Source organism: Thunnus thynnus, chromosome 15 (genome assembly GCF_963924715.1).
Source record: "Thunnus thynnus chromosome 15, fThuThy2.1, whole genome shotgun sequence".
Classification (NCBI taxonomy): Eukaryota; Metazoa; Chordata; class Actinopteri; order Scombriformes; family Scombridae; genus Thunnus; species Thunnus thynnus.
In genome coordinates this window covers 2,025,496-2,148,139 of record NC_089531.1, presented here as the reverse complement: position 1 = coordinate 2,148,139, position 122,644 = coordinate 2,025,496, and the positions used below count along the sequence as shown (strand labels likewise).

Genomic DNA, 122,644 nt, shown 5'->3' with positions numbered 1-122,644 from the left:
TCAAACGTATTAGGTGAACTCCACAAGTTTGAGCAAAACGGCTCCCGTAGCCAGGTGAGCTAGCCAGGTGACAACTAGCTGGAGAATGAATCCAGGTCGGACCTGGACTAGCGCAACGTAGTACATTGTGTCCCTGTGTTTACGTTCTTGCTCCCGCCCCAGACACATCTGACCAATGAGTGAACGTTCTAATGTGGCTTGCTTGGATTCTTCTCTATGTGAAAACAAACTGAGGGGAAAATGCACCAAGTTCACCAAATCATCAACTGATTCAGACCAGTGCAAACAAACTATAGGTGTGAAAATGCCCTGAGTCTGTCTACAAGACTTTTTAACATGACTGTTGTTGGTCAGATTGGTTATTTTGGAGATTGAACTTGTCACCTTTGTGTTCGTGAGGAGAGTCTGGAATCCAAATATAATTAATTTCCAAATTTTGCATTGGTTTTATTTGTTGAGGAGTAAACTTGAGATCAACATTTCTCAAACCAAAATCATACAGCAGCATAATGTCTGTCTTGTGTCTCTTCATTGATGTGTATTGTCCCAAAACACACTCTCACTGATAAACTGCAATGTAATATTTTTTCAGAGATTGCTTCATGGTAAATGCAGTTCAACTCTCTAATTTGTAAAAAACATGCATTGAATGTCTGAATTTTTTCGTTATCTTGCAGCTCCTAAAGAGTGGCTTGTTGTGACACTGAGCGTCGTCCTCCTCCTCGTCGTTATCATCATCATCATCTTCTTCACTTGGAGGTGCAGGTTCAGAAGACAAGGTGAATGAAGGACAATATGGAAATATATCCCAACATTCACACATGGAAATCATTTTTGATCAAATTAAATATCAGTGAATACAAACTTAAATGAAAACTTCGCAACACATTAAAACCAAATGATGATGCTTTTTAAATGGAAAGCAGCAGATGTCAGTGGTTGCGCAACTGGTGTTTATCATCAGTGTTTGAAGCAGACAGTGCAGTGGAGTAATAGTTTCATCATATTCATGCTCTTGTTTGGCAGGAAGTGGTGAACAAACAGTTGAGACGGTCTACGCAGAGATGCTGGATGGGTCAGTGTTTGATCCTGCACAAGGTGAGAAACAAAACCACTCCTCTGTACTCAAATGCTATACAGCTAAAAATGGTCTAAGACACTTTGGGGCAGTTTTGGTTTTATTTTTGACCAAGACAAATGAGTAGACTTTGTGTTTTGCCTGTTAAACACACCACAGTGCTATCATCGGCACTATTTGTTCCTTACATGTGTACAGAATTGTCTTTTTGTGGGTAAAATTGGAATTGGTCAACATCCAAAAAAAGTTAAGCTCAGTAAATATTTGGATAAATGTTTAATTTGTAGGTGAATCAAACCAATCTGAATGCACATACTTCATCCTCCATGATCTTCCAGCACCGAGAAACAACACCGGTAAATATTGAGCCGTCATCAACATTTACAGTCTCAATCCAACCTCTGTTCTGGTTTTACACCACTTGTAATAATGTTCATTGCATGTTCTCATCTTACAGTGACACCTCCACCAAATGAAACCCTTTATTCTTTGATCAACGAGCATTGACATCACAAAATAATAAAGGTGACTTTTATCATTCTACACGTTGGTTTTGATGGTATTTAATCACATAGCATTCAAGTTCAGTGATAACAGTTTTTAGCAGTTACACAGTACAATATGAAGGTAATTTCAACATTATTATAGCTACAACTAGTAATTATTGTCAATATTGACTCATCTGCTGATTATTCTCTTCATTAATTAATTGTTTACTGTATGAAGCAGTGGTAGGCAAATAGGTGCCTCTAGCAAAAATATTTGGCCCCCTGATGAAAGTTTTTGACTTTCATAGTTGACATCAAAACTTTTACATACTTTTTCACAAATCTACTGCAGAAATAAACACAAGACTCCTGTAAATTCCAATTATTGTAATAATAACCTTGTTACATTTAATCCTGCACCCACACGAGGAGAGGCATCAAACTGAGGTTGTGCCCTGCTATTTAAACAGTGAATGGTGCTGAAATTAAGTCTAATAAAACTACCAGAAGTTAAAATTTAATGTGTTAATTCCACAACTTTAGTCTGTGCGACCAGAACAGATTTGTTCTTAACAAACACAAATGGTTGGCAGCCGAACAGAATTGATGTGTTGATGTCCTTTTTCCCCTCAGATACAGTCCTCAACATTGTTATAAATTTATTTTACTCTTCAGTGAACTAAAAGAAATAAACAAGAAGCATGTAGAAATGCTGCCTGCAAGTCAAAAGTCAGGGCTTCAACCTGCTTTGCACACTTTGTTTGTAACGTTTTTTTCTACCTTGCCAATGAGCTTGTGCATAAATGACAGTCTGTTCCATAGCCTTGGTTGCTAAGGTGGTTGTTAGGTGGTTGCTAAGGTGTTTCCATGTGTTGTTCACGTTGTCCACTCTCATATTTCAGATGTGATTCAGCTCCAACATGTACGGATGGATTTAAGAAGTTGACATTTGGAGTAAAGAAGGAGAAAAAGAAGTGAAATCCTGCTACTATAGCTTGTTTACGTAGCCTCCGGAGCCGGAGGAAGCTTCCTGAAGCTGACCAATCAGAACAGAGTGGACTCATCAGGAGGCGGGGCCTTAAAGAGACAGGAGCTAAAACGTCCTGTTTCAGACAGAGGCTGAACTGAGGGGCTGCATAAAGGACCAGTAGAAGATAAATAAAGAGTTTTTAACTGTAAATCATGTGAAGATATTCCAGTAGAGCCCCAGAATATAAATATAGAGCTGGAAATATGCAGAATATGTCCTTTTTTAATAATTTTTACAGAAAACCCTTTGGACCAAGTAAAGAAAGTGTCACAACTTCCTCCTGCTACCTGGACCTTAATCAAATTGTATAAAATGTATATGTAAATGTTATAAAAAACTTTTTCAATTTAACTTTAACTTTATTAAAAAAACAGATGTTATACACTTCACACCAGTTCTGTTTTATTTTCTTCTTTTCATGTATCCAAAGGTTTAATTTCACTATTTTAAAATCATTCAAGTCATAAATTTATGTTTAGAAATAATGTTAATTAATCTCAATACTTACAAAACTACCAATATAGATAGTTAGTTAATTTAATTAATATTTCTGCTTTTGGCTTTGACGGCTACACCCAAACAATTAATTATACACTTCAAAAGAAGCACACACAGTTACAGTCATTTCTCCGTGAGATGTTTTTAGGTGAAAGGTTGACTGTACATACTTTGTAGAAATTAGCTCAACGTTTGAATTTTACGTCTTTATCATGTGTCCAACTGTTCAGACTCTCCCAAAGAATGTGATGATGAAGAGGGCACTTCCTGAACACAACACTGGTGTAACAGTTAATAAAAAGAAGATATTAAATGTCATAACCAAAGGTTATTTCACACCAAAATGTAACTGAAGTAATAAAGTCATAAAACCAGTGGTTTCCAAAGCCAAGGGTCAGCCAGCATTAAGCACATTAGTAGAATAATAACTGGGTTTGTCACATGACCACTGTTTTGCACATGCTTCTGCTGTAACAATAATATAAAAATGTGAAATCTGACAAGCTTTGCTGCAGTTTAATCTGCATTTAGTTAAACTGGTATGTTTAAAACATCTGTAGCTAAACCAGATGAACCGCCCAACCCAGGTGATAGTCTCTGACCTCTAGTTGCACTATGGAACAGTTTTCATCACACCGTGATACACAGTCCTGCCAGCAGTTTCACACTATTTCACTGATCTACAGGTGGCTGTAATGTGCCAAGAAACACAGCAAAGGCAGAGAAGAAGACAGCAAGCTAGTAAACACTTAAAAAAATGTCTTTGCAAATGCAGGAGGAAGGAAATGCACTATTGTTAGATCTTAAGGATACACACACATGTTTCTGAAAGTAACACTCAATGTAAACTCAATGTTTGTTTACAAGAAAACCCCACAGTGCACCTTTAAATTACAACGTACCCTAACCCTATTTAAGATATGAGCCACAATCTGGAACAATGTATTTTATTGCAATTATCACCAACATCTATTATTATCAGTCTATAGCCTACTTTTGATACAAATTTACATCTTACTATTTGTCCTACAATAAAATGCTAAATAATTCTGTCTCCTTACAAAGTAAGACCAGTATTAATAATCAATAAAACACACATAGCCCACATGATACTTCACTGAAAACTGGTTTTACATTTATTCTCATTTACTTTTAATTTTTAATCTAACTTGTTTACAGATGGATCAGCATTTTTAAAATTAGCTACTCTAAATGTTTTTCAGTTGTATGAAAGAAGGAAATATTCTGAGTCTTTATTCTGACACAGTTTCCAGGACTGTGACGCTCAGTTTTCCAGAGTCAGTGTGAAGGGAAGAGGAAGAAGAACAGCGGGGATTGGTGGAAAACCGTCTCACACACTGAGGCTTCATACTTGAGTCAGATGAGCAGCAGCTCTGCGTGACTCTGCTGAGTTTCTTCTTCTTCTTCTTCTTCTGAAGATGCTCAGGTTCATGATCTTCTGCCATGTTTGGTTCCTGCAGACACGTCTGATCAGATGCAATGAAAACTTCACAGGTACAAGTGAATTTCATCTTCATTCATAATCACATTGTAGTATATTACTTCTGTATTCATATACTCACATTGTGTGTGTGTAGCAGTATTTTTACATTGTGGTTATTTGTAGAAAGTCTGTCATAAGAAATTAGACTATAATACAAATCTGAAATCTTACATAACAGTCATGCTATTGAAAAAATGTTTTGTTTTACTTGTACAATGTGCCTCAGTCATATTGTATCTCCACAAATCCTGCAATATATTTCATTACTATAATTGATATGTATATGTTTAAGCCACTTCTCAATGTTTTATAAAGTGCAACCAATAAAGGAGTATAAATAGTAAATAAAATTAGAGGTTTTAGAGGAAATTTGAGGTTTTCATCTGTCAGTGTCTGTTTTACATTAACTACAGTTTTATAATCCACATTAATCCTTTCAATAAACATTTCTGCACATTTTAGGTTGTGCAAATATTATAATTTCTTCACATAATCATATGAAATAAAAATTCTGATATGAGCAATGGTGTTTCACAGTTCTCGTGTCTAAATTAAGATGTTATATTTGAAGTTTTTGAGTTTGTGTTTTTATTTATGTAAATATAATGTAATTGAAAATGTAGACATTTAAATGTTGTTATATTTTGTCTACATACAATACAACAAAAACAGTGACGTGATTCTTAACAAAATTTTAAAAATCAACAAAATTTGAGGTTTTCATCTTGCAATCAGTAAAAAAAGTTTCTTAAATATGCAATTAATGCCTTTTTGCATAACGTATGTTTATTTTTGAGACAGTTTTGTCCTCTGCACGTTCATGCAAACTATTCTTGTATTAATGAGTTGTTTTCTACTGTATGTTTACATTTAAAATTTCTTCACATAATCATATAATACAGTTTTCATGTCTATACGAGGGATGATATGTTATATTTGATCAAATCTTTACTGTTTTACTTTGTGGTTTTAAAGTAATTGAAAATATATGTTTGTGATATTATTGTCTTGTTTTGTCTTCTTGCATAATATAGAACGCAAATTGAGGAAAAATGCTTTTTGAGTCGCTTCTTTACATTTTATACATTTAAAGTAAAATAGTAAAATAAACAAAAATTGAAGTTTTCTTTGTCAGTGACAAAAAATGTAAAAAAAAAAAAAAAAAAAAAAAAATCCATTAACCATAAGTTTTTCTTCTGGAGACTGTTTTATTTTAGACATTAATCCTTTTAATAGCATTTCTGAACATTTCAGCAAATTATTTGTACTTCTGCTCTTTTTGTAATCAGCTGCTTACAGTCACTGTATTTCCTGTATTGTTGTTTGAGGCAGACAGCGAGCATGTTTCCACCAGATAAAACAGGAAACAAGGCTAAAAACTGACCATCAGCAGGATATGAGTGATACAGCCTGTCATCTTATTACAGCAGCGGATAAATATAGAAGAAATAAATAACAAAAATATAAGTACTGATGGGAATCTGTATACAATATTTCACTCAGTATAAAGCTGAGTGAAATAATATAGTTTCAATGAAGCTATATTATCTATTTTATAAACTAAACTACTGAATGTACTGTATATATTACATGTAATACTGTTTGAACTATTTGTTCAAAGTTTACAATAAGATAAAATTTTGATTTGTTACAGATGAATAAACAAGGAAAATGAGTAACTGATTACATTTAAGGGAAAATAAAGAGTTTAACTAATATAAAAGCATTATAAAAATAAAAAAAAATCAACATGAAATACATGTTTTTAGTATTAAAAGCAGCATTTTTAAAAACAAAGATGGAATTACAAAATAGTAAATATACTTTACATATTACTTAAACAGAACCTTACAAACATAATGACATATTTCAAGTAAAATCTGGTAATTAAAAGTAGAGACAATGAGAAAGAACACATGATACTGGAACAGGAGATAAAATAACATAAATTTAAAGATTAGTTTTCATTAATGAACTGATATAAAGCTGTTTCTCACTCTTTAATCTTCAGGCCTTCAGGCGGGGAGTTTCAGCTCTGCAGGCCATCTCTCTCCGCCTGCAGGTACCCGGTTTTCAGTCCCGGAGGATCTCCAGCTGTGCCTGCTGTGCGGCGGCTCTGACGGCTCTGATGTGGTCTGGTCTCAGGACAGCAAGGACCTGGTCACCCGGCACGGAAACCATGAGAACAACCGGGACCGCCGACATTACCTTCTGCTGTCCGGCGGCGGCCTCTGCCTCCTGCGGCTCGACGACTCTGACAGTGGAGAGTATCGCTGCAACCAGCAGCTGGTGGCCGAGCTGCAGGTGCTGACAGGTACACTGGAGCTGGAGCTGTGAGTGGTGCATTGTGGGAATGAGTGTCATATCTGAAAACATGTCTATAAACAGCTGGACACTGGTTCCTGGAATCAGCAAAGCTTTGGCCTCATTCGCAGGTCATTTAAGATAAAATCCAGCTGTGATTTAATTTAAACTGTTGTTTACATTTAGACACATACCTGTATATGTATCTCCCTCTTGGCTACATCCAGATCATAATCAGCTATTCTCCAGTCCAGAGGTGGGTGTTAATGCACCTGAAGCTGTTTGGTAACTGCTAAAAACACCAGAAGAAGAATAACTTCTGCACTTCAGCAGTTTAGCTCACTAGCTAACAACTATTCCTAAAACACCCCCTATTTAGCATTTATAAGCAGTATATGAACATAATAAGGACATTTAAGTGTTTATTAATGTCTAGTATTTGTCAACAATAATAGATTCTCCTATAAAGACATGTTTTATATTATGACATTTTACTGTCATTAATTATTTGTTTATACAGCATCCTCCACTTATTGACCTCTAGTTGTTGACAAATACATTAATAAACCATTGTATCTGCTAACAGATACATTATAGTGTGTTTTAAATATAATAAACATTTAGGAACTGTTTATAGTCTGCTTATAAATGCTGAATAAGGGGATTTAAAGTGTTACTGACATAGTTACACTTGGGTGGAGTGAAGACTGAACACTGTTTGTGTCCTGAAGAGACGGATTTATTTAAACCTTTTCAAAATCTAGATAGGAGATAGAAGTCCTCTCAAATCACACAGCTGGATTTAAATCTATCTCTAATGCTTCACGGTTGCATCTAATTCAACCAAGACACATGAAGAAGTCAGTCAGTACAAATGGGAGTTATTGTGATTAAAGTCCTTAATAGTTTTATTAAATTACTTCTTTGATACTATTTAATGGCCTTTCAATGTATTTAGATCTTGTATTTACATTTCTATATAATAGTTTTCATCGTCCAATATTTGCACCCTGGATTCAACTATATTATATTTCTGATAAAGAAGCTGCTCAAAGAGTGTTTGCTGCAGTATTGAGACACATGCAGTTACCAGCAGAGACCACAGGTGTCACCAAATCACAAAATTTAAACTATTTAATGGGAAATATGCCAGAATACACAAGTCAGGGTTAATGGATCATTGTGGGGGTTTTAAGTGTTTTATATTTTTAAAGATTTCTGATTATACAGCACATTTCAACCCAAAGTGCTTTACAGAAGATGTTCTTTTGTGCACGGTCTTTGTTTAATAAAGACTAATAATAAAAATAATAGCAGGTGGGTCTTCAGTTTGGATTTGAAACTAGTGACCATTGTCTCCTGTCTGAGCTCTTTTGGCAATTTCTTCCATAATTGAGAAGCGTAGTAGCTAAAGGTTTGGTTCTGACTCTGGGAACAACCAGCTGACCTGAGAGGTCTGCAGGGTTCATACCAGGTCTGAGATCTGATGTGGATCCAGGACCTAAACCCTTCAGTGATTTATGGACAAGAAATAATTTATTATCAACAGTCCTCTGCTGGAGATAACAGCATGTAAACATTTCTCTACATGTTGCTTTGATGTCCATTGAAGTGAACAATTGGTCAAAGTTATTATAATCTTGTGGTAAACTGGAAGTAATTCAGCTCAAAGGCAGAATTTTTAAATTTCAAATGCCAAAAATTGTCATCCATGGAGACCCAGAGTGTTCAGTAATAAATGAATAAATGAGACATTATAAAATAAATAATTATATAGTAGTTCACATGGATGTAACAGTCAGTCACATAACTTACATAACGTACTGGAAAACCTCAGGGATGGATGTCAGTGTTGGTTTCTTTCAGTTTTGTTGTCTAAACATAACCAAACCTGAACCATAGAGATGGCAGATCAGAAAACTGTCATAGAAATCATTTTAATTGTCATGAAAATCATTTAAAACAGTCTAATGTCATAGTTTTGGGAGTTACGGGGTCATTTTGGAAGACAGCTACAAACAGGACTCGTTGGTGTTATGACACATCGGAACATAACTTTAACAAACATAAATATTCAGGCTGATGGATCAACTATAACCAACATATCTCTGCAGGCTGATTTCTATAAACTCGAACAGAAACCACTAACTGTCTCGAGGGGAATAAATCAGCCTGATGAGTTATGAAAGATATTGTGAAACAGCTTTTACATCATACGTTTCTTCTGAATTATGACACAATTCTATGAAAAAAGGGAAGATTTTCAGGTCTGGACGTAGAAATGTTCCCACGAGGTTGGTTTGTCACAAACAGTGGTGGAAAATAATTTACTCCAGTACTGTACTTAAGTACAATTTTGAAGTACTTTTACTTTACTTGAGTATTTCCATGTGATGCTACTTTCTACATGTCAGAGGGAAATATTGTACTTTCTACTCCACTACATTTATTTGACAGCTTTAGTTACTTTTCAGATGAAGATTTGACACAATGGATAATATAACAAGCTTTTAAAATACAACACATTGTTAAAGATGAAACCAGTGGTTTCCAACCTTTTTGGCTTTTGACGTCTTACAAAAAGCAGTGTGTAGTCGGGGTCACATTTCACATGTCTATGAGTTGTTAACAGCTCCACCAAATAGTGATTTTTCCCTTTAAACTTCTCACATGCTTATATTTCAATAAATGTTCAAATGATCCCATTAATCATCAGTATGACAAATACCCATAATTGTTTTTACATAAACTTATAAATACTGGAGGGAAAAACCCTGCTGACTGTCTCTATGACTGATAACTATAATTCCTCTTTGTTCTAACATAACACATATATTAATATAAAACATAAACTCATGTGGGAACTACCTCCCTTTTTGGTTAGAATGTGTTAGTTCCAGGAGGAAGCACTGACCCTTGTTCAATGTAATCAATGAATCAGTCTCATAACTTTAAGTTTTGTCCCGACAGTGAACTCTGTTTACTCAACGAAAACCACAACCACAGCTTCTTAGGACATATGAAGACATTTATTAATAGCTAAAAGTCTTGAGGATACATGATTAAGCGTAATATAATAAATAAAAGAATAACAAGGCCTATACATGGTAATAAGATAAAATAATAAAGAAAATGGTTGAGAAACAGTGGCTCAAGTGGAACTCAAGGATAACGTATTGCAATGGTGAATGCTAAGAGAAAGCTAATTCAGCTTCTCTAAAGAAACTATCTTTTTAATTGTGACGTTATTCTACATCAACCCTTGATCACAAAGCCATGTTGTGCCTTTCTGTTGACGAGTTTCAGGCATCGCTATCTGCGTTTAGCATTTAGGTAGAAAATCTTGGTTTTGATGCTGTATAAAGTTTGACTACACTCAAATCTTCAGCGTTGTTTACTTCAAAAATAAAATACTGTACATGGAAACACGAGACTTAATGTTACAAATAAAACTAAAACAAACTAAACTTGTTTCAATCAAATTAAAATACACGTATATTTGGTCAAAATAAAAACAAAGAATAGAGACGTCTTGATAAGAATTTGTCTTTTGGAGAGTTTTCTGGAGGCCAGTTCAGAGAAGAATCCCTCTGAGGTTGTTTTTGTAATTTTGAACCAGATAAACAGAGTCTCGGGTCTGTTTTAACATTTTTGCACCAAATTACTGATGAATATTACATTTCTTTGTTTCAGGGAATATTTAAGGTGTAGTTTACTTTGAAGTTTTGAGTTTTAAACGCAAAGTTCAAACTTCAGTCACTATCTCTGAATTTCATGATCCATATATTGTAAAACAGTTCAACATTATACATTCATTTTGTAATAAGTCCGTTCTCCTATCAACATATGAAACATTAACCTTCATATTAATACTCTGTGACATCCAACCTTCATTGATTCAACTTTCTCAAACCATCTACACTGAAATAAAAGTTTAATACTATAGCAAATTAAATAATGTTAAACAACATTATACAGTTGTTTAACATTATTACAGTTGTCATGAAATGGGAAATTAGCTTTAGAGACCAAAACTGTTGTTTGTACCAGGCTGTAAACATGTTTATTTCTGCTGTAAAGCTGGGCATTTTAACATGGAGGTCTATGGGGATTGACTCGCTTTTGGAGCCTCAAGTGGCCGTTCAAGGAACTGCAGTTTTTGGCTTCATTTTACAGCCCCGGAGGTTGCTGCTTGTAAATAACATTACATAACTTGTATAATGATTAGACATTTAATTTAAATGAAATTCAGGTTTGGCTCAGGTTTGCAGGGAGGCTCCAGGAGTTTATGACTCAGGTCTGGGAACCAAAAGAGGAAGTTTTCTGTTCATGTTTACTGAGTTGTTGAACTTTTCTCCTTGTTAAATGACCCCAGAGGTCAATTATGCTTTTAGTTCAGGCTATGGTCTCTCAGAAATGGTCTCTTGGCAGTTCTGTTCAACCTCCATTTTGTCACATCGTTAAAATTTGGTTAAAGTCCCACTGAAATTAAAGAAAGGCTGTTTTACTCATGAATCATCCAAGGTGTCCTACACTGTGTGTCCACCCCGTCAGGTCAGGACTTCCGGGTGTCTGAAGGCCGGACGCTGCTGCTCCCCTGCAGCGGCTCGACCCGACCCAAACAGAAGTGGTTTCATCGGAGGGTAGGAGGGAAGCGGGAGGCCATCCTCACCCGCTACAGGAACGGTACGGTGAAAGCGGAGCGGGAGGAGAGCCGGTACAGTATGTGGAACGATGCCCTGCAGATTCTGGACCTGCAGCCAGACGATGCTGGAGAGTATCTGTGCAACGGAGAGCTGCAGGCCAGAGTCACTGTCCTGAAAGGTAGTTCACATCCTTCAATAACATTTTAATCTATTTGGGGGTAAAACATGAAGCTAATGGTTCTATAGAGGATCTAGTTTACACCAAGACTGTTTGAACTCTAATATTAATAAATGACAATATCTGTTTCATCTCTCTCATCTGTTTTATTATTGTGAAAAGTTCATTGTGTTGTGTATTTAATGTAATTATTTTCATGTGTGTATTATGACTCAAAGTAATTAATTTCCTTAATTATACAAGACAGATTTTTTGTTTAGTTTTACTAATAGTTCAGGTTAACTCTTTTAAAATAACAAAAATCATAACTTTTTATATTTTTACTTACAATGTGATAAAGTAAAGATTGTTGTTTGTTTTGTGTTTTGTTTTTATTTTTAAATGTTACATTCATTAGTTACTGACAACAAAGATAATTATTAGATTAAAGAAATGGCAGAAAATCATTAAACAGATATATGATCATCTAAAATGCATAAAAGGATAATAAAAATATGTCAAACATTAATATTCACATCATATATAAATTAATAACTTAATAATAAGTTTTGTGTCGACTTGTTTTGAAAGAGAGACAACAGGTGAAACTGACTAGAATATGATTGTTGGTTATGAATTTATCATATTTTTACTGATAGTTATGCACTCTGACTTTTACACTTGATAAAAAATATTCTGCTGGCCTTTAAAAGGCTGCTGCAGGAAGTAAGAAGAACATCAACGTGTTCGGAGTGACGTGTCGGAATTTTAAATGATCTTTTTTTCATTGATCAGTGAATCCAGAGACGACCAGGATGCGTTCAGCCACCAGGACAACTCCAACACCTGCCGACATGATATCAGGTGGGATTTTCTTTCAATATCACATCAACACTAGCACACAAATACAGCATAGTTCACTTATATAAATATCTGAAGGGATAAGATATTGATTTTTCAACCATGACAGAATTATAGGCAGATGATGAGACTTTGGGCCCGTAAAAGGCTGTGTTGTCATGTTGTGTCTCTTCTTGTAGTTGTTTCGTATCTTTTTGTACGTTTTACATCTCTGTAGTCGTTTCATGAACCTTTTTAGTCATTTAGCAGGTCCTGTAGTTGTTTTGTATCTATTTTTAGTCATTTGAATCTCTCTGTAGTTGTTTCACATCTCTTTGTACTTGTTTTAAGTCTCTTTGTAGCTGTTTTGTATCTCTTTTTAGTCATTTGGGTCTCTTATTGTAGTCATTTCACATCTCTTTGTAGTTGTAAAACCTTTATTTAAAGCAGTGACTCTGATTTGCCACCTTGCAGGACATAACCTGATTTATCCTTTTTAAAATTATTTGTTTAATGTCTTTGTCTTTAACAATATGTTTACTCAAATTTTAATTATTTGTGTCTGGAGTTGATTATTATTTGTGGTATACTTCCAGTTTTTACATCCATAAATTACATTTTCTTTACTTGAACTCTCCAAGAAAACAGTTTGAAAAAGTATTCATGCTATGCAACTTCAGTTTAGTCATGTGTTTTATGTTCTTCCTGTTCTGTTTATCAGATGTGGTTGACATAAAGAGGAAGGAGAAGAAGAGACCCGAGAATGGTTAGTCAGCTGAAACCTACGCACGCTTCACCTACTCTCATCTCTACATCAGTTTAAGTAGAAATTTATCCTCGTCAGATGTTTAACGTTTGTTGACCAGATGTTGTTCCTGCGGTCGTCCTCTCAGCTCTGCTGATGGTGGTCGTCACCAGTTTGGGGTTAATGATCCTCCTCATGGTTGCCGTCTGTGTTTTACTGACCGGCATGAAGTGTAGGAGGAAGAGGAAATACAGACGAGCAGGTGGGTGGTCAAAATACAGGAGGTCATGAGTGTCGTTATTCATATGTTTGGTTTATTTCATCACCACTGAAAGCAGGATCTAAAAGGTTCAACTTCAAAGCAGCTGAGGAAACCTAACCTTGACATCACTTATATTTTTAATGAATACATATTGTTAAATCAAGTAAATACATATACTGAAAGGGTTTTTAAGCACAAAATGAGGCTTAATGTGGGCTAATAACTTCTTGACTAAAATACAGAACATCATTTTTTTGTTTAAAAAAGTCAATTGTTGTAGTGTTTTAAAGTTGTGTTTTCTATGATGTATTCTGAAATATTAATTTGTTCTGATTTAATTTGTAATACAAGTTTAAGTCTCCCTATTTTGTATTTATAAGCAGTGTATAAACATTTAATAAATGGTTTATAAGACATTATAATGTAGTTATAAGCAGATATAAGAAAAATATGAGCGTTTATTCATCAAGTACAGTATTCGTCAACTTTTATAACCTATCCTATGAAGACATATTTTATGTTATTAGGTTGATTTGATTTATTGAACAGGACAGTGTGCAGTATTAAGCATAAATGATGCACTGCACCGGAGCTAGCTTGAAGCTAATTTGCATCCGTAGTCCATTATAATCAAAACATACAACAGCACAACAACAAACAGTACAAAGCAAAAAAAAAAAAGAAAACACAAAGAACACACCATACAAAATACAAAGCTACACACAACAGCATATCATATACACCCACAATGTCAATTAAAAATTAATAATTACAACTGTGTTTTACTATATTGTCATGAGTGCATAGGAGGAATTATAGTAGTTGACAAATACATTAATTAACACATTTTAGCTTACAAATATATCATAGTGTGTTATAAACCACTTATTAAATGTTTTGCATACTCATTATAAATGCTAAATAGGGGGACTTTTAAAAAATAAATGAATTACTAATGTCAGGTTTTGTCCTCCATAGACTATGAGCACACAACTTTCATAAGTTAAATCTCATAGCTACAATTTTGTCTTTAATGTTGTGTAACTAAAGTTAACTTTAATTAAAAGATTTCATTGTCCTTTGTAAATTTAGAGAATACAACTCATCATAAACATTTATTTTATTGATCTTACTGAACATCGGTCCAGCTCAAAATCGACACATTCTTCCTACCAGATATTATTTATCATAGACACACTGCTTTTGTCACATATGTCCTCCAGTGAAGTAACTTCAGTACAGAAATTTTAAATATATGTTTGCTTTAATTCATGAACAGTGTCTCCATATCATAGTTTTTGCGCCAGAGAGTCATGAAATGTTTAAAATGCCTAAATAAAACCAAATCAATTGGAGTTACGACCCCAAAGTGTAATTGGATACTTGATGTGTATTATTATGCTGCCCTCTGCTGGACAACAGTGAGACGTAACGCACCTCCTCACTTTGTTTTCTGTGTTGTGATTTGATTTTAAAGTAGCGTTTAAAATTCAAATCACATGAAAAACAAATTCATTCCGTTGTTTTAAAAAAAAACTAAATAATTGTTATTCAACAAAGGTTTGAACACATCTACTCATTTAAGGGTTTTTCTTATTTTTTACTATTTTCTTCATTGTAGAACAAAACTGAAGACATAAAAACTATAAAATAACACATATGGAATCATGTGGTAAACAAAATAGTGTTAAACAAACCAAAATATGTGTCATATTTTAGATTCCTCAAAGTAGCCACTTTATAATTGTATTATATTTGTTCTTAATGCTGCTTATCGACGACCAAAGAGCAAAACCTCCGATCTGAAAAATGCACTTTTTTGAAAAAACTAAAAAAAACTTGTTTTCTTGTAGAATGCTATTTGTTAAGGACACCCAATGCATAATACACTGTTTTTGGACTATATTATTATATTATGTGTCATTGATATTAATGCCTCACAAAGTGCAGATAGGAGCTTTTGCACTTGATGCAAGTTGGAAGAGGTTCTACAAAACAATACTCTAAATGAAGTTAATAATTAAAATTAAATTTAAAATAAAATGAAGTTTGTTTTCAGGTAAAAAGATGTAGTAAATGTAATAGTTACTACATTGTAGTATACAAGGGTCAGAACTCCTTAAATTCAGTGTATTTGCTTCCTCGTCCACTGGAAATGAATGTTCAGTGATTGTGTAACTCACTCGTGCTGTAGCCTCTCTACACATCCAGAGACTCTGTGTTGTGTTTTTGTTTTGTTGTGTGACTTTTCTGTCACAATGAAGGGCGGGATTATCTCGCAGACAGACTGAATATGAGCAGCCTTCCTTGTTCTGATCATCCAAAGTGAAATCCACCAATCAGAAAATTCTGCAGATAGGAGGTTTTTCGCTTTGGCAATCGTTATGTCTTGGAAAGTACTTTCTGCTTATTGCTTGAAAAGTGCTCCATGAGTAAATAAATATTATTATCATCTATATCATACTATATATCTTATATCTGCAGCCCTGCTCTGTTTCATCTGCAGCAGCAGCGGCGGCTCAGAATCATGAAGACACTGAACTGCAGCCGTGGATGACGTCCAACAGTCAGACCGGTAACACCTTCAGGCCTTTATGTGTTCCATTAATCCTCAGGTGTTTTCTCACCTTAAATAACTAAACACACCTGTCTGTCCACAGAGTGTGACAAGTTTGAGAGTCCATCCCCGGCAGAGGAGACGATCCACTACGCCTCTCTGGGCCGACAGAACTGGAGGGAAAGACCCAGCAGGTCTCCGCAGCATCAGAACCACCACAACGTCATCTACTCCTCTGTTATCACCAGACCTGCTGCCAACTCCAAACAGAAACACACTCAGACTCAGACTGGGATGAAATACTACATATGAACCTATGAGAAAGCTGTTATTGAGCTTAACCATGCATGTAAATTCACCTTCTTAAAGTAATCACATAGCGTACGTAGCCAATAAATACTGATTAACATATTGTACTTAACTGCAGCAGCCGTTACAGATTCAATACATACATTTGTAAGAAATTCAAAATACATTTAAAACATGATAGCAAAGGTAAAAATGTATCTCCTGTTGTATCATGAAAGTTATTTTTTTTGTAAAAGTGAACACTGGAACGTTTTATTGACAAGCAGACAACAGATTAAAGCTGATCTTCAGCTTTACAAGCCAACTGATTAAAAGCATAACTATGTAATATTAGACTCTAATCAGTCATATTTGAGTTTTTGGGGCCTTTCATACACATGAAAATGTATTCCAACAACAAAAAAAATATTTCAAAAAGAACAAGAATTACAGCAACAGCATTTAATTAATGGCAGGAGTTTGTTATATCAGAATGTGTTTATTAAAAATGAAAACAAATCATTGACAGATACATGTGAACAACAACAACAGTGAGACACAACAGGAAGCTTTGTTTTACTCCACGTTCATGTACAAAATAGACTCATTATGTGCATAATATTTTACATTCTTATGCAGTGTTGGGCGAGTTACTGGAAAAATGTTATAACTTACACATTATATAGATTTACTCATTTAAAAAGTAATCCTATTACTAATTACTCAAAGTAATTAGATTACTTGTTACTTTCCTTTTATTACTCCGCTCAGCTCTAAACATCATCGAAGCCTCCACAGCCACACGTTCCAAGTTTCAACGATTAATTGATTAGTCAAAAAATGTCAGAAAATGAATCACCAGCTATATTAATAATCCATTAATCGTTTTCAGTCATCTTTTAAAAAGATGTCCAAATTCTAAGAATCTAAAACTATAGACTCTGTACAGAATAGAGCTATATGATGTTTTTGGGGGGTTCATAGATTTGCTCAGATCCCAGCAGTTCAGGGAGACATGGGCTGGGTACCAGGGTCTGTACAACCAACATGTGAAATGATCCGATTGTGGAACCGTCTAATCAAAATGTCAGAGGATAGAATAAATAAGAAAGTATTTATGTGGAGTAAATTATATAATTCTCCAGTTAGAGGAGGTGGATATGCTGTATATCTATAGGAACAACCTGTGCTGTAATGTTAACTTTATTAAAAACAAGATTCTATTGAAAAAATTAAGAACATATATGCATATCAAACAGAATTTTGGCCCTGAATTATATGTAACATCTCGTTTATCTAGAAGCCAAAGATCTTTGGTTGCACAGTTGAGAGCTGGTTCTTCCTCTGGCCGTTGAGATCGGTCGATCGGTCGGTTTCCAGAGGAAAATAGATTGTGTGAGAATTGTGATTTGGGTGAAGTGGAAAGTGAGTCCCATTTTCTATTGTACTGTACACATTATGATGACTTCAGAGAGCTACTGTTTCATGAAATTGCTCAACTAAACCCTGAAATATTTTGGTGTTCAGATGAGCAAAAACTGGAACGGCTGTTTAATTTGGATGTATTTAAGGTTGCTAACTTTATCTCAAAAGCCTGGAAAAGAAGGCGAGACAGATTGTTTAATTAGTGTTTACTTAGACTTTTCAGTAATATATGGCAAACTTCCAACTGTAATTCAGAATGTCTGAAGTATTTAATGATGGTCTCTAGATCTGAAAATGAAAGATTTTCTTTTTACAATATACACGTTGTACTCTGGTGCTGGCTTGTTGGAATCCATGCAGGCTGGGCGTACAGTTGTATGCATCACACAATAATAAAAATTTCATTCATTCATTCTCAAATGTGAATATTTTCTGGTTTATTTAGTCTTCTTTTATAATAAACTAAATATTTTTGGTTTATGGACAAAAAACACATTTGAGGACGTCACCTTGGATTCAGGAAACACTGATTCACATTTTCTGACATTTTATAAACCAAGCGACTAATCAATTAATCCATAATGACAATAATGAAGAAAAGGAGGCAGTCAGCCTACACTTTGACCAGCCTTACCAGTAGCTAACGTTAGCAAGTCAGCTAAGAAGACATCTTTGACCTTAATCAGTCACATTTCTCCTCTTTTGGTACCAAGCTAATATGAATCAGACCAGTCTGAACACACAGAGACCAAACTATCAACCCTCCATCAAACTACATCCAAATACCAGTAAAACAGCGACCAGGTCGACCCCCTAAACTGTCCGAGTGACGGAGCTTTACTGGGATTATATCTGACGCTGCTCGTTATACTGAGAACAGTAATCACAGCACTGCCCAACACTGTGTTTATTTGGTATATTTGTGTAACTGATTATTAGGAAGCAAACTCACAGTTGAATATTTCAGCAGTCACACAGTCTATTGCATTTAACTAGTTTTGAAATAGCTTAAAAGAATCACAGTCAGTATTAATCATTTCAGTCTACAGTAGACTATAAATATCTACTTTAGAAAAACCTGAAACTGACTTTAAATCAGTGGAAACACAAAATAATGTAGTTTCTCACCAGGTGGAGGTGTCACTCTGATGAAAAACTCTTTATATAAAGAAACTTTTTAAAAACAACATGGCTTGTAAATCATTCGTGACGCTCTAACGTGTAAAATATCATTTTAAGAGTAAAATATAATTTTAAAAAGTCAGAAGAAATGGATCAGTGAATACAATCAGTGACGTTTTTTCTGCTGTGAACATACAGACAAAAGAAAGGTATTTTATCTCTATCTGTGGTCATGTGATACATTTCGGTCCTTGCGTGCGGCCACGGTTGAGTACGTGACATCGTTGTCGACCAATCCCCTCTCTCCTCGGCCGGAGGGGCGGAGCTTGTCTGCATGCTTCAGACTGGAGTAGTGCAAAGAAACGTCCTACAGACAGAAAACATCCACAGATCACAGTTAAGTGTGATTGCTGAGGATTTTACACAAATCCTCAGAGATTTTATCATTTGAACATTTAAAGTTATGAATTGTACTCGCATCAGAAGTACAATAGGACCATCTACTGACCTCTGTGACCTTCCGCCTGGCATCACTTCTCACTGTATAACAGCAGCAAACAGCTGGTTTACCTGCAGATGAAGGAGACGATGTTAACCTGCGCTGGTCAAACAGTTTCACTGGGTTTGACAGTAGTGACAAGGTGTGTTTACGCTCAGATAATCAAATATGAATCATTAAATATTAATCTAAAAGATTTACACTTCTCAGGTAAATGACAGGTATGTTATGTTCTGTAGTTTAGAGGAGATTACAAGTTCAAATCAAGAGAATAAATTAATCCACATACAGTAATACACGCCTGCTCGTTAATACAATACAGATATCTCATCAGCCAATCATGTGGCAGCAACCCAATGTTTAAATGCTGATAAGGTCAGTAGTTCAGGTGGTGCAAAATGACGCTATGAGAGACGCTGAGAGTGAAGCAAAACAGTAAAGTTGCAGCCGGACAGATAAACAATGAGCTGAAACTCACTATAAAGCTGCAGAGTCACTGATAATTCTCTGTAGGTTCATCACTACGAGCCATGACCAACACATTACTACATAGATCAGACTGTGCAGTTATAAAACTATACACCAAAGCAGGTGTCCGTATGAACGGTGAAAGAGGTTTTCCTCGCTGTAATCATTCCTCCTGTTCATACTGGATATTAAAAGATCCTTCAAATGTGCTTTCAATGGAAGTGATGGAGGCCAAAATCCACAGTGTGTCCACACAGTCGTTTAAAAGTCTGTGTGAAGCTTCTATTCAGCTTCAGCAGTCTGAGTTAGTCATATCAAGTGGATATCTGACTCATTTACAGTCTTTTTTTAGCATCAAATTCCAGAGGAATTTGTGCAGCAAGAAAAACAGCTTTAATATTCATTTGGGCTCCTGACTGTTGTTTAAGACACACTTGAAAAATTGTGAACTCGTCCTTTAAGCAATTGAGCAAAACTGTAACATCACATATTTCTTAAAAGAGGTTTAATAAAAAAAAGTTTTCAGCAGAGCAAAGCTAGAAAAACATACATAATGCAACATGTAAAACAGTGTTTAACTGTGTACAGGTCATTCACATGTGTCGCTCTTCTTCCTCTGTGAACTTGTACAGAGATAAAATAACATGAGTCCTGGTCAAACTACCAAAACAGAAACCCAGCCCTCCTTCCAGATCAGACTGGTGCAGAGTCAGCGAGTGAAAGTGAAAGTGTGAAAGTGAAACTAGGGCGTGTTGTTTGTGTCAGAGGAGCAGCAGGCAGAAAGTGAGCTATTTGGTTTTTCTTCAAGAAAAGACAAGACAAACAGCTGATTCAGTTTTGAGAAAAGACTAATTCCTCATTCTGTATGTCTTTCTTTCTTTCTTTCTTAAGGGGGAAGCAAACTTTCTTCTTCACTGCCGTCTTCTTCCTGTCAGCAGAATGCCGGACACCCAGCTTTGTCTGGAGGCCTTGTCAGCTCTCTCCGGCTGCAAAGTCGAGCTGACTAGCGGAACCTCGCAGCTCAGCCCGCAGGACTTTGTCAACATCGTGGCCCTTAAAGAGTTCTTAAAGCAGGAGGGGTTCAAGGAGCTGGACTACCCCAGTTTGGGAACGCTCTCCCTGCAGGACCTGGACGACCAGGACATGTACTCCTCCCCGCTGGCGCTGACCGAGGCCCCCGTAGACCAACCAACCACGGTGAAGATCAACCCGCAGGACTTCTTTCATCCGCAATACGACTACGACTTCACCAAAATAAAGGTGAGGTAATCTGAGGTCACGTGACACAGGTGTCACCTGGCCGACGCTTTACTTGACATGCGCGCTCTTTATTTTCTGCTTAAAGAGATTAATGTTCAATAATTGATTAAGATCAAATGTATGCAGAGTGGTGAGAGATCTAATGAACGAGTGAGACGGCAAGTAAATAAATAAATGAGTGAAGGAATGAATAAGGAAGTGGCTGCATGAATGAGCAATGTCCAGGTAGGTGAGTGAGTGAAACAGTTTCTGCAACTTCATATGATGTAAATTTGACCTGAAAAATAAGAAAACTACTTGATCGGCTACAAAGAGACACTTTGAAGCGTTACTCGCAGGATTGATGCAGCAGATATTGATTGAAATAGAAAATTAACTATTTTCTGTCTGTGGTGATTGAAACTGTTCGCCGTCTTCCCGCCTCTAGGATGGCGACACCAAATTCCTGCGTGGTAACGAGCAGTACCGGCGCCCCTGCGGATGGAACCGGCTCGCCCTGCGGGTCACGCAGAAGTACGACGGAGGAGACGGCTGGCTCGGGACGGGGAAGGACGCCTGGCCCGTCTCCTACCAGGGATACAACATGGACGGCTCCCTCGGCATCATCCTGACCCGCGGCGACAGCTCCGAAGACGAACCCAAGTTCCTGGACGCAGCCGCCGCCTCTCTGACCACCGGGGAGACCCGGGGCAGAGGGGTCTACTCCACGCCAGACATCAAGATGGCGCAGAAGTATTGCAGGAAGTTCAAGTCCAAAGTGGACGGGAAGACGTATGAGGTGGTTCTGCAGAACCGGATCAACCCAGAGAAGAGGACGAAGTGCCAGAGAGAGGACGTGTGGTTGGTTTACATCCCTGAGAGCTACGGCCCCGTCCAGACCAGGGCCGTGGTGCAGGAGTCCATCCGTCCGTACGGCCTGCTGCTGAAGCAGGTGTGAAAGAATTCAACCTGAAGCTTCCAGATTATCAACAAAAAAAACCTCATAAAATGATTCCAAACCTTAAAACCAGGAACAAATCTTCTTTTAAAGAGTCTTTTCTAACATTTTATCAAAACTTTGCTGCTTTTTTTAACAAAACAACCTGCACTCGCTGTCTGCTCAGGTGATGGACGCACCTTCTGCTGCCTTATTTTGAGTTTCATGTTATATTAACTTTTGAGGAAATCAGGTTAAACTTTGGTATTTGTTCGATACACATAAATGTCAGTATTGATGTGTGTAACAAATAGAAAAATAAAAAGAGAACAAACATGCAGCTGTGGTTTCATCTGTAAACACTGAACATTTAATCCTCAGCAGGTCAAAGCCAGTGTAGCTCTGCATGATGTGTTCAAATGTAAGGGAAGACTGTGGGAAACTAGACAGTCTGAGGCTCTGAAGTAGGTTTATGCTGCCATCTAGTGGTTGAATCGGGATATTTTCTTTCTCTAGTAGTGAGACTGAGTTATTCCAGTTTTCCTGCCTTGTTGCACAAAGTGTCCATAATTAAACTGCCTTCATAATTCTAATATTATAGATTTTAGATTCAGAGCAGAGAGAAATGTTTTAGTACTTATTTTGTAGTTCATACTTTCAATTAAACTATAGTTCTGCACTGTGGTGAAAAAGATTTTTCCTAAGTTGTTCCAAACAAAGATGGCGGTTACCTCTAGAGACGTGCCGGTAAACCGCAGTGAAACATTGTGACGGTATCAATACTGCCGACCGTTTCCAATATCGTCATCATCATCGTGATTATGTGATTATCATCGTTTTCACGGTGAACACAGAGCAGCTCTTCTGCCTTCATCAGGCGTCATTTTGTAAGACTTCAGTATAACTGTTATTATGTTCTGTGTGCATTTACAAAATTTATCTGCCTTTTAAAAATTAATTAAACTGTTAAACATCCGGCAGATAACACTTACTACACAGTTCTTGCACTCTGGAAATCAATCGATCAATTTTATCAGGAAAAAAACAAGAACATCTGAAATATGAATGTATGAATGAGCTGCATTTAAAGTGATTTCCTGTCAGCTGTTTTAAACTTTGAATAATCTGCTTTTGTTTACAAAGTTTAACCTGCTTTTGATGTTATTTGTTAAGCAGAGTCCAAAAAAGCTGAAACATACAGTGAATAAAATTGCAGGCGATCATGGTGTGAAGTAATCGTGATAATACTGTTTACCCACAATAACCGTAGCTTGTTACCTCTGTGACATGAATGTTTTAATGTGAGGCTAAACTGGAGCTACATGCTTAAACCCAACGCTAATCTATACCTAAACACAAGTCTAACTTTAGTCCAAACGTCGGTCTTAAACTTCAGAAGCCCTTTGAAGGAGTGACGACCGGTTAAAATGTCTTCACTCTCCACACCTGTCCTCTCACTCAGCGTCTAAACTTTTGGTTTCTGACAAAAGACAGAAGCAGAAGACAAGAAGACACAACCGACCGCACACCTGAGCAGAGGCAGAGTCCCACGATGCAGAGGAAACAGAAGAGCAGTAAAGCTGGAAGAACGCAGACGCCCAGACTGAAACATGGCTGCCTCCAGTCTGACTCCCCGTCAACTCCTGGAAACACAAAATATAACAGAACAAGCAATTCACTGATCGATTGATACGTCTGGTCTTCCCCGCTGTTAGTGTCTATTTGAATAAATCCCAAACACACTGGTGGAAAGTAACTAAGTACATTTACTCAAGTGCCATCTGATGCTACTTTATACTTCCACTCCACTACATTTCAGAGGGAAATATTGTACTTTCTACTCCACTACATTTATTTGAAAGCTTTAGTTACTTTTCAGATGAAGATTTGACACAATGGCTAATATAACAAGCTTTTAAAATACAACACATTGTTAAAGATGAAACCAGTGGTTTCCAACCTTTTTGTCTTTTGACATCTTACAAAAAGCAGTGTGTAGTCGGGGTCACATTTCACATGTCTATGAGTTGTTAACAGCTCCACCAAATAGTGATTTTTCCCTCTAAACTTCTCACATGCTTTCATTTCAATAAATGTTCAAATGATCCAATATTTCAGCAAAAATCAAAGATTAGAGGAAAAGTCCAAAAACTGAAAACAGATTTGTGTATCAGAACTTTGTTTTTTCTTCTTTCCTCTCCCATTAATCATCTCACCACCCCTCAGATTTATCTGCTGACCCTTTGGAGGGGCCCGACCCCTAGGTTGGGAACCACTGGACTAAACTAGCTAACTGTATATAAAGTAGTGTAAACTAGCTCCACCTCCAGCAGCTACAACAGTAACATGCTGCTCTAACACTGATGCTTCAGTATTAATAATCTAATGATGTCATATATAATAATATATCAGTCAGAGGGACCAAACCACTACTTTTACTGCAATACTTTAACTACATCAAGCTCATAACATTGTACTATATAATACTGTTTTGGTACTTTACTTTTTTCTTCACCAGCAGGGGGGGATGAAGAGCTCAAATTAAAAATAAACAAGTTTCTGAAATGACTCAGTTTCATTTTCCTGTGAACCACATGAAACGCTAAAAATGAAACTTAGGTGTGTAAAACACATCACACACAGTTGAACCAAATGAAATGTTTTGCATGAAGACAGATTGTTTTTTTCACACACCTGCAGCGTTCTTCACTTCTGGTGAAATACAGCAGGTACAAATAAACTGCAGCAGTCAGATTAGATTAGAGATCAACCTGCTGAGCCTGAGCAGCAATAAAAGCCACTAAATGTTCTTAATAATATGAAAAACAATCCTAAAAACTAAAAAAATAACTGTTGTTATATCTTTATTAAAACGACTTTAAAACAGATGAGTTGATTCCTTTTTTAATTTAACGTCTTGAAACTTTTAGTTCTTCTTTCTGAACAAACTGAAACTGTTTTTGGGGAAGTTTTTGTCCATATCTTCATATAAATGAGTATCTATTATATTATCTCCATATTCTACACAACATACAGTATATGCACCTGCTTTTAACCAGTGTAGAAAAAATAACACACATGGCAGCTGTAATCGTTGAACGCTTTCAAAATAATTATTGATTTATCTTTACTAAAATGAGTTTTACAGTCCAGTAGAAACTCATTTATCTTATATAATATATGGCAGGTCTTCCAGGAAAGACTATAAAGAAACTAGTATAATCTGGATCATGACTGGCTGTTTTTTAGCACCTTTATATGTGGTTGCTAACCACCTTTCAGCATAATTTTGTATTGATGAAGGGGATTTTTTTCTCTTTACTTTGACTGGGTGGAAGTGACCAAACATCCTAAAACAAACCACATCCCTTCACATTAGTGCAGAAGAAACATTTCCACCATTGAAACCACCGTTTTCCAAAGAAATGTCACTGACACTTTTGTTTCAGCTAAGCAGGCAGCATCCTTTTTTTCAGCTTGTTCAGATCTCCTGGTTCTTTGTGAGAGATTTGGGGTTTTTTGTTTGTATGAGTTGGTCTCATTTTGTCATAATGTTCCAGTCTAATTGATGCACCTGTACATCTGCAACTTGTATATTTTCATATTCCATTTTCAGTTTTTTGTATGATGGTGCAAAAGAAACATTCTTGAGTTTGACTGTTTCACTCAGTATGAACATCTGGCTTCAGCAAACAGTTGAACAATCTATCTGTTTCTACACATCTAAAAGACACTAAAAGGGGAAACTTGACCATCAGAAATTTTGCCTCATGCTGTCTTTGGTGTCCGAAGCTCCAAATCGAGTCGTTGGTGGACTCACAGTGAGATCTAGGACCCTGTTTTGGACTGAGGACCAATGATTTCACCACGTTTCTCTCATGGTTGTCAACTTTTATCTCAGACACTGCAGGCCTCGCTGTGGACTCTCAGTCTCGTTTCAGCATTAATCCTGATTCATCAATGTTTTAGTTTGTATTTTTGTTAAAAATATATTTCATACTAATACTCAAGAAGAATAAGAATCATTAAGACACTTTTAAGCTTTTTCTACTGTTTTCAAACTGCAATTAAACCTCTGACATCTTCAGGGACACAGTTAAAATAACTAAATCATTGAATAACCTTCTTACCTTCAACAGCCAGATGAATTCCTCGGTTAAAACATACAACCCCCTCACAGCGCCCGCTGCAGAAATAAAGCCCTGCGTCCTTCTCCTCCACCTCCATGATCTCCAGACTGACCGGGCTGCCTTCCTTATCGGCCTTGTTTTTGAAGCGACTGCTGTTTGCTGTGTGACGGTCCACCGCAGTTTTACCAAATTTATCCCATGAAACAGTCAGCAGAGGCAGCAGCTGATCAGAGCGCAGCACAAACCAGATGATTTCCCCACTGGAAGTCAGGTTACAGGTCAGCGAGACGTTCTGCCCCGCCTGGACCACAAGGGCAGTGCGGAGAACAGGTGAAGCCTCTAACAGGTGAGACCCTGCAACGCCTGAGGAGGGGACAGCAGACAGGTGAGCAGGAAGGTTATGATGCTGACCTATGAAGGGAAATCTGAATTCTAGAGCGTACAATATTTTAGACCAGTCCTAAAATAAATCTGAGGGGTCACAAGATGATTAAAGGTATGAGAAAGAAAAAATATATATTTCTGATTCACAAAATAATGTTTATTTATCCATAATCTTTGATGAGGTTCAGAAGTAGACAGAACTTAGTTCATATGTGGGCATCATGGTTATTAAACAGCTACATAAGCCTGGACTTTTGCAGTTTTTTGAAATCCAACTGAGATCACATTTATTTGTCCATCTTTGCTCTAAATGTAATGTCAACAAGTCTTTTAAATGTACTCTCAATAGTTTTGTATTATTAGAATGAAGAAAAAAGGTTTTTGGGGAAATATCAGAAATGCCCCTTTTTGTCTCAGCTGAAGGGGCGTGTCGGTGTCTGTGTTTGATTGACAGCAGTTGAGGGGGCGTGTCGGCGTCTGTGTTTGATTGACAGCAGCTGAAGGGGGCGTGTCGGTGTCTGTGTTTGATTGACAGCAGCTGAGGGGGCGTGTCGGTGTCTGTGTTTTATTGACAGCAGCTGAAGGGGGCGTGTCGGTGTCTGTGTTTGATTGACAGCAGCTGAAGGGGGTGTGTCGGTGTCTGTGTTTTATTGACAGCAGCTGGCAGGCTGCCGGTGTTACACCGTCAGAACAGAGACAAAGTAAACAAACTGCTGCAGCTACAAGTCCCAAACTGGCATCTATCAGGTCTGAAAGGACATTTGCAGATATGCTAACATGCTGTTTAATGTGATGCAGCTCAGCAGCTAATTAGCTATCTAGCTGCTAACTGATGTTAGCGAGGCACTTTTCCCTGGTGAATGTTTGGTGGCTTGTTCAACAAGCTGCAGGACAAGACATGTTCATTTAAGTTAGATAAGAAGGAGACTTTAGCAGGAAAGCTAATGTGGGTTGTTGTTGTGTAACAGGATGCAATCAGGCTCAGTGTGACCATCTCCTGTGCCGACGATAGAGCGCCACGTTATCGCTTTATGCAAAGATTTGATTTGCGGTATGTAAATAGAGTTGTGTAGTGGGAGGGGCTGCTGGTTTTGTATTCCCATTTCAATTTTTTTCTATAAATGATCTCAATGTCACTGAACACAGAAGGACTCGGGACTCTCACAGAGTGATAATGAATTCAAAACGCTTTTCTCTGAAGTTGTCAACGCGGCGCCATAGTTGCTGAATTCACTCAAAAGTGACCCAGAAATTAAAAGTGAACTTATTCACTGTGATTGTAAAATAAACACTGTAATTTTTAGTTGCTCTGTTTTTGTGTGTCTCTTGCTGAAGTGCACCTTAGGAGTTGCAGTTAACTTCTACCCTGAAATCTTTATGTCCACAGTCTTGTACCTTTGACTCTTTACTGAAAAACGAGACATTTTCAAACACAGTTGTTCACCTTGTATACTGATGATTCAACCATCCAAGTGGTAGAAATGCTCCAACTGTGAGTCACATGACATTATCGATGGAAAAATGAATGGGAGGCACAAGCAGAAATGACACTTCTGCTTGTGCCTCCCAAGCACACTGTGTCATTCATTGTAGTGAGCCATAAATAACGTCTGATGTGAAGTGAAATTGAATGTGTGACAGGAATCATTAAACAATCTGGCTCCAATACACCACCTCACCGTCTGCATTTCCAAAATGTTTGTATGTATGGCTCAGAGGTTCTGTACAGGTACACACATGCTCCTATCAAGTTTTTATAAATCCAACCTTTTTTGTAGGAAGTGACGAACATATCTTCCAAGACCTGTTTTGTGTGTATGCAATGGTGATAAATGAGGCCCCAGATGTTCGGTTAACCACCTCAGACCAATTTTTAGAAATTGCGTCACCACAACCCACCTGGTTCCGCCTGAGTATCACAACTGAAATCATGAGCATAAACAAAACCACACATAATACATGTTTATATATAACAGTGAGCTCCTAAATTAAGCTTTATCTTAACACTGGAGCCTGAAAGTCCCTGACAAACCCTGAGTTTATTATCAGAGTGAGTGAAGTCTGTTCTGTCTGCATTTAAACTATCAAATACATAAATACATAAATAAATGTTAACTTACACATGAAAGAGAGGATCCATGTGAGACCTGCCATAATTAATGTGAATACTTCCCAGGTTTAGTGCAGGAGCTGCAGCTGACTGATCAGCTCATAAAGTGAATGTTCAAACTGGTGATTTTACTGGGAGGAAGTGAGATATATGAAGAACAAACAGTGTGGGACCACCAAACACACTTCTGTCTCTGTTTTGCCTGAAACTGATGAGTATGCAACACGTAATGCACCACAGCTGTAAAGTTTCATTTCTACAGAAACCTGTCAAGTGACAGTGCCAATCTCATTAACAGTGACCAGAAGCTGCCTTCAAAATAAAAGCTCCTGTGTGTTTTAATGGATCAGCGCATCTTAAACCAACAGTCAGGAGCCCAAATGAACATTGAAACCTGTTTTTCTTGCTGTAATCATTCCTCCTGCTCATACTGACCATTAGAAGATCCCTTCATAATGACCTTATAAACAGGGAAGTTGCTCTTTCTTTTACCTTTGATGATGACATACATTTAAAATGATATATATGTAATATCTAATAGACTTTTTTGTAGAACACTTTCCAAAGACGAGGCTGCAAAATGCTTCACAAAGCAGAACCAAGTAAAAAAAAAAAAACAATAATAAAAGCAAATAAAACACATTAACTGGAGCAGATTAAAACATAAAGGACAAACTTCAGTGAAATAACATAAAAGAAATGAAACCTTTGAGTAGAGTTTTCATCATTTATGTTCCAGCTTAAATAAAATAAAGTTATTAAAGTTATTATTATTAATGCTTTGGAATAACTGGGTACTCCTTTTATTTTGAAAGTTGCATACAGGAAGTGTAGTAGATTATAAAACCTGACACACACACAGACGCAAACACACCGCAGAGGAGAGAGAAGAGGACTGGACCAAGTTTCCACACAGCAGAAACCATGACACCCGTCAGGAAGCGACACTGGTGAGAAATATTACACTTTATGAAAGAAAACAAAGACGACTCAAGTATTCACGCGTGTTTTTGTTTAGTTGCTTTGGATGTCTGTAAATACCGGATGTCTGCGCAGAATAATCCGAAATTATAGTTGTTTGCATGAAAAATGACAGTGAACACATTTAGAGTCTGCAGGATTGAACTCATCTGCAGAACGAAAGCAGCAGTTAAGTTTCTATTCAGCGTGCGGCTGCAGCCTGTTACCACTGAACCGCACGCGCACACACACACACAGCCGCACAGCCACACGCACGCACACACACGGACGCACACACCCTGCTGCTGTTTCGTTTTTGAGGAAACGAGCGAGTAGAAACGAAACGTATCGATTTCTGCCCTTTAAAGGCTTTTAATCAGACTCCGCTTCAGTTACGCTGATTGGTGCAGCGATGCCAATTAAAGCTCAGATTACAACAAAATAATAATATTAATAATAAACAAACAAACAATAGAAATAAAATGAGTTTTTTTTTAAAATTCGGTGTGAATTCAGTTTTGTTCAAACACAGATGTTAAATATACAGAATAACATCTGATTATAATAAGAATAACAAATTAAAAAATGATTTATTAACAGTCACATGATGTCATATATGAATATGAGTTAATAAATATATTTTTATATTCTGTTTTCTAGAGTAAAATCCAAACTTGTTATATACAAAATATAACAATATGTAAATTTGCTGCAACTAAATATAATAAATGATTCAAACCTGAAATGTTTGTAAGATTTTCAACATGAATTCAACCAAATTATGAATATTAACAAAAACTACATTAAACAAAGTAATATTTTCATACTGTAGTTTAAAAAAAGCTCATTCCGATGTTTAATTTATCATATATTGATTTAAAATGCCTAAAATCAAATCAAATAATTAAATAAAGTGGAATATAATACACATAGTAATATGTATTTACTGTGTCATAATTGAATAGAAAACATGTTACATGACAATTATTGATCTTATTTCTTTTACAGCTGAATGAATTGTGTTTCATTTTGACATGAACGTTACCTTATGTTGATTATTTTCTCGATTTAATCATTTTGTCAATAAAATGTTAGAAAGTAAAAAAAACCTTATAAGAATCCAAGATAACGTCTTCAAATTCCTGTTTCTCTCCGACAAATTAAAGTGATTGATTAGTTGTTTAATCATCTCTGTTTGATCACTTTATCCTGTTTATTATAATATTTATTATTATGTCTGTGTGTCAGATTATTATTAAAGGTGTTTTATTATAAAACGTATCTGATTTTTTTATTCTCATGTGTCTTTTCAGGTTTTTCATCCTTCTTCATTGTTTCCTGTTTGGCAGTTTAGTTGGTGAGTATCAACCTGTGATTATTGTAAATGACTGTGATTGCGGTTATGAGTTTAGGTGTGGTCTATCATCGAGAACCGGTTTAAAGGTTTTAAGGTCTGGAACATAATCACACGGTGGCTTAAACCCCTTTGTCGTGTCCTCAGACGCTGCAGTTTAAAACCGGCAGATTTCTGCAGCTTAGATCATTTATCACGTTTAAGATAATGCAGTTATGCTCTTCGTTGGAACTGTTAACGACTCGCTGACCCTTTTGAAAATGAGATGAAGCATCTCAAGGGGTTTATAGTGATACAACACATTTACAGTAAACATGACAACAAGTAAACGCTGCTTATTTCTGACGGGCTACAAGCCAAAAAGGTTATGAACCACTCATTTCATATTTAACAATGTATTGTATTTACAAATTTATGTTTTTTTTAGGTAAAACTACAGCTGTCGAATAAATGTAGTGCTGTTAAAAAAGTACAATAATTCATTCTGAAATATAGTGAAGTATGAAGTAGCATCATATGGAAGGTGAAGTATGTCAAGCTTTTACTTAATTGCAGTACTTGAGTAAATGCACATATTCAAAGTCTGTCAAAATATTCTTACAAACAATATGTATGTACATTTGCTGCAAGTAAATATATAATTATAAAAATCTCTTTTTAAATAAAAAAATTAATCTCTCTTTTTAAAAACTAAAGTAAGAAGTATATTTTCATACTGCAGCTTTATTAGCTTGCCCATATGATTAAAAGTATTCAAATGTTTTGTTTATCACATACTATGGAAGATTTAAAATGCCAAAAAAAAAAAACAACAAACAATGAAATACTCGAGTAAATGTATTTACACAACACATCCTCCAAAGCAGCTCCGTGTTTGTGACATTTTCCTCTTCTCCCTCCATAAATGACTCTGTTCTTCCAGATTCCTCTCCCCTGTCCTCCGCCGCCAGCTTCCTGTCCATCACCTCCACGGTGGGGAAGCAGGTGGTCCTTCCCTGCAGCTGGAAGTCCCGCCTGGGGCAAGTGGATCCGCCCGCCTGCCACATCCAGTGGAAGACGCCGGATAGCACGGTGTTCGAACAGTGGGGGAAGATGAAGTGGCAGGCGGTGGAGTTTCAGGGCCGGGTGGAGGTTCCTGAGGACAAGCTGGGGTCCGGGGACTGTTCTCTGATCATCAACGATGTTCAGATCAAAGACACGGGGAGATACGAGAGCTTCATGGTGGTGAACGGAGTGATGTCTGAAAAAACCAGGGTCTTCATTCAGAGCGTCAAGCTATCTGTGTTTGGTGAGTTTGGGTTGTTTTATCTCTCTGTTCTTTCTCTTTCTTCATCTCATGTTCACTTTTCTTTCTTTCTTTTTTTTAATGACTTGCAATTTTTATTTTTGCGATGTAGCATCAGTGCCGTACAGCTGGTTTACTACAACCTGCTTAAAGGTGCAGTGTCTAGAATTTAACAGCATCTGGGAGAAATGGAATATAATATTCACAAGTATGTTTCAGATGGTGTATAATCACCTGAAAATAAGAATAGTTGTGTTTTCGTTACCTTAGAATGAGGCCTTTGTCTTCTTCCATGGAGTCCGCCATGTTGCACCGCCATGTTTCTACAGTAGCCCAGAACGGACAAACCAAACACTGTCTCTAGAGAGGACCTTTCATGTATTTTGCAGGTTTCGTGGCCACCAGAGGTTATCCTACACGCTTGAAAGGGGAGAGAGAGGATATTCAGTCGGGTTGCGATCTGCAACCTCACCACTAGATGGTTTCTACCCGTTAAAGGGGAGTTTTTCCTTACCGCTGTCGCCAAGTGCTTGCTCATGGGGGAATTGTTGGGTCTCTGTATATTAAAGAGTACGGTCTTGACCTGCTCTATGTGAAAAGTGCCTTGAGATGACTTCTGTTGTGATATGGCGCTATATAAATAAAAATTGATTGATTGATTGATAGATGCCACTAAATCCTACACACTGGATCCTCAATCATCTCATACATATCCAGCAGGTTGTGGAATCTTTCTAGTCTATGTGAGCTACTTGGGGTCCATTAGAAACGATGTAAAAAGCTTCAGATTCTATAAACTTCACCCTTAAATCTCTTGACGTTGTTCAGAAGTTGCTGCAAATTTCATCCAATTCATGTTCATCAAATGACACCCAGATCTTTTTCCCATTTTTTTTTTTTATTACCCTCATATTCCAAAAGCATTTCTTATCATTTAAGTCCTGGATTATGTTCAGAGGCAATCTGAAGCGCTATCTTCTCTCACCTCATTCTATTTTATTTCATCTCTTCCTTTATTCTCCTGCTGTGTTTTTATCTTTGAGTTCTAAACTTAGTTTTAAACTCAGACTGTTTTTCTTGTTATTTCTTCTTTTCTCATTTCATCTTTACTTGTCTCCGTCTCCTGCTGATAAATTTGGTTTTGTTTTCCCTCTCAGATCACAAGTCTCTTCAGTCTCGTGCTCCAGGTGAGGACTTGGTTCTGGATCTTTACACCAGTCACTCAGTGCGAGTGGTCTTCCAGGGCAGGTGAGCTGCTGACCTCTAAACTTACAGAAAAAAAACCAAAGAACACAAATGATGTTGCCTCCTGCAAAATAAGCTCACAAACTGAGACTTTAATGGCAGAATTGTGGGTTTTATAAATTAAATTTCACCATATTGAGAAAGTTTCACATCCTCTGACCTTTGCTTCTCATTTCCTTCTTCTTTTTATTTCACCCACACGTCTTATTTTCTAGTCTCGTCTCTGCTCCCACCCTCGTCTCACCTACTCTTTGTTTTTCCCCAAACATCTTTTGTAAACCAAAGACTTCTACAAAATCCCAGTTTGCATCAAACAAACAAAGATTACAGGCTGCTGGTGAAATTATGAGTCACCCGCTAAACTCTTGCTTTCAAATTAGAAGCTTTGACGACACAATCATCGGGGAAAAAAAAGGCTTTATGTGGGAGAACTCTCCAAAGTAGGTGGTTCAAAATTTTAAATTGAACCTCTTGCTGAGGCATGATTTTGTTTTTGTCTTTCTTGTTTTTGGCTGCGCAGCCAGATGTGGTATTTACAAAGCACAGAGAGTGCTGAGCGTGTTAACCAAATATTAGATGAGTCACTTCAGGCTTTTATTGTTCAGCTTTTTAATGTTTGTACCCAGAACTCCCTGCTGACCAGTATTAATACTGCCTGAAGTCTGGTGTTTTAGTTGCAGCAACAGTTTTAATGTCCAAGGAAGCAAAATATTTCAAAGAATACCTCGGGAGAAATGCCTCGGGCAGTAGCGGCGTGCGCTTCCCAAACGTTTTTCCAGGTTTTGACCAAAGTTTAACTAAATTAAACCCAAAATACGTTGACCTCCACATCACACGAGCCATGGGATTTGGCAGCTTTCAGTAGTGCAAACAGACTTAATGTTTCAACACGACTGTGTCTTCAGAGTCAAAAGATAAAAGGAAGGAAAACTTCATTTTGTGGATCTCTGGTTTCATGGAGTTCTACTCTTAACGCCAGAGAGGACGACAATAATCTAATATTGTGAATACTCGATCTTGTTTGATGGAATTCCAATCAATTTTTTCCCTGAATGCACCGAGGCCATTTATGCTCCCCAGATGATGGACGCTTAATGACCTTTTCTTAGCACCGGCCCGAGGAGTATACAGTATTCCTGCTCCTCAGAGGATAAAGCTTTTACATTTTGGACTCACTGTGATCATGTCTCAGGTCTAAATATCAACTTTGTACACAAGATATTGAAAATGAATCTCCAGGATGTTAATGATCCCCAGAGGATGAACCCTTTCCTCAGGACAAAATGTCAAGTTTGTTAACAAGATACTGGCACTAATGGAAGGTTTCCATTATGTTTACAGTACATATTCATATTCATGCTCCCTGGAGGATGAACCCTAATGATTTATGATTCTCGGATCTTTCCATGGGCTCTATTATCAACCCAAAATTTCTACTTATTCACAAGAAATATCAGAATATAATCTGCAGATTATCATATATACAGAGCACATTCCTGCTCCTCAGAGGATGAACCCTATTGATGCCCCATGACCTTCCCTCTGGCACCACCTTCAGGACAAACTCTACATTTTTAGCTCCTCTAGAGCTCTAAGAATAGCTAAATCATCCGTATCTTTGTTCTGACCGACACTTTCATATTTAGGGCTGTAATGAACATTGCGGGCCTCTAGGTGGCGCTTGCAGACTTTACATCTTGTTTTTAATGTTTTGGCGATGTGAGTGTGTATCTGGTTCTAACAATTATTAAAATTTTTCTCCACAGAAACAGCTCGGAGTGGTCCGTCCTGTGGATGAGGGAGGATAAAGACAGTCAGCGTCTGGAGAAACATCCGGTTAACGAGCAGCTGACAATAAAGAGGTTAAAGAGGTCAGACGATGGAATTTATAAAGTTCTGGACGAACTCGGCCTCGCTGTCAGCACCGTGCAGCTCTCTGTGGAAGGTGAGACTGTAGAAACCTCGACATTAGACGTTAGGCAGTGGTGGAAAGTAACTAAGTACATTTACTCAAGTACTGTAGTTACTGTAGTTAAGTACAGTTTCGTACTTGTACTTTACTTGAGTATTTCCATGTGATGCTACTTGCTATACTTCCACTCCACTACATTTCAGAGGGAAATATTGTACTTTCTACTAGCAGCAAACCAGTGGTTTCCAACCTTTTTGGCTTTTGACGTCTTACAAAAAGCAGTGTGTAGTCAGGGTCACATTTCACATGTCTATGAGTTGTTAACAGCTCCACCAAATAGTGATTTTTCCCTCTAAACTTCTACTACTGTTTAACTTTAAATGGAGCGAGAACATTTCCCTTGATTACGATGATGATACAGCAGAACGATTTACGCTGATAAAGTGGGTCGTTCAGACCAATATGACGACTGTATTTTTGCGTAAAATATTTCCACAAGCAGTTTTAAATTCTTTTTTTTGTATAATGATTTGTTTTCACATGTAACTGTTAACTGTTTCCACAGAAAAATCCACAGCTCAGAGAGTCCAAGAGATTACGGAAAATCAAGCGCTAGCAGGTGAGAAACATGTATTTACTAGAAAGTTGTCTTAAAAACCATAAAAGTCTTCACCTGGAATAACCTTCTGTCTCCACCCTCGACTGTCTTTCCAGATGACGCTGCCAAAAGCAGCTGCTCAGCTCTTCTCGTCTTGTCTGTTCTTGTTTTGAATCTCCAAAGACTTTATCTCCTCTGAGACAATCTCCTCTGCAAATATAACGTCTAATGGAGGTATTAATAATGGTCTTGTACACTATTAGAACACATGATGTGAATCTCACTCTCTGTCCCTTGATACCATTGTGTTTCTGAACTGTAAATATGAACAGAATTGTTATTTAAATGAGCCAAGTGAGCAGTGTGAATAAGTGTGTGAGCTGTGAGTGAAAAAGGCCAATGTCTAAATGTGTTGAAAAGAATAGTTTGACATTTTTGTAAATACTCTTATTTGTTTTTTTGGTTAGATGAGAAGATTGATACTCCTTTTTCTATTTACATTAAATAGGAAGCTGGAGCCAGGAGGCGGTTAGCCTAGCTTAGCATAAAGACTGGAAACAGGGAGAAACAGCTAGCGTGGCTCCGTCCACAGCTCAGAAATACTCTAACGCTCATTTATTAGTCTCATTTGATCAGTTTGTACACAAACTGAACAGTTTGTGGTGTTACTGGGTGTATTTTGCATATTGTTGTTACAGGAAAAGTAATTAATTTCTAGATTTGGAGAGGTCAAAGTTTAAAAAACATGAGCCAAATTGTGTTTGGTGAAATGGACACTGTGGAAAAAGAAAATAATTGTCTTCAAATTGATTTATTTATATATATATATATATATATATATATATATATATATATATAAGATTAGATTTGTGTCATAATAATGACTCCAAAAGCAAAACTTACAATCAAACTATACAGTTATCTCAATTTTCCTTTCAGCATCTGGGATTTTTCTCTTTTGCTGTCACTTTGTTCAATTTCACCACCAAACTTTTCAAAAATGATTTTTATAAAAAATTTTTAGAAAAAAAAAAATTGAAAAAAAGTGAGAGCAAAAGATAACAAAGGAGAATACTGTAATCTAAAATAGCGCACTTGTATAATTTTATTAAAAGCTTTGCTTTTAAGGTCATTTGCTCATTTCAACTATATATATATATATTTTAAGAGATTTTGTTCAGGTTTTTGAAACAAGTGTAATCGTGCACTATACGAGTTGTTGTTCAACAGATTAAGTACATTTGGCTGCAGCTGTGTCTTTATGTGATAACAGGGAGAATTGTTTGGTTTTGTTTCATAACTCACTTTATCTGATTAACAATTTAACAGGTAGTTTCACCTGTTTTAGCTCATCATTACATACTGATGTAATTACATTCATTTCCTGCCTTTCATTATTTCAATTTTTATGCTTTCCATTAAAAATCAGTCTGTAAAGTTATTCTGATGTTGTAACGTTGTTTGAACCAGGAACAGAGAAACTCTTCTTGTTGGTGCGTTTACTACGTTTTTTTTGTAAAACTCTGCAGTGATTCGGGGTCATTCAAGGTATTTTAAACTCTTTCCTGCGTTTAAGGAAAAAATGTCAAAATATTCAAATGAGCACACAAATATTGTCATATTTTGAACGATAAAGTGAATTTGGTTGTTTTAAAGGTGTCTTGTTATAGTTAAATGTTCTGTAAAGTTGTTTTGTAGTTGGAACAAAAACTTTGTCACTTTAAAAAGAATCTTGTTGTGTTTTGTTATGTCAAATTAATATTCAAATACATTCTTACATAATTGTCTATATGTAAATTAAATTATGTTTATAATCTTTTCTTCCTTCTGTATCTCAGATAAAACAATTCAGAACAATCCAATAAAGATGAATGATAAAAGAAATAAAGATACAACACTGATCGTATTTCCATGATTCATTGTTAAACTCCACAGACTGGAATGACTTTACACACAGATTCACACAAACACAACACGATGAACTCTGTACAGCCAGAAAATGAGCAAAGGCACAAAGCAACTTCCAAGATTCACCCCGTCAGTGTGTTGAAGCGCCAACGGCAACTTTTATAACGACCTGACGGAGTCGGATCTTTAAAGGATGAGTCTGCTGATATTTTGTAGTTTTCTTCTCGTCAACAAATCCCACAGTTTAGTTTGTTAAAAGCTGCAGTGATCAGCTGTTTTGGGGGAATTACTGAGCATTTTTAACAGTTAAACTATACATGTGAGGGTTTAGATCTACGTCTTCAAGAGGAGCCGATGGGCTCGGAGCTGACAGACGGATAAATGTTTTTGGTCTTTTTGTGGGATTTGCTGAAAATAAAATAAAAACACAGAATAACACCAGACTTATATCTTACTGGTCAGTTTAACCTGCTGAGGTTCATTGAAGCTGCTTCTCAGATGAACAACAAAAAAAAAAAAATTACAGTTTTTCAAGTAATGTGTTTGTGAGAGCTTCTCTCTCTCACTAGTGCAGTGACAAATCAATCGATTTATTCATCTGGATTCAATCAGACAACAAAGACAAAATAAAAACAGTTTCATGATCAAAGTCTTAAATCCATGAAGGAAGTTTTTTTGTTGCTGCTTTACTAAACTAAACGTGAATAAATAGTCAAATTTCACCAGTATTTTGATTTGTTTTCAAATTTCTTTTTAAAAGTTACAATCCTTCAGTTTTTACTATGTATAATTGGTTTGTGTGTTTACATCAGTAACAACTCTACACGTAGTAGTTTTTACTGTTCGTATCGTCATCTGGTCTCACTCGTCAACCTCGCTGTTCACTCTCCTGCTGATACTTCAGAGCCGGATTAAGTTACTGCTAACGGCAACATTTCCTACCACTGCTGCTTCATACCAGGTGCAACATGGGCTGGTTTTTAATATGAAGAAGCCACAGGAAACACAATATATGTGTGACGGTTCCATTTAGGTCATTTTTTTTGACAGCACATCAGTGTTAAATATGTCAGGTAGTAATGAGATGACTGTTCATGTTCTGCTGTTGTGTGAGAAACTGTTCACATTGCGTGCAGCATGAAATCAGATCTCAGTTGCTCATGACATGATGGAAAAAGGTTGATAATTTACCGAATTCTTTTATTAAAACAAGAGTCTGTTTGGCTGCTTCGTAAACCAGAGACTCCAGTTGTTCTTTGAGCAGAACGCAGCAGGTTCATACAGGAAAGTGTTTCAGCCACTTTTTCAGTCCGTCTTGTGTTTGACTGACCGACTTTAGGCAACCAAAAATGTATTCTTACATGCATAACTACAGTGATGGTGTGTTTGGCTCTGAATGCTGCCGTAATGCAGGTGACCGACACTCAATACTGTGCCTGAATGCATCCTGTTCACACCTGTAAACAAACACGCCTGCTGTTGCCACAGTAACCACACCAACCAGGGCTGAAATCTAAAGGATTTTAACTTTAAAATGAGGTTAAATTAAATATTTTGACAGGCAAGCACTGGTTGTGCAGCTCAAATAAGGAGGGTCATCTAATTGTTTTCCATATTTCAGTACTTTAGAGGTTAGGTCGTGTTTTAATGCAGAGTGACATTTAATGAAAAACAAGAAACACTCTTGGTTCATAGGTTGGTTGGTTCATCAGCTGGTTTGTCCTCACTGATCGAGACAAAAGTGTTTTAACGCTTTCAAAAACATCCAAACATGTCCTTCAGGTGAGAGCGGAGGAGGAGAAAACTGGATTTGGTTTTCCAGCGTCATGCTCACGTTTCAAATAACAGCCCGTCTGGTTTGTTTTCCCCCGCAGACGTCGTCGTCCTGTTAGAAGTTGGGTTTATGCTTCTTGACCTCCACCATGAGGTGGTGCAGGTTGATGAGCTCGGAGCGGACGGCCAGGCTGCGGAACGTCGGCTGGTTCAGGATCTTGTGGAAGCCGTGGTAGTACTGGATCAGCTGGGTCAGAGCGCCCTGCAGCAGGAAGAGGAAGTTACATGCACGACTTCTTGTTTCAACACTCACTTCTTCAAAACACAGAATTATTTATGAAAGCCCTTAAATCAACACATAAGCTTCTAAATTCAGGTTTTGATTCATGAAGAAAGACATTTTAAAACGATATTTTGATTATTTGAGATGAAACGAAGCCGTGTGCAGAAGATGCAACTTCTTCCTGACTTCAGTTGGAGCAGTTCAGAGACGAATCTTCACTTCTTCAGAAGCTGCAACGCTTTAAAAACATGTTTGGTTTTCTCGCAGACAAAATGCGGCACCTTGGAGACGAGTCCGAGATGAGAGCAGAGCGCTGTCCGACTTTTAACTTCAGTATAAACACAAGCGTCATCAGATCCTCAAGTTTACCTGAAGAAGTGGTGGAAACATCACGTCCACGTGGAATTAAAGAAGATCTGGGAACATTTTAGCAGCGTGCAGGTACTTTTTCTTTCTTTTGTGTAGATTTGTAAATGTGTCTTAAACCAGCAGTCAGGTGTCCATATGAACAGTGAAAGAGGTTTTCCTCGCTGTAATCATTCCTCCTGTTCATACTGGATATTAAAAGATCCTTCAAATGTGCTTTCAATGGAAGTGATGGAGGACAAAATCCACAGTGTGTCCACACAGTCATTTAAAAGTCTGTGTGAAGCTTCTATTCAGCTTCAGCAGTCTGAGTTAGTCATATCAAGTGGATATCTGACACATTTACAGTCTTTTTAGCATCAAATTCCCTCTTTGTGTTTCCTCGGACAGTGTTTCCCTGTTGAGCTGCAGGTGGAAGTATAGTAACAAAAAGAGGGACTTTGGCACTAAAAAGACTGTAACGTTGAAAGATATCTACTTGATTTGACTCATTTGGACGCTGAAGCTTCATATTAGCTTCAGATAAACTTTTAAATACATTTTTTTTGCACAGAAGGAGGACTGTGGATTTTGTCCTCCATCACTTCCATTGTAAGGTCATTATGAAGGGATCTTCTAATGGTCAGTATGAACAGGAGGAATGATTACAGCAAGAAAAACAGCTTTAATGTTCATTTGAGCTCCTGACTGTTGGTTTAAGACACACTTGGAAATATTGTGAACTCGTCCTTCAAAATGTCTTTAGAATAAATTTGGATCCTCTACAACCTCTGTTGTGGTTTGTGTAAATCTCATCTGTGCTTTAATCTCTTTGACACAAACACAAACGGTGTTTAAGGCAGCTGTGTTAAATATTCCTGGTCTGACAAGGGTTTTTTGTTATTAGGAGACACATTCATGTGACTGTCTCACCTGTATGATGCTGGTCCCGTTCTTGAAGTTGGTGAAGGACCTCATGACGTCCTGACTCATCGACTCCACAGACTGTTTCCATGTGCTGGAAAACCCCCGAACCAGCTGAGTGATCCGAGCTGCAGCAGAGAGTTCAAGTTCAATAAATATTTAATTTTTTTTTTTTATGAACACTGTATGATGACGTCTGAGGATGTTTTCACTCCGTCACAACAGACTTTGGGGCTGTTTCCTGTGTAGTTTCACATGTAGGTGAGACTGCAGAGTCAGTGGAAAAGTACTCAGATCCTTTACTGATACATCAGCGTAAAAAAAATACTCCATTAAAGTCCTGCATGAAAAATCCTCCTACAGTAAAAGTACATAAGTATTATGAGCTTGATGTAGTTAAAGTATTGCAGTTAAAGTACATAAGTATTATGAGCTTGATGTAGTTAAAGTATTGCAGTAAAAGTACATAAGTATTATGAGCTTGATGTAGTTAAAGTATTGCAGTAAAAGTAGTGGTTTGGTCCCTCTGACTGATATATTATTATATATGACATCATTAGATTATTAATAGTGAAGCATCAGTGTTAGAGCAGCATGTTACTGTTGTAGCTGCTGGAGGTGGAGCTAGTTTACACTACTTTATATACAGTTAGCTAGTTTAGTCCAGTGGTTCCCAACCTAGGGGTCGGGCCCCTCCAAAGGGTCAGCAGATAAATCTGAGGGGTGGTGAGATGATTAATGGGAGAGGAAAGAAGAAAAAACAAAGTTCTGATACACAAATCTGTTTTCAGTTTTTGGACTTTTTCTCTAATCTTTGATTTTTGCTGAAATATTGGATCATTTGAACATTTATTGAAATGAAAGCATGTGAGAAGTTTAGAGGGAAAAATCACTATTTGGTGGAGCTGTTAACAACTCATAGACATGTGAAATGTGACCCCGACTACACACTGCTTTTTGTAAGACGTCAAAAGCCAAAAAGGTTGGAAACCACTGCAGTGTTTCCCCTAGAATTTCTTTGCAGGTCTGGTGGTACGCACTGAAAAAACCCTGAAAAGACAAGACGAGCCAGACGGCATGTTCGTGAGGTCAGATCACAAAGAGAGGATGAGTTCATAAGTTGCATTTATTGCATAAATATAAGCTTGAGCATCACTCTCCCTTCTTCCACATATGTATTTCTGCTTGGCTCCAGAGTTTTGGAGAAAAACTTTAATATATTTGGCTATATTAGTCCCCTGCATCCCGTACGCTCACGCTCTTACTCTGCAGTAATTTAAAGGTACTCTGACAACACAAATACTCAAGTAAAGTACAAGTACCTCAAAACTGTACTTAAGCACAGTACTCGAGTAAATGTACTTGCACTGCTGTGTACAGAGTTAAAGCAGCAGACATGAGGCAGTAACTGAGGGAGGAAACGGGCTGGTTGAGTGATTGTGGGGAGAAAAAGGATGTGAGAAGCAGAAATTCTGCAGCTTCAGACTGTGAGAAAATAAAACTGAATGAAAAGTGTTTGTTACTCAGTAAAACAAAACTTAACCATGAAGTGAAACCGTCCAGCTGAGACTGAAAGTTCAATCAGGATCTGAGTTATTTAAACAATGAAAGATAAAGAATCTGTCCACATGAAACACAAATAAATCAACTACTTCCAGATTCACTGTGTTCCTGTTTTTATACACAGAAAACATCTACAGAAAGGATTCTTCTATAAAACATGTCAGAACAGAGTTTCCATAAGAAGATTATCTTATAGTTTATCTGAATAATCTCTTTCTGACGGGAAAAAACTAAACAAAACACCCCAAAATAAATCAAACAATCACATTATTGTCCTGATTTGTGTGAATTATACCTTTAAATTTGATACAAATGTACAGATAATGAAAACATAACTCAAACTCAAATGATTTTTTTCCCTTTCATTTCCTTATTATTTATATCTGTCCAAATATCTGACATATAATTAACCAGAAACTACTCGATGTTTGATATTATCTCATAATCTCATAAAACTGTTGGTTGTTATTTGAAAATTTCAATGTTTCAAAACATAAAAATAAAAAAAAAAAACACAAAAACTGTTCTTAAAAATCTTAAATAAGCAAGATATCTTTTTACACTTAATATAGAAAATAAATTGTGAATTAAAACATCATCATCCTCTCACCTTCCTCATTCTTCAGGCGGTCCAGCTGACCTTTCTCCAGCAGAGCCTCGGCCTCCTTCACGAAGGCGATCATCCCTCCGAACGGAGGAGAAAGAATCTCCTCGATAAACTCCTGAAGGAGGAAGAGGAGCCAAAACATGACGGTTAGTTACATGTGAATAAAATCTTTCATTTATACTTTTTAAAGGGGCAGCTTCACCATCTCTTGAGTGTGTGTTTACTTCAGTTGTAAACAGGTAGAAACAGGATGTTTACCTGCGTCCTGGCCAGCAGCAGCTGTTGGAAACCTTCCACCTCTTTGCTGTCGTCTGCTGCCCTCTCCTGGACGAACGAGGACAAAGCAACCGTCACACAGGGTCATCAGAGTCAAAGGTTGTTTGACTAAACATATTTAGGATATTTTATCGTCATCATAATATAAATTAAAAGTCACCATGAGGACGCTGAGCATCATGTCGTAGTTGTTGATGAGGAAGATGAGCTGGTCTCTCCTGGAGGGAAACTCTGCCGCCATCTTCAGCACAAAGTTTTCCACTTCAACCTAAATATTACAGTTTCATGTGACATCATGTGGGACGACTTCAGCTTGGACACGTCTTACACATTCATTTAAAACTGTATAAAATCTCTGTAGAGCATCGGGCCTCATGCAAGAACCACTTCATTTGTTCTTCAGAGGCTCCTACAGGTGATTTACTACAGTCTGTGGGATTCATCAGTTTTCTCATATTTAGAATTTTCTCTGAGGTACAAACGAAATTTACGAGTTCAGAGCCGTCGTACGAGTCAAGAACAGAAACACTTGTTTGATTTAGAATCATAATGTCTTAACCTGAACTTCTGTTCATCATCATCATCATCATCATCATCATCACTGCTGCCAGTTTCCTGATGTGCAGATGTTCATGTCAGCATCATGTTGTTGTGTTGCAGCTACTGTAGCTGTAATATTCTCTCCTCTGATATCTCTCTGACTGTCACATGACGCCTCTCGTATTAATCATGGAGAGTTTTGCTTTAGAAAGATGTTTTTAAGCGTCTTAACTTCTTTATTTGTGTCACAGTGCTGCTGCTGCTGCTCTGATAGATTCATGTTTTCTACTAGTTTCAGTTCCTCTAATTCTACTACAAACACTGATAAATGTGTCTGCTGGTTTCTGACAACCTCTAATTCTTCTTTTCACTCTTTGAGAACATTTTTGTGAATGAAACTCGGAGCGGGACAGATCGCCATATTTGGATATTTTAGGGGCGTCGATGATGATGATGATGTTCTTGTCTGAGGCTCATTGATCAAAACACAGAACTCAGAGCTCACAGAGAGAGAGATACCTCTAAGGGAGCAGGTAAATATTAATATATGTGTGTGTGTGTGTGTGTGTGTGTGTGTGTGTGTTACCTGCAGCTGTCCCAGCAGAGCGTTGGTTTTCTCGTTGGGAAACGTCTGGTTGATGCTGACGATGGCTGACGAGAACTCTGCGTAACGACGTGTGATCTGAAATCATCGGACAGTGTGTGAGGATGTCTGAGTGAACAAGCAGTGTGTGTGTGTGTGTGTGTGTGTGTGTGTGTGTGTGTGTGTGTGTGTGTGTAGACGTACGTAGTGAGGTCTGGTGTCCAGCACTCCCAGTTTCTGAGGGTCTGTGTTTCTGATGCTGTGGATGTTCAGCTCCAGAATCAGTTCAAACCTCGGCCACAGCAGCTCCAACACTGCCTCCCAGTACCTGATACACACACACACACACACACACACACACACACACACACACACACACACACACACACACAGCTTCATTAACATCTTCATCATCATCTCCATCTAGATGTCTTTAAAAACTGTATGCAAAGCTTAAGTTAGGACTTAAGTAAAAGAAGAAACTGGATTTTAAAAACAGTCTCACACACTTTGACAACGTGTTTCCTGTTTCGCATCATCACTGCAGGATTTACAGCACGACTCTTGTTGTGAATAACGTCAGAGTGAACTTTGAAACCTCTGAGACGCAAAAACAAACTGAACTTGTTTTAGTGAAAGTGAAATAAACGGAGCTGTGGGTGAAAGAGGCTCACTGACTTGTCGAGAGCCGGGATGTTCCTCTTGGCGGTGATGGCTCTGAAGCGGAGGATGATGTGGATACACAGGAAGACGGCGATGCTGTCGTAGCAGTCAGACACGTAGGTGGACATACTCTTCTGCAAGAGGAGACACAGAACAACATGTGGTTAAACTTTTCACTATACGAGGGTTAGAGTCAGTTTAATTGCTGTCGTTCAGCTACAGTGAGACAGTTCAGACTGCAGAGAGATCAACTCTTAAGACAAACTGTCTGCTCTGTTATTTGCAAGTGATCAGATCAGATTTGTGTGACCAGTCTATCTGTGTGGGTTGCTGTGGTAACGACATAGGCGTCAGTAACTATGCATGCTGGTGACGCAGCTTTCCAGCGCGGAAGTATGAGAAATGGAGATCCATCATCCCTCCAAAGTGCCAGCAGACACTTTGTTTCAGTGTCTGTCCACAGACTGTAGTTCTCTGTGTTACCTGCTAGTGTCTGCTAGTGTCTGTTAGTAGCTGTTAGTGTCTGTTAGTAGCTGTTAGTAGCTGTTAGTAGCAGCTAGTAGCTGTTAGTAGCTGTTAGTAGCTGTTAGTAGCTGGTAAGTAACTGTTAGTAGCTGTTAGTAGCAGTTCGTAGCAGCTAGTAGCTGTTAGTAGCTGTTAGTAGCTGTTAGTAGCTGTCAGTAACTGTTAGTAGCTGTTAGTAGCTGTTAGTAGCTGTTAGTAGCTGTCAGTAACTGTTAGTAGCTGTTAGTAGCTGTTAGTAGCTGTTAGTAGCTGTCAGTAACTGTTAGTAGCTGTTAGTAACTGTTAGTAGCTGTCAGTAGCTGTTAGTAGCTGTCAGTAACTGTTAGTAACTGTTAGTAGCTGTTAGTAGCTGTTAGTAGCTGTCAGTAACTGTTAGTAGCTGTTAGTAGCTGTCAGTAACTGTTAGTAGCTGTTAGTAGCTGTTAGTAGCTGTTAGTAGCTGTTAGTAGCTGTCAGTAGCTGTCAGTAGCTGTTAGTAGCTGTTAGTAGCTGTTAGTAGCTGTCAGTAACTGTTAGTAGCTGTTAGTAGCTGTTAGTAGCTGTTAGTAGCTGTTAGTAGCTGTCAGTAACTGTTAGTAGCTGTTAGTAGCTGTTAGTAGCTGTTAGTAGCTGTCAGTAACTGTTAGTAGCTGTTAGTAGCTGTTAGTAACTGTTAGTAGCTGTCAGTAACTGTTAGTAGCTGTCAGTAACTGTTAGTAGCTGTCAGTAACTGTTAGTAGCTGTCAGTAACTGTTAGTAGCTGTTAGTAGCTGTTAGTAGCTGTCAGTAACTGTTAGTAGCTGTTAGTAACTGTTAGTAGCTGTTAGTAGCTGTCAGTAACTGTTAGTAGCTGTTAGTAGCTGTTAGTAGCTGTCAGTAACTGTTAGTAGCTGTCAGTAACTGTTAGTAGCTGTTAGTAGCTGTCAGTAACTGTTAGTAGCTGTTAGTAGCTGTAAGTAGCTGTCAGTAACTGTTAGTAGCTGTCAGTAACTGTTAGTAGCTGTTAGTAGCTGTTAGTAGCTGTTAGTAGCTGTCAGTAACTGTTAGTAGCTGTTAGTAGCTGTTAGTAGCTGTCAGTAACTGTTAGTAGCTGTCAGTAACTGTTAGTAGCTGTTAGTAGCTGTCAGTAACTGTTAGTAGCTGTTAGTAGCTGTAAGTAGCTGTCAGTAACTGTTAGTAGCTGTTAGTAGCTGTTAGTAGCTGTCAGTAACTGTTAGTAGCTGTTAGTAGCTGTAAGTAGCTGTCAGTAACTGTTAGTAGCTGTTAGTAACTGTTAGTAGCTGGTAAGTAACTGTTAGTAGCTGTTAGTAGCTGTTAGTAGCTGTCAGTAACTGTTAGTAGCTGTCAGTAACTGTTAGTAGCTGTTAGTAGCTGTTAGTAGCTGTTAGTAGCTGTCAGTAACTGTTAGTAGCTGTTAGTAGCTGTAAGTAGCTGTCAGTAACTGTTAGTAGCTGTTAGTAACTGTTAGTAGCTGGTAAGTAACTGTTAGTAGCTGTTAGTAGCTGTTAGTAGCTGTCAGTAACTGTTAGTAGCTGTCAGTAACTGTTAGTAGCTGTTAGTAGCTGTTAGTAGCTGTCAGTAACTGTTAGTAGCTGTTAGTAACTGTTAGTAGCTGGTAAGTAACTGTTAGTAGCTGTTAGTAGCAGTTCGTAGCAGCTAGTAGCTGTTAGTAGCTGTTAGTAGCTGTTAGTAGCTGTCAGTAACTGTTAGTAGCTGTCAGTAACTGTTAGTAGCTGTTAGTAGCTGTTAGTAGCTGTCAGTAACTGTTAGTAGCTGTTAGTAGCTGTTAGTAGCTGTCAGTAACTGTTAGTAGCTGTTAGTAGCTGTAAGTAGCTGTTAGTAGCTGTTAGTAGCTGTTAGTAGCTGTCAGTAACTGTCAGTAGCTGTTAGTAGCTGTCAGTAGCTGTCAGTAGCTGTAAGTAACTGTTAGTAGCAGTTAGTAGCAGCTAGTAGCTGTCAGTAGCAGTTAGTAGCTGTTAGTAGCAGCAAGTAGCTGTTAGTAGCTGTTAATAGCTGTTAGTAGCTGTTAGTAGCAGCAAGTAGCTTTTAGTAGCTGTTAATAGCTATTAGTAGCTGTTAGTAGCAGCTAGTAGCTGTCAGTAGCTGTTAGTAGCAGCTAGTAACAGCTAGTAGCTGTTTGTAGCAGCTAGTAGCAGCTAGTAGCTGTTTGTAGCTGTTAGTAGCTGTTTGTAGCTGTTAGTGGCAGCTAGTAGCTGTTAGTAGCTGTGAGTAGCAGCTAGTAGCAGCTAGTAGCTGTTAGTAGCAGCTAGTAGCAGCTAGTAGCTGTTTGTAGCTGTTAGTAGCTGTTTGTAGCTGTTAGTGGCAGCTAGTAGCTGTTAGTAGCTGTTAGTAGCAGCTAGTAGCAGCTAGTAGCAGCTAGTAGCAGCTAGTAGCTGTTTGTAGCTGTTTGTAGCAGCTAGTAGCCTTGATCGATGTGGCCTCGATCTGATTTGTGTATCATGTTTTTTTTTGCAGTCCAGACCTTCTAAAATCAATCCGGATATGAGAAAAACCAAATCTGTGCTGGCAGTCTGAACAAGGCCGAAGTCTTTATCAGACCATCAGCAGTGTTTGAGGAAACTGAAGAGCAGGTTAAAGGTTTCAGATTTAAATAATTTTCTCAAACTTCTCATCATGTCTCTTGAATTTCCAGTTTAATTAACTGATACATAACTATCTTTGAAGATGCTGTTTTGGTTTTTGCTGAAGGTTTCAGGCTAATGAACAGTTTTACAGCAAAGCACAGTTTCTGCCAATCAAATTTATTTATTTTATATTATTTATTTGATCAGAATTGAGTGTGTGTTTCCACCGCAGGAACTTTCACTGCTTTACAGCCAGCTGGAGAGTAGAGTCACAACTAATGATTTTCATTATTGATTAACTATCTTCCTGAATAATTTCATTCATTCGTACCAGGAACATGCTGAGAGTTTTTCCCATGATGCTGTTGAAGAGGTCGAGGGCGGAGTTTCCTGCCACCATGAAGAAGTCGGACAGGAAGAGGAACTCTCTGCAGCCGTTGTCCAGCAGAGCGTAGTGCTGACTGCGGAACAACGTCTCGTACGGATACTGGAGGACAGACAAGAGACACAGAAGATTATAACTGGTCACGTTAGACAGTTTGGGAACGTTGAAACAGAGAACAAGCAACCAGCACGTCAGCCGTTTGTTCATGTTTTATGCAAACAGTCGACAAAGATAACCACAGTTCAGTGTCTCTACTGTCGACCTAAACGATATGTTGTATAAGAGGCTTCAGAGCGTCTCTCGTCTGTACGTTCTCACCCTGCTGTCTCCTCTCTGAGCCGTGTGAGGAACCAGGATGGGACCCTCCAGCTCAGCAGGACTCAGTATCGCCCCCCTCTGGCCCACAGTGAAGATGGTGTTCCTGCTCTTCAGGGACGGTTTAGAGAAGAAACCTGCAGCAGCGAGTCAAGGAGCCACTTTTACAACAAACAAACAAATAAAGGCAATTTAAAACACTTAACAGATTCTATTAAACCTCCGTCATAGATATACGAATATATGAACATAAAGGATGAGAGTCAGCGTGTAAAATGTGGTTCTGCTGAAGGAACTCTGCTCCCACTGCATGCTGGGAGATCTGCAGGACTTCAGCAGAGGATCTTCAAAGAACAAAAGGATCTTTCTGTCAATACGTACGTTCACAAAGAAGGTGATCATTGTTTTAAATCAATGAGTCAGAGAGAATAAATCACTGAGGAGACACATCGTGATCTGACACAGTGTTCTCATCCTCAGTGTGTGTGTGTGTGTGTGTGAGTGTGTGTGTGTGTGTCTCATACATGTCTGAACTAGAGGAGCATTAAAACACACTGAAGGAACCAACATGTCCTGCTGAGCTGTGTCTATCTGAGATATTTACTTTGATTCTCTGTTGCTCAGAGAGAAGCTGTGTTGTTCTTGCATGAAATATTCTGTCACTTTTCCTGCTCGAGACGCACACACATGCACACTCACACGCACACTCTCACACACTCACACGCACACTCTCACACGCATGCACGCACATGCACACGCACACTCACACCCTCACACACTCGCACGCTGCTGCTGGTTCTTATTATTTCTGGCGTTGACACTTGATGCTATGAGTCACTGCTGGATACATTGGGTGTCGTGTTGTTGTTGTTTTTGTCTTTCATGCCAGTTTCATCAGACTCACTGACTGATTTGATCTTATTTTATCTCATCAACTGTTTTGCTTGTTGTCTTGTGACATCCTGAGTAAAAGGTAGAGTCACATTTTAGCTGCAACAATAAACTGATCAACAGAAAATCAACTGTTTTAATAAATGAATGATCATTTTTTTAAGTAAATAAAGCAGAAAGTTTGCTGGTTCCAGCTGCTCACATGATGATTTAATGCTTTTCTTTGTCGTTTGTTATAATAAAGAGATTTTGGAGGGAAAGTTTGGATTGTTGGACAAAATAAGACATTTAAAATCTTCACCTTTGACTGTGGGGAATCATAACGAGCAGTTTTTCACTGTTTTCTGACCTTTTTATAAACATTCACATGTCTGAAGCCTTCTCCATGGGGTCAGAGTTCACCTTTGACCTTTGACCTTTGGAAGTTATTCTCGTGTGTTTGATCACCGTTTTTAGTCCATTATCACACTTACACAGTGTGTGACAGGTCTGATCAATAGTGATTGATTACCAGCATCAGGCCAGTGAGGAGATATTAAACTGACTGTAATGTGACCTTTGACCTTCATTTAATACAAACATCATTTTAGAATAAATCCCTCTGATAAATATTGACGATTATCAGAGTTTATGATCAGTTATTGATTCACTATTTCCTTTCTCATCATAAAGTCAAATACATATGAAGTCATGATGTATTGATTGATTATTGGTAACTCTGCTCTCATTCTGTAGATAAATGTGATCTGAGTTGCTGGATTGAAGTTTTGACATGATTGAAGCTGAAAGAATAAAATAACAGAACGATAAGTGATGAAGGTAGTTTGTTTGAAGGATATCTTTCTTGGCTGTGTCTTCGACTCCCATCAGGTCGTCTTTGTCGGCGACTTCTTCGTACTGCGGACGACACAAATATCACATTCATGTTATTATGTAAACTCCTCCCAGTGTCTCTCAGTTCAAATATCAAATCATCTTTTTATTCTACTTCATATCAGCTGATCGCTTCTTCATTTGTTTGAACGGAAAGTTTCTTTGTTTGCAGTCTAATCTGAGTCTATTTACTACAAGAAATAAGTAAAGTTAAAGATATGAGAGTGTTTAGTTCAGGAACAGTCGCACCGACAGATTTCTTCTTCAAATGCAGGAACCATTGATTTCAGAACATTTGTCGCCTTCTTCGTACTTGTAAATGTTGTTCGTACCTGAGCGGTTCAGAACAGATCATCTGTCTCTCTTCTTACAATTATAAATCCTAATCTGAGTGTAAATATGATATATAAGTAGCAAAATCTATATTCTGTTTACTATATTTTCATCATCATGGCTGACAATTTATTTAAAATATTTATTAGATTTTATGGTTTTTATCGGCTACTGTAGCTGTAATATTCTCTCCTGTAATATCTCTGACAGTCACATGACCTCCTCCCATCAACTTCTAACTTCATATCAAATAATTTGCTCTTTATTTCTTGTCTCTTCTAAATCTGTTCTGTCTTCTGATTTCTGAAAACAGAACTTGTGTTCTGACTCTTTGGGAACATTTTAGAGGTTTTGATGATGATGATGATGATGATGATGATCATATCTCATGAACAGGAAACCTTCATCAGGCAGTTTAGAGAGTTTTTTTAATTAAAGGATTTTCTTATTTTCCTCTCATTTCTCTGTGCAGGAACAAATATAAGCGTGAGGCCCGATGTGTTATAAGCCTGAAACCCTCCAGACACGAACGTGATCATCGATATCACCTGACGATCAGAGGACGACGGTGAATCTTCTCACCTGAACTTTGAGCAGCCGGCCGCTGTAGGATTTGAAGTAACTGTAGTAAATCTTGCTCATCGTGTCCACGTACTCGTCTCGGATCTCCTTCGCCACCGTTCTCTCGTTGGCTAAAAGGAACTGATAGAAGAATCTGCGGCCACACGACAAGAGAAGCTTCAGACAGGAAGTTCAAATGATTTCAATGATTTATTTATATTCATGTGTTATTGATACTGCAAAGGGAATTTAATAATAACTAAATACATGTAAAGGTAATCTCTGTTATCATTAGCACATTAGCCATTAGTCAATTAATCAATTAGTTGAGCGACAGAAACTTCTTTTTTTGGATAAATATGCCAAATTTCTCTTGTTGCAGCTTCTCAGATGTGAATATTTGATAATAAACTGAATCTCTGGACGTCATGTTGATCTTTGAGAAACAGTAACGAACATTTTATTGACCAAACGATTAATCGATTAATGAAGACAGACTCTATTATCAGTCATGACGCTGCTCTGCTGGAGACGTGAAGGAGGACACATGCTTGTTTGTGGCGTCTCCGTTTATTGTTTGTCAGTAAACATTCATGTTAAACTTATTGATTGGAGGACAGACAGCAGCAGGAGACACCTGCAGGTTCCTCTCATCACTTGTGTGCTTGTAAGAATGTAAAGTTTAACGTGTTGTTGCTTGTAATTTATATTCAACAGTGTGACTGATTCACTCAGTTGTTTTATCTCAGGCTAGTTCATGAGCTTTTATTGTTTCTTTTGATGCAGCAGCTCCTTTAATCCAATCTGTTACATTTTCTAAAAAAAAACAACTAATGTAAAAACAGAAACTTCCTGTTCTGGATCTGTGTCTTGTGTGTAAACTCATAATAATTTTCCTGTATTTTGGTCGTTTTATTGTTTTCTGTATAAAGTAAAACGTTCAGTAACAGCTGCAGAAACGTTGAGCTGATATATGTAATATATACAGTCTATGATGTCATCATACAGGTGAGCTCACCTGTATGATGTCATCATGCAGGTGAGCTCACCTGTACTTCAGCAGAGTGTTCTGAGGGATCTGATAGTTGGTCATCGGCTTCCTGAAGGAGTAAATCTTCTGAAGGATGAACTCTCGGATCTTTGACACCGCCTGAAGTTCAAACAGAGTCGGAGATGAAACAAGACGTCAAGAAGAAGAAAATTCTCCAGATTATTAGAAAATTATAATAACAAAAAATAAACTTACAGAAAAAGAATAAAAAAGCAAATAAAGACAAAACACAGGAGGATGAAATACGGTCGTCAGTAGAGGGATGATAAAACTTAGCAGCATGTTATAAATTGACTGTCTGAACATGATGCGTTCAGGGGACAGTCTGGAGCGTAGGACATCAGATCTTCCCGCCCTGCGGACCGACTGACCTTCAGCTTGAGGCGGTCGACGATGTCCTGGATGTCGGAGCAGGCCAGCGTCTCTCTGAAGCTCAGCTCTTTGGCGAAGTTGATCTTGTTGTTGAGTTCGTGAAGCTGCTCCAGGAACTCCTGCTCGGTGACGGGACTGTCCAGGATGGTGCTGCGACCACACGGGGGGACAAACGTCACGCTACCGAACCTCCGCACACGACTACGGTTCATTAAACTCTGATGAACGTTATTACTTCCTGTTTATTATGAGCAGGATGAAGGTTTGATGTGTCGGTGCTGATCTGTAGCTTCTACGTCTTTTACTGATCTTTACATTAAATATAGATGTTACTCATCCAGGAAAGATGATTTACAACTTAATTAAATAATAATAATATTCTGTCATTTTCTTTCTTTCCTGCAGTCGACTCGTGTTCAGTCTGACCATTAAAACCATTAAAACCATTAAAACCATCAAACCTTTGACTTTTTTACCTCCAGACCTCTTTATTAATAATTATTTTCACTTTGTTTTTTAATCTTATGTATTGAAATGTGTTCATGTGCACAAATATATTTATTTATTATAAGATGTCTTGTATTGTTAATAGCTGGGCATAGATTAGAGTATATGTTATAATCATTATATTAACATTTAATAAAATGCTTTATAAATCATTATAATGTAGCTGTCAGCTGATATAAGTGTTTATTACTATAATTCCTCTTGTTGACATCCAGAACTGTTGCTGCTGTTTAAACAGATAATGAAGCTGTAATAATATAAAATATGTTATAATTATTGATAAATACTGTACTTTAATAAACACAAAATGTCCTTAAATCTGCTTATAATGACATTATAATGTGTTATAAACCGTTTATTAAATGTTTATATTGGGAGATTAATAGGAGTTATGTAATATTCCATTAACAGCTGTTATTATACATATATATATATATATATTAGATATATTTTACTAATTAATCAACAGATTAAGTAATTTATTCATTGTTTAAACCACCCATCAATAGAGCTCAATGCAACTTCTATCTAATTAAAATGATTATTATTCTCTATAAAGAAGAATCAAAAGTGAAAAACTAAGAAGATTTTTGTATTTCAGAAGCTGCAACAGAAAATATTTTGTGTTTTTATTCACAAATGTTTTCTGTAACGAGGCTGAAATATTTAATTATTAATATCTCCACTATGATGATACATCTACAGTAACAAAAACCCATTTTTTGTTTACTTGAGCCTCAACAAAATAAACAAAGAGAAAGAGAAATAAACAGATGTTTAACAGCTGCTCTTACGAGATCATGGCTCCGGGAACCACCAGCTCGTCCACCAGCTGACTTAGGTGGCTGCGAACCGCCTGTCTGTTCTTCAGCCTCACGTTCATGCTGACCGACTGCTGCTGCAGCGTCTGGATCTCACTGCTGATGGACGACAGGTCGCTCTGGAAACCGCTCAGCATCCCCTCCATCCGCTGACAGGAAACACAAGACGGACGGAAAGAGTCTGATCAGTTCGACTATAAGATCTCTGACGGAGGAACGACAGAGAACCAGACGCTCTGAAGACTGAAGGAGAGTTCAGAGCTGAAACGTTTAACAGAAAATGAATCTCCAACTATTCTGATAGTCAATGAATCATTTGGAATCATTTTTTAAGAAGAAAAAACGTTTAATTTCTCTGATTCCAGCTTCTTAAATGTGAATATTTTCTGCTTTCTTTAATCCTCTGTGACATTAAACTGAACATCTTTGAGTTGAGGATAAATAAAGACATCTGAGGACGTCGTCTTGAGCTTTTTAAAGACCAAACAACTAATCGTTTAATTGAGAAAATCATCAACAGATGAACTGATCATGATAATAATCGTTAGTCAAGTTTCTAATAAACTCTGGAATCAATCTGCAGAGAAAGTTTCAGTTTAAAAGCTGTAAATGAAGTTTAAGTTTTCAGGGTTTCAAACTCAGAAGCTGATGAGGATGATTGTGGATTATTATGGGATGGAGATGAAGGCGTGTGGTTTTTACCTCCAGTATGGAGTCGCAGGCGGTGATCTGGTTGTGCAGCAGAGCGATGTTCTGACTCTCCTTGATGTCTGAGAGACGATCAGTCAGGACAATAAACCTTCCTCACATCAAACCCTCCTCACATCAAACACACGATCACATCTGTTCAAAACGTCACATTATGACACAAGTTGAGCTCAATATGGAAACTCAGATATTCTTAATTAACTGTCTATCAGCTGATAAATATGGAGCATTTTGTAAACATTGTGTTTGTGGGTGAAAAAGTCTCAGTTTAGTGGTTTTATCAGAGTGTTTTTATTCTCTTCATACTGCAGTTACATTAGACGACAATAAAGAAAAATAACTCTAAATGTAGCAGTTTGAAACCTTACATATATATATATATATATCTGCAGGTCAGAGGTCAGGTTTCTAGAGATCTAAAACTAAAACCTGCAGATCAATAATCTTTGGATTGTAAATAAAACATCTTGGATTCTGGGAAACAATGATCAACATGTTTCATCATTTTATAAATGAAACAACTAATCAATGAATCTAGATAACAGTTTACAGATGAAATCAATAACAGTCAGAGGATACAGTCTTTGATGGAAGCCTGTTCGATCCTCTGCAGCTCCGTCTCCACCTGTTTGGAGTACTGACGGAGGTCGACGCCCTGCAGACACACCAGAGACACATTAACAACACTCACACTGTACTGAAGACGCCACGTCTTCAAGCAAACAACCGCAGCTGACGACACGAGGAGGACAAACAGCAGCAACAGAAGAGAAGCAGGAACTTCTTTTCCTTTAGTGCAGTTTTGACTTCAGTTTATTTAAATGAACACATAAGTCTGTAATTCATTAACTACACTTATTCTGTTCAAGATCAAAATGATTCAAGAAGGTAAAACATGTTTCTGTCTCTCTCAGACCTCGTTGGTCTTGTGGTTATTTTCTCACCGTTCTGAGCGCCTCCTTCACCAGGTCGTCTTCCAGATTGGCCTGAATGTGAACTGAAGAAAGAAGAAGAAGAAGAAGAAGAAGAAGTTCATAACAAATAAAAACATCAACAGAAACTCTGTTCAACAGCTGCTGTGTGTACAGCTGTATGTTTCCTCCATGCAGGATGTAAAAACACAACTAGAGTCCACAACTAAACTAATTATATTCATATTCAACTAACGTCCTTTAGAAAACTACGACTCTGCATTTTGAAGGAAATGTTCAACTTGTTTTGTCTCACAGCAAACGTTTCTTTCAATAAACACATGTAGCAACTAAAAACTAAAACCTTCCTCCTGCTGCATATACACTAGTTTATTAATTAACTGTTTCAACAAAGACAAGAAAGAACTGAAACATCTGGATTCAAAAACATTTATTCTCATTACTGAATAATCTGCAGATTATTTTCTTCATTAGTTGTTTAGTCTGTGAAATATTTAAGTGTGAAAAATGTCGATGACAACATCTCAAAGCTCAGAGCGTCCTTGATTATTCTGACTAACAGTCCAAAACACAAAGATATTTCATTTATTATCATATATGACAAAGAAAAGCAGCAAACTAGTTGATTAATATGAAACTTATTAATACTGATGATGTCAGAGTGTTTGTGTTGTTGTTTGTTTGTTGATGACAGTGTAAAGGATGCTGCTGTCTTACTGTCCACTTCATCCAGGATGAACTCGTCCGTGGTGAGGTCCAGTTCACCCAGGTTGAGGTTCGCCATTTCTCCATCAGTCTTCTGGCAAAAAAAACACACAAACATAAACAACAGTGTGACATCTGACAACACAACTGACTCACAACAACAATCTCAAACACATTAAGAAGGCAAGAAATTCCACCAGTTCACCTTTAACAAGTTAAACCTGTTCACTGAAACCATCATGAATCTGGTTCAGATATTATAAAGCTGCCATCAAGGCAAACAGTGTCTACTCTGACAAATATAAATTATGAAACATATTTTGGTTTGTTTAACACTTTTTTGTTTTACCACATGATTCCATACATGTTATTTTACAGGTTCGATGTCTTAAGTTTTGTTCTACAAGGTAGAAAATAGTAAAAAAACAAATAAAAATGAGGAAGCGTGTCCAAACTTTTGACTGGTACTGTATTATAATTTATGATCATAGTAAATATGAAAAGTTTTCTATTCCCCTTGAATTATTGTTATGATTTATTACTCTGATGATTTTTAAATTGATCGATTGTTCGCTTTGTTTTGATCAGAAAACAGAGTTAAATGTCAATCACAAGATGACAGCTTCAAAGGACTTGTTGATTGTTTGATTGATTGATTAATTACCGTAATTTCGGACCAGGTTAATGGTGTCAACACTGGTGACGTTACACTTTTAACGCCACAGAAACTGGAAATTATCAAGCTTGTTTTGACAGGATGCTAACAGCTACGGCGGCTACAAATAGCATGACTGCACTATTAAAAATACACATATCGGCAAGAGTTGGTGCATTATGGACAGATATTAATTCACTACAACTATTCAATATTAATCTGGCTGTAAATGAAGCTGAATACACCTCAGTCTGCTCAAACTACAGTTCATTGATAAAGCCCTCTGATTGACAGGCTAACAGGATACAGCAGCAGAAAAACCGCACAAACAGCGAACATTAAATATTGTACTTTTTCACGATACTTCATAAACAAATACTCAAGAGTCACCTCATCCTGTAAATACGCCATGGCGACTTCTGTCGGGTTTCCAGCTGTGTTTACATCGCTGACAGCTCCAACCGCAGCTGCAGCTAACTCCGCCATTGCGGCGAATTTACGCTAAAGTTAAAAAAAATGTAAATGTACAAAAGTTCCGCCTCGTCATCACAGGCAGGGTTAACGAGAAATAAAACGTTTCTACAATTATCAGCCGGTTAAGATGTTAACACGAGTCTTTAATATAAGTATAAAAAATATTTATTTTTTGTTAATGCTAAAACAATAAGTAAATATTTATTTTCTATACCGGTTCTGGTCGGACAGATTTAAAGTGTCGGAGTTATTTCCGGTCGTCGTGCTTTGAAACTCTCGCGAGACCTCATCTGCTTCCTCTTCGCACGGAACCTACTTCCAAGATGGTGAGAACATTTTCTATCAACCGAGAACAGTTTGGAAATCTACAATCATCCAGTTGAATCTTTCTCCTTTTGCTGCGTTTAGACGTTTAGCGAGTCTAACAGAACTTCTGTCAGCGGACTGATGCTGAATTATTGGTAGATTGGCGACAGAAATAGTTAATAGCTTACTATCAGCGCTGAACTGAGCCGTACGGGCTAAATGCGGCTAACTAGCGCGAATAGTGCAGTTAACTTTGTGTTTTCCGCCTTTTAACTAAAGCGTAAATATCACCTGTTTATTCTCGGTTTAACAGACTTGTATTTAGACTGTTTTTAATGTTACCGGCGTTCCCAACAATTTAGAAAAGCCTTAAAATTGGAAGCGTCTAGTTATAGAAGCTAACATTGGTTTCAGCATGTTGGTCATGCCGTGTAGAAGCGTGGAGTGGTCATAAAAGTATAAATGAATGGACGCGGGATCATATTTAATCGCTGTCTAGTGAGCTTCACGGATTCTCGTTTCTTTAAAACGTTATAAAACACTTGTGTGAGCAGCGACAGGTTCAGTATTTGTGCTAATTGGAGCCAAAACTCTTAGCTTAGATGCTACATGCTGATCTGACAGTCACTGAAAATGCACCGAAATTGAAGTGATACAGTTTTCTAAGGTCTTGACGTGAAAGCATGCTCTCTGCAGTGGTTTCAGCTTCAGATAAACTTTTAAATACATTTTGTGGATTTTGTCCCCCATCACATCCATTGTAAGTGAATTATGAACGGATCCTGTAATGGTCAGCATGAACAGGAGGAATGATTACAGCAAGAAAAACATGTTTCAATCATTCAGGCTCCTGACGTGTTTTAAGATGCATGAAGATTTTTAAACCCTACCTTAAAGATCTGGTGTTTGTTCAGCCTTTTGTCCAGTGATAATCTAACAGAGACGGATGGATAGAAAAGTTTCCTGGTGTTCAGAGTCATCAGAGCTCATTTTCCATCATTAAACACACATAATGAACTAAAAGCAACGCTTTGGCTCAAATGCAACATTTCTGATAAATGTCTCTGAACTTGTTGACTATAATTCCTGCTCTCAGTATTTCATCAAGCACGTCAGACTGTCGTTAACTCATGTTTTCTGTCTGGTTTCCAGTCTCTGGTCATCCCTGAGAAGTTCCAGCACATTCTTCGTGTTCTCAACACGAACATCGATGGTAGGAGGAAGATCGCCTTCGCCATCACTGCCATCAAGGTAACATTTTCTCTGAGACGTCACAGCTCAGTACGACAGATCTCTCCAGCTGGTTTTTTCTGCACGTCAGAGCAGCGTCTCGTTCTTACCTTTTTACTGACGTGTCTGTGTGTGTCTGGTCTCAGGGTGTTGGCAGACGTTACGCTCATGTTGTCCTGAGGAAGGCCGACATCGACCTCAACAAGAGGGCCGGAGAGCTGACTGAGGAGGAGGTGAGGAGAGCCGGATGTCTGTAGACGCTTTAAACTGAAGGATGTGATGTTCTTCTGTCTGTCTGCAGGATAAACTGACAGAAACGTTTTAATCGTAGACGTGAAGACGTTTCTCAGCTTTGATGCAAGTTAGAAGAACATCAGCACTGATAACATCAGTATTTCTTTCCATGACGGAAACAAACTTGTCAGTATTAAAGTATAAAATCTGCACAAATAGTTATTCTCTTTGCATTTGGTGTCAGTTTGACCAAAATATTCTCTAATGTTAAAAGTTTCAACCTTCAGATTTGTGCCTATTTGTCTCACAGAGACTCACTGCTGCACAACATCATCAGCTACAGTCTGAGTTTAATATTTCTTCACTCTGTATTGATTATCACCAGACAGTTTCATAAAAGATAAATTATGAAACACAATTTAGGATTTTATGGACAAACTAAGACGATGTAAAGCAGCGAACAGCAACAGTTGACAATCTGGAGAAGTTGACGTGTTTCTGTTACAGATTGTTTAAACTAACTGGTGTCTCTCGTCTGCTGTCGACGTCGGTCGGTCTTTTACTCCGGTGTGTTTTTGTTCCTGGTGAGCTCACGGCTGTGTTTGTGTTGCAGGTCGAGCGGGTGGTGACCATCATGCAGAATCCTCGCCAGTATAAAATCCCAGACTGGTTCCTCAACAGGCAGAAAGACGTCAAGGACGGCAAATACAGCCAGGTGAGTGACGACCAGTAGAACCAGACCGGAGACGGACTGGGTGGTTCCAGAGCGACTGGAACGGTGGTTAAACATCACGTTATATTCATGAAGTTACTGCTGTAGGTGAGGTGAGGCGTCTCTGCTGCTACGTTTAAATACTTCATCATGTTTAGTGTCGTCAACTCAGAGGAAACACAAGTAGATTAAACCATCAGAAGAGTGGAGTCTCCCAGTTAGACTTCTAGCTGGGAAGTTGATTTTACTGGTCAGAATCTCAGTAACTGTGATATGATAATTTAAGTGTCTCTCAAGATTTGAGAAATCACAGATTGGCTCGACTCTCTTCTCCTCTTCCTCCTTCTGAAGTCAGATAAACATGTTTAAAGGTCAGAAGAACAAACAGCAGCTAACGATTATTCTCATTATCAATTTAATCTGACGATTTTCTCAAATAATCGATTAGTAGTTTGGTTTATAAAATGTTGATCAGTGTTTCCTGAAACCCAACATGACGTCTTCACATCATCATCATCATCATCATCTTCCTCGACCAACAGTTCACAACTCAAAGATTCAGTTTACTGTCACAGAAAACTGAAGAAACCAGAAAATATTCACATTTATCAATCTGGAATCACAGAATTTGCACTTTGTCTTTTTAAAAATTACTCAAAACAATTTATTGATTGATCAGAATAGTTGGTGATCAGTTGAATACTTGGAAGTGAATTAACTCACTAATCAATGACTCTGCAGGTTAAACTGAATAAAATCGTTCTTACACGTCGAAACATTTTAAACTACATGTTGAGCTGCAGAGACTCGTCTCTGCTGGTCTGTTTGTCAAACATTAAAGTATTAAAGAGTTTTAATGTTTATTTCAACATGTTGTGATGTCACTATTTGATCAATACTTAGATCAAAGACTCTGCAGGTCAAACTGATCAATAAACGTTTGAGCTTTAATTCAGCTGAACTTGTTTATAACTGAACAGATGAAGCAGATTTAAACACATCTGAGGTTGAAACTTGATTCTTGAGAAAATCTCAACACGAGGTCCATTTAATAGCTTTCTATTTTATCACATGGTCTTCCTCAGCAGATGAAGTTCGCCCCGTTGTCATAGCAACTTTAGACGAAGCTCCGGTTAACGTTGACGTGTTGAGCAGGACGACCATGTGACATGTGATGCGTTTGGTTTCAGGTCCTCGCTAACGGTCTGGACAACAAGCTGAGAGAAGATCTGGAGCGGCTGAAGAAGATCAGGGCTCATCGTGGTCTCAGACACTTCTGGGGGTAAGAAAACCTCATCCTGTCCTCACATCTCTGATAAAACTAATAACTGATCTATAACTGCAGCCTGTCTGTCAGCTCAGACTGAAAACATCCAGTCAGTTCATCTCTAAACGTTTTATTGATCAATTTTAAAACAAAACGCCTCTAAAGTCACGATGCAGCTTCTCAAATCTGCAGACGTCTTAAATAATTTTCTTTATTAAAAGTTCTTTACAAGATGTTTAAAAGTCATGAAGGTAAATGTTAAATATTAATTAAAATGTTTTATGGCTGGAAAATCCCCAAATTAATAGTTTCTGATCTTAAATGAACGACTCAGTTGTTAAATTGGTTAATTGATCGTCTGTTTCTCTCATTAATAAGTTATTAATAATTAGTTATTGGTTATATTATTGGGAATGATTGTTATATACAGTCAAGAAGTAAAGATGAATGTGAAATACATTTAAATATTTACTTCATATTGCACCAGATAAATAAATCTGACTCTTATTACTGTTTTTATTTATTTTATACTTTTTCTGGTATTAAAATATCTTAAATTTGACTTTGTGAAGCTGCAGAAACCTGAATATGAATATTTGATTATATAATATATTTTCTGTCACTTAATTTTTGGGTTTTGAATCAAACAGACAAAACAATACATTTAATTTAACTATTTGGACATTTTATATTTTTTTATATTTTTAATCAGAATAATCAGAAGTTAAAATAACTTTTAGCAGCTTTTTAAGTGTTTATCAGTATAAGTATATTTCCTTGTTTTTAACTCTTCCTCTCTTCTTCTTCTTCTCTCCTTCCAGTCTGCGTGTGCGCGGTCAGCACACCAAGACCACCGGCCGTCGCGGTCGCACCGTTGGTGTGTCCAAGAAGAAGTAAACTCCCCCCGCTTCCCTTGTTTCAATAAAAAGCGACAGTTCACACAACCTGCCTGTTTCTGCCTGTCTGTCCGTTTCTGTCTCACGTTTCCTCTGTTTGAAGACACATCGGTGCTTTTAGCTTTCGGGATATTTTATTTTTATACATTCTTGTTCATTTTAATCTTGTACAATAACTCCAGCATACATCATTCTGTATGTATGCTGGAGATTTAATACTTCACAACACACTGTAAGAAATGGAGGCAAACCTACAAACACACTGAAGATACACAACAGATTAGAAGTTGAGCTTTGTCTGAACTCCTTCCTCCAGATGATGATGATGAGATCTTCCAAAGTTAAAGGTTCAATAAGAGTTCTGTCCTCATCAACCAACACTAGTAAATACTTGCATTTAACCATTGATTCAAAACAGCATGAATACAAACGGTCTTTAAACATTAAAACTATCAAAGTAAAACAGACTAAAATCAGATTTTAACTCAAACACTGGAAACAGACTTTTACTACTAAAAAGACGACATTTAGAAGATATTTGAGTTGTCTGACTGCTGATACTCAGGCATGTATGTAATAAATGAAGATATATGAAGTTAAAATGCTTCTTAAACGCAGTCGTAGGTTTTCACTTGCTCAATATCTTCAAATGAAATAATACAATCAGCAAAATTCAGATTTATTTGTACAAAGTCATGAAGCAGCAGATTAATTTCAAACAAATAAGACTCAGATTTGACAGCAAACGTCTGGTGATTGAGTTTATTGTGCTGCATTGCTGACAGAATGTTTATAATCACCCAACAAAGCAGAAAGGAAATCTTGCATTACTCAATATACAAATATTAAAATCATTAAAACTGAGGTAAGGTAGGAAAAAACATGGCTGCAGGAAATATATTTAAAGTGCGAACACAGAAGTGGAAAAAAATTCAGATTAAACCCTGAAGGTTTATGGCTTTAAGAGTCTTTTAAACACTCTGTGAACAGAGTTAAAAGATTTATTTCTACACAAATTCACTCTAAAACTTAAAGAAATCAACAGGACACACAAACTAAACCTCTCGTATGTTTAAAGGAAGAATACAGGAGGTGAGACGGGTGTCACAGCTACATTTCTAAAGATTGAAACTAGTAAAATATGGCGGGAAATACACACACGTCTTTGTAGCTCTTAGCTAGCTAGCTACACGCTAAAGGAAATGTTAACTGAAATCTGTCAGGATTGTGCGTTTTTAACTGTCCGTGTTGTTAAAACATGTTGAATCGATACCGAAGTTGTGACTGTTTACGGCAGGATAAAAGCTACATCAGTCGTTTTACAGCGGAAATGTTTTTTAGCGTAAATTATTTATTTTTTTAGCGCCAAGCTGTTCCACATCGATCCTGTCTGCAAAAAAAAACAAACAAGAAAGCGGCAAAGAGCTTCAGTCACACAAGAGGAATTAAATTATACAAAGATTCATAAATAGATTCATTGATGAAATAAATTTAAGACCACATTGTTTTTCATTATTCTAGTTTTTACAAGCAGCTGTTTTATGTTTTTCTCTGTAATCGTGTTGAAAATGAGATTCAATAACAAACTTCTGTAAAGTTTCATGTGTGAAATAATTTTTTTTGTTACCTTTTGTGAGACAAACTTATTTCTGCCAGGAAATGAAAAAAAAAATGATGTAAAGATTAACAAAGTTCACTCATGAGTCACAAATATGACTGATCACTAAAATTCTGATTGTAAGTAAACATTTCACTTTACAATCTTATACTTCCCTTATCATTTTTACGTACGATCTCAACATTATGACTTGTGTATTTCATCCAGATTTAATTTACAAAATCTCATAATTTCGGCGCTTTTTATAAATTGTTACTTAGAAAGTTAAGTATGACTTAATTCATAATAACGACTTTTACTTCCTCTAAAGGTTTTGTGTAGTATTTATAATTTTTATCCTTCCTAACATTTTAAATAGTTTTTTTTTCTATTACTGGCAGTCAGGAGCTTCCGTACATATTCTCTTGTTTACAAGAGATATTGAAATGTTATTTTTGAAAAGTTCTTGTTTGACTGTTTGGGTTAAAAGAAATAAAAAGTCAGTAAACTTTACTTTCCAGTTATTTTTACTTGCCATTTCAAAAATTATGACTTTGTCTTCATCCAATTTTTAACTTATAAAATCATAATTTAAACATAATTTAGAAATTGTGAATCATGTGATTTAACGCTTAAAACCCGTAATTGTGAATTAGAAAATCAAGTTGATGTATTTTTATTGTTATTAACATAACGCAAGTAAGTTTTTTTAAATATATGTTACTGGCATAAAATGGCCTCCATACTGATATCCTTATTTAAATAATTATTTTTAAATTTAATCTTGTTAAACTTGTTTGACTGTTTGTGTTAAAAGAAATAAAAAGTCAGTAAACTTTACTTTCCAGTTAGTTTTACTTGCCATTTTAAAAATTATGACTTTGTCTTCATTCAATTTTTAACTTATAAAATCATAATTTAAACATAATTTGGAAATTGTGATTTAACACTTAAAACTCATAATTGTGAATTAAAAAATCAAGTTTGATTTGAAGTAAGTTTTTTTTTTATATATTACTGGCACAAAATAGCCTCCATACATATATCCTTACTGAAATAATTATTTTTAAATTTAATTTTGTTAAACTTCTTGTTTGGGTTATTCGTGTTAAAATACATAAGTGTTTATTTTAATAAGTAAGAACTGAAAAAAAAAAAAAACATCTGGAATCTGAAGTGAAATTATTTTTAATTTTAGCAGCAAAACAACGTGAACGTGATGGAATAAAGCTGCAGATCTGAAAACGTTACGACTCTTTTATCTGATTACAGACGTATTAATTCTCATAATTCAGAAACTATTTGAAAGTTTGTGACTTAAAGCTTATAAACCTCATCAGTTGTAGAATTGATCCTTAACGTCGTGTTTCATATTAAGGACATATAACTGGACTTGCATAGATTTTTGCCTTATTTAAACTGATATTTATTTTCATTTTCTAAAAAGTTCTTGTTTGGTTGTTTGTGTTAAAAGAAATAAATAAAAATGAGTTAATTATTGAAAAAAAAAAATAACCGTTTCAAATCAGCTTCAGTTGTGATTGATGATGTTTGCAGCTGCAGTAGCAGGTTACACGGCGTTAAGTATTCATATATAATATAATAAGATATTCAAACTGATGTAAAACGGAAGATAACGAGCAGACGCTTCATATCAGGAAAAAGAAAAACAGGGATTCAACTTTGTTTTTTTCTTACTGTCCGTCGACCTCGGTGTCGGTTAATCCCAAAAGTCTCCTGATGATTTGAAGCTGCATAACGTCACAAACAGCAGATTTATCTGCCAAAAGCAGCAAAAAGCAAAGATTTACCAGCAGTTCCTTTCTGTCTCCTCACAGCTTTAGGTCAGTTTTTTATTTTCTTGATAAATCCTTCGAAAATCAGGTCAGATTTCACGTGAAACCGGTTAAGTTTGCAGCTCACAGTGAAATCAAATAAGCAGGAAAAAAAAAAAAAAAAAGGATGCAAACACCGAGAATGTGAGGAAGGCTGGCTCCTCTTCCTCATCCCTCCCTCTGTGTAGGAGGAGACTTCTGTTGTTGTTGTTGTTGTGGCGGCGGCGGCGGCTGCTGCTGCTGCTGGGGGTCTTTGGTGGGAGCGTAGTAGAGCTCCAGAGGCTTCCTGACCTTCCAGTACTTCTCGTTGACCAACTCTAGAGTCAGAGAGCCGTTCAGCGTCTGACGGCGAAGAGAAGAAGGAAGCAACTTAAAACACTGTTTCATTGCATTCAATAAAAATGTAGTTGTTTTTATACGTAATCCTGTGTTTGTTTGTCAAATTTAAATATAGAGAATAAAGTTATCAGAAGAAGATGAAGAGTCTGCAGCTCTGTGAGGCTGAACTTAAAGGAGGTGTGTAAATAAAGAACTGATCTACTAACAAGTAAGGATGCATGATATTGGATTTTTTGCCGATATCTGATACCGATATATGCACATATTTTTTTCCAGATGGCTGAGGAGACTATTATACATGCAAGTATAGATTGTACTATGATCAATAAAGACAATATATGAAGGAAGAACTTAGGAAGCCTTAAAACTTCAATGAACCCTCCCGAGTGGGAGCAGCAGTAGAGTTTTCATTGAGTTTATTAGACAGACAGGATTAATGTGTAGGATTTAATCTCTGGTCCACACTCCGGAGCAGAAGGTGGCGGTAATGCACCTGATACGCTGGTTGCCAACCGCCGTTATAAACCAAAAAGAGTGGTACATCCTGTCAGCCGAGGTGTTTCCTATCTGTGCAGCCAAACTTAGCAGCTCTTCGACGGACTAAGTACAAAGACTAATAACATGTCTCCAGAGAGTAGTTCTATGTAAGACAGGCGCCACTGAGCATTCAGTAGTTTCTGGACAACAACGGAGGAATCAGATACATCAGACTTTGATACACACACAGTACTTGTTAGTAGATCAGTTCATTGTTGGTTTGGATCCAAACATGAGATTTGTTGACATTAAGAGTAAAACAAACTGTAATGGACTTGACGTGGCCTTAATTTAACCCTCTTGTTTCATATAATTGATCTAAACTTCGCACAAAAAGTAAGGAAATGTGTGTTTGGTAGATTATTTCTTTGTTGTAACGATGCTTCTTGGCAATAAATTTTATCCCGTTGGAAAGTCTGTTTATTTCCCTTTTAAATGGAGCCACATTTGTGAGCAACATGCATTTGAAGGATGAGCAGCAGGGCTGAGTATGTGGGTTGCGCCCATGAAAAATTTGCCAAATCTTCTCTGCAGATGCCAAACAGCTTATTCTGCCAGCATTTGTCGGTTTGTGGGGTTTATCAGAGACTACCTCCAGAATTTGGGAGTGGAGAGGATGGAACGGCCTGCCAGCAGTCCTGACCTCAACCCCATTGAACACTCGTGGGATCAGCTTGGGCGTGCTGTTCGTGCCAGAGTGACCAACACAACCACGTTGGCTGACTTGCGACAAATGCTGGTTGAGGAATCGGATGCCATCCCACAGCAGTGTGACCAGGCTGGTGACCAGCATGAGGAGGAGGTCCAGGCTGTTGTGGCTGTGTATGGTTCTTCCACACGCTACTCAGGCTCATGTTTGTTAAATGAATAAATTGTTAAATTGCCAAGGTCTTGTTTCTGCAAACTTCAATCATCCAATCCACCAAACAAGAGTCAATTCCAGAATAAGCTGTTTGGCATTGGCAGAGAAGATTTGGCAAATTTTTCATGGGCGCAACCCGCATACTCAGCTCTGCTGCTCATCCTTCAAATGCATGTTCCTTACAAATGTGGCTCCATTTAAAAGGGAAATAAACAGACTTTCCAACGGTATAAGATTTATTGCCAAGAAGCATCATTACAACAAAGAAATAATCTACCAAACACACATTTCCTTACTTTTTCTGTTTAGTTATCTTGTGTGTTTAATAATCCATTACATTTTCATTCCTGTGTTTGTTTGTATCTACTGTGCTGAACATCCAGTCAGCTGACCGACATCAACACTTTCATTCTTTAACTCACTTTGTTACATGTTTTAATCTCTTGGTTGTTCGGTGCTGCTACGACACTAATCATCCTCCAGATAAATAAAGTGTTAATGTAGAAGCTGGAAAAAATGACTTAACGATTAATTGATTATTAATAAAGTTGCTGATGAATGATCTGTTTATCACTGGAGAACTCACAGAGAACTGTCCTCCTCTCGTCAGGATGTAGATGGTGTACTGTTTCTCACTGATGTCGCTCAGACTCGTCCCCTCTCCTCCACTTCCTGTCGTCCCTCCAGGTTCCCCTCCTCCTCCTCCTCCTCCTTCTTCTGCTCCTCTCTCCTCTCCTCCTCCTCCTCCTCCTTCCTCTCTCCGTTGGTCCTCTGGTTCTCTGTTGGTCCGTCGGTCCTCCAGAGCGATGCGCAGAGCGAGGTATTTAGACAGATGGTCCACTGTGGCGTTGGCTGTCGTCTTCACATATCTGCAAAGACGCAAAGATGTCAGGAGGCAGAAAAATGTCCCGTTCACTCCTGAGATGAATGATTTTCACTCACAGAAATGTTGCTCGTGCAGGTTAACCTCATTCAAATGTCTTTTAAGTTCACATAACAACTTCCTGTTTGCTTTACAAGTTATATTTATTGTTCTGAACTCATAACAGGATCACATGATATGCTGGGATTATATTATGGGGTTACTGTCCCAAATTTCACTTGAAAAACAAGTGACTTCATCAAACTGCACGTTTATCCAAATGAATAATAAAATGAAACAAAGAAGACAACAAACATCAAGTCCAGTTCATTTCCTCTAAACTTCTGAGGTCAAATTCTGTTCTGCTGTTAATTCAAGATGATTTAACTGAAAAGTGACGGATAACATGAAAACAACCATTTAAAAGTTTGTTGTTACGATGGATATTGTGACATTTTTCAGATAAAAAAAATCACTGGACCAGAGTCATAAATTCTAAAAAAAAACCCAAACATATTTATTAAGTTGATCGATGGATCTTTGGGTGAACTGACCCTTTAAAACCTCACCTGTATTCTGCCATTATTTGTATATTTTGCTTCTGAAGAGCGGTTTTGAAGCTCAAAGTGAGCCGCTCCGGCCGTCGCCATCTTGGCAGTGCGTGACGCTGCCTAACTCCCAGCCAATCAAAAATGAGCAAAGAGGCGAAACAAGCCACTTAGCGGCTGGCGGACCTGTCACTCAAAGCAGCCATGTCCTTCATTATGTATAACTTTACGGCTTAATAAAATTTAAACGGGTGAGTTATAAAATAATTCACCTCCGTACAGTTGTCATGAAAGAGGAAATTATCTACAGAGACCAAAACCGTTGTTTGTACCAGGCTGTAAACATGTTTATTTCTGCTGTAAAGTTGGGCATGTTAACATGGGGGTCTATGGGGATTGACTCGCTTTTGGAGCCTCAAGTGGCCGTTCAAGGAACTGCAGTTTCCGGAGGTTTCAGCTTGGTGCGGACTCACCTGGTCTGGTTGTAGTCCTGGGCGTGGACCAGCTGGGGGTGTGGCCTGAACACCAGCTCTATCTCCGAGGCCGGCCCCTCTTTGTGGCGTCTCAGCGGAGGAGTCGGGCTCCCGCTGTCCGCCTCGGGGCCCGAGCCGTCGTCGGACGCTCTCGGCCTCTTGCGGCTCGGCCCCGCCTCCGAGGGGGTCTGACCTTGGGGGTGGGGGGCGTGGGAGGGGGCGGAGTCGTGGGACAGGTGTGAGCGGGCGTCGCCGTTATCCTCCCCGCCGCTGAAGGTGGTGTTGTCGCTCTCCTGAGTGGGTTTCTTCACCCGGTGGTTCCTGATGACAGTGATAATAACAACATCACTCTAATATTCACCAAGTCAACGTCTGACATCAGGAAACACGATCACATGATCCGACAAACTAAACATCCATCACAGAGTCACTTCCTGTTTCTACTTTAACCTACTGTACAAACAGTTCAGCTGTCATTATATCACAACAAGCTCTTCCTTAAACGTTAGATCATAATGTAATAAATCAAATCTGTGACGGACCCCCGGTGGTCTCCCCCCCCGTCCTCCCCCACCTCTCGGACCTGTAGCGGGCCTGCTGGCGGAGCCCCTCCTCGATGCTGGAGCTCAGCGCCTCCTTGTTGTGCAGCCTGTTGAGGCGCTCCAGGACGCTGCGCTGGTGAGCCTCGTACTCGTCGCGACTCGGGTAGATCTTGGAGATCAGAGCGTCGAAGTTGGAGTCGCGACGCAGCGAACGTCTGGAGACCAGCTTCTTCCTGCAGGTCGGACACTCTTTGTTCCTGAGGAGGAAGAGGAAAACAGGAAGTGATTCATGACTTCAGCTTCTCAATCTGAAGATGTGACCCCTCGGCTCCCAAGTAACTTATAATCACCCTGATCGCAGCGCGGTAACGATGCAGTCGGAGCAGAAGCGGTGGAGACACTCTTTGGTCGTCATGGTGTTTTTCAGCATGTCCAGACAGATTGGACACATCAGCTCGCTGTGCAGAGAGCGAGGAGACACCGCCACCTCCGTCCCGTCCATGATGGCCTCCTGAACACACACACACACTTTATTATCATACCTGTGAGGACATGAACCGTCTACATTCATTTTTCTGTCCATATGAACTCTCCTCTCTCTGTTAACGTGCTGTCATGTCTGAATAAAGCCTGAACTGAATGAACCAGATGTGACTTTAACAGACAGATGTTATTGTTTCATGTCTGAAAGAGGTTTGATGTGATATTACTGAAGACTGAAGACACTGTGGAGAGTTTTCTGACATTTATTCAGGGACCAGATGAGTTCACACTTCATCAACAAGATGTTTGTTATTGTTTAAAAAAAACACAAACAATCGATGCACGACTGCACTCATACTGTCAGAATCACGACGGACAGTTTTTATTAATAAAAAGGATGAAAATTGATGCTTTTTTTGATCCACACATTCTTCTTCCATGTCAAAATCTGGTGCCTACATTACCCACAATCCAACAGCTCAGTCAGAGATTCAGGTATTCTATGCTAGTAGCGGCTAACGTGGCCTGGAGCTGTTAGCCTCCAGCAGAGACGAGGAGCTATGAGGTTTGTTAACGTCACTGCTTTCTGCCTCCACGCCAACAGATTCTTTTTACTTTTCAGATTTGTAGTCTTCAGCTTCCTCATACGACTGTTCACACAGAGAACACCTTTAAATGTTGAAGCTGATGTACTCTCCTCTCACTGACAAACACAAAAACAGAAACATGTTTGTTCTGAGTGCTTCGGTGTGGTGGCTCCGTCCTCCACGGCTTCACATCTGCTTCTGTTTCCAGTTAAATGAGCCAAAACTAACAGAAACTAAAACTCCTTCATCCCCTCTGACATTTCTCAACTGAACTCTGAGAGGAAAAGGTGACTTGAGAACATGAATACTTGTATTATGTTTGTTTCAACTTGTTTAACTTGTGTTTTTATTCTGTCTTACATTAAGCCACTGCCCTCTGGAGACAAATAACGTACTGATTGAATTCGATACCTCAGTCATTTCTTATATTTAGTTATTGCTTTATTTTATTTTATTTTATTTTATTTTATTTTATTTTATGAAAGAAGTCAGAGAAGGAAAACTGGGTGAATGAGAGGCAAATATTGTAAAGTGCTTCGTCCATTAAGGTAGAAAAGTGCGATACAAGTGCAGTCCATTTACTAATGAAATAAATGGCTCTTCATTAGAGTCCCCGTCTCTCCCTCTCTCACACACACACATACACACATACACACATACACACACACACACAGACAGAGAGAGGTTTACCTGAGGGCTCCTGTGCAGCTCATACAGACTCAGCTCCCAGGTCTTACTGGGAGTCTGGATGTTTACAGGAGCCGCCATGACGGTCTGGATTCCCACAATCCTCACTGGACACAACAAGGGAGAGAGAACACACACACACACACACACACACACACACACATATATATGAAATATTATATATGAAAGCAGCTGTTCATGTATTTCACCCCCTGACTGTATTTCTCATGTTTGTTTGCATGTATAAATGTAAATGTTAATGTGTTCTTATTATTCTGACCTGATACTGTCTTCTTTATGCTTGGATTGTAACAACTACAACAACTACACCTGTATTAACCAAAACAAACACTGACATGATCCAAAAGTCAGAAATAAACTCCACATTTAATACGACCTTGTTGACCTGGTTGACCTTGAAAACAACAGCTGACAAAACAAACTCACCTCAACAGACATTTAGTAGTTGTTCTGGAGCTTTTGATTACACGGTTCTTCCTCATTTATGACCTTTAAGGCTACAACTAACGTTATTTTCCTTATCAAATATCAACCAAATGTACAACATATTCAGTTTACTGTCACAGAGGATTAAAGAAACCTGAAAATATTCACATTTAAGAAGCTGGAATCAGAGAATGTGGGCTTTTTTTTCTTAAAGGACACGTTCATCATTTTTTAAGTGTGTGTTAAACCAGCAGTCAGGTGTCCATAGTAACAGTGAAAGAGGTTTTCCTCGCTGTAATCATTCCTCCTGTTCATACTGGATATTAAAAGATCCTTCAAATGTGCTTTCAATGGAAGTGATGGAGGCCAAAATCCACAGTGTGTCCACACAGTCATTTAAAAGTCTGTGTGAAGCTTCTATTCAGCTTCAGCAGTCTGAGTTAGTCATATCAAGTGGATATCTGACACATTTACAGTCTTTTTAGCATCAAATTCCCTCTTTGTGTTTCCCTGTTGAGCTGTAGGTGGAAGTATAGTAACAAAAAGAGGGACTTTGGCACTAAAAAGACTGTAACGTTGAAAGATATCTACTTGATTTGACTCATTTGGACGCTGAAGCTTCATATTAGCTTCAGATAAACTTTGAAATACACATACACAGAAGGAGGACTGTGGATTTTGTCCTCCATCACTTCCATTGTAAAGTCATTAATGGTCAGTATGAAGAGGAGGAATGATTACAGCAAGAAACACAGCTTTGATGTTCATTTGGGCTCCTGACTGTTGGTTTAAGACACACTTGAGAAATATTGTGAACTGGTCCTTTAATGAGCTGTAGGTTGAAAAATAGCTCACAGGACAATCAACGTCTTCCAACAGTCTCAAGGAGGAAATGTACAAATACAGACTTCTAAACTGAAATATTTCTATGAAAAACAACACAAAGCTCAAGTAAAGTTTATCAGAACATCACATGTTCATCAGCTGATATTATTTTGACACTTTAAGAGTAGAAACACTTTTTATTGTGACAAAAAGCGACAGAAACAGCGACCGTTACAACTTCCTACATGGACAAAAACTGATTCTTCCTCGTTATTTAACGCGATAAAGAAGTTTGTAAAGTTTTATCTGTGTGCAGGTTTAATAAATAAAGAGTAAAAACATCATATTCCTCGGCGGAGACTTTAAACTATAAAGGAGAGAAACGTTGAAATCAAACTATAAACTCACCTGACGTTGAAACTGACGGACAGCTGACCGGAGGAGACACGACCCCGCTCCCGCTTCACAAACACACATACAGCCCCCCGAAAAACTACTCTTTAAACCAGTATAACGACACACACCGGTGCTTATATTCTGCCTGGATCAATAAACTGTCGGCAGAGGGATTTTGAGGCCTTTCTGACTCTCGGTCGAAGAGAAAAAACACGAAACAGACCGAGAGCGCAACATTTTCCGTGGCCCACCAGCTAGCTAAGTTTAGCTGTAGCCATCTTTCTTCTTCTTCTCCCCGGAACAAGTCGCCTCTTCCCCGGCTGCTGCTCGGCGGTGGCATCGCCCCTTTCCCGGCGGCAGTGACCCCCAGCGGCCACACGGTGTATTACATGGATAGATAGATAGATAGATAGGTAGATAGGTAGATAGGTAGATAGATAGATAGATAGATAGATAGATAGATAGATAGATAGATAGATGTAAAAAATAGAACTTTTTCTCTATTTTTTTATTTTTGCTGAAATATTGGATCATTTGAACATTTATTGAAATGAAAGTATGTGAGAAGTTTAGAGGGAAAAATCACTATTTGGTGGAGCTGTTAACAACTCATCTGAAACGTGACCCCATCTGACTGTTGTTTTAAACATTATTTAATTATTTGTATTTTTAGAAAAATGTAATCATGTAGTCTTGTTGAGATTGAGATATGAGAACAAGAAACATTCATCATCAGACATAAACAACACAACTAAGAGTCATAAAAAAACATCCGATTTGAAAGTTTAAAAATCTTCAAGGGGAATGAAATAATCTAGTTTTAGTGCAGTTTGAAGTTTAATTTAAATGGTGCTTGAGAGTTGAGACCTCTTTTTTAATTAAAGTTAAAGTGCAGAACTACAGTAGTGTTCGTTTAGCAGGATAATGGACTCTGTAGGTGTTATTCTGTGTTATATTATTAGATATGTTGTATTGGTCAACGCAGCAGTTCATTCTATAATTAACCTGAGCTGGTGTCAAACTCTTAGTCTTTATAATCCTGTTATGTAAAAAAAAAAAAAAAAAAAGGACAAATCTTGAATCTGAATTTTTGTGATTTGTGATTCACCAGCAAAAACCAGCCGTTGCTCACAAGAAAAACAACAGAATACGTCATTCTGGCCAGCAAAACGACCTCTAGTTACATTTACGCCATCTAGAGGCTGTAGTAATTATAAACAATATAAATAAACATTTCAAGTCCAAAAAAGAGTAGGAAGAAACAACATGCTAGTCCTACCCCTATTCTATACCAATCAATCAATCAATCAATCATTCACACATAGTAAAACTGTCCTCCCAGTGTCCATCATACACAACTAAACCTCTGTGTTCATCCTCTTCATACATAATCAATCACTACCAAATCAAGAATGTGAAAAAAAAAGAAAACCAGTAACAACAACGTCACCATCAGCGTTAAATTCTTCCTCATTTCTGGACAGATGACGTCATTATGAGGCGACTTAACGAGATGATTTCTGCCTCATTATGAGGAGGCAGGTTGATAAAAGCTTCCCGCTTCCATCTGAGAGCGTCATGTTTCCAACCACCGTCAGAACATTCTTTAAAAAACCATAACGTTGTGGTGTTTACTGTTGCCATGACGACGAAGGCTGCATAACGTTACGGAAATATAAACCACGTGTCAAGTGATCATTTAAACGCAAACCATGATCTTCCTTACCCACAGTCGTTGTCACATCATAAAACATCATTATTGTTTAACAGACATGAGTAACGGTTATGGAGGTTGGCATAATACGCTCCTATTGGTTGATCTGATCCCCATCTGTCCATTAGAGGGCGCTGAAAACACGTTGTATATGTCGTTTTGGGAGTCATTGGAAACAGAACTATTTTGTTTCGGTATGAGGACGTGTTGGCATAAACACGTCTCAGTTCAACCTTCTGCTCAGCTTCAGCTGAAGGAAATATTGCGGTGAGAAGATCGTTATCACTCTCACATGTTTGTGTTTGAAGTAATGAGTTGGCACGCGTCACGTCAGGGTGCGGTTAGCATAGCTTAGGCAAGTTCAGGCAAGGCTAATTTATTTTTATAACACCTTTCAGAAACAAGGAAATTCAAAAGCTGCATTTCAGCTGCAGGAACTTTCCCCACATACTAAAAACCTTCTGATACTGTGTTTCCACTGGAGAGACCGGAGTATACATTATGTCAAAAAGACGAGAGAAAAAGAGCAAGAGAGAGAGAGAGAGGGAGCAGCGGTAGCGAGAACAAAGCAGCGAATGAGAGAAATGAATATTATTTTCTTGTTGTTTAATATTGTTTTGTTCTACAGCAGAAATAAAAGCCTCAAACACTCAGCAGATGATTCACTGTGGAGACAAATACTCCTTCATTCCATTCATTCATCACATCCAACTCATGCAGCAGGAAACACAAAGAACAACAAGATAAATCTGTTGTTTCCTCATGTGTGAATGTGTTTCAAGCATGGCTGTAATTTTTTAATTCGTCATGGGTCTAATTTGCAGGATCTACCTGGTTCCTCACATGAAAACACAAACAAGATGCACATCAAAGACTTAAAGTTTAGTTCCTGAGACGATCTTCTGGGTACCTGAACTTTTAGTCGACACGAGGCTAAGTGAAACAAACATTAAGAGAAGATGTAAATTAGAAACACAAGATGGTAAATAGACTGTACTTGTATAGCGCCTTTCTGGTCTTCTGACCACTCAAAGCGCTTCTTACACTATGAATCACATTCACCCATTCACACATTCATACGCTGAATGGTTCAGCCATCAGGAGCAATTCAGGGTTAAGTATCTTGCCCAAGGACACATCGACATGTGGACTGGAGGAGTCGGGAATCAATCCGCCGATTTTCCGATTAGTGGACGACCTGCTCTACCTCCTGAGCCACAGCCGCCGGACAAGCCGTTATAAAAAGACACATTTCAATAGGATTTAAGAGGTAAAAAAATAGAATAGGACAGATAAAACAGAAAGAGAAAAATACAATTGAGTGCAAGTTATGAATAAACAGCCCCTCACATATACGTTACAGTCTTTTTAGTGCCAATGTCCCTGATTACAGCGAGGAAAACCTCTTTCACTGTTCATATGGACACCTGACTGCTGGTTTAACACACTGGAAACACTGGGAACCGGTCCTGTTAGTCAGTTCAAAGGATAAATAAATAGCACTCTTGGTCAGTGTGTTTGCTTTTAAATGTATCATTATTCTTCTTTCATTTTAGATTACAAATTGGAAAAACGTACCTGTTTATGCATCTTCTGTGGTTATATTGTGGTACTCTTTTGTATCTATGACTTGAAACTGAGATTTTAATCTCAACATGACTCTTATCTGGTTGATTGAAGGAAAATGAATGAATGACTCTTTGCATAGCCTTTGTGTTTAAAGGTCTTACTCAAATAAACCTGCTCAGCTTCCTCCACAGCAGAGGAGCAATTCAAAAAACAAACCTCTCATTTCACATTCATATGGTTTCATTTCTAATGAACAGGGATGAATGTGTGCAACTTTCTGAGTATCAGGAATGAGTCCTGGGTTGGTTTTTATTGAGGAATGATATGTGGAACGTACTAACGGTCCAACCTGTGGCTCCCAGCAGCTAAAATCAGACTGAAGTATGATAACAGTGTTCATGTAGGTGAGTCAGATCAGCCTCTGAGCGCTGCTGCAGCTGATTTGCATTTATGATGACATGATGAAATATGTGATGGAGAAGAGTCTCAGAGCTGGACAGACAGTATAGATCAATATATGCATGATACGTACATACATGAATCTACACAATCCACAATGAAACTCCAGAAGGTTTGTGAACACACAACAATAAATAACGTAAACGGACAGCAACACTTTCAAAACAATAAAGAAGAAAATGACAAGTAAATAAATAAATATGCAAACGAGCAAATAAACACAATCTGGTAGTAAACTAGCAGAGTAGTTTTAAGTTTAAAACTGTTGAAGCTGCTACATATACATATACATATTCATTACTGTTGTTTATCTGCAGTAGGGGTGTGCCCGAATACAAATACATTATTCGGCAAAGCACAAATAGTGGGGGTTTTACGAATATTTGTTTCATACAAATATTTTAAAAATTATTTGTTTTCAGAAAGAAAAAAAAATCCATGTCAAATACCAGCATGCAGGTTGGTTACATCACTATCTCACTGTCTCTGCTCCGCTGTGACGTCTATCAGCAGGTCTCAACGAGGGGAGTCACATCCACCTGCTACATGACGCACATTTCCTTGTTTGGGCATCAGTCCTGGAGTTGGGGGTGTTCCCCAGAGATGAAGCTGAACTACTGACACATGCTTCATGAACACTTATTGTAACACTTTAAACACTTTTTTCTAAAATTAAAAGCATAATAAAAACAAAAACAGGATTTTTAAGCCTCTCTCCACTTTTCGAATACAAATAAAAATAATTTTGCTGCCTCAACAAATACAGATACAAATACAAATACTGGACCCTCTGCACATCTGCAGGTCTTGAAACGTCTTAAAAAGCATTGAATTCAGTTCCCTTAATAACTCAAACTGCTGCCTTAAACATGTTAGTTAACTGAACTTGAAGCATATGTTTGGTAATTTTCTTTATTATTATCCAAACCAACGATGAACTGATCTACTAACAAGTATTGTGTGTGTATCAAAGCCTGATATATCTGATTAAAAACACGTCAGTGAGTCTCACCGCTGCTCTGGGTGACATGTTCCTTCATCATGTTTTCAGTCTCCAGAGAGTAGTTCTGTGTAAAGTCACTTGCAATTGTAATGTTGGCCTAAAGATTTTATTTTAATATTAAAATGTGTGTGTGTGTAATATGTGTTATCTGTTTTAATTGTTTATTTTACTCATTTTTTCTTATCTTGAGCCAGAAAACCAACAGTGATATAAAAAAATAACACAAACACTTCATCAGTGTTGTAGTGATTCTATAATGACCCACACTGAGTCCGTTTTTAACTGTTTTACTGTGTGCTGTATAAGTTAAGTTAATTATTATAATTATAATTATAATTATAATTATTATTATTATTATTATTATTATTATTATTATTATTATTATTATTATTATTATTATTATTAAGTTTTCACAAGTACCTTCTATGTTTTATAAGAAAAAAATTAATTTATTATTATTATTATTTAATTTTCATATTTTTTCCTTAAGAAAAATGATTTAATTATTATTACTTTTATTATTAATTAATCAATTCATTTATTTATTTATTTATTTATTTGCATGGTAAAACAAAGCAGCAGAAACACAACAACAAAAGAGAAATGCAAATTGTGCAGGTGAGATTTAGAAAACTCCTGCAGCTCAACACACATTATAAGCAAATACAGAAGTCACGTAATCCACAGAAACAAGCAAACAAGCAGCTGTATGATCAAAAAGCAAACATAATGTAGGCAGAATAAACCAAGCAAAGACATAAAATAAATAAAATAATGTAATGAGGGTGTCTGTGCTTTGGCGTATGTGTGAGTGTGTAAGCGTGCAGCATGCAGTTTTCATATTGTACTTACTGCTGCACTGTGTGAATATTTTATTCTAGTTTATCTTTCTCTTTATCTTCTATCTTCTAGGTAGTTCTTTCTTATCTTATTATTTCATTTTCATATTGTAAAGTACTTTCTATATTTTTTTCTTTCTTTTTATATTTTTTCTTATTATTTCTGTAGCCAATCACAGGAAATTGTGGTTGAAGTGAACCAAAGTGGAATATGTAACATAAAATTAGTGATTTATATTTACAGTTCAGAAGGTACAGTAAGTGTTTTTCATTATAATTTAACTCTCGACAATAATATCATCCTTTAAGTCTCTCTGACTGCGTCACTGTAACATCTTGTTCCACAGCATGAAATGAAAACATCTAAATTCAGTCTGACATATTTGGTTTGAGATGCTGATGAAATGAAGCAGAACAAGCCAAAAAAATTAAGTTATCATTCATTTATTGATTATGAAGTTGGCATATTCTTTCATAGACTGGGTTGAGCGCAGCTGTTTTACAATCACAGATAGAATACAGATAAACTATTTACATATTTCATAGAATTATAAGTTCCTTTCAATATTAAGAAATTCATATAAATGAACAGAATTGTAACATCTTTTGCGCACACACACACACACACACACACACACACACACACACACACACACACACACACACACAGAAAAGAATGATAAGTATAATAACTTTACCTATAATCGATCCGGAGATCGTTTTCTGTCGGTCATGTGATGAACCATCAACTCACACATGCACACAATAAATAAATGGTAATAAATACAATCATTTACACCTATTTAAAAGATTAAATATCAGCTGTTTGCAGCTGTTATTGATTAGTGAAATTGTCATTTTGATCACTGGACCCGTACTGATGAGTAAAATGATATAATCAAGTAATAAATATTGATTTGTGTTCTGCAGTTACAAGTCCTTCAATCATGACATGTTGTGAGATGTTGCTCTTTATAGAAGCATCACAGCTGCAACAGCCACAGAAATGAGACTCATTCTGTTGTTGACTGCAGCTACAGTTGCTGGTGATCCAGATCCAGATCCAGATCCAGATCCAGATCCTGTTGTTGCTGTTGCGTTTCCGGCGGGAACTCTTGACACAGCTGCTTGTGCTGCTGTTGCTGCAGCTGAAGCAGCTGTTGCTGCAGCCTGCGCTGTTGATGTCATCACTGCTGCTATGTCTGCTGTGTTTTGTGTTGTCGTTCCTGCTGCCTGCACTGCTGCTTCCACTGCTGTTGTTGCTGTTACTGCTGTTGCTTGCGCCATCTCTGCCACCGCTTGTGCTTCTGCTATTGATGCACGTTTTGCTGCTGTTAACCCTGCGGCGTCTGATAGTACGTTCTGTAAAGCTTCTGCTGATTCTGCTGATTCTGCAGCCACTGTTCTGGCAGCTTCTGCAGCTGCTGACATTGTTTCTGGTGTTGCGTTTCCAGATGCTGCTGTTGTTGCTGCTGTTGCTGCAGTTCTGGCTGCTTTTGCTGATTTTAATGCTGATACTGCTATTTGTGTTGCTCGGAGTGACACTGATGCTGCTGATGATGATGATGTTGCTGTTGCTTGAATTGCTGCTTGTGCTGCTGCGTCTGCTGCTGCAGCTGCTTTCTTTGCTGCGTCTACTGCCACTTCCACCGGTGTTGCCCCCGCTGCAACTGAGGTGGCAGATCTTGCTGCTACTTTTGCAGATTTAGCTGCATTTTCTGCTGTGGTGGATGTTGCTGATCCAGCAGCTGCTGCTGCTGCTGAGGCAGCTGCTGCTGTCGCTGCTGCTGCTGCTGCTGTCATCCCCACCACTGCTGCTTCTTGTGCTGCTGCCACTGTTGGTGCTGCTGTTGTTCTGGTTGTGTTTGTCCCTGATGCTGCTGCATTTGGTGCTGTTGTTTTAGTGATTGTTGCTGTTGCAGTTGTTTTTGGCGTTACTTGAGGTGTCATCACTTGAGATGCTGTTGTCAGTGTGGCCTCTGCTGATGGTGTTTCTATTAGAGTTTCCATTGTTGTTGTTGTTGTTACTGCTGTGGTTGTTGTTGTAGCTTTAGGTCTATCAAGATTTGCTGCAGCAGCAACCACTGCTGCTGCTTTTCCTGCAGCTGCTGCTGTCTTTGCTCTTGATGTTGCTTCCCTAGCTGTTTGTGCTGCCTCTGCTGCCTTTTCAGCTGCAGTTTTTTCAGTTGTTGCTGTTACAGCAGCTGCTGCGGCTTCTGCTGCTGCTTTTGCTTTAGTTGCTGTTGCTGCAGCCATTCCTGCTGCTGTTTTTGCTACTGCCAATAATAACTGCATTATTGCTGTTTCTGTGTTTGCTCCTGTTGTTGGTTCTGAGGCTGCTTTTGACAGTGCCGCCTGTATTTCTATCAGTGTTCTTGTTGCAGCTACTGCTGCTTCTGTTGCAGCTGTTGCAGCTGCTTTTGCAGTTTCTGCTGTTATTGAAGATGCAGCCTTTGCTGCTGCTTCTGCTGCTTTATCTGCTGCCACTGATGCATTTGATGATGCCTCTGCTATTATTTCTTCTAGTTCTGCTCTTGATGCTGGTGCTGTTTCAGCTGCTTGTTGTGCTGCAATAGATGCTGCTTTGGCTGCTTGTGCTGATTTTTTTGCTGCCTCTGCTGCTGCTGTTGGTGACAGTCGTCCATTTATTACTGCTTCAGAAGCTATTGCTGCCTCTTGTGCAGCTCTGGCAGCAGCTTCTGCAGTTACTGCTGCTGCTTCAGCTTCGGGTCCCTTAGTGGCTGCTGATGCTGCTGCTGCTGTTGCTGCTGCTGTCGCTGCCACAGCTGCGGCTGCAGCTGCTGCTGCTGCTGTTGCACTTGCTGCTGCTGGTAGTCCTGTTATTGTTGCAGTTGACATTGATGATGTCACTGTTGATAAAATTGTGCTTTGTGAGGGTACCAGTGCTGCTCCTGCTGCCACTGTGGTTATTTTTGGGGCTGTTGTGGTTTTTGTCAGGGCCACTGTGGTCGTTGTCAAGGCCACTGTGGTTGTTGTCGGGGCCACTGTGGTTGTTTTTGGGGCTGTTGTGGTTTTTGTCGGGGCCACTGTGGTTGTTGTCAAGGCCGCTGTGGTTTTTGTCGGGGCCACTGTGGTCGTTGTCAAGGCCACTGTGGTTGTTGTCGGGGCCACTGTGGTTGTTTTTGGGGCCACTGTGGTTGTTTTTGGGGCCACTGTGGTTGTTTTCGGGGCCACTGTGGTTTTTGTTGTTGGGGCCACTGTGGTTTTTGTCGGGGCCACTGTGGTTGTTTTGGGGACCACTGTGGTTGTTGTCGAGGCCACTGTGGTTGTTGTCGGGGCCACTGTGGTTGTTGTTGTTGGGGCCACTGTGGTTGTTGTTGTTGTCGGGGCCACTGTGGTTGTTGTTGGGGCCACTGTGGTTGTTGTTGTCGGGGCCACTGTGGTTGTTGTTGTCAGGGCCACTGTGGTTGTTGTTGGGGCCACTGTGGTTGTTGTTGTTGGGGCCACTGTGGTTGTTGTTGTTGTTGGGGCCACTGTGGTTGTTGTTGTTGTCGGGGCCACTGTGGTTGTTGTTGGGGCCACTGTGGTTGTTGTTGTTGTCGGGGCCACTGTGGTTGTTGTTGGGGCCACTGTGGTTGTTGTTGTTGTCGGGGCCACTGTGGTTGTTGTTGGGGCCACTGTGGTTGTTGTTGTCGGGGCCACTGTGGTTGTTGTTGTTGTCGGGGCCACTGTGGTTGTTGTTGGGGCCACTGTGGTTGTTGTTGTCGGGGCCACTGTGGTTGTTGTTGTCAGGGCCACTGTGGTTGTTGTCGGGGCCACTGTGGTTGTTGTTGGGGCCACTGTGGTTGTTGTTGTCGGGGCCACTGTGGTTGTTGTTGTCGGGGCCACAGTGGTTGTTGTTGTCTGGGCCACTGTGGTTGTTTTTGGGGCCACTTTGGTTGTTGTCGGGGCCACTGTGGTTGTTGTTGTCGGGGCCACTGTGGTTGTTGTCGGGGCCACTGTGGTTGTTGTTGTCGGGGCCACTGTGGTTTTTGTCGGGGCCACTGTGGCTGTTTTTGGGGCCACTGTGGTTGTTGTCGGGGCCACTGTGGTTGTTGTTGTCAGGGCCACTGTGGTTGTTGTCGGGGCCACTGTGGTTGTTGTTGTCGGGGCCACTGTGGTTGTTGTCGGGGCCACTGTGGCTGTTTTTGGGGCCACTGTGGTTGTTGTCGGGGCCACTGTGGTTGTTGTTGTCAGGGCCACTGTGGTTGTTGTCGGGGCCACTGTGGTTGTTGTTGTCGGGGCCACTGTGGTTGTTGTTGTCAGGGCCACTGTGGTTGTTGTCGGGGCCACTGTGGTTGTTGTCGGGGCCACTGTGGTTGTTGTTGTCGGGGCCACTGTGGTTGTTGTCGGGGCCACTGTGGTTGTGTTGCTTCCAGGACACTTGAGTCTCAGGCTTCCCTCAGCAGGCTGGCTGTTGGTTGCTTGTTAATTTGGTTTCAGATTAGTCAGAGTTTGATCAGAATTCAGTCATACATCATCACATTTAGTTGTTGTTTCCTAATTAAACATATTGCTTTGATTACTTACTAATAAGTAGAAGGACGATGATGATAAAACTCTTGATAAACATCGTGATTGGTTTCTGCCGTCCTCTGCTTTCTCCACCAAAACTACATGTGGTCATCTTCTGGAAGAAAATGAAAATGGACATAAAGGAGATGGTTAATCTTTACATGAATATTTTCAGTAAAATAATAAAATCCCTCCATTCTCTTTGTCTCATAGTGTAGAGTTAAGCAAAATATTAAGACTTAACTTAGGCTCCAGTATTTGTTTGGGTTTTTTTTTTTACAAAGCATACAAATAAATCTGCATGAATCTTTAAAACCTCAGAAATGACAACAAATCAAAAGCCCAGACCAAAGATATGAATGAACCGCAGCAAATTCTCAGATCCGAGAAAGTAGAATCAACAACACTAAAAAAAATAAATCATATTCAAGCTGATATTGAGACATTTTGGCTTCAAAGCCATTATAAAACAAAAAGACAGGAATGTGAAACAACAACAACAACAACAACAACAACAACAACAACAACAAAAGCCAATCTAATTTCAATGTAGTTTTCAAGTATCATGAAGCTTTTGATCCCCGTCACACATTCACACATTGAATCAGAAATTATGAAAAAAAGCACATGCTCACCTTTCCTGCATCAGCAACATCACCTTCTTAATCTTAAATGCAACTAACCAAACACTGCAAACTAAATAAAAAAAATAGCATGCAACTCCTAAATCATTAAAAAAAACCCATTTAATCCTAATAATTTTTCAATGCATAAATAGAGGAAATTATAAAACCTAAATGAAAAACTCACCAGGATATTGGAGTGAAGTTAAGTCGAGTTAAGTGATGCTGTCGTCTCTTTGCTCTCAATGTCTTGGTCTCCTCTCTACCTACTATATGTATCATCCCTTACTGTAATCATGACGTCAGATATGAGCAAACACATCGACTAATTAATATTCATGATCATGATTAATGACCTGAAGACATTTCCTTCCCACATTAATGCGCAGGCCACAATTGTTAGAGAAGTATTTCCTTCAGTAATTAAGTAAGTAACTAAGTATTCGGTCTGCATGGTTGATACAGATGTGAAAGTTGTCGAGTGACATTTTGTGCCATTTTGACAGTGCAACCTGCAATTAAGAAATACTTTGTTTGGAGGTGGTTGCAGAGGCGAGGATGAGGAGGAAGCTGGCCGCTAACCTGGGGAACCCCTCCCATCCCCTTGATGAAGAGCTAGTGAAGATGAGGAGCATGTTCAGCCACAGCACTTCTATAGGATTAAGAACTTTGATTCGGCCGTTCCAAAACATTGTCTTTCTTCTGCTCTAACCGTTCTTTGGTAGATCAACTTGTGTGTTTAGGGTTGTTGTCTTACTGCATGACCTACTTTCTGTTGAGCCTCAGTTCACAGACGGATACTTTGACATTTTCCTGTAGAATTTGCTGGTACAACTGGAATGCTGGAATACAGTGTTTGCTAATCGCCAAGCATAACGCTTCTCATTCAAGCCGAAAAGATGGATTTTGGTCTCATCTGTCCACAGAACATTGTGCCAACAGCCTCCTGACGTGGTCTTGAGCAAACCGTAAACAGCAGCAATGTTCTTTTTGGAGAGTGGTGGGTCTCTCCTTGCAACTCTGCCATGTACACCATTGATGTTCAATGTTGTCCTGATGGTGGACTCATGAACATTGACTGTTGCCACTGCACGAGAGACCTTTAGTTTCCTAGTTGTTACTCTGGGGTCCATTATGGCCTCCTGGACTATTACACATTTGCTCTTGGTGTGATCTTTGTTGTTCAACCACTCCTGGGGAGGATAACAATGGTGTTGGCTGTCCTCCATTTGTACACAATCTGCCTGATAGTCAACTGGTGGAGTCCAAACTCTTTAGAAATGGTTTTGTAACCCTTTCCAGCCAGGTGAGTACTAGCAACTCTTCTTCTAAGATCCTCAGAAATGTACTTTGTTCAAGCCATGACACACTTCCACAAACCTGTGTTGTGAAGCTCAGAGTTTTATAGTGAAGACCCAGATTTCTCTTCTTTAAATAAGGCAGGACCTCCCAGACTCACACTTTATTGTCATCCCATTGACTGAAACACCCAACTCTAATTGAACTGATAATCCTAGAGGTTCACATACTTTTGCCGCACACAAATATCGATGGCCGAAGAGCAAAACCTCCTATCTGAAAAATGCACTTTTTTGAGAAAACTTGTTGTTTTCTTGCAGAATGCTATTTGTTAAGGACACCCAAAACATAATACACTGTTTTTGGACTATGTTACTACATTATGTGGTATTGTTTATGGTATGTTTGTATGGTTATTACGGTATTGTTAACACATAATGTAGTAATATAGTCCAAAAACAGTGTATTGTATGTTGGGTATCCTTAACAAATAGCATTCTGCAAGAAAACAAGTTTTTTTTTAGTTTTTTCAAAAAAGTGCATTTTTCAGATCGGAGGTTTTGCTCTTTGGCTATCGATATGTAACATTGGAAAAAGGTTTTTGTCTCATTTGTGTAACTGATGTCTCTTTATCTAGTTTTAGGACCGTTTTAGGTCATATTTATGCGGAAATAGAGCAAATTCTAAAGGGTTCATAAACTTTCAAGCAGCACTATATATTTATTCATATTTGTGTATGTATATTTATATTTATTAATAGACTGAGACTATTTATAGATAGACTGCACATACTGGGGATGTGCAGAGAGTCCAGTATTTGTATTTGTATCTATATTTGTTGAGGCAGCAAAATTATTTGTATTTGTATTCGAATAAAAGTGGAAAGAGGCTTAAAAATCCTGTTTTTCTTTTTATTACACTTTTAATTTTAGAGAATTAAAGCATTACAATAATTGTTCATGAATAAACTACCTTACGAAGGAGTTCGAGACCCGGTGTGGGGACCTCTCGAACTGTGTAACATGTAGGGAGGAACTTCAAAGGCGATTTTTGCTTTGCACTTTTCAATTATTGCCCAATTTTTTACAGCCTAACTTTGTGGAGAGGAGAAGGAACAACAGGTTATGGAGAGTCCCTTGAAAGCACTTTACTTGTGGATGTGACTCCCCTCATTGAGACCTGCTGATAGACGTCACAGGACAAACCCTCCGTTAATTAGAGACTGTATTTAACAAACTTCTAAGAATGACACTGAAAATACTCTAAAGAACCGACTTAAAAGTAAAAGAAATGTTGGCTGAGTGTGATCAATAAGACACATTTATCAAGTGACTTACTGCTACTTACAGCCAAATGATCACATGAAGGAATAGCCAATCAGAGATATGGATTGACCCAACATCTGCCATATTATACATTAAAAAAAACATCCTTCCAATTAATTCAGGGGTGAGTTATTCTGCAAGAACAAGTATAATTATAAGTTCATTTTTTTGTGTGAAATCTATAAATCTACAACAATTAACATATGAAATGAACAACAGTCTCTTGTTTATAATGTATATGTTGGGATGAAATAATTGGAAATTCCCTGAAATGGAAACAGAATTGTGGTTCTGATTCTGATGTTGGAACATCAGAGAAATCATATAATAAGCAGAATTTAATTCCACACTGACGATTAGAAAGTGATTGATAGTAAAATCAATAACAGATTTATTCTTGTTTGTTTGTTTGTTTGCATCCCTGATAAACACCAACAATAGAAAAAAGAAAAGGTGATGTTACATCCTATCAAATGTTCAATACAGATAATATATCCTGTAGTTCTAAAATGACTCTAAAATGTGTTTTTATTATTATTTAAGAGAATTTTGAAGCCAAAAGAAGTTTGATGAATAGTTTTTATTTTGAAGTTTGTGAGTAAAAGTGAACGATATTTAATTTTATCTTTCACTCAAGTCCAAAATTTAACTTTCAGCAGTTTGATGAATTCAGGCCCAGATTGTTAAACTAATCACAGAAACTCATCTTTACATTTTGTTCGCTATGACAAGGTTTTGGCAGCGACTCCACAGCTTGATTAGAAACTCTGATGCCAAAGTACATCACAGCGTTCCAGATAATTAACAGGGAACAACAAGCTTTGAGGAGTCGGATATGGAAGCCTGCTGCTGCCATTTCCGCCCAAACAGACGCAACTCTGGAGATCCTTCATGGACCGATGATACCCGACAGACGCAGAAGCACCGCTGCATCCAGCAACATAACAACGCAGATGCTGAGATGTAAAACGTGACTGGAGACGACTCTACAGACGAGTCTTACAACATGAACATTCAGACAAAATTAAACTGTAAGTACATCCTCATATTCTGCCAGAACCCTCAATCCCAAGATATTTAAACAATGCAAGAGAGGAGCAAGACAACAACTGTTACATCTACAAGCAGCAGTGAACTTACTGCAGTAAAAATACCAATACTGCAAAATACTCCATTACAAGTAAAAGTACATAAGTATTATGAGCTTGATGTAGTTAAAGTATTGCAGTAAAAGTACATAAGTATTATGAGCTTGATGTAGTTAAAGTATTGCAGTAAAAGTAGTGGTTTGGTCCCTCTGACTGATATATTATTATATATGACATCATTAGATTATTAATAGTGAAGCATCAGTGTTAGAGCAGCATGTTACTGTTGTAGCTGCTGGAGGTGGAGCTAGTTTACACTACTTTATATACAGTTAGCTAGTTTAGTCCAGTGGTTCCCAACCTAGGGGTCGGGCCCCTCCAAAGGGTCAGCAGATAAATCTGAGGGGTGGTGAGATGATTAATGGGAGAGGAAAGAAGAAAAAACAAAGTTCTGATACATAAATCTGTTTTCAGTTTTTGGACTTTTTCTCTAATCTTTGATTTTTGCTGAAATATTGGATCATTTGAACATTTATTGAAATGAAAGCATGTGAGAAGTTTAGAGGGAAAAATCACTATTTGGTGGAGCTGTTAACAACTCATAGACATGTGAAATGTGACCCCGACTACACACTGCTTTTTGTAAGACGTCAAAAGCCAAAAAGGTTGGAAACCACTGGTTTCATCTTTAACAATGTGTTGTATTTTAAAAGCTTGTTATATTATCCATTGTGTCAAATCTTCATCTGAAAAGTAACTAAAGCTGTCAAATAAATGTAGAGTTTAAAAGAGTAAAGTATATTGTCCACATATGAATGTAAAACTTATTCTATACTAACTCATATTTCAGATTCTTGTCATTTGTCTCATGAATATGAAATTGAAACAGCAGATGTTAGTTTTTATTTCTGTGTCATTCTTCTCTGTCACGGCTGATGATCTCCTGACGGGTAACAGATTAATTAGCTCACATGAATGATTTCCTGCTGTCAGATGAAGTGTTTGGTTCACGCTGTTGAGTTTTTGTGCACCGCCTGACATGTGCAGCAATTACAGTTTCTTTGTTTGTTTGTTTGTCACCGTCCGCGCTGAGTTCTGTTCCGGATGTTTCAGCTCACCGTTTCTACCTGTGCAGCGTCTGCAAAACCACGTTGTTGAACCGGATCTGCGTCTCTTCTCCCTGTAAAGTTACAGTAAACTGCTGGCAGCTGTGGACGCTATGATTTACCTCAACAGTTAATTACTGTATATTGATCAGCCTGCAGTATTCTGCTGTACAATGTGAAGTTTGCAGTTTGATACTGTAGCCAGACCTGCAGTCATATACTGTAAAATAAAATTTGCATTATATTTGGATGTAAACTTGGATATTATCATTCTTATTTTTAAAGGATGGATGGATGGATAGATAGATGGATGGATGGATGGCTGGCTGGGTGGATAGATAGATAGATAGATAGATAGATAGATAGATAGATAGATAGACAGACAGACAGATAGATAGACAGATAGATATTGTCAAGAGCTCATCAAAATATAAAAACAAAAAACTAAAAAACTATCCAGTCAATTCAGGAAGCAGCAACTGACAAAAAATAACAAAAATACAAAGTAAAATTTAGTAAAAATTAAGACTTTGCTGCTGCTTGTTGAAGCAACAGTCCAGAAACAGAGGAATTATCTGCACAGCTGACAGGAGCATCAGAGGAAGAACAGCTTGAATAAAACTTCATTTGAGTTTGATCATCATTGCAGCTGTTTTGACCTCTGAACACTTTCTGTTCCTAAAAGTCAGAGTGTTCGTTTGACTGCAGCTGAAACCTTGAACAACAGACACAAATATCACATTTCTATGAGTTTGGGAATCATTTTTAAAAGCAATTTGGTCTTTTAATAACAATTCAACATTCACTCACTTTAACAGCAGAGCTGCAGCTTCAAATGTGTTTTCACTGCAGGTCCAAAGTCACAGATTTAACCCTCAAATTATTGAACTTATGACAATTTCAACAACTCATTTAAATGAGTAACTGTTTGAAAATATCTGCTCTGTTCAGTGTCGTCATGGAGATAAAGCTCCTGATCTTGTAACAAGATTTTGGATGATATAATGACTCAAAAACCTGTTTGTTCATTTGTTAAAATGTCACTGCGGCTGCAGTAAACACTGAACGGAGAAGAGAGGGAAGTCTAAAGAGAGACGAGAACTCCAGCAACACTCGTTGTATGAAGAACAACTTTATTAGTTGACCGATGCTCGTGGCCTTCATCAGGGTCATCATCAAACACATTACAAACAACATTTAAATAAAGTCAGTTGGGTATGAAAAAATATAAAAGACAACCAATCATATACATCCAGACACATATTAGCCAATGAGGCGTCTACAAAGATGGGTTGGATATATGGTCATGTGGTCATGGGGACATGGGTGACGCCATATTTGGTCCCTTAACTAGAAAGGTGCAACTAAGGGGTGCTACTTGGGTTTTTTGTTCATCCAAAAATGTGCCATAAAGGCTTTATGAAGTGCTGTGTACAGCCTGAAGTCACATGATCATTGTAGACGTCCCATTGGCTGATATGTGTCTGGATGTTTATGATTGGTTGTCTTAAACTTTTTTTTTACCTTTTTTCATACCCAACTGACTTTATTTAAATGGTGTTTGTAATACTACAAATGTTGCTTGAGTTCTCATCTTTCTATCCATTGTCCATTTAAAGTATTATTACAGTAGAGAGATCAGGGACATTATTACACCATTAGTTTTTAATCATGTTTCTTATCTTAGTTTTCTAATATTTTATTCTTTTATCCAAATCTGATTCATATTTTATAGTTTCTTGTGTCATAATCTGTTTATTTCATGCTGTTGTTTTTCTTTGTTTCCTGATGTGTTTTAAGAGAAGTTAAACTGAGATGATTTTCTTCAGGTCGTAGTGGGAGTGGCCTGTCACAGAGGTCAATCGGTGACCTCACAGTTACATCACAAGTCGTCACTGAAACTGGACGTAAAGACTAAAAACACCAACAAACCAACAGCCAAAAGAAACCGCCATGCTGTCTACCTGTGATGGTTTCAGGTCTGCAGGCGGTGATTCCTTTTAATTACAGAAAACACCTTAACGACCGTCTGTGACATTTGATACGTTAATTAACATTTTAATAACATCATGTTGACAGAAAGAGTCATCTGGGCGGCATCGTGTTAAACTTACTTGTTGCTGCGATTCAGTCGTATATACACGTGATTCCTGGGAGACACATCCACAGTAAACGTGGGTTCATCCGCCACTGAAAGTAGTCCCCAACAAATGCACTATTTCCTCCTGTTTCAGCGAGATTTGATGAAAACCAAACATCCAGCTGTTTGAGGAAATTACTGAGACTATTTGAAACTTTACATTTAACACGTTGGTTTTTGTGTTTTCATGGCATTTGTTGACGATAAGAAAAATATTATAAATCACAGTATTGTCCTTTAACCCTATTAGTCCCATTGTCTACACTGACTGAGGCTGTAACCTGTGACAAAGCAGAAATCACTTAATTTTTATGTAAAAAAAAGTTTGGAAACTGGTATTTTAAATGAAATAAAACAACAAAAATAACAAATGTATGTAATTTTGCAGCTGTATTTGTGCCTTTTGTTCCTTGTGACATTCAGCCTTTTGTGTCTTGTCTTTGGTAAAACACTTTATATCATTCAAAATACTATTTACATGAACATTTTCTGCTTTTTAGAGTTTTTGGGGGGGGATTTGAAGACACTATTTGACTCTAAACAAACTCACCTGTGTGACACATGTAACCAAACAAAGCTGATTTATTGATTTAATATGGTTTATAAGTGACGGTTCAATATGTCAACATGTTCTGGCATCGTGTTATCTGGCACAAACTAACTGGTATTTTAGGTATTATGCTGCGTTCAGGTGCTGTAGGAAATAAGAGGATTAAAACTTGGGCATGAAAGATGACCGAATTTAAATTAAACTTAAAAAAGCTGCGTCAGCTGGAGTTCCTGTTGACCTTTTGTGACTGAAAGGTGACGTACAGACTCCAGGAAGAGTCTGCATGTGATTGGATGTCGTCTGTTTGGCTTGAGGCACACAGACAAAAAAAAAAACAACAAATAACAAAAACAAAATGCAGCCAGAAACGCTCCAACAGCTGCTTGAAGGTCGTGTGAACGAGTTCCAGGAAGAATGCAGGTGATCAGGTGTGACTGTCAGCATGTGGTTACACCCACATTCATTAGTTAACAATCTACTGTTTGTCATTAAGAAGATCACGTTACATTTGCCATAAAGTCATAAGTGTTTGTTATCATCACCTGTCTGGAATGAGAGACGTTTGGTGACCTGATTACTGCTCAGAGGATTCACGCGATGGAAAGAAAATGGGTCAGTTAGACAAAAAAAGATATTTATGTGTCAACATCAAGGATGAAATATTGTCACGAACTGACTCAGAGTCCGTGACAAAGGAGGGAAGCTTTTAAAAATGAGATTTATTATTAACTTAATATAAAATATAATCATGTTAGTCAGCTGAATCAGTCATGAATGCGACGTATGGATGAGTGAAATATGTGATGCGTCTAACCCATCTGGCTGCTGGAGGCCTAAACGACCCAGCTGCAGGTGGTTCCCTGATGCTGATGTCCTCTCCAACCCTTGAGCCACAAAGCCAAAGCAACCTCTTAAGCAGAAAAGCAGAGAGAGATACGTCATAATATCTACGGGGTAAAGTTGGCTCCTGTCCAGGGGCTAGAAAGCATCACTCCAGCATCACTTGTAGTATGAAGAACAACTTCATTGGTTGACCGACGCGTTTCGACTTGTGGCCTTCATCAGAGATGACTCTTTCTAGACTTCCTTCTCTTCTCCGTGCACCTTGGAAGTAGGTGAAGTTGTGCCAGAGACCCTCACTCTGCATCTCCAACATCTCCAAGTTTACTGTGTCAATTATATGCAATTAAAATATGACTAAAATGATGTCATTTAAAGGCAGATTTTGGTCCTGCAGACTGTATTTACTGATGATGTTTAAACCCAATGAGAAATATTAATAACACAAACCAAAACAAAGTATAAGACATATTCTGCTCGCTGTGGATTTAATAAATCTACAGAAATAAGAATGTTCTTCATGCTGAAGCTTTGCATTTGAATTATTTTGATTTTTTTGAGGTTTAGCTTCAAGTTTTGAGTCTTTAGAGGAAGAAAACAGAAGTTTTAAAACAAAAATTGTAATAAAGACTGAAAATATAAACTACTACAACTGTGAATACTCATCTGTGTATTTATTTGCTTATTATGTTCCTCATTATATCTTCATGTGTTTGGATGATGCTTGTTTCTTCTTCTTCTCTTACCTTCCTGCAGCGCCACCTACTGACCACATGTACAACAACAACAGGTCTGACTAGTTCAGGAAGCTGCTGTCAGAGATGATTGTGCTTCATTTTGGGGCATTTTATTGTCTTTATTTGATCGGAGACAGTAGAGAAAAACAGAATCACATGATCAGCATCCTAAACCTCTGGACCAGCAGGACGCTTCTTTATTTCTGCTGTTTTTAAAAGGTTTTATTTATAAAATATCTCTGAGTTGTTGCAGTTTGCAGTCAGTATTCCATTTATGTTATTTTATTGGACTTTGTTTGACTTTAACTGTAGTGATTCCAGTTTTGTCTTTTATTTGGCTGTAAGTTTATTTTACTGTTGTTGGTTTTTAATCTGTTTCTGAATCACTGATCTGTTATTTTAGAGCTGCAATTAATGAATGTTTCTAAACCAGGATACTGTTGTGCATATAAACATCATCTATGACAAAGAAATGTATTTGAGAAGCTGAAACCAGCAAAATTTGTCCATTTTTCCTTCAAAAAATGACTAAAACATTGATTGAATGATCATTTTCAAGCTAAAATTTACTCAAATTTCAAGCTAAACAATGAGCTGAAATTCACTATAAAGAGTCACTGATAAATCTCTGTAGGTTCATCACCATGACAACACAATACACACTGACTGATCAGACTGTTATTATAAAATATATTGATTATGAACCTAAACCCAACTGTTATCTCCAAAACATGCAGGAATTCTTTCAGTGTGTAAGTCATCACACACACAACAGTCCAGATATTATAAATCATTTATGTCATAACAAACATTTATATGGAAGTTTTGTAACGTTTGCTAAATTACCAGGTAAATTACTTGTCAGGTGAAAGTTGAACGTCACTAACGAAGGAGAGTTTCTCATCAACCAATCACACTTCCTGTCAGCTTAGATGACAGCTGCCATTCATGAGGATGAGGATGAGGAAGGGTCGTGCTGGTGGATATTTGGGATAATTGGTTATAAATGTTTATATTAATTTATGGATGAGTAGTTTATACTTCTTCCTGCTCCTTTTTAAACATGTAATATTTAATCTGTCTTGTTTATGGGGATTTGAGTTTATTGTTTATTTCATTATATTCTTCTTCTTTTGTTTTTATCTGTTTATTTTTACATGTTTGAAATAAACTAAAAAATAAATGAATGAATGAATATTGTCAAACATATTTAAAGAGCTCGACCACAAGACAATCACCACAATTTCTGAACAGGGAGGAACCTGGACGGGTAAACAATGAACAGAGACAACTGCCTGCTCATAGAGGAGGAGGAGGAGGAAGAGGAGGAAGAGGAGGAGGAAGAGGAGGAGGAAGAGGAAGAGGAGGAGAAGGGAGGATGTGTGGTGGTGTAGTGAAGGGAAGGCATCAAAACAGAGGAAGAGGCAATTGTGGAGCATGTAATCAACCGAGGCCTTAAAATGACATGATAATAATAATAATAATAATAATAATAATAATAATAATAATAATAATAATAATAATAATAATAATAATAATAATAAACATTCAGCAGGGAACAGGTATGTAGTCACTCACTACTGTCATTATTCATGTTACAGTGTTCCAGTTACAGTAATACATGAGGAACACAGTCCAGTACAAACACAGTAATATGATCTATTTCTGAATCCCAGTATGTAGAACTGGACGACGACCAGTTTCTCCTCCTGACATCATCTGCAGCCTGGTGACATCAGATAACGCTGTTAGACTGAGAGAGATCCAGAGGAACAACGGCGTCTCTCAAGATATCAACTCTGTCTGAGTGATGAAGAGACATCAGATGTGACGGAGTGACGGAGCTGTGAAACCAGTATGGAAAGCAGTTTTAGTGGTTTCCACCACAGTGTTGGGAGTTTCCCTTCATTATGGTCTGTTTATATTTACTCAAGTCACAGAGAAGAACAGAACAGTTACTGTATATTTACTGTTACTGCATCATTCTACAGTAAAAATGATTTGATATGTTATAAACCTTATAGATCACTGAACTACGGTGGCTGTGCAGGGCCAATATAACAATGAGTACTGCAAAATAATAATATGGTGTAATTATTGATCCATACAACACGCAGCATCAACTGACGTCCTCTACAGAGATTCCTTCACTCTGCGGTCCGACTCGTCCCAAACTTCCTTCTACCTTCACACTAGGATTCATGTTTGTTTTATGTACTTTATTTAATTTTAACCTGCAAAAATAAAACTCAAACATCACAGGAAGTCCTACTTTCTAATCTGTGTCCATTTGTTTTATCTGTATTCTTGAAAAATACATATATTTGAAAATTCTGGAAACTTTTTAATCTGAATTAAATTATTCCATAATATAAATCTACACACAATAAATTACATTATATCGTTTATTTATATTGTCAGTCACAAGTCAGAACTCTTAACAGTTTAAAGGATGATAATATATAATATAATATATGTAATACATGTCTGATCTGTTTGAACAGATGAATCAGGAGGTCACATGATTGATCAGCTGCAGTTTGAGGTTTAATACAGCAGAGGGCAGCATTACCCAGAGTTCCCTGAATGTTTCAGCTTCTCTCCACATGAATCCAGTTTTTTTACACTGGAAAAAGTGAAGTGTGTGTGCAGTTTGTTTTCACATTTATCTGCTGAAGACGGAGAGTTTCTCTGTGCTCAACTTCAATTATTTTTATATATAAACTTGTGATTGTGTGAATTTGTGACATCACAACTAGTTTGGAGTCAATCCCAGTTCAATATTCAACTTGCACAAGTGTGACGTAGGGACTTCAAGCCTCCAGAACACTGAAATGAAATATATTTGCATATTTGTTCTGGATTTTTAATGAGGGAGAAGGAATAGATGCCAATTTAAGGATTTGATTGTGGTAATTATTATTATTATTATTATTTTTTATTTATTTTTTTTTTTTTTTTAATGGACAAACCACATCAGACAGGAGTATTTTTTTTTATATGTCTTAAAACATGTCTGGAGGGGATCTTTACGTTTATCATTTCACATTCAAATACAGACACATTTGGGTTTTTTGGATGTTTTATATGTTAAATGTAAATGCACAACATGTCTGAAAAGTACGATGGCCCCGAGGTGCCGCTCGGACAAAACGCAACATTTAAGAAAACTACATAATTAAAAACAACAAACCAGAAAACAAACCGTGTTGAAGTCGACTCTCATTGATACCCTGATTGGTAAATGATTGGCCCCGCCCACTGTACATTTATGGCCAATCAGTTTACTCCAATTAACCAGGAGTTTACTATAAAGTCTGTTTCCATTGAACTTAGTCACATTTAATTTTTACTGATATACAAACTTTTCCACCTCTCTTTTAAATGTCTGATATTTCCACTCAGGTTATTTTTACACACAAATTGAAAACGAACATAAAAACAGCTGGAAGTGGAGTTAAAAGCTAAACTATGAATGGAAGTAATTTTAGTCCAAACCAACAAAGCAGCTCCACTGTGGATAAAACCTTTCTATGTCATTTCTATGAGTCATACTGAGACGTAGTGTTGTGTTCACTGACTTTATTAATATGATCACATGCAGAGCAGTGACGCCTCAACTCGTTCACTTCAAAGTTCAGCTGCTGTTTGTGTTTTTACATTTTTATGTTGGAAACAAAGAAAAAATTTATGGCTGCACCTGATGGAAATCTCCAAATTGTCAAAATGAACCACAGTGAACCTCAGATGGCTCCAGAGCTGCTAACGAACACTTAAAACCATAAAGAGACGACACTCTGGCTAATTCATTTGATGTATTGTGAGTAGTGTGATGGGCTCGGAGGGACGAAAGAGGAAGAAGGTCAGATTCTGTATGTTCACACTCGTAAAAAGTGACAAAGTAGAACCTGCTGACAGATGTCAGTATGCAGACTGAACTCATGTGGTTTTTGAGTGTGTTTGGTTCTCACCGGGTGATCCAGCTTCTTCCTACAGACCAAAAACATGCAGGTTAGGTTAACTGGTGGCTGTAAATTGTCTATATGTGTGACTGGTGTCCAGGATGGACGCCGCCTCTCGCCCAGTGGAAGATGAGATTGTAAAAAAAGTAGTTTATTCAAAAGCAGATGTCATAGCACTTCACACAGGGGCGAGATATAGGTGGTTGCCTAGGATACAATATATCATAAGGGTGCCACAAGATAAAAAAAAAGAAAGTAGTAATAAAATATATCAAACCTTTGGATTTTCTCTTTGTTAATTTTCCAGGTTTTAAGCAGCAGCTGCAGTTAAACTGACATCTTTTGGTTGTCGACTACAACAGCATATAATCTCATAATAATCTATCTACTACTAGGGATGTGCAGAGAGTCCAGTATTTGTATTTGTATCTGTATTTGTTGAGGCAGCAAAATTATTTGTATTTGAATAAAAGTGGAAAGAGGCTTAAAAATCCTGTTTTTGTTTTTATTATGCTTTTAATTTTAAAATTTAAGTGTTACAATAACTGTTCATGAAGCTTTTGTGAGTAGTAAATTAGGAAATGTGCGTCATGTAGCAGGTGGATGTGACTCCCCTCGTTAAGACCTGCTGATAGACGTCACAGCGGAGCAGAGGAGAGACACTGAGGTGGTGATGTAACCGACCTGCACGCTGGTATTTAACATGTTTTATTTTTCTTCCCGAAAACAAATAATTTTTAAAATATTTGTATGAAACAAATATTTGTAAAAAAAAAACCCAAAAAAACATTTATGCTTTGCCAAATAATGTATTTGTATTCAGGCACACCCCTACTATCTATCTATCTATCTATCTATCTATCATCTGACTATCTGACACCATCTGACAAAATGGGTGTGAGCCTGAAATGATCCACATGTAAAATAGCAAATATGTCCCAAATATCCCAAATCAAATGTGGGCCTTCTTTGGTAAAGATGCGGCGCTCTCACTGGATGTGGGCCAGTTTATCTGGTTTATCTGGTTTGTTGACATATGGCATTGCTATGGCTTGCTTGTGGCCCAGATCTGGGACATGGGAGCAACCACCCGAGTGCCATCACTCCACGCGATATGTGGGAAGATATGTGGGCTGGATCTGAGCCACAGTGATTCTGCTATCTGGCTGCTGTTATTAGACATGTCTGAACTTGCTGCGACTCGCTGCTAAAAATCATAAATATTGAATAAACAACGATATCAGACGGCTTTTCAGAAAACTCCCGTCCTTATCTAAACATATGAAGCGAGACACACGACATACTGTGTCATACTGTGTGTAAGCTTCTGTTCCAAGGCTGCATTTCTACTAATTAGCAGAGTTACATGTTAATGAGATTTTTTAATGAGGTTTTCCTGTTTCTGGAACAGAACCAGGAAGTTCTGGTTTCACTCCGGCTCTTTATTGTAAGTGTTGATGTGATGCTTTCACACAATATCTCATTCATGTCTGCAGACTGTAAAACATTTTTAAAATGGAATTATTAATCATTTCTGTGATAAACAGCTGCAAACATACACAAAAACAAGTTGGGATAACATCACTTTACATATAATAGACTGTATTAGCTTTATTTTTTATGTTTTTTTCTGCTGTATTTAGATAGATAGATAGATAATCACTAAATACAACACCATCAACTCATCAACAACTACTACAGACATAATGAATAAAACATCCACAGTTCTACACAGTTGTTTAGTTCTCGTTTGCTCAAAGTTTCAGCACATCACCACTTTTTAAATGCATTCCTTGCATACATGATTTATTCTACTCTCTTTATGTACAGTAGATGCTTTGGCAACATGTTTTAGCATCAAAACGCCATGTGAGCAGAGCTTCATTTAACTGAATTGAATATAAAGAGACACGGAGAGGGAACTTCGGCGTTCTGCCAGCAGCTTTTAGAGGATTAAGAACAACATGGAAAATCCCCTCACTGTTTGTACATTAGAGGCTGTTCAGTGTCAGACTGCAGGGCTGCACCGCCTCCATCAGCAGCAACCGACATCTCACACACATCTCTGAGTCTTTACCTGTTTTAAGAAACCTGTTGACGGTTTCACTGACCTCCTCATCCACCTTATAAGGTGCATTTTACAGCTAGCAGAACAGCTTCATGTATGTTAGCGTCTGTCAGTCGGTCGGTTTACCATTTTGTTCCAAAGTTAAATATCTAAACAACTTCTAAAAGGTGTATATTTATATTCTACTGGAATATCTTTACACGATTTCCAGTTAAAAACTCCTTATTTATCTTCTACTGGTCCTTTATGCAGCCCCTCAGTTCAGCCTCTGTCTGAAACAGGCCGTTTTAACTCCTGTCTCTTTAAGGCCCCCTTTAAGGCCCCCTCCTGATGAGCCCACTCTGTTCTGATTGGTCAGCTTTCAGGAAGCTTCCTCCGGCTCCGGAGGCTACGTAAACAAACTATAGTAGCAGGATTTCACTTCTTTTTCTCCTTCTTTACTCCAAATGTCAACTATGTTGAAGCTGAATCAGATCTGAAATATGAGAGTGGACAACACATGGAAACACCTTAGCAACCACCTTAGCAACCAAGGCTAACAATAGATGCCATTTATGGGCATGTGCAACGGGCTGACATCAGCTTGTCAGCAACGTAGAAAAAAAACGTTGCAAACGAAGCGTTCAGAGCAGGTTGAAGCCCTGAGTTTTGACTTGCAGGCAGCATTTCTACGTACGTTCACCTCATATTTTGGAATTTGACCACGTTTAACATCCGACATCAGAACAGGAAACCATAAAAAGCAGAACAGATGATGTCATTGATTGGTGCCACACCTGGATTGCATAAGGTGAAGTCGACAGTATATGCGGAGCTTCTTGGTCACATTATGCTAAACATCAACATGCTAGCAGTAGTTAGTCTTGTTTCTTCCTGACTGCACAGAGCTGATTTCTACTTCCACCTTGTTGAAGCTTTGATGTTTGCTTTTGTTGCCTGTTGCCCTCTTTTCTCAGTCGCCTTGATCTTTTTTTTCTTCATCTTCTGGGCTCTTTAATGAAACCTTTCTTTATCTTCATCTGCAGTCATTCTTTTCTTATCTCTCTCTCTCTCCTCATCTCTCTGCTTCCTTTTCAGTTCATGTTTGAGTGTGAAAATCAAGTAAATCTGCAGCTTTTCAAGTGTTTCAAACACCGGGGTCTTCATCATCTCGCTGCCTTCTCCTCCGTTTGCTTTGCCCGTCTGTCGCCATGCCAACAGCTTCAGGCCTGTTTTTCTTTTGAGGTCTTGAGTCTTTTTGCTTCTGCTGCCGTGGAGTTAAGAGAAAAGGCGAAAATCATAAAAACTGGCAGCTTTGATGTTTTCTCCTTGTCGCCAGCGAGAGGAGAGTTTTGGTTTTTTTTGAGCGAGATGTGGGCAGAGCTGTCAGAGACGTAGGAAGCAGTTAAGATTGTGATTTATTCAAATCAACCAGGACGTTTGATTTGGTGGAATGAAAAAAGGAGGAAAAAACTGTACAGACACTCACACACATACACCCACACACACACACACACTTTGTTTCCTCTTTCCAAGGTTATTTATAATGAGTTTTGTTGTTGTGTTGGCTGCAGCAGTGGGAACAGCACAGACCAACATGTCTGACAGCGCAGAAACAAGAGCCGGCGGCAGCCAAGCGTTCAAACACACTGAGAACCAATGAGAGCGCAGATCCGATCTCTCTCTCTCTCTCTCTCTCTCTCTCTTATCTCCTCGGAGGGTTTCTTGGCTTCACCTGAACGCCGCTCAGCTGCTCCTGACTGGACAGGAAATTACACACACAGTTTACGACAAGCTGGGAAACAATCATGTGTTGCTGTGAGCTTCAGAAAACAACCGTTTTCTGTTTTTATTGATTTCTGACACAAGTTGAAGGTTGAAGTTACTGTAAGACACAAAAATCTCTTTTACATGATGAAAAGTGACTTTTTTTTTTTTTACATGATAAATGTCAGTTTTGCTTCTCAAAACAACCTTAATTCATTCCATATACAGGTCAAAGTTATTAACTAAAGCTGCTGATTGATTCATCGTTTGGTGCTGAATAATAAAACACTGGAGTCATAAACCTTAATTAAATAAAATACTAAAAACATGAATAAAATACCCCAAATACAGTAAAATAAGATAAAACAGTAATAAATAAATAAAACATAGTGTAAGATATATTTTGGGTGAATAAAAGAGACGAATGAGTTTTGGTTGTTTTGCTTTAATTCTGCTCTTAAAACGACTTCATGATGAAAGTTTATGACTTAAATCATCAAACTCTGTTTTTATGTCATTTTAATAAAAATAAACGCTTCATTTAATAAAACACATAATAGTGTAAAAGTGGAGTTTAGTCCAGGAAACGTAACATTAGCACCAAGCTAACAAGCTAACAAGCTAACAGCTCCGTCACAGTTTAATTAATAAATGATCTATAACACATTATAATGTAGTTATAAGCAGATATGAGGACATTTAAAGTGTTTATTAATGTTCAGTTTTTTATCAATAATTACAACTGTAAAGAAATATTTTATATTATTACAGATACGTTAATAAACATTTATATCTACATACAACTACGTTATAGTGTGTTATAAACCATTTATTAATGTTTATATACTGATTATAAAATGCTAAGAGAGAGAGAGAGGGGGAGAGAGAGAGAGGGAGAGAGAGGAAGGGAGGGAGAGAGAGGGAGGGAGAGAGAGGGAGGGAGAGAGAGGGAGAGAGAGGAAGGGAGGGAGAGAGAGGGAGGGAGAGAGGAAGGGAGGAAGAGAGAGAGAGGTAGAGAGAGAGAAGAAGGGAGAGAGAGGGAGAGAGAGGAAGGGAGAGAAGAAGGGAGAGAGAGGGAGAGAGAGAGAGTGGTAGAGAGAGGGAGAGATAGAGGGTGAGAGGATAGAGAGAGAGGAAGGGAGAGAGGGAGAGAGAGAGAGAGAGAGTGGTAGAGAGAGGGAAGGATTGTGTTTCAGGAGGATGTAGTTAAACAAACACTCAGCATGTTCTCGTTCTCGTCGTCGTTCGGACTGTGATGTTTTTCTGTTGCAGGACGAGTTCGTTCACATCAAGGTGACTGAAGACTGCAGGAGGAGCTTCAGTGATGGAGGTGAAAGGTCGTCAGACTGCCGGCTCAACACTATGAATGTGTATACAGTACACACACACACACACACACACACACACACACACACACACACACACACACACATATACACAAATGCTGCAGCATGTGTTTGTGTGACCTATTATGCAGCACAGATTGTTGTCTACACATCACTCTGTATATGTGTGTGTGTGTGTGTATGTGTGTGTGTGTGTGTGTGTGTGTGTGTGTGTGTGTCAGTCGTCTAACAGTGAACGGCCATCTGCTTCTTCTGAGGGAGCCTCACATTCACACTGAGAGAGACGTTCTGATGGATTCAACTGTTTAAAGTCTATTTAACGTCTTGTGATTATATATTTTGTCGTCTTGTATAAATGTAAATATCGATTAGGATTTAATTTAGCCTTAAATGATGATGTAACTTTAACATTCATGCCAATAAAGCTTATTTGAAACTGATGAAAGGATGAGTTGATGGATGAATAATCATGTGACTCACAGTTTGGATCAACATGAACTAAAGATGTTAGAAAACATCTGGTTCTTTAGTAAGAAGTTGAAGACTGGACATAAAAACTTCAAGGTAGACGTTAACTACAACTCCCAAGAAACATCCAATCACAGAGCTTAAAATTCAGTCATGTGCACCGCTAACAGCGAACAGAAGCTAAAGACTAAGATGTTGAGAAAACTGATTTCACCGTGTACAGTTTTAATTTCTGTGTCACTTTTCAGTGAATTCAGCAACAACAAGGTGTTTTTAATTTATTACGCTCTGATTCCTCTGACCGGCTTCTTCTCCATAGCAACAGCAGCCGAGGCTCATGAGTATTGTAGTATTTTTAGCAAAAATCACAGAAACAAACAAGTTTCTATGTTAAGTAAGAAGGAGATCGTCATATCATGCACATTTCCAGCCTCTATATTTATATTCTGAGGCTCTACTGGAATATCTTTACATGATTTCCAGTTAAAAACTCCTTATTTATCTTCTACTGGTCCTTTATGCAGCCCCTCAGTTCAGCCTCTGTCTGAAACAGGCCGTTTTAGCTCCTGTCTCTTTAAGGCCCCGCCTCCTGATGAGTCCACTCTGCTCTGATTGGTCAGCTTTCAGGAAGCTTCCTCCGGCTCCGGAGGCTACGTAAACAAACTATAGTAGCAGGATTTCACTTCTTTTTCTCCTTTACTCCAAATGTCAACTTCTCAAATCCATCCGTACATGATGGAGCTGAACAACACATGGAAACACCTTAGCAACCACCTTAGCAACCACCTTAGCAACCAAGGCTAACAATAGATGTCATTTATGGGCATGTGTAATGTGCAGACATCAGCTCATCAGCAACATAGAAAAAAACATTGCAGACGAAGCGTTCAGAGGAGGTTGAAGCCCTGAGTTTTGACTTGCAGGCAGCATTTCTATGTACGTTCATCTCATATTTTGGAATTTGACCACGTTTAACATCCGACATCAGAACAGGAAACCATAAAAAGCAGAACACTTGATTAACAAAATTACCCCAGTGATGAATATGGATTTGATAGCTTTGAGTTTCATGTAGTAAATATTATAAATTATTTGATATGTTGACGTCATTGATCGGCTCCACACCTGGATTGAAATGAAGTCTAAAGTATATGTGGAGCTTCTTGGTCACATTATGCTAATGTGTCAACTTCTCAAATCCATCTGTACATGTTGGAGCTGAATCACATCTGAAATATGAGAGTGGACAACACATGGAAACACCTTAGCAACCGCCTTAGCAACCAAGGCTAACAATGGACGGCTGTTAGCTGGCATGGTGGGTTCAGAGCAGGTTGAAGCCCTGAGTTTTGACTTGCAGGTAACATTTCTACATACGTTCACCTCAGGTTTCTGAACTTTGACCATCTGACATCAGAGCAGGATATAAACATCAGAAAATGCCAGAGAGCATTGATGTGTCCCTCTTTATGTAAAAGCATGAAACAGAAATACAGAATATGGTACTTGTGATGGATGGATCAATAGACTGATAGATGGATAATTGGATGATTAATGAATAAATAGATGACGGAGGAATGAATAAATCAACAGATAAATGGATTACAAGATGGAGCAAAGTGCAGTATGTAAATATGGATGGATGATGTTTACAGTTTCACACTCAGAGTGAAACAGCTAAACATCCAGTGGGAGGCAGGTGTGTGTGTGTGTGTGTGTGTGTGTGTGTGTGTGTGTGTGAACTGCACCCAGAGTTCATTTATTTTTATCTTCCGAGGTTCAATTCAGAAAAAAAGACAAAAATCTCTCCTTTCATGAGTTCATAAGAGTTCAACAATAAAAACAAGGACAAAAAAAGAGGATAAAAGCAGCATCAGACCATAAAAACACGACAGTAAACACAGATAGAGATCAGTGAGACTCGTCTGAATGTGGATGTTTAAACGCTGTGCAGGCGGCTGACTGGAGATGTTAAATCTGCAGCAGCTCAGTGTTTGTTGGAATGAGCAAAATCTGAGAATGAAATATTTCATCCGTGTGTCGACCGGCGGTCTGCTGCTTTAACAGAGCAGATTGTAATTCTCCTGAGCGGCGAGTGCAGGGCAAAACACACAAACACACACACACACACACACACACACAGACACACACACACACACACACAGACGTTCCCTCACAGAGCTGCAGCTAATAAAGGTTAAATGAAAAGATTAAAGCGGGGCAGAGCCGCTGAAACGCTGCGACTGTAGAAGGTCAGATGGCAAAGATGAAAACGGCGTGTGCGTGTCGTCCCCCACCCCCCCGCTCGCTGTGATGCTCAGCTTTATGTTGTTATTTTTTTTAAAAAGCAGAGCGAGCTCATTAGGGACGCATCATCAACTCTATTATCGATTTAATAAATCCTTCGGCCTAACAAGGCCATCAATCATCCTCCGCACTGAAGCATTATTTAAAGCAGCTCCGCTCAGCCTCAGGCACAGTGTTTAAAGGTTGATTGGATTTTATGTATTACCTCCACCGAAGAGCTTTTCAGTCCTGTTTGTGAGTTTAATAGACTGTACAGGTTAATCTGTTAATTAGCAGGACACCTTAAAAACCTGATTTCAGTGGAATTTAGCAGATTAAAAAAAGGACGAGGTCATCATTTTTCAGGTGTGTCTTAAAACAGTCGGGAACCCAAATGATTGAAACTGTTCATACTGACCATTAGAAGATCCCTTCATAATGACCTTACAATGGAAGTGGTGAAGCTAATATGAAGCTTCAGCGTCCAAATGAGTCAAATCAAGTAGATATCTTTCAACGTTAGTCTTTTTAGTGCTAAAGTTCCTCTTTTTGTTACTATACTTCCACCTGCAGCTCAACAGGGAAACACTGTCCGAGGAAACACAAAGAGGGAATTTGATGCTAAAAAGACTGTAAATGTGTCAGATATCCACTTGATATGACTAACTCAGACTGATGAAGCTGAATAGAAGCTTCACAGAGACTTTTAAATGAATGTGTGGACATTAGGGATGTGCAGAGATCCCAGTATTTGTATTTGTTGAGGCAGCAAAATTATTTGTATTTGTATTCGAATAAAAGTGGAAAGAGGTTTAAAAATCCTGTTTTTCTTTTTATTACGCTTTTAATTTTAGAAAATTACAGTGTTACAATAAGTGCTCATGAAGTGTTCCCTTGGGAGAACACCCCCAACTCCAGGACTGATGCCCAAATGAGGAAATGTGCGTCATGTAGCAGGTGGATGTGACTCCCCTCGTTGAGACCTGCTGATAGACGTCACAGCGGAGCAGAGGAGAGACACTGAGATAGTGATGTAACCGACCTGCACGCTGGTATTTGACATGTTTTTTTTTTCTTCCCGAAAACAAATAATTTTTTAAATATTTGTATGAAACAAATATTCGTATAAAACCCACTATTTGTGCTTTGCCGAATAGCGTATTTGTATTTGGGCACACCTCTACTGTGGACACACTGTGGTTTTTTGGCCTCCATCACTTCCATTGAAAGCACATTTGAAGGATCTTTTAATATCCAGTATGAACAGGAGGAATGATTACAGCGAGGAAAACCTCTTTCACTGTTCATACGGACACCTGACTGCTGGTTATAGACACACGTCCTTTACGGTCCTGCCAAGTATTTAAGAGTTCATGTTCATGTGCATTTGTTTCTATTTGTCTAGAAAGAAAAAAAAAAATCTTAAATGTCCAGGAATGAAGTCAAATGACTGAAACAGACAGATCCAGTATTTGTATTTGTATTCAAATAAAAATGGAAAGAGGCTTAAAAATCCTGTTTTGTGTTTTTATTACACTTTAAATTTTAGAAAATTATTATGATTACTGAGCTAAAACTTTACTCATCACCTCATTGCAGCCAGACTTATCTATTTATACACCCATAACACAGAGACAGCACACCGTGTAACATGTAGGGAGGAACTTCAAAGGCGATTATTACTTTGCACTTTTCATTTATTGCCTATTTTTTACAACCTAACTTTGTGGAAAGGAGAAGGAGAACAACAGGTTATGGAGAGTCTTTAAGAGCATTTTGCTTGTGTCAGTAGCTCAGCTTTATCTCTGAGGAACACCCCCAACAAATCATTTTTAAAATATTTGTATGAAACAAATATTCGTATTAAACCCACTATTTGTGCTTTGCAGAATAATGTATTTGTATTCGGGCACACCATTAACATGTACATCATTTTTTCTCTGCATCTTACTTTGTGACATCATCTTGCGACTTTATTTATATTTATTTTCCTTTCTTTACATGGAAAACATAAAGCAGCACTGTTTGGTGGAAGGTTTGGCAAATGAGTAAGTGATTAGTTGTTTTTAGACCAAATGAGGATGTTTTAAAGAGTAAATTTTCTGTATTTTCTGATGAATCACTTCATACACTCGAGTGAATCTGCTGCACTCATTCATTAGTTTATTGCTTGTTGAACAGCGGAAAAAATTGAAAATGAGCCTGAGAGTCAGAGAGGGTCTAATTTTCTCATAAACTGACAGACAATCATAATGATTTTCTGTCATTATGCCTTTTTGAAGCAGCTCAAAATACAAAATATTTTCGATGATTGTGCAGCCTTGTTGGAGGTTCTCTGATCTCTAGTTTGAGGAAACAATCGAGGACAGCAGGAGCTCACAGGATCGATCTAAACCGCATTTTGTTGAAACATTTTCCCGATCAGCTTCAGATTGTTTTTATTCATCTGACTCAACCAGATGAGCAGAAATAGAAGTCATTTCCCTTCGTATGAAGGGGCAATAAAGAGAACAATAGAGCAATTTTCATTCTCAATCTCTGCCAAATTACATGAGAGATAAACTGTGTCGTCCTCTGAACAGTCGTCTCTCTACAGTAAAAGGTAACGAACTAATTAGGACGCGATGTTGACCTGGGACCACGGCTGAGCGTCTCAGCTCGAGTTCTGACTCCTGTGTCGAGCGTTTCACCGCTTTGATGTTTGAATAAAAGCCCCAAAAATCTGATTTCACTTCTTTTCTCTGTTCTCCAATATTTATCTTTAAGCAGCGACGGTGGAAGGCGGTGACTCCTGCGACCTGCACAGTCGTGACAATTTCACCGCAGTGTCTCCCCCTTTGAAGATCACCTTTTTCGATTAGACTCAGGAGGTGCAGAGGTGACAGTCTTTACACGCCGCTGATAAAAGCCGTGCGAGGAGTTGAATCATGTCGCATTGGTTCCACATGAACATACAGCCGGCAGATTTATGAACAGCACTGATGTTTTTATGACTATAAAAAAGGGGGGAAGGTGGGGGGGGACACTCGGGAGAAGAACAACCTGCACTAACAGGAACTGAATCACGAATTATTGAGTCACACCTGCTGATATTCATGTTTTATTTAGTTTTTAATATGCAACTCCTTAAAATAAGATGAAATTTTGAAATACCTGTGGAGGAATTACATCACTTTGACTCTGATTTCCTCAACAAACTACATACTGTGTGAAAAATACACAGCAGGAATGGAATAATGCTTAAAGTGAGAGTAAAGTACTGTATTCAAACATAACTAGAAGAAACATTTAAAAATCTGTATATAAAGATCATATTAAATGTGGTTAAAGCGTGAATACGGAAGCCCTGAGAGGCAAGTGATCCATTCTCTAAAATTGATCTAAATTGTTTTTTCTCCTGTTTATGACTTAAAAACAGGTGAAACAAAAAGGTTTTATCAGGATAATCTTTCTAAGTTCCTTACTTTTTTTTAAAATCTGTGAAACAGGTGGGAAAACAAGTTTTGGCAGGTGATTTTTTTTTTGTCAGGATCATTTTTCGAAGTGTTTGTTGTTGTAATACTCATTGTGGCCACAAGAGGCTGAAGTGCAGCACTACTCCATGGTCTAAATAGAACTAAAAGCTTTCATGTTTTCTTCCAGGTGAGTTTTAATTTCTTCATAAACACAAAGTAGTTATATAACGTTACTGTCATGTCTGTCTTTTGGCTAGAGCAGAGCTAATCTGCTGTTAGCATTAGCTATACTGACGTTAGCCGTTCCTCCAATAGCTAGCGAGTGAAAAACATTGTTTGTGGCTAACCAACAGCTACAACCTAGTTTAGGTTAAGTCGACTGCATAGCTAACGTTAGCTTACTGTAATATTAGTGTTCACCCCTTATGAGTGGGACATTTGGACACTTGCTAAGGGAAGAGGATTTAATGAAAGCTATACATAACAGAATCAGCACTTTGGATACATTTGATTTTGGTAATTTAAATTAATGTTGTTATTATTCATATTTATGATATAGAACTGGATGCTGTTTACTGAATATTATAATGTGATGTTTATTCTTAATCAGTCCTTCAGCTGACAGTTGAACCATTGGTACTTAGACAATCGGTTCTCAAGTCAGGTCTCATGTCAAGGACTACATATTGATATGTAACGAGCTTGGGACCCCCATTTGATAAGGTTTTTGTCCTGGGGACCCCGATCTGAGGAGACAGTTGTTAGATATGATTTAGTAGAGACTGTACTGTAGGCGGGCAGATAACCATGGTCAGAATAGTCATTCTTATACATTGTGTTAACTTCTAGTGAATAAAATATTAGTGAAATTAAACTACTCCCCGTTTTTATGGGCACCCCCTCAAGGACCTTGGGGGGTCCCCAGACCCCACTTTGAGAACCAATAATCTAAATCACCTTGAGGCCAGTCAGCTCATTTCTCTTTGTTTAGTATTCCAGCAGGAAGTCCAACATCTGACTTGTGGGTCCAGTATTTCCATCCTAGAGGTCTAATCCACATCGCTGGAGGAGGAGGAGGTCATGTAAGGTTAATAAGCTTTGTTTATTTATTTAATGAATAAAATACTACGACTGAATGACGCTGTCTTGTTTCACAGAGGGCAGAATGAGACCTACACACTGTTGGGGAGAAACTCAAACCTGATCAGCTGTGTGTAGGTTCGGTGTTATAAAGTATGACCCAAGATATCCGAACATACCGGAGCAGTGAGTTAAACTTGATTTTGTGGGCAGCTGAAAGTGCTCAGAGAGAGAAAATGAGAATGTGTTGTTATTCTCACCTCATGAATACTTTTATGCGAAACACAGTAATGATTGTCCAACGTGCAGAGCATTAAAAAGACCCAGTTTCATCTCACTCTCTCAATACATTATAATCATGCTTCTCACTTTAAGTAATGGATTTTCTCCGTCCCTTTGTTTGCCATGATATACGATGTAAGATTATTGCTGATTGGAGAAGAGTCGTTTCATTTAAATTAATCATTCTTTCAAGATAATTCACAGGCCTCGTACTTGAACTACACCAGTTCAGCAGAAAATAGTTCCTACATGAAACTATGAAACTGCTCACAACAAGGTCTGTGGATTATCTTGAGTAACTGGGTCATGATTTCAGTAAAGAAACGTTGCTTTTGAGCTTTTCAAATGTATTTCTTTGGTGCTTTGAGCGCCACAAACCGAGCGCCATTCAGCTCCATTGTATTAGAGTGACAGCAGGTATCTCCAAAACTAGGTGAATCACTCAGAAACCATCTGGATGGATAGAGCACTCTGGGTAAGGTGGAAAACATATTTAATTCTGGTTGAACTGCCCCTTTAAGGTGAAATGAAAAGGCCTGAGAGATGGATCAAGTAAAGGACTTATAGGTTTATGCTCAACTGATTGGTAAAGTGGTATTTTTATTACTTACTTGATATTTTACTCTTCATGGGTGCCGTTAATTCCAGAAAAGTAAATAGATAATCTATTCTGGATATCTTAATATTCTCTATAATCAACTATGAGGATGTTTGGTAACCACAGACCTTGTGACAGAAACCACTGGGTGTAAAACGTGTAAAAGCCGAAGTTTTTTTTTTTTACAAAATGTACTTAGATACTGATGATAGAGTCTTGGCTGCTGTTACCAACATGGAACTGACATGTCATTAAACAGACTTTGGTTTAATTATGTAATATTGTGTCTACAAGAGATGCATACAGTGAAGTTAATCAGGTCAATGTCTGATTATGTCCTCCATGACTATACGTACAACGCTGACACAATACTGAAAAGCTGGAAACTCGTCATGTCCTCCTCTGAAACGACTCTTCTCCAATCAGCAATAATCTCACATCGTATATCATGGCAAACAAAGGGACAGAGAAAATCCACTAGTGAAGGTGAGAAGCATAATTATAATGTATTGAGAGAGTGAGATGAAACTGGGTCTTTTTAATGCTCTGCACGTTGGACAATCATTACTGTGTTTCGCATAAAAGTATTCATGAGGTGAGAATAACAACACATTCTCATTTTCTCTCTCTGAGCACTTTCAGCCGCCAACAAAATCAAGTTTAACTCACTGCTCCGGTATGTTCGGATATCTTGGGTCATACTTTATAACACCGAACCTACACACAGCTGATCAGGTTTGAGTTTCTCCCCAACAGTGTGTCTATATCATAAATATGAATAATGAAACACTTAGAAAAACCTGACAACAAAAAATCCCCTGCCAAACTTAGAAAACTTGCAAAACCCTTTTTGTTTTTTCTTTTGTTTTCTTTTGTTTTTTGTTTCATAGAGAAAAAAAAATGGAGGAACTGTTGTTAAGTCATGAACACAAGAGAGAAAACAATCAGATCAGAATTAGAAAATTAATTTTTTTATTGTCACTTGACTCTCAGGGCTTCCGTACATGGTCGATTGGCTTCAGTAAAGTATTTTCGTATTATTTATTTGCATCATTATTGTACTAATTAACTGTAAAACCAAACACAGCTATGTGTGCTGCTGTGTTCTCCCGTCGTGCATTTGTTGAGTCATTGTTGTCATGCTCCAGTTGTTTCAGAGCTCCAGTATGAGACCAGTGATGTTACTGGCTAACAGTGTGTTTATTATTCACCACACGCTCTGATCTATTATTCTACTCTACCCAGCCTTTTATCTAACCCTTATCAAAGCTGCACAAACCTACAAGGTGGAGACAACTGTGTGCTCAAAAAATTACCACTTAACAAGGTTCATTCACGCTTTTCTGTCTCGTCCAGCGTCTCCCTCTCTCCTCTACCTCCCGCCTCCCATTCATCCCGTCACCGCATGTGTTCAGATCTTCTATTTCACCTCCTCTCATTCATAAACGGTCCTTTTCCTCTTTGTCTGTCTCGTTCATCTCGCAGACACCTGCTGCTCTTTTCTCTCTCGTCGCTTCCAGTTGAATTAAAATAAAGTGAACGACCACATGCGACAACACCATGACAGCCTCTGAGAGGGGGAAGTGTACAGAAAGTGTGTCCGTTTGTACGATTCATCACATCTCGCTGCTTTTTTTTATGACGAAAGACTTTTCACGGCAGCTTCACTGTTGGCAGAACAGATATAAAGACTTTATTCTTTAGATGTCATGAGGCAGCAATTTGTATGAACTAGTTCTGTTTGAGGAATGCTAGGGATGCACGATATTGGATTTTTTGCCGATATCCGATATGCTGATATTTCCAACTCACTGTGGCCGACTGCCCATACCGATATATGCACATATTTTTTTCTAAAAAAATATTATTATGCATGCAAGCATAGATTGTACTAAGTATGATCAAGAAAGACAATATATGAAGGAAGAACTGAGGAAGCCTTGAAACGTTAATGAACCTGCCGAGTGGGAGCAGCAGTAGAGTTTTCATTGAGTTTATTAGACAGACAGGATTAATGTGTAGGATTTAATCTCTGGTCCACACTCCGGAGCAGAAGGTGGCGGTAATGCACCTGATACGCTGGTTGCCAACCGCCGTTATAAACCAAAAAGATTTTTTTTCCAAACAGAGTGGTACATCCTGTCAGCCGAGGTGTTTCCTATCTGTGCAGCCGAACATAGGCGGACTGTTTCTCCCTGACGGTCCCGGTGTTTCCTCTGCAGGCTGCGCTTCACTCAGCCGCCCGTCAGACCTGCTGCTTCTTCCCACTTTAACCTGAATAACAAACCGAGGCTAACGTTAGCTGAGAGGCTAGCGGAGCATTAGCCGCAGCATGACCTGGAGGGAAACATAGCCAGCTAGCCTCCGCTAGGAGAAGCAGCAGGTCTGACGGGCGGCTGAGTGAAGCGCAGCCTGCGGAGGAAGGACGAGGACCGTCAGGGTGAAACAGTCCGTGGAGGGAAACACAGTCAGGCAGCAGAGGAGAAGGCGACATATCAGCCTCTCATAATCGGCAGAAATGGCCGATGCTGATATTTCATTTTAGAGCTTTTATCGGCCGATACAGATGACGTGCCGATAATATCATACATCCTTAAAGAATACTGAATCCTTCAAAACGACTGCTAAAGGTAACATTTAAGATTTGTACAGTCGTATTATTGTAAACTATTGTGTTGCTGCTGAGAAAATGTCCAGTGACGTCAATGTTTGAAGGAATCAGCTACTATTTTACTGTAGAAAGAAGGAAACTCGCCAAACCAAAGACAGACGAGTTAACTGACAGTAATTACTTCTTCTTTTACACATTTATTTACATTTGTTCCCTCAGGAGATTTGACTGATGATGGTTCAAAGTAGGAGCGTATTTTAATATTAACTGCTGATATTCATGGCTGATAATGAAAATGAGTCTGCGTCTCATCATATGGATTTAATGAGATTTATATTTAAAACAAAGATTCCTGTTTGATGTAAATGTTGCATAAATTAAAGCTTCTTATAGGAGCCTGAAACAATGTTTGGATTTTACTTTGTTGAGCTGTTGTTGGAGTTTTATCAGATGGTTTTGTGTTGGTCGTTTCTTTTATTTTGTCCACCTTGTGTAGCTTTTTTTTTTTTTTGGTCCTTTTGTTACTGGTACATTAACGTGATTGGTTCACTCCCAGCTGCTCCATTAGCACGGCGGTGATGATGAGGTCCTCTTTAAACTCTGATAACAAACGGCTGTCCATCAAACTGTCCGAGCACAATTAACAGCTGTGTGTGTGTGTGTGTGTGTGTGTGTGTGTGTGTGTGTGTGTTAACGAGCTGATGCATTCAGAGGGTAATACAATCAGAGATCCTCAATGAAAGGTAATGAGTCGGATCACTGTTATTAGTCCCTTCCTCCCAGTCAGGGACGCTCTGACACGAGAACCTGCACCGACACAGATCTGCAAATTAGGAAACACACAAACAAACTGCTTCTATGACTAAAATACACCTTTAACACTAGTTCACGTCTATAAACTCTATGCAAAACTTTAAAATTTAATCAATTTTTAGGTTTAATAGAAACTCTACGAGCTCTGAAACAGCTATGATGTGATATAAATGCTACGATCATCCAACATCTCACATATTCTGACAAGTCGGGAACAAATCTATTTAAATTTGCTCTTCAAGTTGTGGATCAGAAAGCCAACAGCTGTCAGATTTCAAATAAATATGAACCTCTGAGCTTCTTTAAACTTTTTTATTTACATGTTAGGAACGGCTCCTCCTCCACTTCAGATGTTTTTCTGTAACAGTAACTGGAATTTACCTCCAGTTCACATCATTTACTGGTGTTTCACTGGTCAGTTGAAGCTGGTTTCCTTCCTCTGCTGCTTTGTCTTAGTAATTAGCTGTAATGTTGTTTGATTGGTGGATGTTTGCTGTTTTTAGTCCGTGTGTATTAATTATGTTTGTGTACCATGAATTTTATATTATATGTCAACAGACAACAGATGAAAATGATGCTTTTATGCTAATTCTGGTTCATTTACTGTTGATTAATGAACATCGTTCCTGTCAAATAAATAAATGAATGAGATGAAATTTAAAAATGTTCTGACATGTGGTTTTCTTTTTTTTAATATATTTTTCTCTTTCATCTTTCTCCATGTGAAGCATCAGAGTGAGGTGTGATTTTAAAACCAGGAAAAAAAAAAAAAACAACCCAAAAATTCAAGCTGCAGTCTCTTCTTCTGTACTTCTGTAACCTGAGTGCTTGTTTCCTGCATATGAAATGTCTGAAGTGGAGGAATACAGACGTGTTTCAGTGGAGGCTGGTCCATAGAGGCAGAGGAGGTTGATCCTCTTCTATTCTTTGAGAGGCAAGAGGGAGATCAAAATACAAAAAAGAATATTTGGTTGAAATAAACCATAACCAAATCTTCTCTTCTTTGGAAAAAAATCCATTATTGAAATTCTGTTTGAAATGCTTCAACATGGACAGAAGCTGTTTCATTCACTGTTTAAATGAGGAAGGTATCATGATTTATATTGCAATAATTGAGCATTTTAGTTTATTTAAACATTGGACATCTTAAATGTTGTTTTCATTGAAGACCATGGGTTCTGCTGTTTCTTGCTGTAAATGTGTTACAGAATAAATAGAAAACACAGTTTTATTTGTTTGACTCAAATCCGTGATACGATCCGATCCCCCAGTGTTAACATGTCAGCTTTGTAGACTATATTTTGTATGTCGTGCACATAGATAAGAGTGTGTAATTCATGTATTTGATACATGCATTAATACTTTCTGATGTGAACCTACACTTTTAGATCTGTGAATGTTTTTAGTGTTCAGTCTTTCTAGTATTCAGCACTGATCTGTTCCTGTATCACATTATAAGCTTTGTGCTACTTTATATATTTCTGTATACTAAGAAAATACATAGGAAACACATGTAAATCATTTGATATCTTGTCTGTTTTTGATGAGAACATAAATCTGTTGTCACAATAGAACAATACTTTGAATTTGAATTTTACTTTGTTGGTAAAATCACACATCTGAACCAGTCCATGGCTAAAATGAGCTCTTCTTTGTTTAGAAACAATATGTATATGCTAAATGTCTTTAAAGAAGCAGCCATTACACCACTCAGGGGTTTTTGTTTGTTTTATTGGCATATAAAATTGTCCTCCCCCACTCTGATTTCATCAGGTGGGGGGACAATGATTTAGTTTGATGCGGTTTGTTGGTTTCCCTCCTGTACTCCCCAATGTTTTGAGTCACCAGCTGCCACTGACATTTATACATATATATATATATATATATATATGTGTGTGTGTGTATGAGGCTTTTAAATGTTGCTACAAGTCTCATTTCTACCTGAAAGGTAAAAAACAACCTTAATGGGACGAGAGAACACTGTAACACCACTGAAACTGTTTCCTCTTTTCTTTACATTTCTAGATTCTCAGTTTATTTAAACAAAGCAAACCCATTATATACATATATATATATATATATATCCCATAATATATCACCATCATCTGAACTGTAAACAGGATAGAAATGGTGCAAAGAAGTGAAGAGTTCAGGAAGTGATGAGATGAATATTAAATGGTAAACAATGATTATATACAGTAAACACAACCTGTTCAAATATACAGTAATGGATGAAATGTGTTGCACATTCTGTATTTTAAACTATATAAATATGTATATTTAGTAGGTGTAGTGGGTGTTATAGTGTCCGGGGTTATTTCACAGCTCCACAGTGAGTTAACTGTTCCTGTCTGGTGGTTTTGGTGAACCGTGTTGGGAGGTTAGAAGGTGGAACAGGTTCTGTACAGGGTGTTGAAGGGGTTTGATTTTCCTGCCTGTTTCCTGACTCTGGAGGTGTTCAGGTCCTGGATGGTGGGCAGGTCTACAGATCTGACTGTTTGTTCGTTGTAGTCTGTTCTTGTCCTGTTCGGTGGTCGATCTGGACCAGACAGTGATGGATGTGCAGAGAACAGACTGGATGACTGCAGTGTAGAACTGGATCAGCAGCTGTTAGGTCTTTCTGATGACTCACGTTACGCTGCAACAAGTTTTACTTTTTGGGTAAATGTTGTATAAATGAGGGCCGTTATTCACCACGTCTAGACTTTGATATATTGCAAATGTAAACAGACTGAGTGAATAAACGATGACATCATGAATCATGTGACTTAAACGTCACTGAAGAGCTGAAAACATCAGATGTGTGTGGAGCGATGATGAGGAGACTGTAACCTTCCTCACATCAACACATGAAACTAACAGAAACGTCATATTTCCATCATGTTTTCCATCATTGGAGCTTTGACTGTCGCTCTTTTAATGATGTCATCTTGTTGTATCTCTTCTTTTGCATCAGTTTAAAGGCACCAACTGTTTATCTTGATGAACCATCTGAAATGGACTGTACTTGTACAGCGTCTTTCTAGTTTTCCAACCACTCAAATCGCTTTTACACTACAAATCACATTCACACACTGAATGGGTACAGGGGCTACCATCAGAGGAAACTAACAGCCATAAATATCCACAAATAAACACAGTGGTTTCTGGAATTCAATTACAGATTTTGCTACTTATGGATCTCATGTTTACTCTCCACCATTTTATAGATTATCCAAATTTTACAGTCCTCAAAGACTCCCACATTGGCACAAAAAAGTACTTTTTTCAAACAATCCTACAATTTGAGGCCTTACATTTGATAGATGTGTGAATTCCAGTTATGTGACAATGAACCGTTTCACTACAGAGACACAAAGCAAAGTGAAATGAGCAAATAAATTAGTTTTTACTTTTTCAGAATCTTAAAATCTAACAAATCTTATCTGTGAGTTTTTGTGGATTGACATATTTTCATGGTGTTTTATGGTTTCTGTGAGGTTTCATGTCAGAATAAAAGGGAAGCGGTTTATTTTTTTCAGATCAATGGAGCTTGTGAAGCACTTTGTGTGTCTCTGTGTGTGTGTTTCACGCCCATTAACCTGCTTTACTGTCGCACGTGTGCGTGTTTGACACGTCAGGAGTTTTATGTAGCTGCAGGTCGATTTCAGCTTTTATTGCAGGTCCTGACCGAACGTCGCTGTAAACGTCTTTCACTCCTGTGGTTTATTGAATCCACAATGTGTTTGTCACTGCCTTTAAAATCTCACTCTGATGGTACATAGAGTTCAGAGGTCAGAGGTCAGGGTCGGCTACAGAGCAGCACCTCCTGTCTTTTTACTCTTTTTCAATATTTTTGTTGGTTTAAGTAAAAAAAAAAGAGGAAAGCCATGTCACACATGTTTAATTTTAATGTTCTGAAGCTGCAGCTGTTGCTGTCTTTGTTATGGACAGTTACCATGGTTACAGGTGTCATTCTTGTTTATTGCAAGGTGAGAGAAAACAACACTGTTTACCTGTATGTTTCCTACCCAGAGAGCCACCAGCTACCATCTGTGTTTGGATCAGGAAACAAAGGTGCACATTTTAAAAGGGTTAAAACCTTCTTTATTGTGACGTGAACAGAATATTTTTTCATCCAGATATTTTGAGGAGTCTTTAAAGATTCTTTACATGCCTTCAGGACAGCAGTAAGTGCTGTTATATGACACACTGGGTTTTTCAAACATTGCAGAGTATTTATCTTTTCGAGAAACGGATGCTTTGCTTTGTGACTTGAATGTAAACAGTTATACATGAGAGGCAGAAGCTGGAGCTAAAGTCAAGGTTGCTTTTAGTGTCTTGTGAAGCAGAAAATTGTCTTGGATGGAAATAATTGCATTCCATAAAAACACCAACAATAAATAAAAACACTTGCAAACAGTTAAAAATACAAGCGAACACAAAGACTAAAGCCTCATTCAGACGGGATGAACATCACACAGAGGGGGAGGTTTGGAATTAAAGAACTGAACTGCTGGTTCAGGATCTGAACACTCAGCAGGACAAAGCATAAAGAGCTGAAGGTGAGACAAAGATACTAAAGAAGAAGAGTCAAAGCTCGTCCTTCCTCTCAGAGTCATAACTCAGATCTGAACACACGGACATGAAACACTTCCTGAGGATCATTATCTCTGCTGTCTGTCGCCACGAAACCTCCATAAATCCACTTAGAAACCACTTCAGAACCTGCCTGAGAATCATCACAGTAATCATTGATAGCTGTCTTTACATCCATGTTAAACTGCAAACAGGAGCTGCTAACAGCTGATTCAACAGATTTTAATAGCGCTAATGGCATATTCATGTCATATCGGGGGTTACCATAATTTTTGTTTCCAATAGTGTTCACTTCAACCTCCAAGTCATAATTCTGACTGGGAGACAGGTTTTTCTGAAAGCTCTGACATATCCACTTGGCACTTAATAAAACAGAATTGCCTGAAAACTAAGCAAGTCAGCCAAAATCCATCTTAATTAAACCCACTTTTAATGGATGTAATGTAATTTTGTCAATGCACAATATTTCAAACCCTAATACGACTGACGACTCATTTATCAGAAACCTTCATAAGTTGTCAGATGACGTTAACATTCCCAATTCTTTAACATGGGAATCTTTCTGATCCTGATGCTGGAATGTGAACTAATCTGGTGTAAAAACGTGTCCGAAACATAGACTGTAAAAAAAAATATGGACGTGGTCACCGTGACGTCACCCATCGGTTTGTGAATTGCCATTTTGAAGCCTGAAGTTTAGCGATTTGACCGTCACCATGTTTGATTTTTGGAGCCAGAAGTGGCCATATTTGGACGAGAGGGTGGAGTTGACCATAGCGCTAGCTGCTAGCTTGGTTAGCACGGTGCATTTACAATCTATGGTTAACAGTGATAATGCTAATGCTAATTTCCGCTAGCAAAAAACAGGCCTAAAACCGTTAAAACAAAATGTACTCACTTGAAAAACTGAACATCCGACTCCTTAGAGGATCTTTTATTACAACTAAACACTGAACAGACTTTTTTAGGCGACGAGAATGTTACAATTAACTTTGATGAACTGAAAACACACTGTGAAGTAGCAGCAGCTATACTACACTCTGGGCTTACACCATGGTTACGTTACATAATCGACGTTATCACCATGGCAGCAACTTGGGACCATAATTTACGAAATGAACATCATGCTGTATTGAAGAAGACTTGAAACTAGCGATTGAGACCATAAACTCATCAGGAAAGTGTTTATTGAGGTAATAAATCAAGTAGGGTCATTTTCTCATAGACTTCCATACAATCGGACTTCTTTTTGCAGCCAGTGAAGTCGCCCCCTGCTGGTCATTACCGAGAACGCAGGTTTAAGGCACTTCAGCATTGGCTTCACGTATCAGACTGGAAGCTACCTGCTTGGTGTGAAAGAGAACAGCAGCACCTACATGTAGCTGATATTACAACAGCACATCTGAATAAATGAGCTTTTATCTGTCTTCCTCTCCTGATGGTTTTATTTTTTGTCAGTTGTCATATTGGTTCAGGACGATATGCTGCTGTTAGCGTGTTTCCAGCTTCACATACACACGCAAAAAAAATTCACATGAGAGTCACATTTCACACTGAGCTGATTAAATGCAAGAGGAGGAACTTTTAACTTTAAAATAAAGGATGTCGCTCCAGATGGGATTTAAGTGACAAAAGGAGCAGCGAGTTCACTGAAAAACAGTCATTGCAGCTGTAATTATTACTGGGGTGTGGGCTGAAAAATTACCCAGATACAGTACGAGCTCTGGACTGGATTAAAATCACAATCCTCCACCTCCCCTGGAGAATAAAATACAGTCTGAATGGAGCTTTAGTCTGAAGACGGATATCTGCCCAGTTATTATGTGTTTTCTGCCAGAATTCAAAGCATGTGTGCGCATCATGAATGTGCTGCATTATTTCAGTTCATTTTCAGTCTGTTTATGAGTTTGCAGCATCTCTGCAGTCTGCTGCTGTCTGCTCGCCTCTTTATTGCAGCTGTTGGCAGCTTGCCTGTTTCCTTGCATATGTATACATACGCCCGTCTACTGTCGACCATATGTTCCTGCCCAGCCTGCATCCGGGCTGCCCTCTGCTCTGCTTCAGCCCGCACACACACTCGGTTGGTTATTTTGGCATAATTGTGTTAATAAGGTATTCAGTGTGCGCGTCTCTACAAGCCTTCATTAGCAGATAAGAGGTAGAGGATCAGATAAGAAGTGAGAGTGGAGGTCTTGTTTTATCGTGTTTGAGCTGGTGTTCTTGTTGACCTCTGTCACTGTGAGGGCTTCAGCACTGCAGCGCATGTTAACTTTGACTTTCGAGAGTTTTTTTTTAAATTTAATTTGGGTAAATTGACTCAGTTTAATGTGTTAATTATCATTATATTCACATCACATTTCTGAAGTCAGTGTTCACAGACTGTATAGAGGCTTGCAGTCACAGCCTGCATTAATGTTGCCATGGAGATCCTCTGGAAAAAATTCTGCACTGAGAAATATGTCCAAATACATTTAATGTCTAATTATATCATCGCCACAGAAGATGTAACCAGTGTTTTCAAGTTGGTGCTCAAGGAAATCACAACACTGATGCTTCACCGTATGTTACTATATTAACTCACTGGTAAAATTTCTACAAACTCACATTTAAAAAATGCAGGAAGATATAAAAAGTCAGGTTTTTATTTTTTGGTGAGTGACTCTGATGAAAGAGCCAGAAACCTTCATGTTTACTGCAGAAACTGTGCTTCAAATCCTGTCAGATTCACCTGGAAATATCCATATTTGAAATTTGTCATGTAATAAATATTTAAAGTCCAGCTGAAAACACTAGTTAGTAATCCAATTTTGCAGTCAAAAATATTGCTAATATGTTAAATATAGTAATAGTTTTTTTATTATAAAAAGGAAGAAAATAAGTCTTATGGGAAATATCAGAAATGCTTCTTTTTGTCTCCAACTGACGGGCGTGTCGGTGTCTGTTTTTGATTGACAGCAGATGGGGGGGACGTGTCAGTGTCTGTGTTTGATTGACAGCAGATGGAGGGGCTTGTCGGTGTCTGTGTTTGACAGCAGATGGGGGGGGCATGTCGATGTCTGTGTTTGATTCACAGCAGATGGGGGGCGTGTCGGTGTCTGTGTTTGATTGACAGCAGATGGGGGGGGCGTGTCGGTGTCTGTGTTTGATTGACAGCAGATGGGGGTGTGTCGGTGTCTGTGTTTGATTGACAGCAAGTGGGGCGTGTCGGTGTCTGTGTTTGATTGACAGCAGATGAGGGGCGCATTGGTGTCTGTGTTTGATTGACAGAAGATGGGGGTGTGTTGGTGTCTGTGTTTGGGGGCGACATAGAATCTCATTTAAAACTGCTGGCTCAGAATAAGTGTAAATATGGTACGATTGTTATTCATGTTGGCAGTAATGACTCCCAATTACGCCAATTGGAGGTCACAAAAATTAATATCAAGTCAGCGTGTATATATACAAAGACAATGTCAGACTCTGAAGGTTTCCCTGACATGTATAGCCGTATGTCATCATTCAACCGCTGGCTGTCGAGGTGGTGTCCAGCAAACGATGTGGGTTTTATAGACAACTGGCAGACTTTCTGGAGAAGACCTGGTCTGATTAGGAGAGACGGCATACATCCCACTCTGGATGTAGTTGCTCTCATATCTAGAAATATGGCTGAGTTTGTTAGTGGACCAAAACCATGACAA

General features: G+C 38.2%; 9 protein-coding genes and 2 long non-coding RNA genes across 17 annotated transcripts; 6 read left to right on the top strand and 5 right to left on the bottom strand.

Annotated features, from left to right (window-relative positions):
• Positions 1-4,452: 4,452 nt before the first annotated feature.
• Positions 4,453-17,976, top strand: LOC137198150 (uncharacterized). Its single transcript, XM_067611810.1, has 8 exons — positions 4,453-4,609; positions 6,610-6,912; positions 11,457-11,726; positions 12,501-12,569; positions 13,267-13,311; positions 13,439-13,552; positions 16,059-16,127; positions 16,213-17,976. Exons 1-8 carry the CDS (start codon positions 4,534-4,536, stop codon positions 16,419-16,421), a joined length of 1,155 nt encoding a protein of 384 aa, XP_067467911.1. The 5' UTR covers positions 4,453-4,533; the 3' UTR covers positions 16,422-17,976.
• Positions 17,977-18,230: 254 nt separating this feature from the next.
• On the bottom strand, positions 18,231-28,916 carry LOC137198153 (uncharacterized). Its single transcript, XM_067611813.1, has 5 exons — positions 28,722-28,916; positions 26,218-26,580; positions 23,617-23,730; positions 19,453-19,514; positions 18,231-19,311 (listed from the first exon to the last, which is right to left on the bottom strand). The coding sequence occupies exons 1-5, from the start codon at positions 28,753-28,755 to the stop codon at positions 19,165-19,167; spliced, it is 720 nt and encodes a 239-aa protein (XP_067467914.1). The 5' UTR covers positions 28,756-28,916; the 3' UTR covers positions 18,231-19,164.
• Positions 20,588-22,427, top strand: LOC137198152 (uncharacterized). 2 transcript variants are annotated; one of them, XM_067611811.1, is made up of 3 exons: positions 20,588-20,694; positions 20,803-21,171; positions 21,599-22,427. In XM_067611811.1, exons 2-3 carry the CDS (start codon positions 20,851-20,853, stop codon positions 22,106-22,108), a joined length of 831 nt encoding a protein of 276 aa, XP_067467912.1. In that variant the 5' UTR covers positions 20,588-20,694; positions 20,803-20,850; the 3' UTR covers positions 22,109-22,427. The 2 variants fall into 2 exon arrangements, with proteins under 2 accessions (XP_067467912.1, XP_067467913.1); XM_067611812.1 differs by lacking the exon at positions 20,588-20,694 and having other exon boundaries at positions 20,702-21,171.
• A 633-nt stretch (positions 28,917-29,549) lies between the features above and the next one.
• On the top strand, positions 29,550-37,122 carry igldcp (Ig-like domain-containing protein). The gene is made up of 7 exons (XM_067612966.1): positions 29,550-29,661; positions 30,985-31,028; positions 31,948-32,313; positions 33,468-33,558; positions 35,322-35,500; positions 36,033-36,086; positions 36,182-37,122. Exons 1-7 carry the CDS (start codon positions 29,636-29,638, stop codon positions 36,262-36,264), a joined length of 843 nt encoding a protein of 280 aa, XP_067469067.1. The 5' UTR covers positions 29,550-29,635; the 3' UTR covers positions 36,265-37,122.
• Positions 37,123-37,966: 844 nt separating this feature from the next.
• Positions 37,967-58,325, bottom strand: vps52 (VPS52 subunit of GARP complex). Of its 2 annotated transcripts, none has more exons than XM_067612898.1 (20): positions 58,119-58,325; positions 57,086-57,167; positions 56,381-56,433; positions 56,016-56,091; positions 55,431-55,498; positions 54,702-54,877; positions 53,400-53,550; positions 53,027-53,127; positions 51,999-52,131; positions 51,052-51,107; positions 49,323-49,458; positions 48,951-49,106; positions 45,546-45,664; positions 45,072-45,195; positions 44,871-44,966; positions 43,905-44,012; positions 43,727-43,792; positions 43,472-43,583; positions 41,308-41,426; positions 37,967-40,008 (listed from the first exon to the last, which is right to left on the bottom strand). In XM_067612898.1, exons 1-20 carry the CDS (start codon positions 58,212-58,214, stop codon positions 39,862-39,864), a joined length of 2,175 nt encoding a protein of 724 aa, XP_067468999.1. In that variant the 5' UTR covers positions 58,215-58,325; the 3' UTR covers positions 37,967-39,861. The 2 variants fall into 2 exon arrangements, with proteins under 2 accessions (XP_067468999.1, XP_067469000.1); XM_067612899.1 differs by having other exon boundaries at positions 57,086-57,164.
• On the top strand, positions 40,005-52,251 carry LOC137198959 (uncharacterized). 3 transcript variants are annotated; one of them, XR_010931707.1, is made up of 5 exons: positions 40,005-40,470; positions 41,282-41,444; positions 43,488-43,614; positions 43,698-43,843; positions 51,889-52,251. It is a non-coding gene; the product is annotated as an uncharacterized lncRNA (long non-coding RNA). The 3 variants fall into 3 exon arrangements; XR_010931706.1 differs by lacking the exon at positions 43,698-43,843; XR_010931708.1 differs by lacking the exons at positions 41,282-41,444; positions 43,698-43,843.
• On the top strand, positions 47,863-49,524 carry LOC137198958 (uncharacterized). 2 transcript variants are annotated; one of them, XR_010931705.1, is made up of 3 exons: positions 47,863-47,939; positions 48,510-48,632; positions 48,954-49,524. It is a non-coding gene; the product is annotated as an uncharacterized lncRNA (long non-coding RNA). The 2 variants fall into 2 exon arrangements; XR_010931704.1 differs by lacking the exon at positions 47,863-47,939 and adding an exon at positions 48,057-48,139.
• A 96-nt stretch (positions 58,326-58,421) lies between the features above and the next one.
• rps18 (ribosomal protein S18) lies at positions 58,422-62,885 on the top strand. Its single transcript, XM_067612980.1, has 6 exons — positions 58,422-58,528; positions 59,661-59,759; positions 59,885-59,971; positions 60,586-60,687; positions 61,875-61,966; positions 62,773-62,885. The coding sequence occupies exons 1-6, from the start codon at positions 58,526-58,528 to the stop codon at positions 62,846-62,848; spliced, it is 459 nt and encodes a 152-aa protein (XP_067469081.1). The 5' UTR covers positions 58,422-58,525; the 3' UTR covers positions 62,849-62,885.
• A 710-nt stretch (positions 62,886-63,595) lies between these two features.
• LOC137198930 (E3 ubiquitin-protein ligase RING2-A-like) lies at positions 63,596-74,177 on the bottom strand. Of its 2 annotated transcripts, none has more exons than XM_067612950.1 (7): positions 73,880-74,177; positions 72,203-72,306; positions 70,793-70,953; positions 70,475-70,699; positions 69,901-70,221; positions 68,604-68,886; positions 63,596-66,621 (listed from the first exon to the last, which is right to left on the bottom strand). In XM_067612950.1, the coding sequence occupies exons 2-7, from the start codon at positions 72,278-72,280 to the stop codon at positions 66,448-66,450; spliced, it is 1,242 nt and encodes a 413-aa protein (XP_067469051.1). In that variant the 5' UTR covers positions 72,281-72,306; positions 73,880-74,177; the 3' UTR covers positions 63,596-66,447. The 2 variants fall into 2 exon arrangements, with proteins under 2 accessions (XP_067469051.1, XP_067469052.1); XM_067612951.1 differs by having other exon boundaries at positions 70,484-70,699.
• A 6,246-nt stretch (positions 74,178-80,423) lies between these two features.
• On the bottom strand, positions 80,424-81,254 carry LOC137198539 (antifreeze protein Maxi-like). Its single transcript, XM_067612422.1, has one exon. The coding sequence runs from the start codon at positions 81,252-81,254 to the stop codon at positions 80,424-80,426; it is 831 nt and encodes a 276-aa protein (XP_067468523.1).
• A 931-nt stretch (positions 81,255-82,185) lies between these two features.
• LOC137198538 (putative uncharacterized protein DDB_G0277255) lies at positions 82,186-85,818 on the bottom strand. Its single transcript, XM_067612421.1, has 2 exons — positions 85,541-85,818; positions 82,186-82,753 (listed from the first exon to the last, which is right to left on the bottom strand). The coding sequence occupies exons 1-2, from the start codon at positions 85,816-85,818 to the stop codon at positions 82,186-82,188; spliced, it is 846 nt and encodes a 281-aa protein (XP_067468522.1).
• Between the last annotated feature and the right edge of the window lie 36,826 nt (positions 85,819-122,644).

Bases quoted from the DNA above. Each gene is read 5' to 3' on its own strand.
- LOC137198150 (XM_067611810.1), top strand. From the start codon at position 4,534: ATGCTCAGGTTCATGATCTTCTGCCATGTTTGGTTCCTGCAGACACGT. The intron at 12,570-13,266 runs GTGGGATTTTCT...TCTGTTTATCAG, and splicing joins ACCTGCCGACATGATATCAG to ATGTGGTTGACATAAAGAGG. The intron at 16,128-16,212 runs GTAACACCTTCA...GTCTGTCCACAG, and splicing joins GACGTCCAACAGTCAGACCG to AGTGTGACAAGTTTGAGAGT.
- LOC137198152 (XM_067611811.1), top strand. From the start codon at position 20,851: ATGCCGGACACCCAGCTTTGTCTGGAGGCCTTGTCAGCTCTCTCCGGC. The intron at 21,172-21,598 runs GTGAGGTAATCT...TCCCGCCTCTAG, and splicing joins ACGACTTCACCAAAATAAAG to GATGGCGACACCAAATTCCT.
- LOC137198153 (XM_067611813.1), bottom strand. From the start codon at position 28,755: ATGGCAGGTCTCACATGGATCCTCTCTTTCATGT. The intron at 26,581-28,721 runs GTAAGTTAACAT...TCCCCTCCTCAG, and splicing joins ATGGATCCTCTCTTTCATGT to GCGTTGCAGGGTCTCACCTG. The intron at 19,515-23,616 runs GTGTGCGGTCGG...CTTCATCTGCAG, and splicing joins GGGACTCTGCCTCTGCTCAG to GTAAACCAGCTGTTTGCTGC.
- igldcp (XM_067612966.1), top strand. From the start codon at position 29,636: ATGACACCCGTCAGGAAGCGACACTG. The intron at 29,662-30,984 runs GTGAGAAATATT...GTGTCTTTTCAG, and splicing joins CCCGTCAGGAAGCGACACTG to GTTTTTCATCCTTCTTCATT. The intron at 35,501-36,032 runs GTGAGACTGTAG...CTGTTTCCACAG, and splicing joins CGTGCAGCTCTCTGTGGAAG to AAAAATCCACAGCTCAGAGA.
- vps52 (XM_067612898.1), bottom strand. From the start codon at position 58,214: ATGGCGGAGTTAGCTGCAGCTGCGGTTGGAGCTGTCAGCGATGTAAAC. The intron at 43,584-43,726 runs GTAAACATCCTG...TTCCTCCTTCAG, and splicing joins TGCTGCTGGCCAGGACGCAG to GAGTTTATCGAGGAGATTCT. The intron at 40,009-41,307 runs GTGAGACAGTCA...TTCCTGCTGCAG, and splicing joins ACGGGACCAGCATCATACAG to GGCGCTCTGACCCAGCTGAT.
- rps18 (XM_067612980.1), top strand. The intron at 59,760-59,884 runs GTAACATTTTCT...GTCTGGTCTCAG, and splicing joins TCGCCATCACTGCCATCAAG to GGTGTTGGCAGACGTTACGC. The intron at 61,967-62,772 runs GTAAGAAAACCT...CTCTCCTTCCAG, and splicing joins GGTCTCAGACACTTCTGGGG to TCTGCGTGTGCGCGGTCAGC.
- LOC137198930 (XM_067612950.1), bottom strand. From the start codon at position 72,280: ATGGCGGCTCCTGTAAACATCCAGACTCCCAGTAAGACCTGGGAGCTG. The intron at 70,954-72,202 runs GTAAACCTCTCT...GTGTGTGTTCAG, and splicing joins AGCTGCACAGGAGCCCTCAG to GAGGCCATCATGGACGGGAC. The intron at 70,700-70,792 runs GTGATTATAAGT...CTTCCTCCTCAG, and splicing joins GTTACCGCGCTGCGATCAGG to GAACAAAGAGTGTCCGACCT.
- LOC137198539 (XM_067612422.1), bottom strand. From the start codon at position 81,254: ATGACAGCAGCAGCAGCAGCAGCGACAGCAGCAGCTGCCTCAGCAGCA.
- LOC137198538 (XM_067612421.1), bottom strand. From the start codon at position 85,818: ATGGAGGACAGCCAACACCATTGTTATCCTCCCCAGGAGTGGTTGAAC. The intron at 82,754-85,540 runs GTCAGGAGGCTG...CAACAACCACAG, and splicing joins TACGGTTTGCTCAAGACCAC to TGGCCCCGACAACAACCACA.